Source organism: Callospermophilus lateralis, chromosome 3 (genome assembly GCF_048772815.1).
Source record: "Callospermophilus lateralis isolate mCalLat2 chromosome 3, mCalLat2.hap1, whole genome shotgun sequence".
NCBI lineage: Eukaryota > Metazoa > Chordata > Mammalia > Rodentia > Sciuridae > Callospermophilus > Callospermophilus lateralis.
The window spans coordinates 80,092,373-80,236,551 of record NC_135307.1 but is presented as its reverse complement, the minus strand read 5'-3'; the positions used below and the strand labels follow the sequence as shown (position 1 = coordinate 80,236,551).

At 35.9% G+C, this 144,179-nt stretch overlaps 8 protein-coding genes across 8 annotated transcripts; 2 read left to right on the top strand and 6 right to left on the bottom strand.

The window, feature by feature from the left end:
• Positions 1-8,346: 8,346 nt before the first annotated feature.
• Positions 8,347-9,285, top strand: LOC143393953 (olfactory receptor 4F3/4F16/4F29-like). Its single transcript, XM_076848447.1, has one exon. The coding sequence runs from the start codon at positions 8,347-8,349 to the stop codon at positions 9,283-9,285; it is 939 nt and encodes a 312-aa protein (XP_076704562.1).
• A 31,693-nt stretch (positions 9,286-40,978) lies between these two features.
• Positions 40,979-41,920, bottom strand: LOC143393952 (olfactory receptor 4F21-like). The gene has a single exon (XM_076848445.2). The coding sequence runs from the start codon at positions 41,915-41,917 to the stop codon at positions 40,979-40,981; it is 939 nt and encodes a 312-aa protein (XP_076704560.2). The 5' UTR covers positions 41,918-41,920.
• Positions 41,921-63,719: 21,799 nt separating this feature from the next.
• Positions 63,720-64,661, top strand: LOC143393951 (olfactory receptor 4F3/4F16/4F29-like). Its single transcript, XM_076848444.2, has one exon. It carries the CDS (start codon positions 63,723-63,725, stop codon positions 64,659-64,661), a length of 939 nt encoding a protein of 312 aa, XP_076704559.2. The 5' UTR covers positions 63,720-63,722.
• A 29,137-nt stretch (positions 64,662-93,798) lies between these two features.
• LOC143393950 (olfactory receptor 4F21-like) lies at positions 93,799-94,737 on the bottom strand. The gene has a single exon (XM_076848443.2). The coding sequence runs from the start codon at positions 94,735-94,737 to the stop codon at positions 93,799-93,801; it is 939 nt and encodes a 312-aa protein (XP_076704558.2).
• A 19,285-nt stretch (positions 94,738-114,022) lies between these two features.
• Positions 114,023-114,961, bottom strand: LOC143393949 (olfactory receptor 4F15-like). The gene has a single exon (XM_076848442.2). It carries the CDS (start codon positions 114,959-114,961, stop codon positions 114,023-114,025), a length of 939 nt encoding a protein of 312 aa, XP_076704557.2.
• A 10,232-nt stretch (positions 114,962-125,193) lies between these two features.
• On the bottom strand, positions 125,194-126,144 carry LOC143393948 (olfactory receptor 4F3/4F16/4F29-like). The gene has a single exon (XM_076848441.2). It carries the CDS (start codon positions 126,130-126,132, stop codon positions 125,194-125,196), a length of 939 nt encoding a protein of 312 aa, XP_076704556.1. The 5' UTR covers positions 126,133-126,144.
• Positions 126,145-126,224: 80 nt separating this feature from the next.
• On the bottom strand, positions 126,225-127,178 carry LOC143641532 (olfactory receptor 4F3/4F16/4F29-like). The gene has a single exon (XM_077109066.1). The coding sequence runs from the start codon at positions 127,164-127,166 to the stop codon at positions 126,225-126,227; it is 942 nt and encodes a 313-aa protein (XP_076965181.1). The 5' UTR covers positions 127,167-127,178.
• Positions 127,179-140,805: 13,627 nt separating this feature from the next.
• On the bottom strand, positions 140,806-141,756 carry LOC143393947 (olfactory receptor 4F3/4F16/4F29-like). The gene has a single exon (XM_076848440.2). It carries the CDS (start codon positions 141,742-141,744, stop codon positions 140,806-140,808), a length of 939 nt encoding a protein of 312 aa, XP_076704555.1. The 5' UTR covers positions 141,745-141,756.
• Positions 141,757-144,179: the final 2,423 nt, after the last annotated feature.

Here is a 144,179-nt window from a genome sequence, read left to right as displayed (position 1 = left end):
CCTTAGCTCTTTTTAAATTTATATTTGGAGACAAGGTCTCAATAAGATGCCCAGTCTGGCCTTGAACTTGGGATCTTCCTTCCTTAGTCTCCCAAACTGCTGGGATTACAAACTTGTACTGCCATGTCTGACCAATAATTCTTTATGTTACTCAGTTTCCTCTTTCCCTTCTTGTTTGTTTCCTTGATAAAAGGTGAATGGGAGTTGTGTGTGGTGGCGCATGCCTGTAATTCCAGCAAATAGGGAGGCTGAGGCAGGAGGATTGCAAGTTCAAAGTCAGCAACTAAGTGAGGCCCTAAGCAACTCAGCGAGGCCTTGTTTCTAAATAAGATATAAAAAAGGGTTGGGGATGTGGCTTAGTGGTTAAGTGCCCCTGGGTTCAATCCCTGGTACCAAAAAAAAAAAAAATGCAAATAGCCTCTAGTTTCAGTCTCAACACTTACTTCTTATGGGCTTTGGAAATCTGGCCTCACTGGGCTGCATAAACAGGTTCCATTGTCCTCTGTTTTCTTTTGGGTTTTGGCCAAAGTGTAACTGTAGTGAGAGGTTTGAGATCCAGGATCAGATCATTTCATTTATTTCTTCTCTTCAGGGACACCATGGGCTGGCTGTGTTACTCTTCAATGGCCCTCTCCTTCCACAAATGCTTTATTTCTAGACTTTTACAACTACTTTTTGTCTTTGTCCCTTTAGGCTCAGGAGAGGTAATGTTTTCTCTGCTGTCTTTAACCTAGGACCCCTAGTTTTTCCTTACAATGTTCACAGCTTTGTGAATATTCTTTTTATTGAGCTTTCTCCAGTTATTTAATTTGACTGTGCCATCTCTTATCTTGATGGGATCCTGACTGATAAAAGTGTGCAAAATTGAAAGTCAAAATCCTTGTTTGCTCCTCTAATAATCCTACTTTCCTGAATTATTTATGGAAAAATTAAAAATCTCTATTTATCCATAAAAGTAAGTATTTATTTATTAGTGGTACTGGGGATTGAGCTGAGGGCCTCATGCATGCTAAGTAAGAGCTCTACCACTGAGCCACACCCCAGACTTTTTTTTTTTTAAATATAATTTGAGGCATAATCTTGCTAAGTTTCCCATGCTGGTATTGAAGTAGTGATCCTCCTTCCTTAGCTTCCTAAGTAGCTGGGATTGCAGGCATGCACCATGGTGCCTGACTCAGAGGAGTAAATATTTATATGCACAGCAACCTATTATACATGTAAGTTTTCTCTCTACTGTTCTACTTAGTAATGTGTGTGGCTGAGTTTTATAGAGTCTGAACTTTCTTTTTAATGACTATTTTAGGAACTGCTTAGAATAAACCATTATCTATATTTGTAAAATGTTCAAGAAAATAGTACAGATGTATTAAGAAGGCAATATTCAAGTCTAATTTCCTCTTCTCTAGTGTCTCATTACAAGATGTTAGGATGTTTGTTTTTTCTGGTAAAACCGAATAGGTCTCTGGGGACAAAGTCCTTTGACCCATGAGGACTGTCTAAATCTATGCAGTATCACTTGGCTACTGTCCTTAAGCTATAATCAGCTTCATTTCCACCCATGGCAGAATGTTATGGCCCTTAGTGTTAAGAGAACACAGGAAGATCTCAGACTCCATGAAGGTGCCCTATTCTTTCTGTAGGTTAAATGGAGGATCAGAAATAAATTAATAATATGGAGAACAGGTTTAGGTTTTTGGTCTGACATGATTCTGTTATAGGAATTCCCATGGACATGCATCATTTCCTACAGTGCATGAGTATCATCATAAAACACAGAAGATAGTGTCTAGGGTGACAAATTGAACTACTGGAGAATAATTATGATAAAAGGAAATAACTGTGAAACAGAAGTGGTTAACTGACATGGACTTTCAATTAGAACCACATTGTGTTGTAATGTGAAAAGTATTAGAAAAATTCAAACAGCTTTATGTTTTGTATTCATCTTGCTATTAATTAATCACACTATTTCCAGTGATGACTGTATAAATGATGCTCATCCTCTGTAATTTGATAAACAGGTAAGAAATATTTAGTGGCACATGAAACTAAGAAAACAAGGGTTGTTATAATTTTGTTTTTATTATAACTTCAAAAGAGATGAGGTGTATATGTCGTGTCATTTGTGCATGGAATGTAGAAAAGTTGAACTGACAAAGAGCAAAACTGTGGTTTTGGAGGTTGAGGGATGGGTGCATTGGTGAGATGTTGATCAAAGGACATAAAATTTCAGTTAGTGAAGAAATAAGTTTAAGAGATGTATTGTACATCAGGATGACTGTATTTATTAATGATATGTTGTATATGAAAAGAGTAGATTTTAAGATTTCTCAATTCAGTAAATAAGTATATGTGCTAATGCATATGGTAGTTTGATTTAGCCATTCTACAGTGTATCCAAACATTATGTTGTACATTATAAATCTATAAAATTTGTGTTTGTCAGCTAATAATTAAAAAAGAGATGAGGCACAAACTGTGAAAATAGAAGCAAATTTATTAAGATATGTTTAAGTTTTCAGGATGGAAGAGATGTCCAAAGAGTAGAAGAGATATCCAAAATTCAAAGATGAATAAATTGCTGCTTAGTATAGATGTTATTTTAAAATAAAATGTGGAAAATTAAAGTAAAAAAGTTACTAGGAAATTGAGTTAGTTCTGTTTTCTTATGTGCTTTTGAATTTCAAAATGTTTTGTATCATTTTTTTGTTTTGGAAAAATTCTTTAAAAACACACTTTTTCCCATATTTTTTACTGGTACATTATAGTTGTACATGTTGGTGGGATTTGGTGTTGCATATTTGTACATGCACACATTATAACAATATAAATTGGCCAATATCAATCCACAGCACTTCCCGTTCCTCTCTGCTTCCCACCCTGTGGTCTTTTTCCTCTACTGATCTTCCTTTGCCTTTTGGAGATCTACCTCCACCTTTCTTTTCCCTTTTCCTCTCTAGTTTCTGCAAATGAGAGAAAACATGAGCCCTGACCTTCTGAGTTTTAGTCTTTTTGCTTAACATTATGATCTCTAGTTCCATCCATTTTCCTTCAATGCCATAATTTCATCTTTCTTTATGACTGAATAAAATTCCATTGTTTATATATACCACATTTTCTTTATCCATTCATCTGTTGCCAGGCATCTGGCTGATTGCATAACTTGGCTATTGTGAATTGTGCTGCTACAAACATTGACGTGACTGTATCACTATAGTATGATGATTTTAGTTGTTTTGGATAATATGAAAGAGTGGGATAGCTGGGTCATATGGTCATTCAATTCCTAGTTTTATGAGGTATCTCCATACTGCTTTGCAGAGTGGTTGTACTAATTTGCTGTCCTACCAACAATGTTTGAGTGTAACTTCCCCCTACATCCTCTTTAGCATTTATTAACCTAATTGGACAATATTGAATTTGTATTATTATTATTTGTATTTTTAAAAAATATCTTATTTATTTATTTGTTTATTTTTATGTGGTTCCAAGGAATGAACCAGTACCTCATATGTGCCAGGCAAGTGCTCTACCACTGAGCCACAACCCCAGCCCTATTATTTGTATTCTTGATGACTGCCATTATGAGAGGTAAAATCTTAATGTAGTTTTGATTTGCACTTCCATAATTGCTAATTATGTTGAGCAATTTTTTCACGTATTTGTTGGCCATTTGTGTTTCTTCTTTTGAGAAGTGTCTGCTTAATTCATTTGCCCATTTATTAATTGGCTTATTTGACTATATTGGTGTCAGGTAAAAATGTTCTCTCTTGAGAACAGTCAATCTAAGAAGTTGCTTCAGAGCATAATCAATAGGGTTGTAAGTATTTGATCACTTTTAGAAAAGTGAATGGGCATCATTCCTTGTTATTCCATTAGAAACATGCTTATGACTATTGCTTAGGACTGAGAATTGGATCCTGACTCTACCTCAGGTGGATTTAGTTTTGATGACCCAAACTGTGTGGATTTCTGTTTTCTAATGTTTGGTACTACTCTTTCTTTTAGTACATCTAGGGATAATTTCTTATTGACTTCTGCCATTTTTTTTCTTCCCCAGTACCTGTTTTAGGGCAATTAAAGACAACTTAGTATTGTCCAATTAGGTTATACTTACAATATCTTTGCTTTTATATTCATTTTTCCTTAAATTTCCCAATTTCTTATATTCCTTATTTTTATTTATGGCTTTGATTTTTATATATTTTCTTTTTCCTTAATTCTACTTCATTTTCATAATCTTCTATTTTCTGTTTTTTTGTTGCTTCAGAACTTTTATCAGTTTTAAAATTCATCTTCCCTAATTATATTACTAGGTATATTTTACATTTTAAGTAATTTCAATGTAAACTCTTTTATCCTAAACTGTGATATCATAAATACGTGATATGCTGTATCTATCAGTATTTCAGTTGTAATCTGATTGCTCTATTTTCTGATTTTCAATTGCAATGTGATTTTCCCAGGTTACCTTTATTATATCTGAGGTCTAAGTTCTCCACCACTGAAACCTTTAACTGATTTTTGATGGGGATAGTATTTTTGATGTCTTTCCTCTTGCCTCTTTTTATTCTGTGCATTGTGTCAGCAGTTGCAATTGTAAAAAGCACATAACACAATTCATGTCCTCAATTCATACAAATGTAAAACTAATATAATGTGTTCAGTGTTATTTATTGGCATGAATAAAATGTTATGAGTAGGAACATTGAGATGAGTGAAGTATGGATTCTGCTTATGATGTAATGAGATTGTTGAGAAGGGGAGTTTACTAAAGCATGTGTTTAGCTCTCCATGAGGTATAGATAGCAGTTTTCTCCCAGGTGGAGGAGAGCAATGGTTAGAGATGATGGGAGGGGAGTTGGGAAAGAAGGACTTGTATATTTAAAGGCATGATGGAATGTTTATTTTGTGGCAATGCCAACAAATAAATTGATAATGCTGGATCATGAGATGAAAAAAAAAAACTAGAAAAAATGAAGTAGAAAATGAAGTTAAAAGGTAGCAGCTCTAAAGGGGCTTTGAGTGCTTGAAGAGGTTGCAGTTCACCTGGAGGCAGAGAGGATGCTCTACACCACTAATGGGATGGTCAGCATCTGCTTTGAGTGCAGATGGAGGCTTGTTGAAGCAGCAGGATGCTGTGGAGGCTTGGTAGTGACCCTGGTGAAACCTGATGAGAGAAAGATACAGATATATGGCTGACATATGAAAGTTAAAAAGGAAATATGATACACTAACCTCTGAAAAAGTGCTCTTAACTGTATCATGGGTATTGCGTGTTTAGTTTCCAGATTTAACACATGAATATTTGCTATTTTTTCATGAGATCTGTTTTTTTTTTTTTGTAATAATTCATTACAAACACAGCCGAATTCACTTGTCCTGTCAGTTTCCTCTTTCTTCCTTCCCAGAGAAAATCACTTTTCTGGAGTTGGATATTCTTTTTGTTCAAACTTTTTTATGGTATATATGTATTTTATGGTATATATGTATATGCATTTATATTTATATTTAATAATATTTAATATGTATGGAATTAAAACTTTGGTAGATTTATATGAATATACTACTTTATAATCTGATATTTTCTATTAAATATCATACTCTTGAGACTTCTTCATGGTGAGAAGTATAAATCTGATTCATTCTTATTACTTTCCAAAATTTCCAAATAATTTATTGCAGTGAATTAATATACAATAATTTATTTATAAATTGTTTCATTATTAGATCCATTTTGGAGAAGAATAATTATATTTGGTATCATATTAGTTCACATTCTCATTTTGGTGACATTAATTTTCTCCATTTTACTTATGGGAAAAGTGCTCAGAGATGAAATGTATGTTATTCTATGTTATTCAAGATCATCAAGTTACTATGTAGAAGAATGTGAAACATAGTTTTTCATATACTGAAACCTATATTCATTTTATTATTACATGGAGATTTTTAAATTGTTATTAGATCTTATAAGAGCTAAAATAGAGATGAATTCAAAGGAAGACATAATCTTGCAACCTCTAGTAGCAATTAAAGCTTGCTGGACCCTCTCTAGAGGCTTCATTCCTCTGGAGACAGAGTTGAGTGTTAAACTGGCATTTTCTGTTATGAGTCCATATAGAAACCCATCTATTTCAAGTAAGAGTATTTTCTTGAATAATGAGAATGATAACAAATGTTTTAGGAAACTGTCATATTTTTCAAGATATTAGAAAGCTGAGAGTTGTCTGGGATGGTTAATTTTGGTGGCCAAAGCAGCACTCATCAATGTCATTAAGTGGCAGTGAGGAGCTGTAAAAGGTGCTCATCTTTCCCCAACAGTTTCTATCATCACCTTGTCACTTGGGTTCTAGTCTAAGCTCTATCACTAAGTAAATTTATTTTTTTGTTCAAGTTATTTAATATATTTGGTAATGCTTTTCCTGATCTGAAAAGATTAGAGAATTTCCTGAATTAGAGATCTTCAATTTATCTGTATGTTTTAAAGCTGAACTCATTGATTTGGGTCTCCTCGAATAGACTGGAGACTTACCTTTTAGTTCTATTCTGACTTTTGGTAGAACAAATTTTTTCATTCTACCTTTTATTCTATCCTCATCTGGTAAATTTAACTGCAAACAAATGGATTTTATTTATCTTTTCAGCAAAAATTTATGTGCCATATTTTACATCAGGAGTGATTCTAAATTTTTGTTACTTTGGGTATATGTGGAGGAATGGGATAATAACTGGGTCAGATGGTGATTCCATTTCAAGTTTTCTGAGGAACCTCCATACTGCTTTCTACAGTGGTTGCACCAATTTGCAGTCCTACCAGCAATGTATGAGTGTACCTTTTCTTCCACATCCTTGCCAAAATATATTGTGACTTGTATTGTTGATAATTGCCATTCTGACTGGAGGGAGATGAAATCTCAGTGTAGTTTTAATTTTCATTTCTCTAATGGCTAGAGATATTGAATCTTTTTTCATATATTTGTTGACAGATTGCATTTTTTCTTCTGTGAAGTGCCTTTTCAGTTCCTTTGGCCATTTATTGATTATTTGTTTTTTGGCATATTATGTTATTGAAATATATATTTTATGATATGGAATTTTCATATTTTCTGCTGGCAAGTAGCATCTTATTTTTTATTCATTCATCAGTTTTGTCTTATGAATTGAATACTATCATGGGCAAGTAAAATAAAGAGAAAAAATTTCCAAATATATACAAAAATCATATGATTAAGATATACTAATTATTGTACCAATTAGAGTTTCATAGATAAATAAGATCAAAGAGTGTAAGTAACTTGCCCCAAATCAAAACTGTCAATGGATGAATAATGGAAGAAATCTTGTTTTGTGAATTTAAACCCCGTATTCTTTCTGTAACTAAAATTAAGTAATTACAAGTTAACATGATGAATCATCACAGAGATTTGTAAAATATATTTTCCATTTCACTGTGATGATTCTGCTAACTTTAAGCTTTTCAGAACATGGATCATGTACTCTAAGGTAGCCCTTCTCAAATTACTGTACCATAAGGGACCAGTCCTTTTCCCCATTAATTTGCAGTCCTTCACAGGTGGAGATTTTTGGAAAAATACAAAATCAGAAACATTGGTATCATTGTAAAGTTAATTTCTAGAGAAGTTTCTAAACATTTGTTTTCAATTTTTGTACCTAATGTGATGTAAAATGATAACAGTTCATAGGTACTTTTCAGTAGACCATATTTTTGTTGATTTAGGAACCTAAATATGGGTAAGTCATAATGCCTGCCTTCAGGAAGTTTATGGTCTCCTTGATGAGTTAGATTTGTACCAATTTTATTTTAATATAAGGGACAGTAAAATAAATACTAGTAATAATAAAGGGAGATTTCATCGATGTGGCAAATGTAAATTAATTGTGAAGATGACCACATCTTAGAGGTAGGGTTAGAAATAAAGGAAGAAAAGGAGTGTTTTCCAGATGTTTTATCGTCTTGAAAGTTGATGCAGTAGTGCTTAGTTACATGTGACTGGAGCTGACAAAAATAGGAAGAGTTTTTTTGGTTTGAGTTCTTATTACTTATGTTGGTCATCTTCTTTCTCACAAGGAACGTCACAAAGACTAGCTGGGAGGAATCAGGGTGTTATATTAAATAAAGACAGAACATAAGTGTCGAGAGATGATTTACATAACAGTGACCAATTTTATATTTCAGGGGCTATTAGCATGTGAAGTCAGTTTTAATGCTAAAGTATAAATAAACTTTTATACTTTGACTTCTCTCCTCCTAGTTTATTAATATACTTGTCATAATTTGCATTTTCTCCTGTTGTTCTTCAGGCAGCACCTCCAACAAAGCCAATGGATGGAGCAAATCACTCTGTGGTGTCGGAGTTTGTGTTCCTGGGACTCACCAACTCCTGGAGTATCCAACTACTCCTTTTTGGGTTCTCCTTCATGTTTTATGTGGCAAGCATGATGGGAAACTCCCTCATTGTGTTCACAGTGGCTTCTGAGCCTCACTTACACTCTCCCATGTACTTTCTGTTGGCCAACCTCTCCTTCATTGACCTGGGTTTTTCTTCTGTCATCTCCCCAAAGATGATTTATGACCTTTTCAGGAAGCACAAAGTCATCTCCTTTAGAGGCTGCATCACCCAGATCTTCTTCATCCATGTCATTGGTGGTGTGGAGATGGTGCTACTCATGGCCATGGCCTTTGACAGATATGTGGCCATATGTAAGCCTTTGCACTACCTGACCATCATGAGCCCAAGGATGTGCATCTTCTTTTTAGTGGCTGCCTGGGTGGTTGGCCTTATTCACTCAGTGGTTCAATTAGTTTTTGTAGTAAAATTGCCCTTCTGTGGCCCTAATGTGTTGGATAGTTTCTATTGTGACCTTCCTTGGTTCATCAGACTTGCCTGCACAGACACCTACCGACTGGAATTCATGGTCACAGTTAATGGTGGTTTCATCTCTGTGGGCTCCTTCTTCATACTGATAATTTCCTATATTGTCATCATTCTTACTGTTCAGAAACACTCTTCTGCTGGTTCTTCCAAGGCTCTGTCTACACTTTCAGCTCACATCACTGTGGTGGTCTTGTTCTTTGTTCCTTTGATATTTGTATATGCACGGCCGTCTCCCTCCACACACTTGGACAAGTTCCTGGCCTTCTTTGATGCAGTGCTGACTCCTTTTCTGAATCCTGTCATCTACACACTAAGGAATCAAGAAATGAAGGTGGCAATGAGGAGAATATGCAGACAGTTAGTGAGTTACAGGAAGATGTCTTAAGTGATTGGTGTGTTGTAAAGAATACTCATAGACTATTGAAGATCACTGTGATGGTCAAACTCAGATAAAAGCTTCTCTTTGTCCTATCTTGATTTGATTATCCATACTGTATTAAGTCCATTTTATCTTTCACTTAAGAGGGCCATTAATTTCTGAAAGAGGAGGAATTACATGCAAAATATTTAAAAACCAAAGATTATAATGATTTTGAGCCTAATTCCAAATGGATGATATTATATGAAGTAATTATTAGAAATACATAACAGGAAACTCTACCTTAATTAAGGACTTCAGAACAGGAGGAAGTTTCTCCTTAGTCCTTTGTAATCCAGTATGGCCTCATCTTAAGTTGACTACATTTGCAAAGATCCCATTTGCAAATAATCTCACATTCACAAAACTACAAAGAATCTACTTGGTGGACACCAGTCAACCCAAAGTAGTAGTATAGGTAGTGAAGCTATCAGGGAACTAAAATGGTTGTAATATAACTACAGAGTGAAATGTATTTTTAATTAACATAGTAGAAGTAACTTAGAGAAAACTGAGCTCTAGTCTTGCTTTGATGTAACAGTTGGTAATTAAGTGTTCCTTAATGTTTTTTTTATTTTAGTAATTCATCAAAGCCACACTCTTTAAACTTTGCCCAAAACTTAACAGATGTCATCACCTCTCTTTAGTTTTGTTAACTGAAGTTATACCTATACAACAAGGGAAAATAGAATTTACTTCCTACTTTCTATATCCATTAGGTTTTGTCTTTCACTAAGACTGGGTTATGCATATCCGTCAGTGAAAGGGGCCAAGTTTAAGGCCTATATTTGGAAATAATCAGCCATTTTATCTTAGAATCTACCTTTTTTCCTCTTGAAAAAGAAAGCCATATCCTTTTACTCTTTATAGCCATTTTTATGTTGTCCTCTATTTCTTCTCATCTTAGTTACCCCTTTTAATTATGACTTTAATCAAAGTGACTTACTCTTATTTCATAGAAAATACTTTAAAAAAGTCTTGCCATCTGCCAGGTGTGATAGTGCATACCTGTAATCTCAGTCGCTTGGGAGGCTGAGGCAGGACTTCAAAGTTATCCTCAGCAACATAGTGAGGTCCTAAGCAATTTAGTGAGACACCGACTCTAAGTAAAGTATATAAAAAAAGGGTAGGGATGTGGTTTAATGGCTGAGCATCCCTAGGTTCCATCCTCAGTACCAAAACAAAACAAAACAAAGCAAAACAAAACACTACTACAACAACAAATGCCCTGCAGCCTGACTATAGTTAATATGATAAAAACATATTGTTCAGGAACTATTATAATAGGGGAATAGAGACCTTTCAGCATTGCAATGGGTTGAATGCTCCATACAGTAAGCATAAATGGAGAATTTTATAGCTAAGCAGCAGGTTGTGAGTCAGTGGAATGAAAATTATTAAGAGAAGATATCAAGGGTGCGGGTATTCTCTGTATTTCTACTTAGTATGATTTTTGCTAAAACTGGGTATACATACCCATGAGGAAAGGGGGCCAAGGTAGAAGCCTAGTTGAGAGGAGAGCTCAGAGGGGGTCTGACTAATTTTGGTCAGGAAAAGAAAAAGTCTTTTGTCTCTTAAGAAGGAAAATTGAGAATCATTGACATATAGTTATTTTAGTGGGCCAGAAAAGCTCATGAATACTCAAAATATAACTCCATATTTCTGCAAATATCCTACCCACATGTTAAAGGCAGTAAGTGCTATTTTTAGTCTGTTATTTCCCATCATCCTTCATATATGACACCTATAAAAATATCTAAGTTTTTATAAAAACTTAGGTTTTTTTATTTTATAAAAACTTAGGTATTTTTATAGATATCATAAAATTTTTTAATATTTAATTTATTTTTAAAATACATAACAGTGGAATGCATTACATTTCTTATTACACATACAGAGCACAATTTTTTATATCTCTGTTTGTATATAAAGTATGTTTACACCAATTCATAACTTGATACATATACTTTGGATAATGATGACTATCACATTCCACCATCATTGCTAACCCCTCCCCCTCCCTTCCCCTTTACAGGTGTCATAAAAATTTAAGTTTTTATAGATGTTCTATATGTAGGATGATGGGACATAATGGGTTAAAAGCAGAAAAAAATGAATATATTTTACTAATATGTTTTGAAGATACAGAGACTCTATATAAGTATAGGTAAAATCTCTTACACACATACACACACACAGACACTCACATATGCAAGTATGAAATATTTTCATATGCAATCTCATACCAGATTTGTAAGAGCTGTTCTATTTCTCATGGAATGAAGAAAAACAGACCAATAGATAATAAAATCAAACTAAACAAATTGTCTATTATCTTTCATCTGATACACACTACATCTCTACTATCCCAGTAGAGATTATTGAATGATCAGATCTTGAAATCAAATTTGTAATTCTTACTGTCATCAGTGAGGAATTAATTACTTATGAGACATGTTGAATCAGAACCAGAACCAGAACCAAAATTGCCCCAAATCCAGAAAAATAAATAAAAATCACTATATCAGAAAACAAAGCAGATGTCAAATTGCTGCTTCTTAATCTCTATAGGAATCTGGAGGAGACATGACTGGGCTTAAGCAGGAGATTCATTATTTGGGAAGTAGATTAACTGGCTCCAGAATGTGTGCTCACTTGGATATTGCACTGGAAGTTTCAAAGGGGTCAGAGGATACTTTTTAAAGAATTAAAGACACGTTTATATAAAGTGGTCATGTGTCATTTATTCATCTCACTGGTGAGGGAAGAGCAAGATTGTAAATCAGTTTTAAACACTTCCATTGTAATGGAATCTGTTTCTAAGTTTGAATGAATCCCCCTGAAAATGCAATTTAAGGGTTCTTGATTTCACCAATTTCTTGATTCTGACAGTGGCAATGTTTTATAAATGGGCTAATGAACTGTGGCCACTTCAGAGCTTTTAAGAGACAAACTCAAAGAAGAAGAAGAAGAAGAAGAAGAAAAAGAAAAAAACCAAAAAACTAGTCAGGATACCTCTTATTTAGAAAAATATTTTATATCCTTAAAATTATATTTCCTCACTTATTTCATTTTTTATGCAGTTCTTTTCCCTTGGTGGGATTCTAATTGATGTAAGTACAGTATTTGATACATGATATAGAAACAGCCTATATTTTAAGACATTTAAGAAAGATTAGAGAGGTCATCAGAATGAATAATGCTCAAATTGACTGTTAAACATGAAATCCAAATCAAATCAGTTCTCTACACTGAAAGTCATTATGTTGGGTAGAATATGGTATATTATTTATAAAAGCTGGGTTGGAAAGTTCCGCAGCTGTATGACAAAGTGAGAAATTACATTCTTGCAACCTGAAAACAAGGTCCGGTGTGGTAGTGTGTAGTTTGTTGGCTAAGGTGTTGATGAAATACTCCTGGTTTCATAAGAAATCAAGTCCCACAATGATGACACCCAGAAGCCTTGGGTCTGGTAGTTACAAACTTCAGTGGTCATGAATCTACCAACCAAGCAGAAGGGAAGGCATCGATAAGCTGTGTCCACCAGCTAATGTAGCTTGTTCTTTTTCCTAACCAATAAGTATCTCATATAGGTAAATATGTGAAGGTGTTCATTCTTTTGTCTAATTAACAACTATGGTCATGAACTTTCATATGGTACTAGTTAGCAGTATACCTTAGAAGTGTTTTCTAGAAACTCCACATATGCTTTGGAAGTACTTGCACATGTGTACAAGAAGACATAAAAATTTGCTGGTGGTTACCTTGCAAAACAAAAATTAACATAAACCTAAATGTACAGTAATTGGGGATGGTTATACAAACTCTTGTGATGGCTAGTCCCTCTTGCCCTCCCATACCTAATTTTCATCATGTTTATTCTGCTCTGCTCTGTCAAACTGAACATTGGGACTGGATCAATGGGTAGTTTTTGCCCTTGGCCTTCTGCACATGTGAAGCTAATGGACGCTATGGCAGGAATTTGGAAGACAGAAAGTGGAATCGGTGTGGATTTCTTTCTCCTTTCTGAATTCTTCCACCAAAGCCCTCAGCTATCCTTGATGGCCTTTATCTACTGGAATTGCTCTTTGTTTTCTGTTAATGCTCCCTGCGATGGGCCTTCATCCTAGGCATAGTAATCATTTCTTTTTTTATTTTTTTTTAAATTTTGGTACTGAGGATTGGGATGTTTACCTCTGAGCTACATCCTCTATAGTAATCATTTCTGATTGTATCTAGATCCTGGATACCTTATCATTCCTTTTTGATTTCCTTTAATACTATCTACATCCTTGTAAATTAGATTTAGAGAGAAGCACTGAAAGCCAGTCACACTAAAGAAATTAAAACTTGCTTAGCATTTTTGTAGTCAATACAACATAATTTACAAAAGGAAAAATGGCTGATTTAATATTTTGGTCTATTTGATTTCTAATGATAACTGATTATTTACTGTCAATTAGTTATTACACATAACTTTAAAATGAGTTATTTATAGATGCTATAGGTATAGAAATATAATGCATTGACCTCAATTTTGGAAATTTACAGTCAAATGATACTGGTTCTTTGGAGAAAGAAAGATTTTATATTTTCAGTGGAAATTCCTGGAAAGAGGAGAAAGGCTGAGATGGGAAAGGGGATTTCTGCCTTTTTCTGTCTGTTATGCTCGAATTTGGGACTCCTAAATTTGGGACCACCAGAGACCAAGATCCATGTAAGTAGCAAAGAGTCATTTATTGTGAGCTAGCTCTGTCCTCCACGCACATAGCAACTGGTGATGCTGAGAGGCCCCGAGCCCAGGGTTTGCAGCAGTTTTATACTCTCTTTGGGGAAGGCAGGGACTTTACATACATCATAGCATCTCTTAGCAAATCATCACACACTGCAGGAAAATTATAAAACAACTCTAAAACATTATTAGCACATTCACTGGTGGGAACAAGTTGGGTAGGGGTGATTGGTTAGTACAAGAGGGGGAATTCGTTTGAATTGATTGGTTTAAGCCATGAGGGGAGTACGAGCTGAACAACATGGATTCCCAGCATGTTATCAACCACCATAAACTACTGGAAGGGTCATCTGGCATCCCAGGTATTTTCCCTGTCTCATACTGATTGGTGGTTGCTAGGAGGTTGCTATGGGTCCTCACCTAGGTCCTCATCTAGCCTGACTGAGTCAGGACACCTGGTTCTGTAGGTCTCTCCTGTTATTTGTAGATAAACAACTCAGCAGGATGGGTATGTGCCTGGGAGTGCTCTGGGTTTTTCTAAGAATAAGAGTCACGCTCCCTTCCTTGGACAGGCTTTGCTCTGAGGTAGAGGCTGGTTTCTCAAAAATGGAGTCACATCAGTTTCTCATTGATCTCATGCTGTTTGGTCAACCTATGATGATTTATTAGATTAACATACTTCTAAAGTCATTGATATAGCCAAAGAAATATCTTATTAATGAGAAGAATTGACAGGATGTTACCAAAGTCCTTCAGTCTGTATTCAGCCTAGCCACCTATATTTTTATTTCCTAGTAGTCATTTAATCAAGATTATCATGTGCTACCTCAGAGGTGTAAATCTTTTGTAGGGTATATTATTACTATGCTCTGAGCTGATATGAGCTAGCATTTTTAGAGCACTTCCTCATCCATTTTGATTTGTTAACTTCCTCCTTAATTATCTGCACATCACAGAAAATTTAAAGAAGCATGTAATGCTCGATTAAGTATTTTATTTCATAAGGAGAAAGACTGATTTGACAGAGTTCAATATTTCTGAAAGTTTGACTAATTTTAATTTTAGAATTTCACTAATCTTTTTTACTAGGCTGGAAGATTGGAGATGGTGTGAAAATTGAATTTTTTGTCTAAGTGATAATTCCCCATTGCAGGAAATAATACCATAAAGCTTTTACAAGGTGTTGCTCATATAACACTCTTCTCAAATGTGTCTTGTGTGGGGGTGTGTGCGGATGTGCATGGTAAGTGCATTTAGAATCTGATCTATTATCAAATTTTAAGTGAAAAGTACAGGTTTATGAACTATTGTTATCATGTTTGATGTTAGATTCCCTAGAACCTACACATTTTAATGCTGTCAGTTTGTATCCTCTGATCAGTGTCTCTCAGTTTCTCCTTTCTCTAGCTTTTGGTAACCACAGTTCTACTCTCAGGTTCTATGAATTAGACTATTTTAGAGTTCACATGTAAGGGAGATTATGTAATAGTTATCAGCACACTTTGTTCAATTTCATTCTACAGTTCCTCTGCTCATCTCTGTTCCTTAATTCTCTGCTTATACTCTACTGAGCTGCTTTCTATTTTCATGAGGTTACCTTTTTAAAAATACTGATTTCTCTATTTCTTCTGCATATGAGAGAAAACCTTTGACCCTTGGCTTTCTGAATGGCTTATTTTGCTTAGCATGATGTTCTCCAGTTTCATCCATTTGCCATCAAATGCCATAATTTCATTCTACTTTGAGTAAAACTCATTGTGTGTATATATCACATTTTCTTTATCAGTTCATTCATTGGTTGGTGGATACCTAGACTGGTTCTATAATTTTGCTGTTGTGAATTATGCCAACATACATATTGATATGCATGTATCACTATAGTAGAAGCCAGTTATTTTTTGTGGATCAGTTTTTTTTGAGGGCTAGGATGTTTGATTAGAATATTTCAATTTTATGTTTTTTAAAATTTATTTATTTATACAAATTTTACTTTATATATATTTTCCCTAATGTGTTTCCCTCAATTCTCCTTTTTCTTGTGCTAAGAGCTATTTGCTATTGTTCTCGATTTCATTCTTCCTTTAATTTTTTACTTCTGTTTTCTCTCCTCCTCCCTCATAATCATCACATTCTATACCACTCTGTTCTCTCCTTGTTCACCATTCAAAACTGTTTTGCCAGCTTACTGTTTTTATTGTAGGCAATAACTGATTATATCATTTCTGTTTATTGTGACAATTAACATTGCAGACATCATAGCATAAAGTATTTGGTTTAATGGTGTATATAGTTTGAACTGGTTGTTGTTATTTTGTCTCTCCCTAAATGGTGAGACACTGGAAACCTTCAGGCACACTATAAATCCACAGGGTAGAAACTCTACTGCCTCAGATTTCTAATGTTAGATGGAAATACACACAACAGCATGAAAAAAAGGGAACAAATTGTCCCAAATGAACCAAGATATTCCAAAAATCAAATCCATTGACACCACATTGGAAGAAAAGTCAGAGAGGGAGCTTATAATGCACATTGTTAAATTGATCTGTGAAATAAAGAACAATATAAGGAGTTAAATCAGAAAATACAGGATGTGAGAGAGCATTTCTAAAAAGTGAGATCCTGAAAAAAAAATCAAGGGCTGGGGCTGTAGCTCAGTAGAGCACTTGCCTAGCATATGTGAGGCACTGGGTTCGATCTTCAGCACCACATAAAAATAAACAAATAAAGTAAAGACATTCTGTTCATGTGCAACTACAAAAAAATTTAAAAAATAAAGTTTTGTTCAATAGATTGATTTTAAAAAAATCATGCACAAATCCTCAAAATAAAGAAACCAATAAACCAAATTAAAAATTCAATGGAAAGCATCACCAAAAGACTGGAATACTTGGAAGACAGTTTTAGGCAATGGAGACAAAAATATATAATCTTGAAAACAATGTTGACTGTGGAGAAGATATGTTAAGAGAACATAAACAGAACTTCCATGATATAGGGGATAACCTGAAAAGACCAAATTTAAGATCTATTGGAATAGATGGAGGTTTGAAGATACAAATGAAAGGAGTGCATAATCTTTTCAATGAAATAGTATCAGAAAATTTCCGAAATCTAAAGAATGAATTGGAAAATCAAATACAGAAGGCTTACAGGACCCTGAAGTTATAAAGTTACAAAGTTACAAGAAACCCACAAGTTACAACAGACCCACACCATGGCACAGCATTATGAAAACACCTAGCATGCAGAATAAAGATAGAATTTTAAAGGCTATAATCAAAAAGTATCATATGACATATAGGGGGAAACCAATTGAATCACAGCTGATTTCTCAACCTCGGCCCTCTAATCTAGGAAGTCGTGGGATAATATACACCAAGCTTTTAAAGAAAATGGATGACAACCAAGAATTCTATATCCAGAAAAATTAAGCTTCAGATTTGAAGATGAAATAAAAACCTTCCATGAAACAAAAGTTAAAAAATTAACAGCTAGAAAGCCAGCCCTACAGTACATTTTCAGCTAAATATCGCATGATAATGAATTGAAAAATGCAAACAAGCAAGAGGAACTACACTAAAAGAAAATTCAATAAAAGGAGAAACATAACAAATTAAAAACTAGAAATGAACCAAAATTACTGGGTACACAAATCACATCTCAATAGCAACCTTGAATGTCAGTGACCTGAATTTATCAATCAAAAGATATAGACTGGGAGAGCAGGTTAAAACACAAGACCCAACAATATGCTGTCTCCGCCAGACTCTCCTCATAGGCAAAGACATACACAGACTGAGGGTGAAAGGGTGGGAAAAAACGTATCACTCATATGTATTGTGGAAGCAAGCAGGGGTTTCCATCCTTATATGTGATAAAATGGACCTCAAGCCAAAGTTAAGTTGGAAGGGACAAAAAAGGATATTTCATACTGCTTAAGGGAATTATACATCAACAGGATAATAATCTTAAATATTTATGCCCTAGGCAATAGAACATTTATGTACATCAAATCGTTTTCAATTTTAGGAATCAAATAGACCACACCACAATAACATTGGGTGACTTTAACATACTAATCTCACTACTGAATATTTCTTCCAAAGAAAATCTAAACAAAGAAACCACAGAACTCAATAACACAATCAATAATATATTTTTAATGCACGTATATAGAATATTTCATCCATTCATGAGGATATGCACATTCTTCTTAGCAGCACACAGATTCTTCTCTAAAATAGTCCATATCTTATATCACAAAGCCATCTTAACAATATAAAGAAATAGAGATTTGATGAAGAAATAAAAACCTTCCATGATAAACAAAAACTGAAGGAATTTACAGCAAGAAATCCTGTAATAGAGAACATTCTTGGCAAAATATTACATGAGGAGGAAATGAAAAACAACAATGAAAATCCGCAAAGGTAAGAACTGTTACAGTAAAGAGAAAGCTAACCCAAGGAGAAACCAAGTCAAGTTAAATACCAAAAATAAACAAAAATGAACAGAAATACATATCATGTCTCAACCTTGAATGTTAATGGCCTAAACTCACCAATCAAAAGACTGGTAGATTGGATTTAAAAAAGATCCAACAATGTGCTACCTTGAAGAGACTCATTTCATAGGAAAAAACATCTTTAGACTTAAGGTGAAAGGTTAGGATAAAATATACCATTCACATGGTCTATGTAAACAATCAGGGGTTTCTATCCTCATCAAATAAAGTAGACTTCAAGCCAAAGTTAATCAAAGGGGATAAAGATGGACATTTCATATTGCTTAAGGGAACCATATCTCCACAAGACATAACTGTTATAAATATATATGCCCCAAACAATGGAGCATCTATGTTCATCAATCAAACTCTTCTCAAGTTCAAGAGTTAAATGGACCACAACACAATAATTCTGGGTGACTTTAACAAACCTTTTTCACCACTGAATAGATCTTCCAAACAAAAGCTAAACAAATAAACTATATAACTCAATAATACAATCAATAACTTAGACTTAACTGACATATATAGAGTATATTATCCATCAATGAGAAAATACACTTTTTTTCTCAGCAGCACATGGATCCTTCTCTAAAATAGACCATATACTATGCCACAAAGCAACTCTTAGTAAATACAAAAAAGTAGAGCTACTACCCTGTATTCTATCAGATCACAATGAAATGAAATTAGAAATCAATGATAAAATAAAAAATAAAAGCTACTCTAACACCTGGAGACTAAATAATATGCTACGGAATGAACAATGGGTCACAAAAGATATCAAGGAGGAGATTAAAAAATTCTTAGAGGTAAATGAGAACACAGATACAATATATCAAAATCTCTGGGGCACTATGAAGGCAGTTCTAACAGGAAAGTTTGTTGCATAGAGTTCATTTCTTCAAAGAAGAAAAAGTCAGCAAATAAATGACCTAAAATAACATCTCAAAGCCCTAGTAAAAGAAGAACAAACCAACAACAAAAGCAGTAGAAGAGGGAAATAATTAAAATCAGAGCTGAAATCACTGAAATTGAAACAAAAGAAACAATTGAAAAAACTGACAAAACAAAAAGTTTGTTCTTTGAAACAGTAAATAAAATTGATAAACCTTAGCCATGCTAACAAAGAGAAGGAGAGAGAAAACTCAAATTACTAACATACAGGATGAAAAAGGAACTATCACAACAGACACTACAGAAGTCCGGAAGATAATTATAAATTATTTTGAAAATTTGTACTCTAATATAATAGAAAATATCAAAGGCATCAGCAAATTTCTAGAGGCATATGATATGCCCAAACTAAATCAGGATGATATACACAATTTAAATAGATCAATTTCAAGCAAGGAAATAGAAGATGCCAACAGAAGCCTACCAACCAAGAAAAGCCCAGGACCAGATGGATACACAAATGAGTTCTACAAGACCTTTAAAGAAGCACTAACAGGAATACTCCTCAAACTATTTCATGAAATAGAAAAAGAAGGAACACTTCCAATCACATTCTATGAGGCCAATGTTTCCCTGCTTCCAAAACCAGGCAAAGACACATCAAAGAAAGAAAATTTCACACCAATATCTCTAATCTATGTCTCTACCCTAGATGCAAAAATTATCAACAAAATTCTGGCAAATTGAATACAAAAACATATCAAAAAGATAATGCACCTCGATTAAGTAGGGTTCATCCTAGGGATGCAAGGTTGTTTTAACATATGGAAATCAATAAATGTAATTCATCACATCAATAAACTTAAAGATAAAAATCATATGATCATCTCAATAGAAGCAGAGAAAGCATTTGACAAAATACATCATATTCAAAACACTAGAAAAACTAGGGATATCAGGAACACATCTCAACATTGGAAAGCTATCTATGCTAAGCCCCAGGCCAACATTATTTTAAATGGAGAAAAACTGAAAGCATTCCCTCTAAAAACTGGAACAAGATAGGGATGCCCTGTTTCACTGCTTCTATTTAACATAGTTCTTGAAACTCTAGTCAGAGAAATTAGACAGATGAAAGAAATGGAAATGGATAGGAAAAGAAGAACTCAAATTATCACTATTTGCTGACCATATGATTCTATACCTAGAAGACCCAAAAAATTCCACCAGAAATCTTCTAGAACTAATAAATGAATCCAGCAAAATAGCAGGATATAAAATAAACACCCATAAATCAAAGGAATTTCTGCACATCAGTGACAAATTCTCTGAAAGAGAAACTAGGAAAACAATTCCATTTACAATAGCCTCAAAACCAACCAACCAACCGACCAACTTGAGAATCAACAAAAGAGGTGAAAGACCTCTACAATGTAAATTACAGAACCCTAAAGAGAGAAATTAAAGAAGACCTTAGAAGATGGAAAGATCTCCCTTGTTCTTGGATAGGCAGAATTATTATTGTCAAAATGACTATACTACCAAAAACACTATACAGATTCAATGCAATCCCAATTAAAATCCCAATGACATTCCTCATAGAAATAGAAAAAGCAACCATGAAATTCATCTGGAAAAATAAGAGATCCAGAATAACCAAAGCAAGCCTTAGCAAGAAGAGTAAAGTTGGTGGCATTACTATTTCATACCTTAAACTATACTACAGAGCAATAGTAACAAAAACTCTCTATAGGTTATTGATTTCCTTCCATTCTTGTTGAAATGATAAATGATGTAAAATAAATAAATCCTTTACTAAACCATCTCTTGAACTCCCAAAACGCAATGTTTATGTTAAAGATGTCACATTTGATGACCCCGGGTCTCCCTATAGTTTTATTATCACCCTTGAAAGACATGTTTTTACTACAGTGTGGAAGTCAAAGTTAGTTATTTTCCTCTTCCACAATTTGTACTCCCTAGTATGAGCTTTTCCTTCTCACCTGACTATAAACCAAAAAGATATTTGACATCTGCAAATGGAGATTCTACCACTAGACTATTTTTCTGTAACTGAATTTAATATATCAAGCCCAAATTTTTCTTGTTGTTATCTTCACTTTGCACCTATCTGTTCCCAGACCACAGTATCTTCAAGTAAGTAGGCTCCCTGAGTAGATTACTTTTCAGCTTGTGTTACTGCTATTACATGAAACAACACATTGTGTATTAGTGGAGAGTTCTGAATATTGTATTATCTAATGCATTCTAAGTCAGCAAAATGTTGTAACTTAAAAAAAATCCTCCATTCTCATAGCTTCTGTGATCAGAAATTCAGAAGTTCTGGCTTAGTCTCTAATGAAACTGCAGTCAAGTCAGCTGAGACTGTCTTGAGACTGTTATCTAGGGTTAAAGGGTCAGCTCCAGAGTGGTTTTCTCATATAACTGTTGGTAGGTGCTTCCTTTTCTTTCAGTGAGGGTTTCTTCACAGAGCTGTTTCAACAGATTCATGACATGGGGACTAGCTTTGCCCAAAATTAGTGATCCAAGAAACCAAGCAGAGACAGTAATGACGTTTTATGACCTAGCCTTGGAGGTCCTGTGCTGTCATCTCAGCTGTACTTTAATGTGTTGTAGATTTGTTGTTGGAGGGAACAAAAACAAACAAACAAACAAACAAAACCTCCTACAATAATCAAAAAGAGGTAATCACCAGCACTGGAGAATAATGACCAAGTACTTCTGTAGAAACCTGGATTTGCCAGCTTTTCTCATGTAGTCAGGGGAATTGTTCCTGGAACCCAATTGTTCTGGTAAGAATAACCAGAAGAAAAACCTTGTAATGAGTCACTAGAGAGGAAACAAAACTGAAAATGGAAATTTTTAAAATATTGCTTTGCAAGTGGTACATGCCTGTAATTCCAGCAAATCAGGAAGCTGAGGCAGAAGGATCACAAATTTGAGGCTAGGCTTCGCAACTTAGTGAGACTCTGTCTCAAAAAAGAAATGGGGATATAGCTCAGTGGTAAAGTACCACTGGGTTCAATCCCCAACACTAAAAAAAAAAAAAAAAAGTATCACATTTGGCAATTATATCTGTCAATTCTGACTTGCTTGTTTATTGCTTAAAATGAGGCAGATTGGGAAGGATGAACACATTATTCAAATTCATGTGGATTTTATCAAGAACTTCATCTTAAGTACCCATAATGTAAAACAGGATATTATACTTGAATTTCTTTGGCAGCCAAAAAAGTAGACTACAATCTGGAATCTATAAAATTAAACCAAAAGCCAGTATTTAAAAAAAACTATTATACTGCAAGCCTCTTAAAACTAGGACTAGACATGGGTTTATTCATTCAGCTCATTCTTCTACCCATATGTTAGTCTCTGCCCAAGGAGCTTGAAGCCCCCCAGGCAAAGCATCTTAATCCATTCTGGGTAATAGTTCCATTGAAGACATAATCCAAGCAGTGGGTAGACAGAAGCAAGAACCCTTAAATCTGCCTTTGAGGAAGCAGACCTCCCAGGGGAAGTAACACCTGAGTGGATACATGAGGGTTGAAGACGGGAATGAGGGTAGAAGGATGAATTCCAAGAATAGTAACAGCTTGCAGAATGAAGTATGGCAAGTTCAGCACGTCAGAGAAACTAAGTGGTTTCGAATTAACAGGACAGTAAGTGCAGGTGGAGAGTGGTAGGAGAGTTTTTACAAAATAACACACCTGATCCAGACTATTTGAATCAAACTCTCTGAAGGTGGGCTAAGCCTCTCAATATTTTTTGAAAGTTCCTGAGGTAATTCTGATGTGCAATTCTGTTTTAAACCTGCTGTTTTGCTCTTACTCCTCTTTATAGTCCCATAGTACACCCTCTGCACTATAGCAACCTGGTGACATTGAAACTGTTGTTCTCTGTGCCCTGCAGTGTGGAAGATTATCAAGGGCAGCAATATTGCCTTATTTTTTCTTTCTTTCTTTCTCTCCAATGCCTTATATATCTTCTGCCATGTGTTAGACACTCTATAAATATTTGCTTATTTGAGCAAAACTGAAATATTAAGAATAAATCAATCCAAAGCTAAAAATGTAAAAAAGTAAAAATAATTTTAAAATAAAATCATAAAAGACGATTAAAATAGAAACAAGCTATAATACAATGGTCTAAAAATTATGAATTTTAGAGAGAAGATATTAAAAACTAAGGTTGCCCCCCAAATCTTTTCTCTTTAATAAAAAGATTCAAAAAAAAGCAAATAATTGAATTCTTATCACTGCCTATGTTAAATCTGCTTCTCAAGAAAGACTTACCATGTCCACAAAGCAGGAAAATCCCCTGACCTCCTTCAGTGTTTCTCCAAAACTGCTCATGCTATGGCCCACAAACCTTTTTCTCAAGCCTAGGAAATGAAACAGAAAATGCTTTGTTTATCCAGGCCTGTGAGCTGGCAGCTCATTGTTCTTAAAGTAGTCTGAAACAGCTAATGCAAAGAGTGTAATCGAGCTTCATTTTAGCTGGAAAAAAAGAGAATATATCTAGTCTATTAGAGTTATGAAAATCATAACTTTAATATTTTTTATTGGTTGTTCAAAACCTTACAAAGCTCTTGACATATCATATTTCATTCATTAGCATACATTAGCTTCAAGTGAGTTATGAACTCCCATTTTTACCCCAAATACAGATTGCAGAATCACATGGGTTACACATCCACATTTTTACATAATGCCATACTAGTAACTGTTGTATTCTGCTACCTTTCCTATCCTCTACTATCCCCCCTCCCCTCCCCTCCCATCTTCTCTCTCTACCCCCTCTACTGTAATTCATTTCTCACCTTGTTTATTTTCCCATTCCACTCACAACCTCTTATATGTAATTTAGTATAACAATGAGGGTCTCCTTCCGTTTCCATGCAATTCCCCTTTTCTCTCCCTTTCCCTCCCACCTCATGACACTGTTTAATGTTAATCTTTTTTCCCTGCTCTATTCTTAGTTGCTCTCATTATATCAAAGAAGACATTTGGTATTTGTTTTTTAGGGATTGGCTAGCTTCACTAAGCATAATCTGCTCTAGTGCCATCCATTTCCCTGCAAATTCGATGATTTTGTCATTTTTTAGTGCTGCGTAATACTCCATGGTGTATAGATGCCACATTTTTTAATCCATTCATCCATTGAAGGGCATCTGGGTTGGATCCACAGTCTAGCTATTGTGAATTGTGCTGCTATGAACATCGATGTGGCAGTATCCCTGTAATACGCTCTTTTAAGGTCTTCAGGGAATAGTCTGAGAAGAGCAATAGCTGGATCAAATGGTGGTTCTATTCCCAGCTTTCCCAGGAATCTCCATACTGCTTTCCAAATTGGCCAAACCAATTTGCAGTCCCACCAGCAATGTGCAAGAGTACCCTTTTCCCCACATCCTCGCCAGCACTTGTTGTTGTTTGACTTCATAATGGCTGCCAATCTTACTGGAGTGAGATGGTATCTTAGGGTGGTTTTGATTTGCATTTCTCTGACTGCTAGAGATGGTGAGCATTTTTTCATGTACTTGTTGATTGATTGTATGTCCTCCTCTGAGAAGTTTTTGTTCAAGTCCTTTGCCCATTTGTTGATTGGGTTATTTGTTATCTTATTGTCTAATTTTTGAGTTCTTTGTATACTCTGGATATTAGGGCTCTATCTGAAGTGAGAGGAGTAAATATTTGTTCCCATGATGTAGGCTCCCTATTTACCTCTCTTATTGTTTCTCTTGCTGAGAAAAAACTTTTTGGTTTAAGTAAGTCCCATTTGTTTATTCTTGTTATTAACTCTTGTGCTGTGGGTGTCCTATTAAGGAATTTGGAGCCCGACCCCACTATATGTAGATCGGAGTCAACTTTTTCTTCTATCAGACGCAGAGTCTCTGATTTGATATCAAGGTCCTTGATCCATTTTGGGTTAACTTTTGTGCATGGTGAGAGGAGGGGGTTCAGTTTCATTTTGTTGCATATGGATTTCCAGTTTTCCCAGCACCATTTGTTGAAGATGCTATCCTTCCTCCATTGCATGCTTTTAGCTCCTTTATCAAATATAAGATAGTTGTAACTTTGTGGATTGGTCCCTGTGTCCACTATTCTGTACCATTGGTCCACCCGCCTGTTTTGGTACCAGTACCATGCTGTTTTTGTTACTATTGCTCTGTAATATCGTTTGAAATCTGGTATCGCTATACCGCCTGATTCACACTTCCTGTTTAGAATTGCTTTTGCTATTCTGGGTCTTTTATTTTTCCATATGAATTTTATGATTTCTTTATCTATTTCTACAAGCAATGCCTTTGGGATTTTGATTGACATTGCATTAAACCTATAGAGAATTTTTGGTAATATCGCCATTTTGATGATGTTAGTTCTGCCTATCCATGAACAGGGTATATTTTTCCATCTTCTAAGATCTTCTTCTACTTCTCTCTTTAGGGTTCTGTAGTTTTCATTGTATAAATCTTTCACCTCTTTTGTTAGGTTGATTCCCAAGTATTTTATTTTTTTTTGAGGATATTGTGAATGGGGTAGATGTCCTCATTTCCAGTTCAGAAGATTTGTGGCTGATATACAGGAATGCCTTTGATTTATGCGTGTTGATTTTATATCCTGCCACTTTGCTGAATTCATTTATTAGTTCTAGTAGTTTTTTTGTAGACCCTTTTGGGTCTGTTAAATATATTATCATGTCATCCGCAAATAGTGATAATTTGAGTTCTTCTTTTCCAATTTTTATGCCTTTAATTTCTTTCGTCTGTCTAATTGCTCTGGCCAGTGTTTCAAGAACTATATTGAATAGAAGTGGTGATAGAGGGCATCCCTGTCTTGTTCCAGATTTTAGAGGGAATGCCTTCAATTTTTCTCCATTCAGAATGATGCTAGCCTGAGGCTTAGCATAGATAGCTTTTATAATGTCAAGGTAATTTCCTGTTATCCCCAGTTTTTCTAATGTTTTGAACATAAAGGGATGCTGTACTTTGTCGAATGCTTTTTCTGCGTCTATCGAGATGATCATATGGTTCTTATCTTTAAGTCTATTGATGTGGTGAATAACATTTATTGATTTCTGTATATTGAACCATCCTTGCATCCCAGGGATGAATCCTACTTGATCATGGTGCACAATTTTTTTGATGTGCCTTTGTATCCGATTCGCCAGAATTTTATTGAGGATTTTTGCATCTAGGTTCATCAGGGATATTGGTCTGTAGTTTTCTTTCTTTGAGGTGTCTTTGTCTGGTTTCGGAATCAACGTGATGTTGGCCACATAGAATGAATTTGGAAGTTCTCCCTCTTTTTCTATTTCCTGAAATAACTTGAAAAGTATTGGTTTTAATTCTTCTTTAAAGGTTTTGTAAAACTCCGCTGTATACCCATCTGGACCTGGGCTTTTCTTGGTTGGTAGTCTTTTGATTGCTTCTTCAATTTCATCCATTGATATTTGTCTGTTCAAATTGTGTGTATCCTCCTGACTCAGTCTGGGCAAATCATATGTCTTAAGAAATTTATAGATATTTTCACTATCTTCTATTTTATTGGAATATAGGTTTTCAAAATAATTTCTAATTGTCTTCTGTATTTCTGTAGCATCTGTTGTGACATTGCCTTTTTCATCCCATATGTTAGTAATTTGAGTTCTCTTTCTTCTTCTCTTCATTAGCATGGCTAAGGGTCTGTCAATCTTATTTATTTTTTCGAAGAACCAACTTTTAGTTTTGTTAATTTTTTCAATAGTTTCTTTTGTTTCAATTTCGTTGATTTCTGTTCTGATTTTAATTATTTCTTGCCTTCTGCTGCATTTGCTGTTGTTTTGTTCTTCCTTTTCTAGGGCTTTGAGATGAAGTGTGAGCTCATTTATTTGTTGGTTTTTCTTTTTTTTTGAGGAATGACCTCCAGGCGATGAATTTCCCTCTTAAAACTGCTTTCATGAGACCGGAGCAGGAAGCCGCGACCGCCCAGCCAGACCGGAGCAGGAAGCCGCGACAGCCGCCCAGCCAGACCGGAGCAGGAAGGCGCCAGCCGCCAGCCAGACCGGAGAAGGAAGGCGCCAGCCGCTCAGCCAGACCGGAGGAGGAAGTCCGGTCCCGCCCCGAGCGCTAGTCTCCAGGAAGTCCATCAACCCTTAAAACCCATCAAAGTGGGTGTGGCTACCAGCACAGTTGCGGCTGATCCAGGTACCCGGTTTCCAACTCCCCCACCCTTAGCTGCTATAACTCAAAATATTTCCCACAAGCTTTTGGGGATTGTAGCTATCAACACAAAACAACAACTGTAGAGGCACCTGGTTTCTACCTCAGAGACTAGAGTAGGGAAGATACAGGTGGAAGCTCATTTCCCTTCACACTGGCTATACCCACCACCCTGAATACAGAGGCTCAAACTAGGAATAGACAACACCACCTACTGGAAGCAAGGAAAACAGTGTTCTGAGAGACTTTTTTTTTTTCCTCTCTTTCTCTTTTCTTCTCTCTCTTCCACAACTTCAGCATATGTGAAACCAAGAACTGAGCATGAACAACTGAATTACCAAAGTAATATAATATAGAGGAATTGCATATACCCCACCTCCCCCCCATTTTTTTCTGTATTTCTATCTTACTTCCCTTTCCCTTCTCTTATTTCTCTTTTCTTCCTTGTTATTTCTTTTCTTTTCTTTTTTTTTTAATTCATATTCTCTTATACCACTTTCAATCTCCTAACTTTTGCTATCTATACATAGGGTAACTATCTAAATAGGAGGTTGAGTCTATACATTCTTCCATAAATTACCAGTCGAGTGGTTAGAGTTCTCCAAAGGTGCTAAGTTAGTTTAACCTCATTCCCTCACTCCTTTCTCTTTAAGTATAACATCCTTCATCTGAAATTAAGTTTTCTCTATGCCACCAGATATGGTACGCCTTTTATGAAACTAAGGAATATATTCTTAAGTAATAATTAAATCCAATATCTATAGTCTTAGAATCTAACTATAAATGTATTAATAATGAAAACTTGTCCTTAGATAATGTACTGTTGATATTGGGATCTGTTAACATTGTCTTTCTCCGAAAAAGAGGGATATTGGAGCTATTCAAGAACAATACAAATATATAAGGGGAAAAACATTAGCTCAACAGTTTCACAAAGCTAGAAAGAATCATGAGCAGTATGAAAAGACAAGGAAAGAAAGGACCACAAACAATACAGGTCAATTCAACATTAGATGAGGTAATATCTGCAGCTGATGGAATATCAGACAAAGAGTTCAGGATATACATGCTTCAGATGATCTGGAGTCTCAAGGAAGACATTATTCATCAAATTCAGACAATGAAAAATCACTTTGACAATGAATTACATAAACAAATCCAAGAAGCAAAAGATCAACTCTATAGGGAGATAGAGGATATAAAAAACAAACAAACAGAAATCCTGGAAATGCAGGAAACAATAAACCAAATTAAAAACTCAAATGAGAGTATTACCAGCAGAGTAGAACACTTGGAAGATAGAACTTCAGACAACGAAGACAAAGTTTTTCAACTTGAAAAGAACATAGACAGCTCAGCGAGAATGTTAAGAAATCATGAGCAGAACATCCAAGAATTATGGGATAACATCAAGAAACCAAACCTAAGAGTTATTGGGATACAAGAGGGTACAGAGGTCCAAACCAAGGGAATGAGTAATCTATTCAATGAAATAATACTAGAAAACTTCCCAGACTTAAAGAATGAAAAAGAAATCCAAATACTAGAAGCCTACAGGACACCGAATATACAAAATCATAAGAGATCCACACCAAGACACATAATAATGAAGATGCCCAACATACAGAATAAGGAGAGAATCTTAAAAGCCACAAGAGAGAGGAAGCAGATTACATTTAAGGGTAAACCAATCAGGATAACTGCTGATCTTTCAACACAGACTCTGAAAGCTAGAAGATCCTGGAACAACATATTTCAAACGCTGAAAGAAAAAGGGTTCCAACCAAGAATCATGTATCCAGCGAAATTAAGCTTCAGGATTGAAGATGAAATAAAAATCTTCCACGATAAGCAAAAGTTAAAAGAATTTGCAGCTAGAAAACCAGCTCTTCAAAACATCCTTGGCAAAACATTACAGGAAGAGGAAATGAAAAATAACAATGAAAACCAACAACGGGAGGTAGTACAATAAAGGAAAAACTAACATAGAGGAAAAACTAATCATGTTAAGTATCATACATAACCAAATATGGCTGGAAATACAAACCATATCTCAATAGTAACCCTAAATGTTAATGGCTTAAATGCACCAATCAAAAGACATAGGCTAGTAGATTGGATTAAAAAAAAAATCCAACAATATGCTGCCTACAGGAGACTCATCTGATAGGAAAAGACATACACAGACTGAAGGTGAAAGGTTGGGAAAAATCATATCACTCATACGGACCCCGGAAGCAAGCAGGGGTGTCCATACTTGTATCAAATAAAATAGACTTCAAGCCAAAGTTAATCAAAAGGGATAAACAAGGACAATACATACTGCTCAAGGGAACCATACACCAACAAGACTTGATGATCATTAATATATATGCCCCAAACAATGGTGCAGCTACGTTCATCAAACAAACTCTTCTCAAGTTCAAGAGTCTAATAGACCACAACACAATAATCATGGGAGATTTTAATACACCTCTCTCACCAATGGACAGATCTTCCAAACAAAAATTGAATAAAGAAACCATAGAGCTCAATAATACAATAAATAACTTAGACTTAATTGATATATACAGAATATACCACCCAACATCAAGCGGATACACTTTCTTCTCAGCAGCACATGGATCCTTCTCAAAAATAGACCATATATTATGTCACAGGGCAAAGCTTAGCAATTACAAAGGAGTTGAGATACTACCATGCATTTTATCTGATCATAATGGAATGAAATTGGAAATCAATAATAAAATGAGAAAGGAAAAACCCTACATCACATGGAGATTAAACAATATGCTACTGAATGAACAAAGGGTTACAGAAGACATCAAAGAGGAAATTAAAAAATTCTTAGAGGTAAACGAAAACTCAGAAACAACATATCGAAATCTTTGGGACACTATGAAAGCAGTACTAAGAGGAAAATTCATTTCATGGAGTTCATTCCTTAAAAGAAGTAAAAGCCAACAAATAAATGACCTCATACTACACCTCAAAGCCTTAGAAAAAGAAGAACAAATCAGCAGCAAATACAGTAGAAGGCAAGAAATAATTAAAATTAGAGCAGAAATCAATGAAATTGAAACAAAAGAAACAATCGAAAAAATTGACAAAACTAAAAGTTGGTTCTTTGAAAAAATAAATAAGATTGATAGACCACTAGCCACACTAACAAAGAGAAGAAGAGAGAGAACCCAAATTACTAGCTTACGGGATGAAAAAGGCAACATCACAACAGACAATTCAGAAATACAGACGATAATTAGAAATTATTTTGAAACCCTATACTCTAATAAAATAGAAGATAGTGAAGGCATAGATAAATTCCTTGAGACATATGAACTACCCAGATTGAATCAGGAAGATATAAACAACCTAAACAGATCAATATCAAGGGAGGAAATAGAAGAAGCCATAAAACGACTACCAACCAAGAAAAGCCCAGGACCGGATGGATATACAGCAGAGTTTTACAAAACATTTAAAGAGGAACTAATACCAATACTCCATAATCTATTTCAGGAGATAGAAAAAGAGGGAGAACTCCCAAATTCATTCTATGAGGCCAATATCACCCTGATTCCCAAACCAGAGAAGGACACCTCAAAGAAAGAAAACTACAGACCAATATCCCTAATGAATTTAGATGCAAAAATCCTCAATAAAATTCTGGCAAATCGTATACAAAAACATATCAAAAAGATTGTGCACCATGATCAAGTAGGATTCATCCCTGGGATGCAAGGCTGGTTCAATATACGGAAATCAATAAACGTTATTCACCACATCAATAGACTTAAAGATAAGAACCATATGATCATCTCGGTGGACGCAGAAAAAGCATTCGACAAAGTACAGCATCCCTTTATGTTCAAAACATTAGAAAAACTAGGGATAACAGGAACTTACCTCAAAATTATAAAAGCTATATATGCTAAGCCTCAGGCTAGCATCATTCTAAATGGAAAAAAACTGAAGGCATTCCCTCTAAAATCTGGAACAAGACAGGGATGCCCTCTCTCACCACTTCTATTCAATATAGTTCTTGAAACACTGGCCAGAGCAATTAGACAGACGAAAGAAATTAAAGGCATAAAAATAGGAAAAGAAGAACTTAAATTATCACTATTTGCGGATGATATGATCCTATACCTAGAAGACACAAAAGGGTCTACAAAGAAACTACTAGAGCTAATAAATGAATTCAGCAAAGTGGCTGGATATAAAATCAACATGCATAAATCAAAGGCATTCCTGTATATCAGCGACAAATCTTCTGAACTGGAAATGAGGACATCTACCCCATTCACAATATCCTCAAAAAAAAAATAAAATACTTGGGAATCAACCTAACAAAAGAGGTGAAAGATTTATACAATGAAAACTACAGAACCCTAAAGAGAGAAATAGATGAAGATCTCAGAAGATGGAAAAATATACCCTGTTCATGGATAGGCAGAACTAACATCATCAAAATGGCAATATTACCAAAAGTTCTCTATAGGTTCAATGCAATGCCAATCAAAATCCCAACGGCATTTCTTGTAGAAATAGATAAAGCAATCATGAAATTCATATGGAAAAATAAAAGACCCAGAATAGCAAAAGCAATTCTAAGCAGGAAGTGTGAATCAGGAGGTGTAGCAATACCAGATTTCAAACTGTACTACAAAGCAATAGTAACAAAAACAGCATGGTACTGGTACCAAAACAGGCGGGTGGACCAATGGTATAGAATAGAGGACACAGAAACCAATCCACAAAATTACAACTATCTTATATTCGATAAAGGGGCTAAAAGCATGCAATGGAGGAAGGATAGCATCTTCAACAAATGGTGCTGGGAAAACTGGAAATCCATATGCAATAAAATGAAACTGAATCCCCTCCTCTCGCCATGCACAAAAGTTAACTCAAAATGGATCAAGGACCTTGATATCAAATCAGAGACTATGCATCTGATAGATGAAAAGGTTGGCTCCGATCTACATATTGTAGGGTCGGGCTCCTAATTCCTTAATAGGACACCCATAGCACAAGAGTTAAAAACAAGAATCAACAAATGGGACTTACTTAAACTAAAAAGTTTTTTCTCAGCAAGAGAAACAATAAGAGAGGTAAATAGGGAGCCTACATCATGGGAACAAATTTTTACTCCTCACACTTCAGATAGAGCCCTAATATCCAGAGTATACAAAGAACTCAAAAAATTAAACAATAAGAAAACAAATAACCCAATCAACAAATGGGCCAAAGACCTGAACAGACACTTCTCAGAGGAGGACATACAATCAATCAACAAGTACATGAAAAAATGCTCACCATCTCTAGCAGTCAGAGAAATGCAAATCAAAACCACCCTAAGATACCATCTCACTCTAGTAAGATTGGCAGCCATTATGAAGTCGAACAATAACAAGTGCTGGCGAGGATGTGGGGAAAAGGGTACTCTTATACATTGCTGGTGGGACTGCAAAATGGTGAGGCCAATATTGAAAGCAGTATGGAGATTCCTGGGAAAGGTGGGAATGGAACCACCATTTGACCCAGCTATTGCCCTTCTCGGACTATTCCCTGAAGACCTCAAAAGAGCGTACTACAGGGATACTGCCACATCGATGTTCATAGCAGCACAATTCACAATAACTAGACTGTGGAACCAACCCCGATGCCCCTCAATAGATGAATGGATTAAAAAAATGTGGCATTTATACACAATGGAGTACTACGCAGCACTAAGAAATGACAAAATCATGGAATTTGCAGGGAAATGGATGGCACTAGAGCAGATTATGCTAAGTGAAGCTAGCCAATCCCTAAAAATCAAATGCCAAATGTTTTCTTTGATATAATGAGAGCAACCAAGAACAGAGCAGGGAGGAAGAGCAGGAGGAAAAGATTAACATTAAGCAGAGTCATGAAGTGGGAGGGAAAGGGAGAGAAAAGGGAAATTGCTTGGAAATGGAAGGAGACCCTCATTGTTATACAAAATTACATATAAGAGTTTGTGAGGGGAATGGGAAAAAAATAAGGAGAGAAATGAATTACAGTAGATGGGGTAGAGAGAGAAGATGGGAGGGGAGGGGAGGGGGGATAGTAGAGGATAGGAAAGGTAGCAGAATACAACAGTTACTATTATGGTATTATGTAAAAATGTGGATGTGTAACCGATGTGATTCTGCAATCTTTGTAATGTTTTGAATAACCAATAAAAAAATAAAATTAAAAAAAAAACAAGAAAAAAAAAACTGCTTTCATTGTGTCCCATAGATTCCGATAAGTTGTGTCTGTATTTTCATTTATCTCTAAGAATTTTTTGATTTCCTCCTTTATGTCTTCTGTAACCCCTTGATCATTCAGTAACATATTGTTCATTTTCCATGTGATATAGGATTTCCCATCCTTCTTTTGTCATTGATTTCCAGTTTCATTCCATTATGATCAGATAAAATGCATGGTATTATCTCCACCCCTTTATATTTACTGAGGGTTGCCCTATGGCATAATATTATGGTCTATTTTTGAGAAGGATCCATGTGCTGCTGAGAAAAAAGTATATCAACTTGATGATGGTTGATATATTCTATATATGTCAGTTAAGTCTAGGTTATTGATTGTGATATTGAGTTCTATAGTTTCTTTATTCAACTTTTGTTTGGAGGATCTGTCCAATGATGAGAGAGGTGTGTTGAGGTCACCCATAATTATTGTGTTGTGGTCTATTTGATTCTTGAACTTGAGGAGAATTTGTTTTATGAACGTCGCAGCACCATTATTTGGTGCATAAATATTGACAATTGTTATATCTTGTTGGTGAGTGGTTCCTTTTAACAGTATATAATGTCCTTCCTTATCCCTTTGGATTAACTTAGTCTTGAAGTCGATTTTATTCGATATGAGGATGGCCACCCCTGCTTGCTTGTGAGGACCGTGTGCGTGGTATATTTTTTCCCAACCTTTCACCTTCAGCCTGTGTATGTCTTTTCCAGTCAGATGTGTCTCCTGGAGGCAGCATATTGTTGGATTTGTTTTTTTAATCCATGTTACCAGTCTATGTCGCTTTATTGGAGAATTTAAACCATTAACGTTTAGAGTTACTATTGCTATATGGTTTGTACTTCCAGCCATGTTTGATTATTTGTCTCTCTCTCTCTCTTTTTTTTTTTTTAAATTTAGTTTGTTTCTCCATGATTAGCTTTCCCCTCTCCGTCTGTCTTTACTGAGGTACTTCCCACTGTTGGCTTTGGTTATTGTTTTTCATTTCTTCCTCATGTAGTGTTTTGCTCAAGATGCTTTGCAATGCTGGTTTTCTGGCTGCAAATTCTTTTAGCTTTTGTTTATCATGAAAGATTTTTATTTCGTTGTCGTACCTGAAGCTTAATTTTGCTGGATACAGAATTCTTGGTTGGCATCCATTGTCTTTCAGTGTTTGAAATACGTTGTTCCAGGATCTTCTCGCTTTCAGCGCCTGTGATGAAAAATCCGTTGTTAACCTTATTGGTTTACCCCTGAATGTAATCTGCCTCCTTTCTCTTGTAGCTTTTAATATTTTCTCTTTGTTCTGTATATTGGATATCTTCATAACAATGTGTCTTGGCGTTGGTCTACTTTGATTTTGTATGCTCGGTGTCCTGTATGCATCTACAATTTGTATATCTGTTTCCTTTTTTATTTCTGGAACGTTTTTTGTAATTATTTCATGTAGCAAGTTACTCATTCCCTTGGTTTGAATCTCTGTACCTTCCTCTATCCCAATGACTCTTAAATTTGTTTTTTTAGTGTTATCACATATCTCTTGGATGTTTCTCTCGTGATTTTTAACCAGCCTATCAGAGTTGGCTACACTCTTTTCAAGATGATATATTTTGTCTTCATTATCTGACGTTCTGGCTTCTACTTGCGCCACTCTATTAGTGATGCTCTCGTTTGAGATTTTAATTTGGTTTTTAATTTCCTTCATTTCTAAGATTATTGTTTGATTCTTTTTTATAATCTCTATCTCCTGATAAAGATGCTTAACTTCTTCTTTTATCTGTTTTTGTAATTCATTCTCAATGTGTTCTTTCGCTGCTTGAATTTTCTGTCTCGTATCCTCTTTAAGGTTCCATTCCATCTGTCTAAGGTATTCCTTGAGTTCTTTATATGACCATTTTTCTGATGAATCTATATCCTCTCGAATATTTAGGCTTTCCTGCATTGTTTGTACTCCTTTTCTTCCTTGCTTTTTCATGTTGCTCATATTGCTTCTTGTTCTGTTTGACTGCTGAGTTATTGTTTACTCCTATAAATTTATTTGATGCTTGGGAGGAAAGGTATTATAGGGGAATGGAAGAAGTCACCAAAGAGAATGAGAGTAGGCAGGTAGAATTCAAGGAAGGGGGAATATGAGAATTGAAAAGAAATGCAAAGACAGAAGAAAAGAAGAGAGAGAGAAAAGAAACAGAAAATTAAAAAGAATTAAAAAGAAACCATAATAGCAATAATAAAAATGAAGATTAGTATTAAAAAAATAAAATAAAATAAAATGCATTTAAAAAAATTTTTTGAGAAAACCACAACAACAACAACAAAAACAAAACAAAACCCCCTCCAAAAAAAAAAAAAAACAATTAATAAATGCAGTCTTAGAGTTCGATTCACTATTCTTCCAGTAGGTGGAGCTGTGCCCACCGGGCCAAGCTTCTCCTCTCAGTAGGCGGGGGCCAGTCACTGTGCAGCAGCTCTTCCTCCTGGACTGGGAGGGTCTCCAATCCTGAGTGCCCCGGTGACGTTCACCACAATATTGGCTACACGCCAAGTCTGCTGCTCCTGTGAGTCCTGTTTTCATGAACGCCTGGGCACATTCTCCCTGTCTGCCATTCCCTTGGACCCTAAGTTTGTAGAGCTTGGGGCTGAGAACCCCCTGCAAATTTGCTTGCCCTCTGGTAGCCACACCCCTGGAAGCTGGTGCAAGAGACCTCAGTTGTCAGCACTGGTGGTAGCGGTAGCCGGGATTTTCGCGCTGCGGGTCCCGTGCCACTCCTGATTCCCCCGTGCGGGCAGGGCTGTTGGAAGAGCTGGACGGGCGGGGCCTTTCACAGTGCCAGGCAGGCGGGAGCTGTCCACACGAGTGCGGGGTAGGGGGGTGGGGTGGTCGTTTGCAGCGCCAAACCGCCAGAGGCGGTTCACAGAGCTGGGCAGGCAGGGCCTAGCCAGGCAGCGGCCTTTCGTATGCTCGCTGCAATGTGTGAGCAGCGGGAGTTGGGCGGTGGCCGGCGGGACTGGGCTCCTGCGGGAGCTGTTCACAGGAGCACGGGGGTGGGGGTCGTCGTTCACAGCGCCGAGCCGGTGAGGGGGAGGGGGCGGTCGTTTGCAGCGCCGAACTGCCTCTGCACCAGGCAGGCTGGGGTCCAAGCAGGCTGTGGCCGTTTGTAAGTTCGCTGCAATGTGTGGACAGTGGGAGTTCGGCGTTGGCCGGCTGGATCTGCGTTGCCGAGATTCACTCGCCTGGGACAAACTGACCCCTCCAATAGACTTACTAGTTCCCGGCAGGTCTCCTTTCAGAGGAATTTTGCTGGAAGTCCCTCCACAGGTCGCATTCTGGTGTATTAATGGGCCTCTCTGCTCCCATTACTGTGGAGGCATTGAAAGTGCTGCCTCCTGGCCGACCGCCATGTTGCACTTGGCTCTCCCATAACTTTAATATTAACTAATGATATTTTGAAAACTAAAAATCCAGTTTAATGAATCACAGAATGACTTGATAGCCCCAAAGATCACAACTTTAAATTTTTGAATAATTTTTAATTGCACTCAAAGTATAAGAGTCTCTTCTCATTTTAAAATTCCAATATCATAAATGAAAACAAAGACCCTTTGACAATGACCCTTAATCCAGGTCCCCTTCCTTTGTCTCTGGGATAACAACAGATTGTCACATTTTTCCAAAAAATCTATCAGTCAGTTCCTTGTAAGTGGTGGGTCATGTGGGTGGACTAATGAGTTCCATGTGGTGTAAGCTCATTATTATACTTCATTTGCTATATAATGTGTCCCTTCTTCAGATACAATGTTACATAACTATCACATGACTTGAAAAGTTTTTCTATGATGTAAGTCCACAGATGATTATGCTGAAAAGAAGTGTTGAATGTTTATCACATTTATGTGTACTTAACATTGTAGACACAGAGGACTCTAGTTTCTTTTCACTGTTTTATAGATACTGCCAGTAATTAATCAAGGCCCAGGGAAGAAGAGATGTCACAATTGCCATTCCCACAGCCAGTTGTGCCAGGGCAAGGGGGGAAGTAGAGTGCCTGGAGATTCATGTGAGACATAGGCCTTCATGAGAATACCTATAGGGGAAGATCTGTGGTGACAGGTGAACAAGTAGCACCTCCATCCACAGCGGTGCTTTGCCAAGCAGTGCCCTCTCTCCCTCATGACATTTTGTCCAGTGTTGGCTGGCTGAATGAGTGACACATAACCTTTGCACAGTACCCTCAGTTCTACTGAGGATCTGTATGTTAGGCTGCTGGAGCAGTAATATCATCAGCATTAGCTTGGTTTGCTTGTATGCCCAGCATCCCTAGGGGCCACGTTGTGAAGTACATGTGAAAAAAAAATAATAATAGGTGACTTTGTAAAGATAAAATTATTTTTCCCTAGTTCTCAGTATGCATTAGAGAAAGCCATGGTCTTTCAAAATAATATACATCTGGACATTGAAGCCCAGGCTTGTTCTCAGTGTTAACTTGGCTAGGTTTTTGAGAACAGAAAGGGGACATTCAGGGACATGGTGTTTTACTCTCAACCTTTTCTTTAAGTGTGATACAACACTCAATTGGGAAATTGAAGGTAAGTATTTGAAGGCACTATCTTCAATAGTTTGGTAGGTTTGGGAGAACCAATAAGACATGGACAAGGAACCTAGGGCTAGCAAAAGCAGTCACTGTTATCATCCTTATGGCAACAGGGCTCTGGGAAGAAAGGGAATGCTAGAATCACAAATAGGCTACTGCTGAAGAAGAGGGTGTCACCCTCTTCTCTGTAACAGAGTCTGCTTCTGTAGGTTATCACAGACTTTTCCTGCATCCCAAGAGACCATCCCATTATCCCAAGGTGCATTGCCCTAAATAGCATTGTAAGTGAACCTAGCACCCTATTCTACTAATCTATCAGTCAGTTCCTTGTAAGTGGTGGGGCATGTGGGTGGACTAACGTGTTTTATGTGGTGCAATCTCATTATTATAATTCATTTGCTATATAATATGTTCCTTGTTCAATGTTTCATAGATATCTCATGAATTGAAAAGTTTTTCTATAATGTAAATCCACAGATAATTAGGCTAAAAGAAGTGTTGAATATTTATCACTCAGTGGTTGACCAAAGAAATAGTATCACTAGAGTGTATAGAATAAAGTATTACTTATTAGAATTAGACTTGTACAATGGTGGAAACCATTAGGCAGTTCTTACCACTGAACCTCATGCCAGTCTGAGGCCAGTAAAGCCACCATTATGAAAGATGAGTCATCCTTAAAGAAAAGGAAGATATAATAGTACTAGGGTCTTGTGCCCCTCTCGGTTCCCAAGAGCCTTACAAATCCAAGTGAATAGAGTGTCTGGGCCAGAATGAGTAGATAGTTTATCTTGAAGGATATTTTCTCTCATGCACAATGGGAACTAGGGACAGGTACTGTAAAAAGTTGCTTTTGCATGTACACCAGGAGAGTTTCTTCTTGGGATGCTGGTCATAGAAGTAAACTAAGCAAACTAATGCTGGTGATGACACTGCTTCTGCAGCCTAACATATTGAACCCCTCTCTGAGTGGGGACAGGTGTAGAACTGAAGGTGCTGAGGAAAGGATACATGTCACTCATCCAGCCAGTCAATACTAAATAAAATGCCATGAGGTAGACAAAGTACCTCTTGAGAAAGCTCCATAAGGGACACAGAGGTGTTATGTGTTCAGCCTATCATCACTGAACCTTCCCTGTGAGCATTTCCTCAATAAAACTTATGACTCATATACTGTCTCTGGGTAGTTTTTTGGTCTCTCAACAACTTATCTTACTGGCCCAAATGTGCTTTGGCCTGACAGAAGGACAAATGGACATGAAACAGAGAACAAAGATAAAGCAGTATTGTGTCTCTCAAAACTTCCTTTTTTTTTTTTTTTTTTGTACTGGGGATTGAATCTAGGCACACTCAACTACTGAGGCCCATCCATAACAGTTTTTATATTTTATTTAGAGACAGGGTCTTGATAAGTTTCTTAGGGCCTTGCTAAATTGCTGAGGCTGCCTTCGAAATTTGTATCCTCTTGCCTCAGTCTCCAGAGCTGCTGAGATTATAGGCATACACCACCGCGCCTAACTCGGTACTTCCGATTTTGATAATGCAGGTAACTGTGTAACCTGGGGACATTCATCATTATCATGTCCTTGCATCTGGCTCAGGATTTGGAGGAACTGCAGGGAGAGAACCAGTAGGAGATAGGAACTACAGTCTTAGGTGCTGTTCCATTCCATAGGGTGAGCCAGCATACCAGAAGCAACATGGGGACAGTACACCCATCTTCAAACCAAAGGTGAATGTTTCATCAATTTCACATCCAAAAACCACACAAACTTTCCATGTGGTGAAATTCAGACAGAAATATACTAAGCAAAATGGGAGAAAAGGAAGTAGGATAAAAAGGGCAATGGAAATTGAATGGGTTTGGGTAGCATAATGCTAATCAAGAAAAGACATAATGCTTTCTTAGTTCCTTCTTGGCCTTCTAAAAATAGCTTTGACCTTTCTATCAAAACACCATCTATCCATTAGACTAGGGTGAGTGCTCTTGAGAGTCTAACCTCCTTGCACAGCCTTGCAGAGTACCAAGAGGGAGTGTTTGCAAGTTTCAAGAAAGCAAAAGAAGCTCGTTTCAATGTCCTCTCTTTAAATATAGCCAGAAATTCCTGTATGTGAGGCAATTGCTGTTTTTAAGAGAAAAAAGACCAAGTGAGAAAATTTTCCCTGTTCTAAAGGCTTTAAAGTAGCCTGCCCTCTTCTATACGTCTATGAATTTACTTCATTTATATATTATTCCTTAGGAATTGAGGTTGAGAATTATCATAATCTATGCTTTTCAAATAATTTTCTATATGATTTCTTCTGTTTTCAGAAGAGATTTTCCCTTCCTTCTATTTAGAAGACAAAATGGCCTCAATATCAGCATGCATAAGCAAATGAGAGTAGACAAAGAAAGGCTTATCTTTGAGTTTTATCATCAACAAGGAATGTCTGTGTTTAAAGAAGACTGTTCTAAATACAATCACTTAAGAGATCTTCGGGTAACTCACTAACTGTCGGCATATTCTCCTCATTGCCACCTTCATTTCTTGGTTCCTTAGTGTGTAGATGACAGGATTCAGAAAAGGAGTCAGAACAGCATCAAAGAAGGCCAGGAACTTATCCAGGTGTGTGGAGGGAGATGGCCATGTGTAGAAAAATATCAAAGGACCAAAGAACAAGACCACCACAGTGATGTGAGCTGACAGTGTGGACAGAGCCTTGGAGGAGCCAGCAGAAGAATGTTTCTGAATAGTGAGAATGATGACAACATAGGAAATGATCAGTATGAAGAAGGAGCCCACAGAGATGAAACCACTGTTGGCTGTGACCATGAGTTCCAGTCCATAGGTGTCTGTGCAGGCAAGTTTGATGAACCGAGGAAGGTCACAGTAAAAGCTGTCCAACACATTAGGGCCACAGAAGGGCAATTTTACTACAAAAACTAATTGAACCACTGAGTGCATAAGGCCAACCACCCAGGCAGCCACTAAAAAGAAGATGCACATCCTTGGACTCATGATGGTCAGGTAGTGCAGAGGCTTACATATGGCCACATATCTGTCAAAGGCCATGGCCATGAGCAGCACCATCTCCACACCACCAATGAGATGGATGAAGAAGATCTGGGTGATGCAGCCTCTAAAGGAGATGACTTTGCGCTTCCTGAAAAGGTCATAAATCATCTTTGGGGAACTGACAGAAGAAACACCCAGGTCAATGAAGGAGAGATTGGCCAACAGAAAGTACATGGGAGAGTGTAAGTGAGGCTCAGAAGCTACTGTGAACACAATGATGGAGTTTCCTGTCATGCTTGCCACATAAAACATGGAGGAGAAAACAAAGAGGAGTAGTTGGATACCCCAGGAGTTGTTGAGTCCCAGGAACACAAACTCCGACACCACAGAATGATTTGCTCCATCCATTGGCTTTGTTGGAGGTACTGCCTGAAGGAGAACAGGAGAAAATGCAAATTATGAGAAGTATATTAATAGACCAGGAGGAGAAAGGTCAAAGTTATAAAAACCTAGTTTTAGTTTAGCATTAAACCAACCTAAATATCAACAAGTATATGAAAAAAGGCTTAACATCACTAATGAATCAGGGAAGTATTAACTAAAATCACAGTGAAATATTAGTTGATACTTGTTAAAACAGTTATTATCACAAAGTTAAAATATAACAAGTTTGGGGTGGATATCAAGTTAGAAATTCTTTGTACACTGTTAGTTGGACTTTAAGATAGCAGCAATTCAGGAAAATAGTTTAGAGATTTGTCAAAAAAATTGAACAGAGTGGCTATTATATAACTCAGTGATAGAGCACTTGCTTAGTATGTACAGAACCCTGGATTATATCTCTAATATCAACAGAAACAAAAAAAATTATAGGAGATCTTCCATATAATTCACACTTCCACTTGTGGGCATATATATGAAGGTTAGTGACATTATTATACCCCAAAGACATTTTCCTATATTCATCACAGCCTTATTTATAATATGCTGAGAGAGTATAATATATGGAGACAACCTGACATGTTCATTGACCGTTGTATAGATCACACACACACACACACACACACACACACACAAACACACATACACACACAATTCTACACCGTATTAAAGGATATTCTGAGTTTTGTGACATCATGAATGAGAATGGAGGTTATTGTGCCAAGGAAATTAAAGAGACATGGAAAGACAATTACTGAAAGATTTCAGTTATATATATAATATATAAGAAATCACCTTCGTAGAAGCAGAGATTATTATGGTGGGCCAGAAGTGGATGGGGTGTGGTGGCGAGATGTAATGGGAAGATATTCATCAAATATTCAGTTTGGATCCTTAATTTTGTATATCTGTTATACAGTGTGGTGATTGTGGTTTATAATAAATGTGTACTGCATATTTGAAAATTCCTAAGAAGTAGATCTGGAATGTTCTTCTCATCACAAATAAGCATAGATTGAGCCAATCTTTTTACAATGTGTATATACATATCAAAATCTAACATTGTTCACCAATAATATATTTAATATGTATTTCAATTGTACCTTAATGAAACTGGAAGTGGGGGAGAAATCCACTTATTATGCCCACAGATTTTGACCTTGTGACCACACAGAGAAGTTGTTGGTTATCATACAGAGTTGTTCTGTTCCATGTAGAGTTGTCTCTGAATTTAATATGCTTTGTCCCAGAGAAGTTGCAGTGACGTTCCTCATGAGATAGGTTCGCCAACATGGGAAATTGATTCAACCCCAAGTTCTTTCAATTTTTCCTTCAGAACACATAGTTCAGTCAGAGAAAGCTATTCACCTTTTCTCAACTCATGCCTCCATCAAGACCACAAGATTATTACGAATAATAAGCCCTTCCTTCCTACTCCCCACCTCTGGAAAACATTTATCTTCAAAGTTTATTAAATGTTTACCAAACCTAGAAGCTCTTACTTTATGTTATTTGGATTCTCTGATGCAATGAAAAAGTGGTCCACAGAGAGATGCAGGTCCACGAACTGTCAATTACCAGTTTGCATCACCTTAGCTATTGAAAAGATGAGTAAGTGTTAGAAGTTTCTCTAACAATTTGATATTACAATGAAAGATAAACATCTGAATTTGCATTCTATTAAATGAAGCACTGGGGGAGAAAAATAAGATAATGTGAGAATCATTGCCTTGGAGGATCTGAAAGCTTAAACCTATAAAGGTCACTGTGGCGTAATAAACAATATTTTGTTGAAACATCTGTGAAAGGACTTAGGACATTACATTGTAATCTTGACTGTACTTAGGGAAGCAACATAACATAGTAGAATGAAAAAGGACTTTGGATTCAGAAACCCAAAATGTATACAGTTCAGCCACTGAGAAGCTATTTTGGGCAAGGTACTTAAACTTTTACTCCTCAGTTTATTTATCAGATGAACAAATTTAAATACTGACTTCTTATGGTAAGTTGTAGGGATAAAATAATTAAAGGTTGTAATCATGCATTCAGGATATTTGTATTCCATATATAGATATTCAGTAAATATTAATATTACTTTCCTTTCTTCACTTACCCATTATAGTGCTTAGTGTATGAGATAAATAAATAAAAATGAGAGATGTTATTGACAAGTAGAGAATACCTAAACACCATGTCTGAAAGATATTTCAAAATATATTGGCTCATTCTACTCAATAATAGATTATAATTTTAGTGATTAAAAGTAAATTTTAAATGTAAATTAAATGTATTTCTTTATATTACTTACTACAGACATAATTTGTTGTTTTGTTCTCCTTTATTAGACCACAATCCCCATAAAGTTACAGACTACATCTTTCTTCTCTCCAGTGTTTCCCAAAACTTAGAATCACAACAGGTACATGATGGGAACAGTAAATGTTTTCTGAAAGATAGAAAACGATGTATTTGGATAATTAAAGGCACATTAAGTTATGCCTAATTATATAATTAAAGAGGATAATCAGACCTCAGTTCTGAAGTGGCACAGAAAATAGAAAATATAGTATTATAAAATTGATCAAGAATTGCAGAATATATAAAATAAAAAAATTTAAAGGAAAATCTGAAAAGGACTCTGAAATTTGGGAAGTATGCATGTAATGAAAAGGGAAGAGAGAAAAATTTCATTTCAAAGTAATAAGACAGTCTCTAAGATGTGATCTATACTGCTCTTTTAACCTATTCTTTAGAAATAGTGTAATTATAAACAAATTATATCTCCAGGAGTGTTTTCAGCATTAAGGCTCTTAGAAGTTTTTCTCCATTAGTTTTTATGATCTATAAACGCACTTGTCTTTTTGGATCTTTGATCTTATGAAGTAGACAGGAACACAAATTTCTCTTTAAAGTGAGTTTAAAATAAAATGAGATGCAGCTATGGAATGTAGATGTGCCAAGTGGATGAGACTATATTCCTGTAAATATCAGGGGATATAAAAACTTTTCAAGTTAGAGCCATTACAGCTTTAAAGTCACTTGACATAGGGTCAGGATTCAAATCTAATTCTAGAGAAAAAGTCCTGGAAAGATTTAGAGCTGATGCTTTTTTAGCTAGAAGTCATCAATATCCTCAGGGAAACTCCTGAAGGAGCGCTTTTGAAATCACCTTCTTTAATAAATCAGCTGTCCTTGAAATAATTTTTCTTAAATGCATTAATTATGTTAATTTGAAATAATTATATATCTATGATGCAAAAGACAAGACCTCTTTACCCTGTCTTGTGATTTATCCTTTTTCTCTACTTATATAAAATTTAGAAATCCTCCAAATCAGATGCCCAGACATTTAATTTTTATGGATGAAGGAAATATTTGGTGGGGGTTCCAAATACAGAGTCATCAAGTTAAATGTGACTTATAGAAAATCTAGGTGTCATCTAAACCTTTATCTATATATGTTTCCTCTGACCTCTAAAATAATCCAAGTTGATTATTTCCCTCAGCTCAAACTTACTGTGTTTTTACTCTTTAAAGTGACACAAAACATTCTTTATATCCAAGCAAAATCTAACACCCTCTAATTTGAGAACATCTCTACTCTTATTACTCTGGGAACATATCCTTTTCAAATAAATGCCTGTTTGCTTAAATGAAACAAAGTCACCCTGTAGCTTTCGATTTGCAAGTCTCAGAAAACAACACCTTATACATTTACTCTTTGATTTCCTTTCTCAGGTACACTCAACTCCTGAAAATTTTTCCTTTGTGAATACTTTTTAAACTCTTTATCATTCTTCTTATCGTTCAGAGATTAAAATGATATAAACCCTCCGATTATAAACTATGGGGAAAACACAAATATAGTAACTCTTGGTATTTTTAAATATTATTGCACTTTGAAATTTTTGTCATCTGTAGGATTTCTCTTTATGCTATTGATTGTACATTTCAAAATGATATCACTTTAGAAATTATTCAGCTTTTGGTCATTCATTGGTCTCCATGTCAAATTTTTATTTCTATTCAGGTATCTATAAGACTTTTTTCCATCTGACAAACTTGATAAGTTCCTAGTAAATTTGCTTCTATTTTATAGACGATCAATTTATAACCATCTTTTGAAAAGCCAACGGAGAGAAAATGTAGAACTTTTTTTAGTTGTTTTTAATTTTCATGTGTCTTTTTTATTTTTTGCCTATTCACCAAGTGGCAGAAGATGAGATCATCAATGTAATTATCAATTACAACAGAATGATTTATTGCAACCTCTGCAGAATTCAAAACATTATAAAACTGTGCCTTTTTCTAATGTCATTCACATTTTCCTAGGCAAAATGTGGTTTAGTTCTAGGTTAAAGTCAGTTAGTCTTCTCTAGTATGTCTGTAGGCTTTTTCACAATGATTATCCTGTGTTATTCAATTCCTTCTCCAGGATACTTTCTATTTCACTTTAGGATACACTCATGCCCTTTAGGATCTGACTCATGTTCACAGCAATCCCAAGAACAGAATCATGTCTCAAACTAAAGCCATGTTTCCTATTATTAAATTTATTCCCATACATTCATTTTACCTGTATAAAGAGAAGAGCATCTTCTGGGACTCAGGTTTTCCTGTGCTCTCTAATGTAAAACTCCATATAATATCCTGCAATAGGAAGATATGAAGCTAATTTTATATATCACAGAAGCAGTGACCAAGTGATACTACAAAACATGATACCTCATGGTTTAGGGACTTTTTCCCTAGAGAAATTTTTTTTTTTTGTCAGTGTGACCAGAGGATCTAAAAAACTCATAATAAATGAATTCTAGATAGGGCAGAGAGGTGGGAGGAAAAAGGAGGGGGCAGGGGATTAGCAAGAATGGTAGAATGTAATAGACATCATTATCCAAAGTATATGTATGAAGACACGGATTGGTGTCTTTATATACAACCAGAGATATGAAAAATTGTGCTGTATTTGTGTAATAGGAATTATAATGCATTCCGCTGTCATTTATTTTTCAAAAAATCAATAAAAAAGAGAGGGAAACAAAGTGGACATTTTTGGCATTTTTGTGCTATTTTGTGCAAATTTGATAATTCCTATAAATAGGTAAATATTAACTTAAAAATTAATATAAACACTTAATTCTAAAAAAGACAGAATGCTACATTTTTAGAATATTATGAAAGCTTTATTTTTATACAATAATATATCACGTGATTAAGAATGTATAAATGGATTTAGCCATATAGAAATTCATTCAGTCAATAAAGCTTAAAAGTGAATAAAACAACTAAAAGTATCTATTGTTTGATTTTAAATCAATTATGTTACACCTATACATTTAAATTCTCTGCAGCCACTAAAAAGCAAGTTCAACTTTGTTGTGGTTAAACACAACTGCAACATATTGTTAACAAAGTAGATATCAAAATAACATGTAGTATGTTGGTGTACTTATATGCTTATATGAAGCTGGATAAGTGCACAATAACTCTTTCAGTAACTATATTGTTATATTGTGTGAATGTATGAATATGTAGTAAGAAATTCACCACTATGTATAAATGCAGTGTATGAATTTAAAAAAAATATGAATGAAAAAAGAGAAAATTTGCCAGAACAGAGGGCAAGTTTTCAAATAGAAAAAGTTGTTTTAAATTGACATGTAAATTATAAACATTTGTATGGTACGGTGTGATAACTCCATACATGTATACAATTTGTAATGATCAAATCAGAGTAATTATCATTTCACCTACTTAGCATCATGCCCTTCAGTCATTTGGGGCAAATGAAATTTTATTCTTATGAATGCCTGAATTACTTTTAAAATCATCAACGGATGGGCTTGGGTTGTTCTTGCTTTATATTTGCTTGAGTTGAATCACTGGGTTATTTATTTGAAAATAATTTTTTTGTGTGGGCACTTATTGTTATGAAAATCCTTTGTATTAGCACAAATTTTAGTATGATGAATTTCCAGTTTCATTTGTTTTTAGAAAATTTAAAATTTTCCTTTTTATTTCTTTGATGACCCACTGTTTGTTTAAAAGTGTGTTGTTTGCTTTGTGTGTGTTTGTAAGATTTCTGCAGTTTCTTTTTTTGGTTGATTTGTAGTTTTATTCCATTGTGGTCAGAAAAGATACACGGTCTGATTTCATTTTTTTTTGTATTTATTGATACTGTTATGCCAGACTCGTGGAACCCCAATAGACCTCCAGGAGCCGAATCTGATGCAATCACACAAGAGTCTTTACTGTAAGCTCGAGCCTGGACTCACAACCATTCCCGACACAGTGGTCCCAGGGAGTGAGTCCCGGTCCTTTGTTCAGTGAGATTTTATAGGTTTTGGGGGATATTCTATGCATCACAACATCACACAGAAAATCATTCCATACTGCAGGAAAATCAAACAACTCTTAACATTGATTAGCACATTCACTGGCGGGAACAAGTTAGGTAGGGGTGATTGGTTAGTACAATAAGGGGATTTGTTTAAACTGATTGGTTTAAGCCATGAGGGGTGTACGTGCTAAACTACATGGTTTGCCAACATGTTATCAACCACCATAAACTACTTGGGGGTCATCTGGCATTCCAGGTATTTTCCCTGTCTCATGCTGATTGGAGGTTGCTAGCGGGGTTGCTATGGGTCCTCACCTAGCCTAACAGTCAGGGACACCTGGAGCCTCAGACCTCTTTTGTTATTTATAGACAAACAACTCAGCAGAGTGGGTATGTGCTTAGGAGTGCTCTGTGGGTTTTTCCAAGGACAAGGGTCATGCCCCCTTCCTTAGGACAGGCTTTGAGGTAGAAGCTGCTGTTATTTATTTATTTTTTAAAATGGAGTCACATCACTTTCTCAATACTTGTTTTATGTTCTAATACATGGTATGATCTAGAGAATGTTTCATGCTGATGAAAAGAATGTAGACAGGGGCAGTGGCACATGGCTGTGATCCCAGCAACTCTGAAGACTGAAGCAAGAGGATCGAAAATTCAAGGCCCTCCTGGGCGATTTAGCAAGACTTTATCTCAAAAGAAAACATAAAAAGGATGGTGAGTGTAACTCAGAGAGTGCCCCTGGATTTTATCCCCAGTGCTTAAAAGAAATAATGTATATTCTTCTGCTATTGGATGAAATGTTTTGTAAATGTTGGTGAGGTCCATAAGATCTATAATATAGTGTTGAAGTCCTTTTATTATTATTGTATTGAATTTCTTTAGCTCTAATGACATTTCTTGTATAAAATTGTGTGCTCCAGCATTAATTAGGTACAAGCATATTTTTAATCATTGTCCTTTCTTGTTGAATTGATATTTTTATCAATATTTAATGACTGTCTTTGTCTCTTTTTACAGTTTTTGACTAATGTCTACTTTTTCTGATATGAACATAGCTGCTCTTGCTCACGTTTTTTTTTTTTTTTTTTGGATGTAATATTTTTTTTTTCTATCCTTTTACTCTCAGTCTGTGCATCTTTATTGGTGAAACAAGTTTACTGTAAGCAGCATAATGCTGGCTATATTACTTTTTAAAAATCCACTCAGCCGGTCTGTTTCTTTTAATTAGGAAATTTAATTCATCTACATTCAAGGTTATTACTGATGAAGAAGGACATACTCCGTCATTTTGTTCATTTTCTTTTGTTTTATTAGAATATTATTTGTTCTTTTCTTCCTCTTTTGTTCCTCTTTGTGCTTTGGTGGTTTACTGCATCGATAAAGTTCTATCCATTTCTGTTTCTCTTTTGTACATCTATTTTAGTGTACATCTATTATAATATTCTTTGTTGGCAGTTATTTTATTTCAGATTTGAAGTTTGTCATTTCATACCTTTTTGATTTATAAGGTTCCTTTTAAGAAATCTGTCATTTTAATTGGGGTTTCCTTAAATGTGATTTGCCACTTTTTTCTCTTTGTCTTACAGTTTTGACAGTTTGACTATCATGTGTAAGGGTCTTTTCTGATTCTTTTCTGTCTGTTTGGGTCCTATGGACCTCTTGTACCTGAATGTCTGTATTTTCCCCCATGATTAGGGCAGTTATCATTCTGTCATAGCATTGAGTAGCTTTGTAATGCTTTTCCCATTTTGTTCATTCAGGTGCCCTCAGTGTTCAAAGATGTGTTTGTTTAGGTTTCCCAGAGGTTGTGGGGTTGGTCTTTTTCTCTTTCTTCCTTCTTTTCTTCCTCCCCTCCCGACCGCTTTGACTAACTGAAATATTTCAAAGGCCTGACACCAATCAAATCTGTTGTTAAGATTTTAAACTATATTTTTAAATTTGATTTATTCATCTTTTCAAGATTTTTGTTTGTTTCTTTTTCAAGAACTCTCTCTTTGCTGAATTGCTCACTCATACCTTGAATAGTCTTTCTAATTCCTTTGAATTATCTGTTACTTTAATTTCATTCAGTTTCCTTATAATCATTCTTTTAAATTCTTCTTTAAATTTTTTTTTAGTTGTAGATGGACACAACCTTTATTTATTTGTTTATTTTTATGTGGCTCTGGGGATTGAAACCACAACTGTTCTACCACTGAGCCACAACCCCAGCCCCCTTTTTAAATTCTTGATCAGTATTACATCAATGATCTTTTCTTTGAGGTCTGTTGCGAGAGAGGTATTTCTTTGGAGGTATCACCTTACCTTGTTTTCTTGAGAATCTAAATTGAGATTTGTGCACTTGATGGATCAATTGTTTGTAGCACTTTTATAAGGTTTTTGTAGTAAGTGATTTTCCACTGAAGATGTGTCTTTTGGTGTTAGTTTGGTGTACTACAAAGGCTTTGATTCCAGTTCATCACCTTAGTGTTGTTGCCCTATAACTTTTTTAGCTTTAATCAATGTTACATGATATCAGTGAGTTTGGACTTTAAGGATTATTCTGGAAGAGGGGGGAATCACATTTAATCAATGCTATAACATTACAGAATAAGACCTTTGTACTTAGGAGTGGTTTGGGTGTCTTAGAACTGTGGTGGGGGATATGAACCGTGGAGTGCATTCATAGGTTCACTGGTGGCCCAGCCAACTACATGGTGCAGGCCAACTAGAGAAGCATGTTGGACTGATTAGGGCAGCAGTTTGGATCAACTATGTGGCTTGACTGGAATATAGCAGCAGCTCTGGCCCAGCTGTGGCATGGGGTCAGTTGTAGTCATCAGTGTGGCTCCATTCCACTTTGTCTCCTGCACTGCTACAGCCTGGGCATTATGGGTTGCAGAAGAGATAATACAAGTTCCTTTTCTGGAACAGAGCTATGGTGCAGACTTTAGGGTACTCCTCTAACTTGGCTATAGTCCTAGAGTTGCCAGCATCTGCAGTGAGGTTGTGAGTGTCCACAAATATGAGGCCTAATGGGACTCTCCCATTCATCCTTGCCCCTGCATCCTTGCCCCTCTTTGCCTTGGGGAATCCTTCTGGCCATGGATTCATGTGTGTTCATGGTGTGTTCATGGTTGCTGGTGTACTTTATTCCACTCTCTCTTCATGAATTGCAAAATAACAAAAATATAGCATATATACACAATGGAATTTTACTCAGCAATAAAAGAGAATAAAATCATGGCATTTTCAGGTAAATGGATGGTGTTGGAGAAGATAATGTTAAGTGAAGTTAACCAATCCCCAAAAAATCAAATGCTGAATGCTTTTTCTGATATAAGGAGGCTGACTCATAGTGGGGTAGGGAGGGGGAGTGTGGGCGGAATAGATGAATTCTACTTAGGGCAGAGGAGTGGGAGGGAAAGGGAGAGGGCAGGGGATTAGCAAGGATGGTGGAATGTGATAGACATCATTATTCAAAGTACTTGTATGAAGACATGAATTGAGTGTCAAAATACTTTATATACAGAGATATGAAAAAGTGTGATATATATATGTGTATTAAGAATTGTAATGCATTGCACTGTCATTTATTTATTTATTTTAAAAAATCAATAAAAAAATCACCAAGGTGTCTGAATAGAGGCACAGAGCACTTCATTTGCTTCTCTGCAAAGATCAAAGCAGTAGGTGTATAGCTGCGATTGAGGCAGTGCACATAAAAGCAGAACTAAACTCAACAGTTGATAAATAGAAAAATCACCAACTTACCCCCCCACAAAAAAATAAAAGGAAAAGAAAAATGGAACCCATATAATATTTAGACCTGGGACAGCAGCATAGCAAGAGAAACAAAATATCACAAGTTAGCACCAGCTGCCTTAGCTTCACAGCTGGGGGAGGAGGATTTTACCCTTTGTAGGAGTAAAGGAAGATAGAGTGCCTAAAAATCCATCACAGTAGATAATGGCAATCCCATCTATTGGAGAGTTTTACAGCCTAAGTAGATAAGAAATTTGAAATACAGTATCTTCTCTTTGGAAAAGGAATTCACTTCATCTCCGAGCAAACCCCCATGGTGTTATAACTAGGAGCCACCTTGAGAAGAGAACTATTGTCTGAGTTTGGACCCCTCTTGGGGATCAGATGCCCTATATGTTCTCATCTCTGAGACCCCACAGATGATCCACTGCAATGGCTCAGTGGGTAGTTGCTTCATGAACCAAACATTGCTTAGTAGAGTGACTGATGCAAACCCACTGAGAATGCTGTATTATGGAAAAATGGTGTTCTTACGTGGAGGGGAGCAGAGGTCACCAACCTTAAGAACCAAGGGACCAGGGGCCTCTTCTCCAGGTTTTGGGAGCATGGTCAACGGCGTGTAGTTTTTCACAGGTGTCAGGCCTGAAGAAAGTTGTCCATGTTGTCCCCTTCACTAGTCTTCCAGCACCAAGCATGGCCTGTCATGCAGAGAAACAAGGCAGAGAAAGAACTCTCTGGTTCCACTGTTGCCTGCCCACAGAGGCATACTGGGGCAGTCCCTAGCCATAGCTCTAGCTCTCATCTGCTCCCAGGGTGAACAGCCTAAGAAGGTCCAGGGAAACTGTGTTTGGTGCCAGCTACATTCCTCTCTCAGTTGCACCTGTGAATACCTCAGTGGAGAGGAATTTTGCCTGGTTCTAACAAGGACCCACTATTGCTAGATCTCTGGTGGGTACTATAGCTGAGAAAATTGGGGTAAGAAAAGTCCCTGGTCATGACCCCATCCCCAGGCTTGCAAAGCTGGGGAAGAGTCTGAGGTCTGTGTACTGGGTAGGCACAACCACAGCAACAGAGAGGAAAACACAACTTTTTCTGCCATCACATCTGTGCAGTTTTTCCTGCATCCTGTGCCCCATACCTTCTGTGAACAAGAACTGCTGACAGGATTGTGTATTATAATTCTTGCCCCTGCCTTTCTACAAGAAACATCTGGACCCACAAAGTGTCTAATCAAAGGACAAGTGCCTCAAGATCCCCATTTCTTCTCGAGCCACCAATACTAGAGAACTTTCATGTTACAGAGACATGTTGGTATTAACAATGCTTGAGAAAATTCTCCATCACCGAATAGAGGCCACCATTTCCATTGTAGGAGTAACCCCGCACACTCTCTGCCTATACCATACCTACCTAAAGTGCTAGAGTCCCCACTCTTGTGCAATCCACAAAGTCAGTGGGCCTCTCCATCTCCAATGTGATACACATTGTGTTCCAAATCATTAATGATCACCAAGGAAGCTACAGGGAATATACCTTGTGGTGCTTAACTGGCAATAAACTCAACAAGGCATGACAAACTGACACTCCAGGACACATTCTCAGGAGAAAGCTGTATATGAAGACTATCCCATAAACGTGGTAGAGATGTTTAGTAGATGTGCAAATTAAAACATAAGAAAAAAACAAGGTAATGTGGCATGTCCTAGAGATCATAACTCTCTAGTAACAGATTCCAAAGATACTGAAGTAGGTGAAGTGCCTGATAACAAATTCAAAATATTATTTTTAAAAAAGCTCATTTGAGATCTAAGAAATTATAAATAGTTAAATGCAATTAGGAAGAAAATGCTAGATATGAATGAACAATTCAACAGAGATAGAGATTGTGAAAAAGAACAAATAAGAGATATTAGAAACAAGGAGCTCAATATCAGATAAAAATTCAATTGTAGGCCTCAACAACAGACTAGGAAAGAATATGACAATATTGGTCAGAGCTTGAAGACAGGTCCCTTGAATTGTAAGATTCAGACAGAAATGAAGAAAAATTAAGAAAGAATGAAGAGAGCATTCATGATCTTTGAGACACCATTAAGAGATCCAATGCTCATCATTATATCCAAAGGGGAAGAAATAATGGTTAAAGATATAGAAAACCCATTCAATGAAATACTTGTAGAAAACTTCCCTGATTTTGGGAAAGATATGGACATCCAGATACAGGACATTTACCAGAACTCTAAATAGACATGACCAGAAAAGATCCTCACCATAAAATATTGTAATGAAACCTTTAAAAGTATAGTAAAAAGAAAGAGTTTTAAATGTGAAAGAAAAAAGTGTCAAGTCACATTTAAGGGCAATTCCATCTGACTGAGAGATTTGTCAGTAGAAACTATTGGCCAGTAGGGCATGGCATGAGGTATTTCAAGTTTTGAGTGAAAGTAACTATCAACCAAGATTATTATATTCCAGCAAGGTTATCCTTCAGAATTGAAGAAGATATAAAGACTAATAGAAGACAAAGTGAATTGTCAAAATAGGCCTTATAAGCAGATACACAAAATGGGGTTTATGACAGTTATGTGTAATTTTAATTATATTTTTCTTCTAGGTAATTCATAAGAAATATACTTATGGTGGTTTACTTTTTGAAATTTGATCACTTTGCAATGACACAATAACTAATAAATAATAATTCTTTTTTCTTGTGGTACTGGGGCTTAACCAAGAGTGCTCTACCACTGAGATATACCCTTAGCCCTTTTTAAAATTTTATTTTGAGACAGGATCATATTAAATTGCCCAGGCTGATCTTGAACTTTGATCTTCCTGCCTCATTCTCCTGAGTTAATGGGATAATAGGTATGTTCTACCACATCCAGCTAATAATTCTTTATGCTGCTTACTTTCCTCTTTTTCCTTCCTGTTTTGCCGCAGCCCGGCTGGCTGGGCAAAATAACCGGGGGGGTGACGAACAACTTGTGTAGATTGATACAGCAGGAGTGGAAGCCCTTTATTGTAGGACAGGAGGGGTATTTATACATTCCACACAGCTTATCTTAATTAACATAAACTAGATACAGCAGTCAACCAATAAGGAATCTCCACACTTACTGGCTGGCTGGAGTTACTTCACAAACCACTCCCTCTGGCTAAATGCCAGGCGCCATCCAGACTTGTTTACAGACTCCAACATTTGCCAGGCACCATCCTGACTTGTTTACAGACTCTAACACTGTTTGTTTCCTTCATAGAAGAAGAAAGGGTGCAAATATTACAGATAGCCTCCCTTGTTCCTCAGTCCTTCTGTGTTATGTGTTGTGGGAATCTGACCTCACTGGGCTTCATAAACAGGTTGCATTGTCCTATATTGTCTGTTGGGTTTGGCCAACAGATGAGATTTGAGATCCTATATCAGATCATTTTATTCATTTCTTCTCTTCAGAGACACAGTGGGCTGGCTGTGTTACTCTTCAATGGCCCTCTCCATCCAAAAATGCTTTATTTCTAGATTTTTACAACTACTCTTTTTGCCTTTGTCCCTTGAGGCACAGGAGAGGTAATGCTTCCCCTGCTGTCTTTAGCCTAGGACGCTTGTTTTTCCTTACACAGTTCACAGCTTTGTGGATATTCTCTTTATTAAGCTCTCTCAAGTTATTTAATTTGTGCCATCTCTTGTCTTGGTGGGATCCTGACTCATCTGAGTGTACAAAATTAAAAGTCAAAATCCTTGTTTGTTTTCCTCTAATAATCCTACTTTCTTGAATTATTTATGAAAAAATTAAAATCTCTATTTGTCTATAAACTATTTGTCTATAAAATGAATAACTAAATATTTATTATTTAGCAGTACTTGGGATTGAGCCCAGGGCTTCATTCATGCTACAGAAAACTCTACCACTGAGCCACACCCCAGTGTTTTAATTTTTTTTAATATCTAAATTGAGTCAGAGTCTTGTTAAGTTGCCCAAACTAGCCTTGAACAAGTGATTCTCTTTCCTTAGCTTCCCGAGTAACTGGGATTGTAAGTAGCTGGAATTGTAGGCATGCACCACAGTGCCTGACTCAGAGGAGTAAATATTTATATGCATAGCAACTTAGTATCCATGCTGGTTGCTCTCCACTGTTCTACTCAATAGTGTGTGGTTGAGTTTTATTGAGTCTGAACTTTGTTTTCAATAGCTATTTTAGGAATTACTTCTAATAAGCCATTATCTATATTTGTAAAATATTCAACAAAATAGTACAGGTATATTTAGAAGGCAATATTCTACTCTCATTTCCTCTTCTCTAGTGTCTCATTATGAATTGTTAGGACCTTTGTTTTTTTTTCCTGGTAGAACCAAATAGGTCTCTGGGGACAAAGTCCTTTGACTCGTGAGGATGTTCTAAACTCATGTCTATGTAGCCATTGTCCTCGACCTTCATTTCTACCTATGGCAGAATGTTATAGTCCTTAGTGTTAGAGAACACAGGAAAATCTCAGATTCCAGGAAGACACCCATGAATATTTCTTTCTGTAGGTTAACTGGAAGATTGAAAATCAATTTAATAATAGGGAGTACAGCTTAGCTTTTTGATCAGATATGATTCTATTACTAGGATTCCTATGAACATGCATCATCTCCTACAGTGCACAACTGTCATCTTAAAGCAGAGAGATCATGTCTAGCATGACATATTGAACTACTGGAGAATCATTGTGAAAAAATGAATTAATTGTGAAAATAGAAATGATTAACTGAGTTGAACTTACAACTAAGTTCAGTATTATAATGTGTTTGGGTAATGTAAACAATGTTAAAAACTCAAGAATTTTTATGATGCTTTGGATTCATCTTGCTGTTAATCACTTCTTCTAGTGATAACTATATTAACAGTACTTATCCTCTATAATTTTATGATTAGGTAAGAAAAATTTGTGGCTTATGAAACTAAGAACAAGGGTTGCTATAACTTTGTCTTTATTGCAGCTTTATAGATGAGATGTGTATCATGCAACTTGCATGTGGAATATAGAAAAGTTGAACTGACAGGCACAGAAAGTAAAATGGTGGTTCTGGAAGTTGAAGGGTTGGTGAAATATTGGTCAAAGAACATAAAATTTGACCAAAGAAATAAGTTTAAGAGATGTATTGCACATCAGGATGACTGTAGTTAACAATGATATGTTGTATGTTGGAAAACTGTCATGAGAGCTGGGCACTATGGTGCATGCCTGCCATCCTATCAACTCCAGAGGCTGAGGTAGGAGGATCACACGTTCAAGGCCAGTCTGGTCAACTTAGCAAGTTTCTGGCTAGTAATAAAAGTAAAAAGGACTGTTGTAATTGCTTGTGTAATATCCCTGGGTTCAGTCCCCAGTAACAAAACAAACAATACAAAATGAAAATTGCTATGAGAATAGATTTTAAAACAGTTATAACATATGCATATTTTAAATATTTTGAGTTAGCTATTTCATAGTATTTATATGGGTCAAAACATTGTTTTGTACATTGTAAGTATATAAAACTTGTAGTTGTAAACTAATACTTAAAAAAAGAGATGGGATATAAACTGATTTCCTTCTGTGAAAGAAGTAAACTTTTTAGGAACTTGTTAAGTTTTCAGGATGGAAGAAATATCCGAAGAACAGAAGAGCCTGCAAAAGACCTAAAGGTGAATATGCTGCTTGCAGTATCAATTCTGTTTTAAGTTATGATGTGGATAATTTAAAATATTACAAAACAAGAAGTATAGGAGATTAAATTAGTTTTTCTGTTATGTGCTTATGCCTCTCAGTGTTTTGTATTAATTTTGTTTCTAAACAGTAAGTAAAATGAAGGACTTGTATATTTAAAGAAGAAGCCTTTGGAGAATGTTGAAAAGTTCTGGGGTGGAGGGGAAGTGGAAAGGAGATGTGGGTTAGAAAGAGATCTTGATGAAATATAAAAGAAATTGAGTTTTGGAGTCTTGGAACCAGAATGTAGGAGGTTGATTTTTGTGGAGTCTATGTGCATAAATGGTAATTTGAGAGAAACACTGAAAAATATTTATATTGCACATAGTTATAAAACATAAAAGCAGAAATAGTCTTAAATTAGGGAAAACAGGCCTTTACATGGGTACAAAGAAGGAGTTTGTGACAATTTGATTTTTTTATTTGTGTGTGTGTGTGTGTGTGTGTGTGTACACTGAGGCTTGAACTCAGAGGGTAGTTTCCCACTGAGCTACATCCCCAGCCATTTTTTTGTTTTGTTTTGGGTCAGGTTTTCACTAAGTTGGTTTGGGTCTTATTAAATTGCTGAGGCTGGCCTCAAACTTGTGATCCTCCTGCCTCAGCCTTCCTGGTCACTGGGATCAATGAACAATGGTTTAGATTTCCAAAGTTAAGAGTTGTTTGTAAGTCTGTCTCATTGAATAAGTGATTCTTTTATTTGGCACCCTAGTTACCACTAAGTCCTCTACCTATACAGGGGGAAATATTTGGGAACTCTGGAGAATTGGTCAATTCTATGTAGATGAAGTATTTGGATTAATCACAATAAAAATGATAAAAGTACTAGGCCTTTTTACATGTACATATAATAGCTAAAAAGCATAAATAATGTATTCAAGGAAAACTCTTCAAAACCTTTCTTGAGAACAACCAGTCTCTAAAAAGTGGTTTTAGAGCATAATCAAAAGGACTGTGGAGGCAGCTCAGTGGTGGTTAAGACCCCTGGGTTTAATCCCCTTGTTTCCCTCTGGGGGAGAGAGAGAGAGAGAGAGAGAGAGAGAGAGAGAGAGAGAGAGAGAGAGAGATTTTATTTGGAATGGGAGTCTACTAAAGCATTTGTTTAGCTGTCCCAGTATGGATAGTATTTTTTTCCCAGATAGAGGAGAGCAATGGTTGGAGATGATGGAAGGGTTTTGGGATGAAGGACTTGTATATTTAAAGGCATGAAAGAATGTGTAATTTGTGGTATTGCCAGACAAAGTATTGATAGTGCTAGATCATAAGTTGGAAAAAAAGTCAGAAAAATGAGGTTGAAAATGAATTTAGAAGGTAGTAGCTGTAAAGGGGTTGAATGCTTGGAGAGGCTGCAGTTCACCTGGAGGCAGACAGGATGCTCTAAGCCACTAATGGGATGGTCAGCATCTGCTTTGAGTGTGGATAGAGGCTTGTAGAAGCAGCAGGATGCTGTGGAGGCTTTGTGGTGACCTTGATGAGACCTGATGAGAACAGGGGAGAAGAGAAAGGAACAGATATATGGTTGATATATGAAATTTAAAAAGGAAATATGATACACTAACCTTTCAAAAAGTGCTCTTCACTGTATCATGGATACTGCGTGTTTAGCTTCCAGATTTGTCACATGAATATTTGCTATTTTTCATCATATCTATTTTTTGGTAGTAAATCATTACAAACACAGCTGAATTCACTTGTGCTGTAAGTTTCCTCTTTCTACCTTCCCAGAGCAAGTCATTTTTTCAACGTTGTTGGATATTCTTTTGTTCAAACTTTTGTATTTTTACTGTGTATTTATACATTATACTTAACATATACTCACAATAACACAAACTTTTCAAGTTTTCCCCATGGTAACTATTATAAATCTGGCCCATTCAGATTACTTTCCAAATAATTCATTCCACTGCATTAATACGAAAACATTTATTTATATATTATTTTCCTGTGGACATATATATTATTTTTAATAGTAGACATTTTTCAGAGGAAGAAATGACTATATGTAGGGTCATATATAACTTTATTTACACGTGGGAAAAGGGCTCATAAAATGTGTTATTCATGGTCATATATTGAGTGGCAGATTGTGAAACATTATTTTTCAGATAATGAAACCTATAATTAATTATCATGTACAGCTTCTTTAGAAAAATAAAGTCAGGTGTGGTGGTGTACACCTGTAGTCCTGGTGGCTTGGGAGACTGAGGCAGAAGGATCATGAGTTCAAAGCCAGCCTCAGCAACTTAATGAGGCCCTAAGTAACCAGCAATTCCCTGTCTGAAGTTAAAAAAGGGCTGGGGATGTGGGTCAATGGCTAAGTGGTTCTGGGTTCAATCCCTAGAACCAAAAAAAAAAAATGCTATTTATTTTAAGAGCTAAAATAGAGATTAATTCAAAGGAAGATACAATCACACAGAGTCCATCTTTAACATGAAAACTGAGAAGGAATCTAGACTGTTTGTACCCACATTGAGATTGATGATCAATCTTAATATACTTTGACTCAGGGCACTTAAGCTGTTTACTAGGAAACTTCATATGTCTAGTACTCTTTAAAAATTTTAATTTCTTACATATGACAGCAGAATACATTACAATTCATATTACACATATAGAGCACAAGTTTTCACCTCTCTGGTTGTACACTGTCTAGTACTTTTCTAAGCACAGTGGAGATCAGAAAGAAAGACATTTATTTGATGGAATAGTCCTGTAATTCACTTGTGGAGTTAAGATGAAACTTTAGACACAGAAAACCTCAAACTCAGGTTGAAGTAGCCAAGAATGATTACTTGAAGAAGGATGAATTTGAACGCAGTCAACATTATGGAGGCTTCTACAGCATGCTGAAACTTTTTCATGGGATCAGTAGAAGGTTGAGTATTAAACCACAATTTTTTGTTATGAGTCCATCCAGAAACCTATCTATTTCAAATAACAGTATTTGCATGAATAATTATAATAATAATAATTGCTAATTATTAGAATAATAATAATTGCTTTGGTGAACTGTCAATTTTCTGAAGACACTGTGGTACATTAAAAAGCTGATAGTTGGGTGGGATGGTCAATTGTGGTGGCTAAGGGAGTACTCATAAGTCAATAAGTAGCAATGAGGAGCTTTTTTTAGAGCTATTTATTGACTTATTTTTAAAAAAGCCTTCCCCAACAGTTTCTGTCATCACCTTGCCACATGCTTTTGTTCAGGTTATCTCTACATGAAGTCACAGATAAATAAGAGGGCAGGGAATTAGAGAGAGCACTGGTCTTGAAGTCAATAGACTTTGGTTGTAGTCTAAGCTCTGTCACTAAGTAAAGTTCTGATTTTGGTCAAGTTATTTAACACATTTGGGAATGAATTTCCTGATCTGTGATGATTAGAAAATTTCCTAAATTATTTATCTTCAATTTATCAGTATATCCTGAAGCTGACCTTATTATTCAAGTCTCCTCAAGTCTAGGTTGAAGATTTCTTTTTAGTTCTATTCTATCTTTTGATAGGACAGTTTTAAAATTTTTAATTCCACCTTTCCTTCTTTCCTCATCTGATCCATCTATAATCCCAAACAAGTAGATTTTATTCAGCATATATTCATTTATCCCTATTATATATCTGGAATGATTCTAAATTTTTGATACATTGGATTGAATAATATAGATGTGATCTCTAATGTCATGTCTGTAATCTAGTTGGGGATGAGGAATTATACAAATAATGAATTACATTTATGCAATGCATTACTAAGAATTACAGTGTATTTTGAAAGCAAATTTAATTTATATAATAATTTTTCAACAAAACAAGGTGAATTTTATATGAACCACAGTTCTTTTTTGAAATATCTTTTATGATATGGAATTTTGATGTTTCCTGCTAGCCAACAGCACATTATTTTCATATTCATTCATTTTCTCTTAAACTACATGCTGTTTTGGACAAGTAAAATAAAGAGAAATAAATATTTACTAAATGTTTACTCTAGTCATATGATTAAGATATTCTAATTACAATTACAGTTTCACAAATAAGCTTAAGTTTAAAGAATTTATGTAACTTGCCCAAGATCAACATGTCAGTGGATGAAATAATGGAGTAAATCTTGTTTTTGTGTATCTAAAACCCATATTATGCTGCTTCTCTAAGTGAAATTAAATAATTCCAAGATAATGTGACAAATCATTAGATAGAAGTTTGCAGGAATGTTTTTTTATTACATTATGATGATTTTTCATAGCTTAAAAGTCTTTAGAATATGAATTAAGTACTCTCAGGCAGCATTTATCAAATTACCTATATTGAGGGGCCAGTTGTTTTTCACTTTTAATTCTAGTCCTTTATGGATGGATTCTTTTTGGAACACAAAATCAGAAACAGGGTATTACTATAATGCTAGTTTCTAGAAAAGTGTATACACATATTCTCAATTTTTGTACCTAACATGGTGCAAAATGGCAACAGTTCATAGATCTGTACATTTCATTGGACCACTTTTTTATTGATTTGGAGAGTCCAAATATGAATAAGTCATAATGCCTGCCTTCAGTTAGATTTGTAACCCGTTCACTATAATATGAGGGAGAGTAAACTATAGCTAGTAATAATAAATCAAGATTCCACAGATAGGGTAAACTTAAATTAACATTGAAGATTAACATAGGTAAAACTCCCATAGGTAAGGAGTGGGAAGGATGAAATAAAAAAATATGTTTTCCTGTCGGAGACCAGCTCCAACAGGGGGTCTCAGGAGATGAACGGATGGTGAGGAGTCGGCGAAAGAGGGGTGGAGAAACAACACAGACACCAAAGTGCAGGTGTTGATCCCAATCTTTACTTGTGAAGTTGATCATATATACTTTTCATTTTGGCAGGCTCACAGTACTTTGTGGTTACAAAACAGGAATCATTATTCAAAGAAACAAAATATTACCTAGCTACAATCAGAATAGAAGAATGTATCTTGGCTTATGCATAAGCAAACATTTGTACTTTCAGTTCGAGTTTTGCTTTGAGCTGTTTCTGCTTAGTTAACTTTTAATAATAGTTACAAATGTCCCAAACTATTGACCTATACCTTGACTATTCTTTCTTGACTTACTGACTGGAACCGGTGCCATGGTTATGGCAAGTGGTTGTTTTGTTATTAATTTTAATCAAACAAGAGTAAGAACACAAACCATTGTGCACAGGAACAAGAACAAGTTGCCCAGTACTAAGCACTAATCTGTCTTCTTAACATTAATTTTTCTTCTCTAGATTTTAATTTCTCAAAAACTTTCTTGACAGGAATACAGGGAGTTTTTCATTAGACATTAACAATTTATACTCCACAGCTGAATCATTGCATTTAGAGCAAACAGATCTATTTTTTAGAAGTAGTTGCATTAATTGGGAAAGTCATGTTTTTTCCTTCATACTTAATGGTCATATGAGAAATCGCAACTATACTTATTAAAGGAATACAAAAACAAATCAGCCCATTCCCAGAAACATACTGCGCTCCTCCAGAGGATGGACGTCTTGCGCCATCCACCTAAGTAGGGCCTTGCCATTGCCTGAGTCAGGGGAGGGGCGCAGCATTTTCCAAGTGAAGCTTTATTGGTTTTAAAAGGGGATCAACTAGTTTCATGTGACTGAAGCTTCTCATATTAGTTTTCAACCCAAATCAGAAGGGTTTTGGTTTGAGTTCTGTTATTTATGTTGATCATCTTGTATCTCATGAGGACTATCACATCATCTAGATGGGAGGAAGTAGAGAGTTATATTACATACAGACAGAACGTAAGTGGTAGAGAGGAGATTCATATAACAGTGACCAAATTTGAATGTGAAGTCAGTTTGAATGCTAACGTGTAAGTAAACTTTCATAAATTTAACTTATCCCCTTCTATACTATTAAATATAACTAACATAGTTTACATTTTCTCATACTATCCTCCTTCAGGTATCATTTCCAACAAAGCCAATGGATGGAGCAAATCATTCTGTGGTGTTGGAGTTTGTGTTCCTGGGACTCACCAACTCCTGGGGTATCCAATTACTCCTCTTTGTGTTCTCTTCCATGCTTTATGCAGCAAGCATGATGGGAAACTCCCTCATTGTGTTCACAGTGGCTTCTGAGCCACATTTACACTCTCCCATGTACTTTCTGTTGGCTAACCTGTCCTTCATTGACCTAGGTCTGTCTTCTGTCATTTCCCCCAAGATGATTTATGACCTTTTCAGGAAGCACAAAGCCATCTCCTTTAGAGGCTGCATCACCCAGATCTTCTTTATCCATCTCATTGGTGGTGTGGAGATGGTGCTCCTCATAGCCATGGCCTTTGACAGATATGTGGCCATATGTAAGCCTCTGCACTACCTGACCATTATGAGCCCACAGATGTGCATCTTCTTTTTAGTGGCTGCCTGGGTGGTTGGCCTTATTCATTCAGTAGTTCAATTGGCTTTTGTAGTAAATTTGCCCTTCTGTGGCCCTAACATGTTGAACAGCTTTTACTGTGACCTACCTTGGTTCATCAGACTTGCCTGTGCAGACACCTATCGACTGGAACTCATGGTCACAGCCAACAGTGGTTTCTTCTCTGTGGGCTCCTTCTTCATACTGATCATTTCCTATGTTGTAATCATTCTCACTGTTCAGAAGCACTCTTCTGCTGGCTCCTCCAAGGCTCTGTCCACACTGTCAGCTCACATCACTGTGGTGGTCTTGTTCTTTGGTCCTTTGATATTCTTCTACACATGGCCATCTCCCTCCACACACCTGGATAAGTTCCTGGCCTTCTTTGATTCAGTTCTGACTCCTTTTCTGAATCCTGTCATCTACACACTAAGGAATCAAGAAATGAAGGTGGCAATGAGGAAAGTATGCAGACAGCTAGTGAGTTACAGGAAGATTTCTTAAGTGATTGGTGGTGTAAAAGTACTCATAGACTATTGAAGTTCACTGTGATGATGAAACTCAGATGAACACTTCTCTTTGTCCTACCATGATTTGATAATCCATATTGCATTAGGTCCATTTTTTCTTTCACTAAAGAAGGTGGATCATTCACTTCTGAAAGAAGAGAAGGAATTAAAGTATGTAGAAACCAAAGATTATAATGATTTTGAATTTCAATTCCAAAGGGATGGTATTATATGAAAAAAATATTATAAACAGGCCACTCTGCTTCAAGGCCTTCAGATGAGGGAGAAATTTCTTCTTATTCCTTTATAATCCAATACAGCCTCATCTTAAGTTGATTACATTTGCAAAGATCACATTTGCAAATAATCTAACTTTTCACACACACAAAAAAATCTCACTTTAATAAAACTGTGAAGTATCTATTTAGTGGACACAGTCAACCCAAAGTAGTAGTATAAGTAGTGAAGCTATCAGGGAACTAAAATGGTTGTAGTATAACTACAGAGTGAAAATGTATTTAATTAATACAGTAAAAGTAACTTAGAGAAAACTGAACTCTAATCTTGCTTTGATATATCAGTTGGTGATTCAGCATTTCTAAGTGTTTTTTTGCTTTGTATTTTAGTAAATTCACAAAATGACACTCTGCAAACTTTGCCCAAAATTTAACATTTATCACTGCCTCTCTTTAGTTTCATTATTTGAAGTTATACCTATACAACAAAGGATAATAGAATTTACTTCCTACTGTCTATATCCATTAGGTTTTGTGTTTCACTAAAACTGGGCTATGCATATCCGTCAGTGAAGTGGGCCAGGTTTGAGGCCTGTATTTGGAAAAATAAACAGTCATTTTATCTTAGAGTCTAACTTTTTTTTTTTCCTGTTGAACAACAAAGCCATATTCTTTTACCTTTCATAGCCATTTGTATGTTGTCCACTATTTCTTCTCATCTCAGTTACCTTACCCCTTTTAATGACTTTAACTGAAGTGACTTACTCTTTCATAGAGAATACTTAAAAAAAAATATCCTACAGTCTGCTAGGCACGATGGTGCAGACCTGTAATCCCAGCAGCTTGGGAGGCTGAGGCAGGAGGTCCGTGAGTTCAAAGTCATCCTTGGCAACATAGTGAGTCCCTAAGCAATTTAGTGAGACACTGACTCTAAATAAAGTATCTAAAAAAGGCTAGGGATATGGTTTAGTGGCAGAGCATCCCTGGGTTCCATCCCCAGTAACAAAACAAATCAAAGCAACAACTACAACAACAACAACAAATGCCCTGCAGCTTGACCGCAGTTAATATGGTAAAAATATATTTTTTCAGGAACTATTGCAATAGGAGAATAGAGACCTCTCAGCATTGCACTGTGTTGAATTCTCCATACAGTAAGAATAAGTGGAGAATTTTATAGCTAAGAAGCAGATTATGGGTCAGTGGATATTATTAAGAGAAGATATCAAGGGTGTGGTATTCTCTGTATTTCTACTTAGCATGATTTTTGCTAAAACTGGGTATACATATGCGTCAGGAAAGGGGCCAAGGTAGAGGCCTAATTGAGAAGAGAGCTCAGGAGAGTCTGACTAATTCTGGTCAGGGAAAAAGTCTTTTGTCCCTCAAAGGAGGAAAATTAAGAATCATTGACATACAATTATTTTAGTGGGCCAGCAAAGCTCATGTACACTCAAAATATAACCCCCTATTTCTGCAAATATCCTACCCAATGTTAAAGGTAGTAAGTGCTATTTTTAATCTATTATGTCCCATCATCCCTCATATAGAATACCTATAAAAACTTAAGTATTTTTAAAGGTGTCATAAAAATTTAAGTTTTTATAGGTGTCCTATATGTAGGATTGTCGGGGTTTTTAGCACCCCCCAACCCCCATTCCCTCCTGGCCTGTGGGAGAGATAGGGAGAGCACGCCCCAACCAGGATGAACCAAGAAAGGAAAGGGTTGACTGACTGCCCGCAACCAGCCCTCCCTCACTGGAGGACAATTACACGTGTCAGGGAGACCAATCAAAGCAGGATCTCAGTTTATTGAGAAAACACACACAGCTAATAAAATGTAGAGGAGCCAATCAGGATAAAGGTCAGCAGGGTGGGGAGAGTTCACGTGTACACCCATCCTACAGGCAGTAATAGGACACACGAGCTGTCCATGAGGGCAGAAGAGCCCTGAACCTATCCTAAAGGTGGTCTGATTTTTTGTCACAACCCACAGCACCGCCTCCTGGCTGGTTGCCAGGCGCTATCTTAGCCACATGTGGCCCCAGGACCCGGAAGCGGGTAGCAAGTTAGGTTTCCTCCTTTCTGATGCAACATGCCCCACATGTTACATCATGCCCTACATAGGATGATGGACATAATGGTTAAAAGCAGAAAAAATGAATATATTTTACTAATATGATCTGAAGATACAGAGACTCTATACAAGTATAGGTAAAATCTCTCTCTCTCTCTCATATAAAAGTGTGTAATATTTTCATATGCAATCTCATACCAGATCTGTAAGATGTGTTCTATTTCCCATGGAATGAAGAAAAATTTTTGCACAAACAGACTAATAGATAAAAAAAGCAAACTAAACAAATTGTCCATTATCTTTCGTCTGATGCACACTACGTCCCCCCTATCCCAATAGAGATTATCAAATGATCAGATCTTGAAATAAAATTTGTAATTCTTAGTATCACCAGTGAGGAATTCATTACTTATGAGACATGTTGAATCAGAACCAGAACCAAATTCGCCCCAAATCCAGAAAAATAAATAAAAATCACCACATCAGAAAACAAAGCAGATGTTGTCAGATTGCTGCTTGATAATATCTATAGGAATCTGGAGGAGACATGACTGGGCTTACCCAAGAGATTCATTATTTGGGAAGTAGATTAACTGGTTCCAGAATGTGTGCTCACTTGGATATTGCAACGGAAGTTTCAAAGGGGTCAGAGGATACTTTTTAAAGAATTAAAGACACGTTTATATAAAGTGGTCATGTGTCATTTATTCGTCTCACTGGTGAGGGAAGAGCAAGATTGTAAATCAGTTTTAAACACTTCCATTGTAATGGAATCTGTTTTTAAGTTTGAATGAATCCCCCTGAAAGTGCAATTTAAGGGCTCTTGATTTCACCAAATTCTTGATTCTGACAGTGGCAATGTTTTATAAATGGGCTAATGAACTGTGACGACTTCAGAGCTTTTAAGAGACAAACCCAAAGAAGAAACAAACAAACAAACAAACAAACAAACAAAAACCAAAAAAACTAGTCAGAGATACCTCTTATTTAGAAAAATATTTTATATCCTTAAAATTATATTTCCTCACATTTCATTTTCATATGCAGTTCTTTTCCCTTGGTGGGATCCTAGTTGATGTAAGGACAGTATTTTATACATGATCTAGAAACAACATATATTTTAAGACATTTAAGAAAGATTACAGAGGCAGTCAGAATGAATAATGCTCAAATTTACTATTAACCAGGGAAATTCAAATCAAATCAGTTCTCTAGACTGAAAGTCACTATGTTGGGTAATATACTATATTATTTATAAAAGCTGGGTTGGAAAGTTACCCAGCTATATGACGAAGTGAGAAATTGCATTCTTGCAACCCTAACACTAGGTACAGTGTGGTAGTGTGTAGTTTGTTGGCTAAGGTGTTGATGAAATATTCCTGGTTTCAGAAGGAATCAGTTCCACAATGATGATACCCAGAGCCTTGGATCTGATAGTTACAAACTTCAGTGGTCATGAATCTACCAACCAAGAAGAAAGGAAGGCATCAATAAGCTGTGTCCACTAGGTAACATAGCTTATTCTTTTCCCTAATCAACAAGTATCTCATATAGGTAAATATGTGAAGGTGTTCATCTTGTTGCCTAACTAACAACTATGGTCATAAACTTTCATATGGGACTTCTTAGCAGTATACCTTAGAAGTGTTTTCTGGAAACTCCACTTGAGATATATGTTTTGGAAGTATTTGCACATGTGGAGAAAAAAACATCTAAAAATATTTGCTGGTAAATAAAAATATTTACAAAGCAAAAAGTGACAGAAAGCTAAATGTTCAGTAATGGGGGATGGTTATAAAAACTTGTGAGGGCCAGTCCTTACTTGTCCTCTTATACTTAATTTTCATCATGTTCACTCTGCTCTGTAAAAATGAACATTTGGGGCTGGATCAATGGGTGGTTTTTACCCTCGGATTCTGCTTGGGTGAAGCTAATAGAGGCTATGGCAGGAATTTGGATGACAGAAAACAAGTGGACTCAGGGTATGAATTTCCTCATCTTCCTGTTTTCTGAATTTCTCCACCAAAGCCCTCAGCTCTCCTTGGTGGCCTTTATCTACTGGCAGAGTTCTTTTGTTTCTGTTAAAGCTCCCTGCCATGGGCCCTCAGCCTGGGCATAGTAATCATTTCTGCTTGTATCTAGATCCTGGATACCTTATCATTCCTTTTTTGTTTCCTTTAATACTGTCTACATCCTTGTCAATTAGACTTAGAGAAAGCTTTGAAAGCCAGTCACACTAAAGAAATTAAAAATTGCTTAGCATTTTTTTTAAAAGTAGTCAATATGCATATTTTACAGAGAGACAAATGGCTGATTTAGTATTTTGGTTTGTCTACTTTCTAATGACAACTGGCTGTTTACTCTCAATTAGTTACTCCACATAATTTTTAAATAAATTATGCACAGATGCCATAGGTATAGAAATATAATGCACTGCTCTCAAATTTGGAAATTTGCAGTCAAAAGGTACTTATTTGGGGAAAGAAAGATTTTATATTTTCAGTAGAAATTCATGGAAGAGGGAGAAAGACTGAAATGGGAATGGGGCTTCCTGCCTTTTTTTCTGGAATAAAGGCAAGTTGACCATATGCTGTTTGGTCAACCTATAACTCTATGTTGATTTATTAGATCAGCATAATTCTAAAATCATTGATATAGCCAAGGGAATATCTCATTAAGAGAAGAATTTACAGGATGTTCCAAAAGTCCTTAGGTCTGTATTCAGCCTGGCCACTTATATTTTCATATCCTAGTAGTCATTTAATTAAGATTTTCATGTGCCACCTCAGAGGTGTAAATTTATTGTAGGGTATTTATTATTACTGTGCTCTGAGGTGATATGAGCTAGCATTTTTAGAGCACTTCATCATCCATTGATCAAGGATTTATAAATTTCCTCCTGAATTATTTGCCTACCACAAAAAATTCAAAGGAGCATCTAATATTGTGATTAAGTATTTTATTTCATAAGGGGAAAGACTGAGTAGGAAAAGTTCCATGTATCTGAAAGTTTGACTAATTTTAATTTTTTGAGTTTCATTAATTTTTTCTACTAGGTGGAAGATTTGAGATGGTGTCAATAGAGGATGTGTTGCTTACATGAAATTTGTCCATTGCAGGAAATAATGGCATAAAGATCTTACAAAGTGTTTGCTTCTATGACACTCTTTCCAAATATTTCGTGTGTGCATGTGTGTGTGTGTGTGTGTGTGTGTATGGTAAGTGCCCTTAGATTCTGATCTCTTATCAGATTTTAAGTGAAAGGTACAGGTTTATAAACTATTGTTACCATGTTGGATGTTAGATCCCCAGAACCTGTGGATCTTACTGCTGTCAGTTTGTATCCTTTGATCAATCTCTCAGTTTCTCCTTTCCCCAGCTTCTGGTAACCACAGTTCTACTCTCAGGTTCTATGAGTTAGACTAAAATATATATTTTAGAGTCCACATTTAAGGGACATTATGTAATAGTTATCAGCGTACTTTGATCAGTTTATTCCAGTTTCTCTGGTTATCTCTGCACCTTAGTCCCCTGTTTATATTCTACTGAGATGACTTCTATTTTCATGAGATTTCCTCTTTAAAAAGTCCTTATTTCTGTCTTACTTCTGCATATGAGAGAAAACATTTGACCCTTGGCCTTCTTATTTCACTTAGTCTGATTTTCTCCAGTTCCATCCATTTGCTATCAAATGCCATAATTTCATTCCACTTTGAGTAAAACCACATTGTGTATATATATCCCATTTTCTTTGTCAATTAACTCATTGATAATCTAGACTAGTTCTGTAACTTTGCTATTGTGAATTATGATGACGTACATATTGGTACACATGTATCACTATAGTAGAAACCAGTTATTTTCATGGATCAGTTTTTTGAGGACTAGGATATTTGATTAGTATATTTTCATGTTATTCTGTATACTTTCATTTTTTTAAAATTTTACTTTATATATATTTTTTCTCTAACCTGTTTCCATCAGTTCTCTCTGTTTCCTTCTGCTAAGAGATAATCTCTATTATTCTTTCATTCTTCCTTTAATTTTTTGTTCTATCTTCTTTCCTCTTTCCTCATAATCATCACATCCTATATAACTTCTGCCCTCTCCTTGTTCACTATTCAAAATTGTAAACCCTTTTGCCAACTTACTGTTTTTATTGTAGGCACTAATGATCATATCATTTTTGTTTATTGTGACAATTCTCATTGTAGACATCATAGCAGAAACTGGTTTAATTTCTTCCACAGTGGAAGAAATGTAACAGAAGGAGTTTAGAATGTACAGTGTTAAACTGATCTGTGAAATAAAGAATGATATAAGGAGTAAAAAAATAGAAAATACAGGAAGTGAAAGATCACTTCAAAAAAGCAATAGATATTCTAAAAAAAAATCAAGCAGATATCCTCTAAATGAAGAAATCAACCAAATTAAAAATTCAATTGAAAGCATCACTAACTGACTGGAATACTTTTAAGACAGAGTTTCAGGTAATGAAGAGAAAATATATAATATTTAAAATATTCTTTGATATAAGGAGAGCAACTAAGAACAGAATAGAGAGGAAGAGCATGAGATGAAGATCACCACTAAACAGGGATGAGAGGGGGGAGGGAAAGAGAGAGAGAAGGGAAATTGCATGGTAAAGGAAGGAGACCCTCATTGTTATACAAAATTACATATAAGAGGAAGTGAGGGGAAAGGGGAAAAAAAACAAGAGAGAGAAATGAATTACAGTAGATGGGATAGGGAGAGAAGATGGGAAGGGAGGGGAGTGGGGGTAGTAGAGGATAGGAAAGGCAGCAGAATACACCATACTAGTGTATGTTGTTGAAATGGAAAAAAAAGTGATAACCAGCAAAGATAGGAATTGCACTAAAGGAAAAGTCAATCAAAGGAGAAACTGTCAAATTAAAAATCAGAAATAAATCAAAATGTCTAGGAATACAAATAATATCTCAATATACTGAGTTTTAATAGCCTAAATTCATTAATCAAAAGACATAGACTAGCAGATTGGATTAAAAAACAAGACTCAACAATATGCCATCTCCAAGAGACTCACCTCATGGGCAAAGACATTCACAGACTGAAGGTGAAAGGATAGGAAAAAACGTATCACTCACATAGATGATGTAAGCAAGTAGGGTCCATCCTCATATAAGGTAAAGTGGACTTCAAGCCAAAGTTAGTCAGAAGAGACAAAGAACAACATTTCATGCTGCTTAAGGGTTTGATACATCAGTAAGACATAACAATTATAAATATTTATGCCCCAAACAATGGAGCATCTATGTACATTAAAAAAACCCTTCTCAATTTCAGGAATCAAATAGATCATAGCACAATAATACTGGGTGTCTTTTACACATCTCTCTCACTACTGGATAGATGTTCTAAAAAAACAACCACAAAAACCAAAGCAAAACAAAACAAGAATCCTGAACAAGGAAACTATAGAACTAAATGATACAACCAATGATTTAGACTTAATGAACATATATAGAACATTTTATCCATTCATGAGTGGACACATATTTTTCTCTCAGCAGCACATGGATCCTTCTCTAAACTAGTCCATATCTTACATCAAAAAGCAACTCTTAGCAAATAAAAAAAATAGAACACTATCCTGCATTCCAATAGATCACAATGGAATGAAATTAGAAATCAATGAAAAATTCCAAAACCTGGAGACTAAGTAGTACACTATTAATGACAAATGGATAGCAAAAGAAATCAAGGGTGAAATTTAAAAAAAATACTTAGAGATAAATGAGAACATATTTCTGGGACAGTAGGAAGGCAGTGGTAAGAGCAAAATTCATTACATTGAGCTTATTCATTAAAAGAATAGAAAGCCAACAACAACAACAAAATGATCTGAAATTGCATCTCAAAAGCCCTAGAGAAATAAGAACAAATCAACACCAAAAGCAGTAGAAGACAGGCGATAATTAAAATCAGAATGGAAATCAATGAAATTGAAACAAAAGAAACAATTTAAAACTGACAAAACAAAAAGTTGGTTTTTTGAAAAAATAAATATAATTGATAAACCCATAGCCACCCAAATGAAAAGAGAGAGAAAACTCAAATTACTAAAATTTGTGGAGAAAAAGGAAATGTCATGACAATACTACTGAAATACAGACAATGATTAGAAACTATTTTGAAAATTTATACTCCAATAAATAGAAAAATTATTGCCAACAATTTTTGTAACACAAATTATTGTGCATGACCAACTACTGTGTATGACTACTAATACAGAAGTGGTTGGAATCAGTTAACTATAATAAAATATGTTTTAAATGATAGAAATGTAGGCTCTTTGCTGTTTAAAAACAAAAACCCATTTTATTGAAATTAATTAAGAAATTTCAATTATTCTCATTTTTTTTCTATAAACCAGCCCATTTTTATTAGTTGTGATCAGTTATACATGACCATAGGAAGCTCTTCCATTCGTTGTACACAAATGGAGCAGATTTTTTCGCTTCTCTGGTTGTACATGAAGTAGAATCACACCATTTGTGCAATCGTACATATGCCTAGGGTAATGATGTCTTTCTCATTCCACCATCTTTCCTACCTTTCCCCCCACATTCTCACCAACACTTATTGTTGCTTGTATTTTTGATAACTGTCATTCTGAATGGAGTGAGATGAAATCTTAGAATAGTTTTGATTTGCATTTCTCTAATTACTAGAGATGTTGAACATTTTTTCATATATTTGTTGATCGATTATATATCTTCTTCTGAGAAGTGTCTGTTCAGCTCCGTGGCCAACTTATTGATTGGGTTTTTTGTTTTTTTGTGTTAAGTTTTTTGTGTTCTTTATATATCCTAGAGATTAGTGCTGTATTTGATGTGTGTGGCAAAAATTGGCTCCCAAAATGTAGGCTCTCTTTTCACCTCACTGATTATTTCTTTTGCTGAGAAGAAGCTTTTTAATTTGAATCCATTCTGTTTATTGATTATTGATTTTATTTATTGTGCTTTAGGAGTCTTGTTGAGGAAATCAGAGCCTAATCTGACATAATGAAGATTTGGGCCTGCTTTTTCTTCTATTAGATGTAGGGTATGTAATTCCCTTGTCTAATTCTTAGGTCTTTGATCTACTTTGAGTTGAGTTTTGTGCAAGGTGATAGATAGGGGTTTAGTTTCATTTAGCTGCATTTGGATTTCCAGTTTTCCCAACACCATTTGTTGAGGAGGGTATCTTTCCTCCAATGTATGTTTTTGGAGCCTTTGTCTAGTATGAGATAACTGCATTTATGTGGGTTTGTTCTGTGTCTTCTATTCTGTACCATTGGTCTATGTGTTTATTTTGGTGCCAATACCATGCAGTTTTTGTTACTATGGGTTTGTAGTATATTTTAAGGTCTGGTATTGAGATGCCTCCAGCTTCACTCTTCTTGTTAAGGTTTGCTTTGGATATTCTTGGTCTCTTATTTTTCCAAGTGAATTTCATAATTGCCTTTTCTATTTCTATAAGGAATGATGTAGGGATTTTAATTGGAATAGTAATGAATCTGTATTGCACTTTGGGTAGTATGGCCATTTTGACAATGTTAATCTGCCTATCCATGTACATGGGAGATGTTTTAATCTTCTAAAGTCTTCTTAATTTTCTTTTTTTAGTGTTCTGTAGTTATCATTGTAGAGGTCTTTTATTTCTTTTGTTAGCTTGATTCCCAAGTATTTTTTTTTTGAGGTTATTGTGAATAGGATAGCTTTCCTAATTTCTCTTACAGTGGATTCATCACTGATGTATTGAAATGCATTTTATTTATGGGTATTGATTTTGTATCCTGCTACTTTGCTGAATTCATTTATTAATTCTAGAAGTTTTCTGGTGGAAATTTTTTGGATCTTCTAAGTAGAGAATCATGTCATCAGCAAATAGTGATAGTTTGAGTTTTTCTTTTCCTTTTCAGGTATCCCTTTAATTTCCTTTGTCTGTCTAATTGCTCTGGCAAGGGTTTCCAGACCTAAGTTGAATAGAATTGGTGAGAGAGGGTATCCCTGACTTGTTCCAGTTTTTAGAAGGAATGCTTTCAAGTTTTCTGCATTAGAATGATGTTGGCCTTGGGCTTAGCATAGATACCTTTTACAATGCTGAGATATGTTCACACTATCCCTAGTTTTTTGAGTGTTTTGAACATGAAAGCATGCTGTATTTTGTCAAATGTTTTCTCTGCATCAATTGATATAATCATAAGATTATTGTCTTTAAGTCTATTGATGTGAGGCATTACATTTATTGATTTCCACATGTTGAACCAACCTTGCATCCCAGGAATGAACCCCACTTAATCAAAAATAGTGCACTATTTTTTAAAATTTGTTTTTGTATGCAATTTGCCAATTTTTTGAGAATTTTTGCATCTATGTTCATCAGGGCTATTGCTCTGAATATTTTTTCTTTGATGTGTCTTGTCTGGTTTTGGTATCAGAGTGATACTAACCTCATAGAATGAGTTTGGAAGGGTTTCCTCCTTTGTATTTCATGGAATAATTTGGGGAGTATTGGTATTAAGTCTTTTTATAGGTCTTGTAGAACTTGGCTGAGAATCTGTCTTGTCATGGGCTTTTCTTCACTTGTAGGCTTTTGATAGGTCTTCTATTTCCTTGTTTGAAATTGATCTGTTTAAATTGTGTATGTCCTCCTGGTTCAGTTTGTGTAGATCATATGCCTCTAGAAATCTGTTGGTATCTTCAAGGTTTTCTATTTACTGGAGTTTAAATTTTCAAAATAGTTTCTAATTATCTTCTGTATTTCAATAGTGTCTGTCGTGAGAGTTCCTTTTCATCACAAATTTTAGTAATTTGAATTTTCTCCTTCTTTTCATTAGGATGGCTAAGGGTTTGTCAATTATATTTATTTTTTCAAAGAACAAACTTATTGTTTTTCAAGTTTTTGAATTGTTTCTTTTGTTTCAATTTTGTTGATTTCTGCCCTGATTTTAATTATTTCCTGTCTTCTATTACTTTTGGTGTTTGTCTGTTCTTCTTTCTCTAGGGCTTTGACATGTAATTTCAAGTCTTTTATTTGTTGACTTTTTCTTCTTTTAGTGAATGAACTTAATGCAATGAACTTTCCTCTTAGTATTGCCTTTATAGTGTCCCAGAGATTTTAATATGTTGTATCAGATTTCTCATTTACTTCTAAGAATTTTTTAAATTTTCTCCCTGGTGCCTTTTGTTACCCATGTGTCATTCAATAGTGTATTATTTAGTCTCCAAGTGTTAGAGTAACTTTTATTTTTCATTTTATCATTGATTTCTAATCTCACTTCATTATGGTTAGAAAGAATGCAGGATAGTATCTCTATTTTTTTGTGTTTGCTAAGACTTGGTGTGTGGTATAACATATGGTGTAGGGGAGGAACCATGTGGGGATGATCCATATGGGGAGTATCCATGTGCTGCTAAGAAAAAAGTGTATTTGCTCATTGATGGATGGAATTTTCTAATATTTCTGTTAAGTCTAAATCATCAATTGTTTTATTGAGTTCTAAAGTTTTCTTTTTTTAGTTTTTGTTTGGAAGATCTGTCCAATGGTGAGAGAGGTGTGTTAAAGTCACCAGGATTATTGTGTTGTGTTCTATTCGATTCTTGAAGTTGAGAAGGGTTTATTTGATATACATGAGTGCCCCAGTTTTTGGGGCATATATATTTATGACTGTTATGTCTTCCTGATGTATGAAATGTTCTTCTTTATCCCTGTTCACTAACTTTTGTTTGAAGTCCACTTTATCTGATCTGAGGCTGGAAACCTTGCTTGTTTATGTGGTCCATGTGAGTGGTGCATTTCCCCCTAACCTTTCACCTTCAGTTTTGTATGTCTTTTCCTGTGAGATGAGTCTCTTGAAGGCAGCATATTGTTGGGTCCAATCTGCCAGTCTCTGTATTAATTGATGAGTTTAGGCCATTCACATTCAGGGTTATTATTGAGATATATTTAGTGTTCCTGGGCATTTTGGTATTTTGTTTTTAACTTGACTTGGTTTCTCCTTTGGCTGTTCCTTTAGTGTAGTTCCTCCCTTTACATAGTTTTATTTATTTATTTATTTTCATTTCCTACTCATGGAATCTTTTGCCAAGAATACTCTGTAGTGCAGATTCTATCACTAGACTATTTTCTATAACTGAATTTAATATATCAAGTCCAATTTTTTTCAGTAGTTATCTTTACTTTCTGTCTTTGCACCTACCAGTTCCCAGACCACAGCATCCTCAAGTAATTAGGTTTCCTGAATAGCTGAGTTTTTGGCTTGTATGACTGCTATTATATAAAAACTATAATAATCAAAAAAGTGCTTAATTATCAGCATTGGGGAATAATGACCAAGTACTTCTGCAGAAACCTGGATTTTCCAGTTTTTCTCATATGGTCAGGGGAATTGTCCCTGAAACCCAATTGTTCTGGTCAGAATAACTAGAAGAAAAACCTTGTAATGAGTCACTGGAGAGGAAACAAAACTGAAACTGGATATTTTTAAAGTATTGCCTTGTGAGTGGTATATGTCTGTAATCTCAGCAAATCAGGAGGCTGAGGCAGGGGGATCACAAACTTGAGGCTAGCCTTAGCAACTTAGTGAGACTCTGTCTCAAAATAAAAAAGAAATGGAGATATAGCTCAGTGGTAAAGTGTCGCTAGGCTCTTAAAAAAGAAAAAAAGAAAAAAATCACTTTTGGCAATTATATCTGTCAATTCTGACTTGTGCAATTGTTGCTTAAAATGAGTCCTATTGGGACGGATGAACACATTTGTCAAATTCATGTGGATTTCACTATGAACTTCATCTTATGTACCCATAATGCAAAAGAGGATATTTTACTTGAATTTATTTGGCATCAAAAAAAGTAGCCTACAATGTGGAATCTATAAAGTGACACCAAAAGCCTTTTTTAAAAAGACCACTATATTGCAAGTCTCTTAATAGCTAGGACTAGACATGGAGTTTATTTATTCATCCGATTCTTCTATGCATGTGGTAGTCCCTTCCCAAGGAGCTTGAAGCCCCACAGGCAAAGTGTCTTAATCCATTTCTGGGTAATAGTTCCACTGAAGAAATCATCCATGCAGTGGGTAGACAGAAGCAAGAACCCTTAAATATTCCTGTGAGGAAGTGGGCAGACCTCCAAGGGGAAGTAACACCTGAATGCAGACTTGAGTGTTAGAGACAGAAATGAGGGCTAAGACTCCCAATATTTTTTGAAAGTGCCTGAGATAATTCTGTTGGGCAACTCTGCTTTAAACCTGCTGCTCTGCTCTTGCTCCTTTTTATAGGCCCATAGTACACCCTCTGCACTACAGCAACCTGGTGACATTGAAACTCTGTTATTCTCTGTGCCCTGCAGTATGGAAGACTCTTAAAGGCAGGAATGTTGCCTTATTTTTTTTCTCTCTTTCTAATTCCTTGTGTATTTTTTGTCGTATATTAGGCACTCTATAAATAATTGTTTAGGCATTCCAAGATGGTGGATTAGAGGAGAACTTGTTACGTGACCCCGAGTTGGTGGACAGACGCTCCCACTCATAGGAGCCCTAATCCACGACTTTAAACTTCATGGAGCCTTGTCGGGGTCCAGCCCCAGTAGGGTCCAGGGAGTCCTGAAGGAGGAGTGGCATCGGCGAAATGATGAGACAGGAGTCGTTCCATTTGAGCAATCTTCAGAGAGAGGGCTAAAGCTGCTTTCTCTGGGTCCCCTTTTTATTACAATTTTTCTTATCATTATAGATTCACAATACGTCATTGATTATATAATTTAAAACTTTGCCAGGGCATGACATTTCCTTAACCATGATTGAGAGCACACCGATCTACATTCTTCCAGGATATGACCCCCAGCCATACAATCATCAAAGTACAGAATCATCAATAAAACATGTCACCAATTTACATCCTTCAGATTTTCCCAAGATTTACTATTTTTCCCAAGATATGTTATTTCCTTATTAACTAATGCCAAACTACGTAACCAGACTCTAAGTCTCCTAATCAATCATTAACCTAAAGTACACTTGTACTTTATTTTTAATCTAAAATTCCTATCTAAAAAAGTCCCTTTAAATCTTATATTTAAAATATCCTAAAGTTTATGAATCATTCTTAAAACATATCAGAAACCTATACAACTAAAGACTTAAGAATTTCTAAACTTAAGAATCTAAATAAAATAATATTTTTAACATTATTCTAAAACTGTGTCTTATAAAGCTATTTTAATTAATTTCTAAATTTATTCTCATAAAACTGGTTGAGTTGCTTTCTCAAAGAGTTTCTTTGTTTCTCAGTCAAGGTACACTAGTTCTCAAAGAGTTTGCTTTTCAGAGGATGATTGTTGTCCGTTATTAGGTTTGTCCACAATGTACTAAGATAGAAGAATAGCCTTTTACTTTGTCCTAGATATGCTGAGGGGTGGGTAGAACGGCCTCCAAGGCATGAACTACCTGTTCTGTTCTAGGCATCTAAAATTTAATTTGTTTGGCATTTAACATACTCATGCCTCCTGTGAGAAACATAAGCATGAAAATGCAAAGTCCCAATTACATAAAAAAGGGTCTCATGGTTTCGGTTACCCACCAACCAGCGTGGCTTTGCCAGCATTCATCCTCACTGTGACCCTGTCAAGACAGTGGGAGAGCGGCTTTGCCAACACTTTTTCTCACTGTGACCCTGTCAAGACAGTGAGTGGGGGATTGCCTCCACCAGAGCCTGTGACAGGATTATTAACAGGGGCTGGTCTTAAAAATAGTCCAGAACGGAAGAAACCCGGAATTGTTCCATGCGTGGAAACTGGCCAGCAGAATTGAATGCTGCCAGTGGAAGGGAAAGCTTTGGAGTGCTGGCAGCTTAGAGACACAGAGTTTCGGATTCTTTGGAGATAGAACGCACCAGATTGCATGGGGCATTGGACCAAGGACTGAAGTTTGGACTTAGTGGAGAAACAACCCAGCTCCCTCCCCCTCAGCAGACACCCCGGAGTGGAAAGGGCTGCCGCCATCTTGGAAAATCTACCTCTTCACCTGGGGGAGGATTTCATGGAGAGGACAGCAAGATTGGTGACAGATCAACTGTGATGACTTGGTGAGTGCCCAACAAAGAGCACTCAGCTGATGGCGAGCTCACAGTTACCAGGGCGCCACACGCCCAGAGTGAACCCAGGGCTGTGGAGAGGAGCCCCAGTGACTGGGGCCTGGTGAGCAGGAGAAGTGAGGGGGGTAGAGACCAGGAGCAACCCAAAGAGACTGGGATTGGAGAGGCGCCTGGCAGGGGAGGGAGAGCTGCCCCACACGGATTGCTTCCTACATCCTGAGGGCAGAGACTCAACCTGGAATGCACAATGCCACCTACTGTTAAAGAAGAAAACAGAACTCTAAGAGAGTATTTTTTCTTTCTTTCTTTCACTTCTTCTTCTTTTCTTTTTACTTCACTTCCCCCTTCTCTTCGCTTCTCAACCTCCCCAGCGTTACTATTTCAACTACGTGTAATTTACTAAATGCAAATAGGTGAATGTTTATATGCTTCTTATAGTACTCCCAAGTACTTAGCTACCCCAAAGTACTCCTGTCTATTCTCCTGTTGATAACCCCCTTCATTAGAGCTCTCCTCCAAAGTAGCTAAGATATATTAACCCCCATATCCTCACATCTTTCCTCCTAAACATAAAGTCCTTTGTCCAACCCTCAGATCTCTATATACCACCAGAACCTGTATGACTTTTATGAAGCTAATGAATTTACTTTAAATTGTAATTGAATCCAACATCTCTAGACATTATCTCCCATCACAAAGGAGAGACCTCAGAGCTATACAAAAACAACACAAATTTATAGGAGTCATTAATAGCACATCAGTCACACAGAGCTGGAAAGAAATGTGAGCATCATGGAAAAACAAGGAAAAAAAAGGACACAAATAATGCAGGAAAACTCAACAATTGAGGAGTTGTTAGCTGCAGCAGAAAAAACGTCAGATAAAGATTTCAAGATATACATGCTTCAGTTGATCTGGAGTCTCAAGGAAGAACTTAGACAGCAAATGCAGACAATAAAAGGTCACTTTAACAATGAATTACATAAACAATTCCAAGAAGCAAAAGATGAACTCTACAGGGAGATAGAGGTTATACAAAAAAAAAAAATAAATAAAAATAAAACAGAAATACTGGAAATAAAGGAAATTATAAACCAAATTAAAGACTCAAATGAGAGTATCACCAGTAGAGTAGACCAATTAGAAGTCAGAACATCAGACAATGAAGACAAAAATATATATCTGGAAAAGAGCCTAAACAACACAGAAAAACTGATAAGAAACCATGAGCAGAACATCCAAGAAATCTGGGATACCATAAAAAGACCAAATTTAAGAGTTATTTAGGGCCAGCGTGGTAGACATGTCACCCCAATTGGAGGAGGGGCAGAGGAGAACCGCTGCCCGCGCCTGAAACCGACCTGCGACCGATGGGCAGAACAGGCCCAGCGGCCCGCCGACATGGTAGACACATCACCCCAATTGGAGGAAGGGCCCAGCTGCCGCCCACAAGGTAGGCAGACCGTGCGTCCCAGAGAAGGGGCCAGCGGCCAGCCAGCCTAGTTGAAAGATCACCCCAATTGGAGGAGGGGCACAGCTGCCGCCCGCGCCTGCAAGGTAGGCAGACCTGCAACCTGGAGAACAGGCCCAGCGGCCCACCAGCATGGTAGGCAGATCACCCCTATTTGAGGAGGGGCCCAGCCGTTGCCTGCAAGGTGGGCAGACCACGCGACCTGGAGAAGGGGCCCAGCGGCCCGCTGGTGTGATAGAGAGATCACCCCAATTGGAGGAGGAGCACAGCTGCTGCCCACCCCTGCAAGGGAGACTTTGCAACTATACAAGAGCAATATAAATATATAGGGGGAAAATTCAATAACACAACAGTTTCACCAAGCAGAAAGAAATGCGAGCAGTATGAAAAGACAAGGAAAGAAAGGACCACAAGCAATGCAGGTCAACTCAACTTTAGAAGAAGTAATAGCTGCAGCAGATGGAATGTCAGATAAAGTTAATTCAGGATTTACATGCTTCAGATGATCTGGAGTCTCAAGGAAGACATTAGACAGCAAAATCAGACAATGAAAGATCACTTCAACAATGAATTACATTAACAAATCCAAGAAGCAAAAGATCAACTATACAGGGAGATAGAGGTTATAAAAAACAAACAAACAGAAATCCTAGAAATGCAGGAAGCAATAAACCAACTTAAAAACTCAAATGAGAATACTACCAGCAGAGTATAACACTTAGAAGATAGAACAACAGACAATAAAGACAAAGTATTTCAACTTGAAATGAACATAGACAGCTCAGGGAGACTCTTAAGAAACCATGAGCAGAACATCCAAGAAATATGGGATAACATAAAGAGATCAAACTAAAGAGGCATTGGGATACAGGAAGGTATAGAGGTCCAAACCAAAGGAATGAGCAATCTCTTCAATGAAAAAATACGAGAAAACTTCCCAGACTTGAAGAATGAGACAAAATCCCAAATCCTAGAAGCCTAAAGGATGGTGAATGTGCAAAATCATAAGAGATCCACACCTAGACACATTATAATGAAGATGCCCAACATACAGAATAAGGAGAGAATTTTAAAAGCTTCAAGAGAAAGGAAGCAGATTACATTTAGGGGTAAACTAATCAGGATAACAGCTGATCTTTCAACACAGACTCTGAAAGCTAGAAGATCCTGGAACAACATATTTCAAATGCTGAAACAAAATGGGTTCCAACCAAGAATTGTGTATCCAGCGAAATTAAGCTTCAGGATGGAAGATGAAATTAAAACCTTCCACGATAAACAAAAGTTAAAAAAATTTGCAGCAAGAAAACAATCTCCTCAAAACATCCTCGGCGAAACACTACAGGAAGAGGAAATGGAAAATAACAATGAAAACCAACAGTGGGAGGTAGTACAGTAAAGGGGAAAAATAATCAAAGAGGAAAAACAAACCATGTTAAGTAACATAAATAAACAAATATAGCTGGAAGAACAATCCATATCTCAATAATAACCCTAAATGTTAATTGCTTAAACTCACCAATTAAGAGACACAGGCTAGTAGAATGGATCAAAAAAAAAAAAAGATCCAACAATATGCTGCCTACAGGATATGCATTTGATAGGAAAAGACATACATAGACCGAAGGTGAAAGGTTGGGAAAAATCATATCACTCATATGGACTTTGGAAACAAGCAGGAGTGTCCATACTCATATCAGATAAAATAGATTTCAAGCCAAAGTTAATCAAAAGGGATAAAGAGGGACACTACATACTGCTCAAGGGAACCATACACCAACAAGACATAACAATCATAAATATATATGCTCCAAACAATGGTGCAGCTATGTTCATTAAACAAACTCTTCTCAAGTTCAAGAATCTAATAGACCACCATACAATAATTATGGGAGACTTCAACACACCTCTCTCACCACTGGACAGATCTTCCAAACAAAAGTTGAATAAAGAAACTATAGAACTCAATAATACAATTAACAACCTAGACTTAATTGACATATATAGAATATACCACCCATCATCAAGCAGTTACACTTTTTTCTCAGCAGCACATGGATTCTTCTCAAAAATAGATCATATATTATGTCACAGGGCAACTCTTAGACATTATAAAGGAGTAGAGATAATACCATGCATCTTATCTGATCATAATGGAATGAAACTGGAAATCAATGATAAAAGAAGGAAGGAAAAATCATGCATCACTTGGAGAATGAACAATAGGTTACTGAATGATCAATGGGTTATAGAAGACACCAAGGAGAAAATTAAAAAATTCTTAGAGATAAATGAAAACACAGACACAACATATTGGAATCTATGGGACACAATGAAAGCAGTTCTAAGAGGAAAATTCATTGCCTGGAGTTCATTCCTTAAAAAAAAGAAAAACCAACAAATAAATGATCTCACACTTCATCTCAAAATCCTAGAAAAAGAAGAGCAAAGCAACAGCAAAAGAAGTAGAAGGCAAGAAATAATTATAATCAGAGCTGAAATTAATGAAATCGAAACAAAAGAAACAATTGAAAAAATGGACAAAACTAAAAGTTGGTTCTTTGAAAAAATAAATAAGATTGACAGACCCTTAGCCATGCTAATGAAGAGAAGAAGAGAGAGAACTCAAATTACTAGCATACGGGATGAAAAAGGCAATATCACAACAGACACTTCAGAAATACAGAAGATAATTAGAAATTATTTTGAATCCTTATACGCCAATAAAATAGAAGATAGTGAAGGCATCAATAAATTTCTTAAGTCATATGATCTACCCAGATTGAGTCAGGAGGATATTGACAACCTAAACAGACCAATATCAATTGAGGTAATAGAAGAAGCCATCAAAAGACTACCAATTAAAAGAGCCCAGGACCGGATAGGTATACAGCAGAGTTTTATAAAACCTTTAAAGAAGAACTAATACCAATACTTTTCAAGCTATTCCAGGAAATAGAAAAAGAGGGAGAACTTCCAAATTCATTCTATGAGGCCAACATCACCCTGATTCCTAAACCAAACAAAGACACTTCAAAGAAAGAAAACGACAGACCAATATCTCTAATGAATCTAGATGCAAAAGTCCTCAATAAAATTCTGGTGAACTGGATACAAAAACATATCAAAAAAATTGTGCACCATGATCAAGTAGGATTCATCCCTGGGATGCAAGGCTGGTTCAATATACGGAAATCAATAAATGTTATTCACTACATCAATAGACTTAAAGATAAGAACCATATGATCATCTCGATAGATGCAGAGAAAGCATGCAACAAAGTACAGCATCCCTTTATGTTCAAAACTCTAGAAAAACTAGAGATAACAGGAACATACCTCAATATTGTAAAAGCTATCTATGCTAAACCTCAGGCTAGCATCATTTAGAATGGAGAAAAATTGAAGGCATTCCCTCTAAAATCTGGAACAAGACAGGGATGCCCTCTCTCACCACTTCTGTTCAACATAGTTCTTGAAACACTGGCCAGAGCAATTAGACAGATGAAAGAAATTAAAGGCATAAAAATAGGAAAAGAAGAACTCAAATTATCACTATTTGCAGATGATATGATTCTATACCTAGAAGACCCAAAAGGATCTACAAAGAAACTACTAGAGCTAATAAATGAATTCAGCAATGTGGCAGGATATAAAATCAACACGCATAAATAAAAGGCATTCCTGTATATCAGCAATAAATCCTCTGAAATGGAAATGAGGAAAACCACTCCATTCACAATATCCTCAAAAAAAATAAAATACTTGGGAATCAATCTAACAAAAGAGGTGAAAAATTAAACAATGAAAACTATAGAACCCTAAAGAGAGAAATAGAAGAAGATCTTAGAAGATGGAAAAATATACCCTGTTCATGGATAGGCAGAACTAACATCAAAATGGCGATATTACCAAAAGTTCTCTATAGGTTTAATGCAATGCCAATCAAAATCCCAATGGCATTTCTTGTAGAAATAGATAAAGCAATCATGAAATTCATATGGAAAAATAAAAGACCCAGAATAGCAAAAACAACTCTAAGCAGGAAGTGTGAATCAGGCGGTATAGCGTACCAGACTTCAAACTATAATACAGAGCAATAGTAACAAAAACAGCATGGTACTGGTACCAAAACAGGTGGGTGGACCACTGGTACAGAATAGAGGACACAGAAACCAATCCACAAAATTAAAACTATCTTATATTTGATAAAGGGGCTAAAAGCATGCAATGGAGGAAGGATAGCATCTTCAACAAATGGCGCTGGGAAAACTGGAAATCCATATGCAACAAAATGAAACAATCCCTTTCTTTCGCCATGCACAAAAGTTAACTCAAAATGGATCAAGGAGCTTGATATCAAATCAGAGACTCTGCGTCTGATAGAAGAAAAAGTAGGCTACGATCTACATACTGTGGGGTCGGACTCCAAATTCCTCAATAGGACACCCATAGCACAAGAGTTAATAACTAGAATAAACAAATGGGACTTACTTAAACTAAAAAGTTTTTTCTCAGCAAAAGAAACAATAAGAGAGGTAAATAGGGAGCCTACATCCTGGGAACAAATCTTTACTCCTCACACTTCAGATAGAGCCCTAATATCCAGAGTATACACAGAACTCAAAAAATTAAACAATAAGATAACAAATAACCCAATCAACAAATGGGCCAAGGACCTGAACAGACACTTCTCAGAGGAGGACATACAATCAATCAACCAGTACATGAAAAAATGCTCACCATCTCTAGCAGTCAGTGAAATGCAAATCAAAACCACCCTAAGATACCATCTCACTCCAGTAAGATTGGCAGCCATTATGAAGTCAAATAACAATAAGTGCTGGCGAGGATGTGGGGGAAAGAGTACACTTGTACATTGCTGGTGGGACTGCAAATTGGTGCGGCCAATTTGGAAAGCAGTATGGAGATTCCTGGGAAAGCTGGGAATGGAACCACCATTTGACCTAGCTATCACCCTTCTCGGACTATTCCCTGAGGATCTTAAAAGAGCGTACTATAGGGATACTGCCACATCAATGATCATAGCAGCACAATTCACAATAGCTAGACTGTGGAACCAACCTAGATGCCCTTCAATAGATGATTGGATAAAAAAATGTGGCATTTATACACAATGGAGTATTACTCTGCATTAAAAAATCACAAAATCATAGAATTTGCAGGGAAATTGATGGCATTAGAGCAGATTTTGCTAAGTGAAGCTAGTCAATCCCTAAAAAAACAAATGCCAAATGTCTTCTTTGATATAAGGAGAGTAACTAAGAACAGAGTAGGGTGGAAGAGCAAGAGAAGAAGATTAACATTAAACAGGGATGAGAGGTGGGAGGAAAAGGGAGACAGATGGGAAATTGCAAGGAAATGGAAGGAGACCCTCAGGGGTATACAAAATTACATACAAGAAGAAGTGAGGGGTAAGGGAAAAAACAACAAGGGGGGGAAATGAATTACAGTAGATGGGGTAGAGAGAGAAGAGGGGAGAGGAGGGGAGGGGAGGGGGGATAGCAGAGGATAGGAAAGGCAGCAGAATACAACAGACACTAGTATGGCAATATGTAAATGGAGGGAGACCCTCATTGTTATACAAAATTACATATAAGAAGTTGTGAGGGGAATGGGAAAATAAACAAGGAGAGAAATGAATTACAGTAGATGGGGTAGAGAGAGAAGATGGGAGGGGTGGGGAGGGGGGATAGTAGAGGATAGGAAAGGTAGCAGAATACAACAGTCACTAATATGCCATTATGTAAAAATGTGAGTGTGTAACCGATGTGATTCTGCAATTTGTATTTGGGGTAAAAATGGGAGTTCATAACTCACTTGAGTCAAATGTATGAAAGATGATATATTATGAGCTTTTTAATGTTTTGAACAACCAATAAAAAAAAGAGATAAATGAAAACACAGACACAACATATTGAAATCTATGGGACACTATGAAAGCAGTTCTAAGAGGAAAATTCATTGCATGGAGGTCATTCCTCAAAAAAAGAAAGAGCCAACAAATAAATGACCTCATGCTACATCTCAAAGCCCTAGAAAAAGAAGAGAAAATCAATAGCAAATTTAGTAGAAGGCAAGAAATAACTAAAATCAGAGCTGAAATAAATGAAATTGAAATAAAAGAAGCAATTGAAAAATCTGACAAAACTAAAAGTTGGTTCTTAGAAAAAATAAATAAGATTGACAGACCCTTAGCCAAGCTAACGAGAAGAAGAGAGAGAGAACCCAAATTACTAGCTTATGGGATGAAAAAGGCAATATTACAACAGACACTACAGAAATACAGAAGATAATTAGAAATTATTTTGAAAACTTATACTCCAATAAAATAGAAGATAGTGAAGTCATCGATAAATTCTTTAAGTCATATGATCTGCCCAGATTGAGTCAGGAAGATATACACAACTTAAACAGACCAATATCATGTGAGGAAATAGAAGAAGCAATCAAAAGATTACCAACCAAGAAAAGCCCAGGACCGGACAGATATACAACAAAGTTTTACAAGATCTTTAAAGAAGAACTAATACCAATACTCTTCAATATATTTTAGGAAATAGAAAAAGAGGGAGTACTTCCAAATTCATTCTACGAGACCAACATCACCCTGATTCCTAAACCAGATAAAGACACTTCAAAGAAAGAAAATTTCAGACCAATATCTCTGATGAATATAGATGCAAAATCCTCAATAAAATTCTGGCAAATTGGATACAAAAACATATCAAAAAGAATCATGCACCATAATCAAGTGGATTTCATCCCTGGGATGCAAGGATGGTTCAACATATGGAAATCAATAAATGTAATTCACCACATCAATAGACTTAAAGATAAGAACCATATGATCATTTCGATAGATGAAGAAAAAGCATTCAACAAAATACAGATTCCCTTTATGTTTAAAACACTAGTAAAACTAGGGATAACAGGAACTTACCTCAACATTGTAAAAGCTATCTATGCTAAGCCTCAGGCCAACATCATTCTAAACGGAGAAAAATTGAAGGCATTCCCTCTAAAATCTGGAACAAGACAGGGATGCCCTCTCTCACCACTTCTACTCAACATAGTTCTTGAAACACTGGCCAGAGCAATTAGACAGACAAAAGAAATTTAAGGCATAAATATAGGAAAAGAAGAACTTAAACTAGCACTATTTGCTGATGACATGATCCTATACCTAGCAGAAAGCCCAAAAGTTCTACCAAGAAACTCCTAGGACTAGTATACGAATTCAGAAAAGTGGCAGAATATAAAATCAACACCCATAAATGAAAGGCATTCTTGTATATCAGTGACAAATCCTCTGAAATGGCAATGACGAAAACTACCCCATTCACAATATCCTCAAAAAAAAAAAAAAATAAAATAAAATAGTTGGGAATCAACTTAGCAAAAGAGGTGAAAGATCTACACAATGAAAACTATAGAACCCTAAAGAGAGAAATAGAAGGAGACCTTAGATGATGGAAAGATATACCTTGCTCATGGATAGGTAGAATTAATATTATTAAAATGGCCATATTACCAAAAACACTTTATAGATTCAATGCGATTCCAATCAAAATCCCAATGGCATTCCTCACAGAAATAGAAAAAGCAATTATGAAATTCATCTGGAAAAATAAGAGACACAGAATAGCTAAAGCATTTCTAAGCAGGAAGAGTAAAACAGGTGGTATCGCTATACCAGATCTTAAACTATACTACAGAGCAATAGTAACAAAAACAGCATGGTACTGGCACCAAAACAGGTGGGTAGACCAAAGGTACAGAATAGAGGACACAGAGACCAATCCACAAAATTACAACTACATTATATTAGACAAAGGTGCTAAAAGCATGCAATAGAGAAAGGATAGCATCTTTAACAAATGGTACTGGGAGAACTGGAAATACATATACAACAAAATGAAATTGAATCCCTATCTCTCACCATGCACAAATGTTAACTCAAAATGGATCAAGGATCTAGGAATCAAACCAGAGACTCTCTGTCTAATAGAAGAAATAGTAGTCCCTAATCTCCATCATGTGGGGTTAGGCCCAAAGTTCTTTAATAAGATGCCTATAGCACAAGAATTAAAACCAAGAATCAACAAATGGGATGAAATCAAACTAAAAAGTTTTTTCTCAGCAAGAGAAATAATATGTGAAGTGAATAGGGAGCCTACATCCTGGGAACAAATTTTTACCCCTCACACATAAGACAGAGCTCTAATCTCTAGGATATACAAAGAACTAAAAAAGTTAAACAACAAAAAACAAATAACCCAAACATCAAATGGGCCAAGGACCTGAACAGACACTTCTCAGAAGAGGATATACAATCAATCAACAAATACATAAAAAAATGCTCACCATCTCTAGCAATCAGAGAAATGCAAATTAAAACTACTCTAAGATACCATCTCACTCCAGTAAAAATGGCAGCCATTATGAAGTCAAACAACAACAAGTGCTGGCGAGGATGTGGGAAAAAAGGTACACTCATACTTTGATGGTGGGACTGCAAATTAGTGCAGACAATTTGGAAAGCAGTATGATGATTCCTTGGAAAACTGGGAATGGAACCACCATTTGACCCAGCTATTCCTCTTCTCAGACTATACTCAAAAGACCTGAAATGGCATATTACAGGGACACAGCCACAACAATGTTTATAGCAGCACAATTCACAATAGCTAAACTGTGGAGCCAACCTAGATGCCCTTCAATGGATGAATGGATAAAAAAATGTGGCATTTATACACAATGGAATATTTCTCAGCACTAAACAATAATAAGATCATGGCATTTGCAGGGAAATGGATGGCATTAGAACAGATTATGCTAAGTCATCAGCTGGCAGTTAGCCAATCCCCCCAAAACAAATGCTGAATGTCTTCTCTGATATAAGGGAGGTGACTCAAAATGGGGTAGGGAAGAAGATCATGAGAAGAAAATTACCTCTAGATTGGGAGGGAAAGGGTGGGAGAATGGGAATTGCATGGAAGGGGGAAGGAGACCTCCTTCGTTATACAGAATTCAGGTATGATGATGTGAGGGGAAAAAAAAAGAAGAAGTGGGTCACATTAGATTGGGTAGAGAAGATTAATGGGAGGGGAGGGGAGGGGAGTGGGGAATGGAAGGACAGCAGAATAAAATAGACATTATTATTGCTGTGGGTATATACGTGACTGCATGACCAATGTGATTCTGCAACATGTACACTCAGAAAAATGAGAAATTATATCCCATCTGATTCAAATATATGATATGTCAAGATCATTGTACTGTCATGTGTAACTAATTAAAACAAAAAAAATTGTTTAGTTGAGCAAAACTGAAATATGATGAATAAATTAATCCAAAGCAAAAATGTAAAAAAGAATAAAAATAATTTTAAAATAAAATCATAAAAGATGATTAAAATAGAAGAAGTCATGATATAATGGTCTAAGAAACTATCAATTTTTTAGAAAAGAAATTAAAAAATAATGTTGAACAATAAGCAAATAACTGAATTCTTATCACTGCCTGTATTAAACTGCTTCCCAAGAAAAACTTCCCATGTCAACAAAGTAGGAGAAAACACTGATCTCCTTTAGTGTTTATCCAAAGCTGCTCATATTATGGCCCACAAACCCCTTTTTAAAAGCCTAGGAAACCAAAGAGAAAATGCTTTGTGATGCAGGCATGGGATCTGGCAGCTCAGAGGTACTTTGCTCTTAAAGTAGTCTAAAATACAGCTAATTCAAACAGTGTAATCAAGCTTCATTTTAGCTGGAAAAAAAGAGAGCATATATGGTACATTAGAATTAAGAAAATCCCAACTTTAATATTAACTAATGATAACTTTAAAAACTCAAAATCCAGTTTAATGAATCACAGAAAGATTTGATAGCAACAAAGATCACTACTTTAAAATTTTAAATATTTTTTAATTGCACACAGAATATGAGTCTCTTCTTATTTCAAAATTCCAATATCATAAATAAAACCAAAGGCCCTCTTCCTTCATCTCTGGAATAACAACAGATTGTCACATTTTTCCAAAAAATCTATCAGTCAGTTCCTTGTAAGTGGTGGGGCATGTGGGTGGACTAATGAGATCCATGTGGTATAACCTCATTATTATAACTCATTTACTATAATATGAGTCCCTTGTTCAGACACAATGTTGCATACATATCAGATGAATTGAATAGTTTTTCTATAATGTAAATCCACAGATGATTAGACTGAAGGAAGTGCTGAGTATTTATCACTCAGGGTTTAACCAAAGAAATAGTATCACTAAAGTGTAATAGAATCAGGTATTACTTATTGGAATTAGACTTTGTGCAATGGTGGAAACCATTAAGCAGTCCATATAGGTCTGGTACCACCGAACCCCATGCCAGCCTGAGGCCAGTGAAGCCAACATTGTGGAAGATGTGCCATCCTTAAAGAAAAGGAAAACAGTAAAACACCAGGATGTTGAGATGTCCGTCTCAGTTCCCAAGAACATAACAAAGCCAAGTGAATAGAGTGTCTGGGCCAGAATGAGTAGATAAATATTATCTTGAAGGATACTTTCTCTTATGCACAATGGGAACTAGGGACGCTACTTTAAAAAGTTGTTTTTGTATGTACACCAGGAGAGTTGCTTCTTGGGATGCTGGTCATAGAAGTAATCTAAGCAAACTAATGCTGGTGATGTCACTGCTTCTGCAGCCTAACATATAGAACCCCTCTGAGTGGAGACAGGTGCGGAACTGAAGGTGCTGAGGAAAGGATACGTGTCACTCATCCATTCAGTCAATACTGAATAAAATCCTGTGAGGCAGACAAGATACCTCTTGAGAAAGCTCCATAAGGGACAGAGGTGCTATGTGTTCAGCCTATCACCACTGAACCTTCCCTGTGAGCATTTCCTCAATAAAACTATGACTCATATACTGTCTAAGGGTAGTTTTTTGGTCTCTCAACAACTTATCTCACTGGCCTGACAGAGGACAAATGGACATGAAGCAGAGACTAAAGGTAAACCAGTATTGTGTCTGTCTCTCAATACTTTCTTTCTTTTTTTTTTTGGACTGGGGATTGAACCCAGGCACACTCAACTATTGAGTCCCATCCATTGAACTTTTTATATTTTATTTAGAGACTTGGTCTCGGTAAGTTTCTTAGGGACTTTCTAAGTTACAGAGGCTGGCTTTGCACCCTATATAGTCTTTCCTCAGCCTCCGGAGCTGCTGAGATTATAGGTATGCACCACCACGCCCAACTCGGTACTTCCAATTTTGATAATGCAGGTAACTGTGTAACCTGGGGACATTCATCATTATCATGTCCTTGCATCTGGCTCAGGATTTGGAGGAACTGCAGGAAGAGAACCAGTAGGAAGTAGGAACTGCACTCCTAGGTGCTATCCCACACCACAGGGTGAGCCACCATGCCAGAAGCAACATGGGGACAGTACACCCATCTTCAAACCAAAGGTGAATGTTTCATCAATTCCACATCCAAAAACCATGCAAACTTTCCATGTGGTGAAATTCAGACAGAAATATACTAAGAAAAATTGGAGATAAGGAAGTAGGATAAAAAGGGCAATGGAAATTGGGTTTGGGTAGCATAATGCTTTTCATGAAAAGTCATGATGCTTTCTTAGTTCCTTCTTGGTCTTCTAAAGATAGCTCACACAGCTTTGACCTTTCTGTCAAAGCACTGTGCATCCAATAGACTCCGGTTAGTACTCTCAAGAGTCTAACCTCCTTGCACAGCCTTGCAGAGTACCAAGAGGGAGTAGAGTGTTTGCAAGTTGCAAGAAAGCAAAAGAAACCCATTTTAATGTCCTCTCTTTGAATACAGCCAGAAATTCCTTTATGTGAGGCATATTGCAGTTTTTAAAAGAAAAAAAGACCAATTGAGAAACTTTTCCCTGTTCTAAAGGCTTTAAAGTAGCCTGCCCTCTTCCATATGTCTACAAATTTACTTCATTTAAATATTATTCCTTAGGAATTGAGGTTCAGGATTATTATAATCTATGCTTTTCAAATAATTTTCTATTTGATTTCTTCTGTTTTCAGAAGAGATTTTCCCTTCCTTCTAATTAGAAGACAAAATGGCCTCAATATCAGCATGCATAAGCAAATGAGATTAGGCAAAGAAAGGCTTTTCTCTGAGTTTTATCATCAACAAGGAATGTCTGTGTTTAAAGAAGACTGTTCTAAATACAATCATTTAAGAGATCTTCGGGTAACTCACTAACTGTCGGCATATTCTCCTCATTGCCACCTTCATTTCTTGGTTCCTTAGTGTGTAGATGACAGGATTCAGAAAAGGAGTCAGAACAGCATCAAAGAAAGCCAGGAACTTATCCAGGTGTGTGGAGGGAGATGGCCATGTGTAGAAGAATATCAAAGGACCAAAGAACAAGACCACCACAGTGATGTGAGCTGACAGAGTGGACAGAGCCTTGGAGGAACCAGCAGAAGAGTGCTTCTGAACAGTGAGAATGATGACAACATAGGAAATGATCAGTATGAAGAAGGAGCCCACAGAGATGAAACCACTGTTGGCTGTGACCATGAGTTCCAGTCGATAGGTGTCTGTGCAGGCAAGTTTGATGAACCGAGGAAGGTCACAGTAAAAACTGTCCAACTCATTAGGGCCACAGAAGGGCAACTTTACTACAAAAAGCAATTGAACCACTGAGTGCATAAGGCCAACCACCCAGGCAGCCACTAAAAAGAAGATGCACATCCATGGGCTCATGATGGTCAGGTAGTGCAGAGGCTTACATATGGCCACATATCTGTCAAAGGCCATGGCTATGAGCAGCACCATCTCCACACCACCAATGAGATGGATGAAGAAGATCTGGGTGATGCAGCCTCTAAAGGAGATGACTTTGTGCTTCCTGAAAAGGTCATAAATCATCTTTGGGGAAATGACAGAAGAAAATCCCAAGTCAATGAAGGAGAGGTTGGCCAACAGAAAGTACATGGGAGAGTGTAAGTGAGGTTCAGAAGCTACTGTGAACACAATGATGGAGTTTCCCATCATGCTTGCCACATAAAACATGGAGGAGAAAACAAAGAGGAGTAGTTGGATACCCCAGGAGTTGGTGACTCCCAGGAACACAAACTCTGACACCACAGAGTGATTTGCTCCATCCATTGGCTTTGTTGGAGGTGCTGCCTGAAGGAGAACAGGAGAAAATGCAAATTATGACAAGTATATTAATAGATCAGGAGGAGAAAGGGCAAAGTTATAAAAATATAGTTTAGCATTAAAATCAACCTAAATGTCAACAAAGGCTTGTATATGAACAAAGTATATGAACAAAGGCTTGACATCACTAATAATCAGCAAAGTATTAGCTAAAATCACAGTGAAATATCTATTTACACTTGTTAAAAGAGTTACTATCACAAAGTCAAAATATAATGTTGGGGTGGATGTCATGTAAGAAATTCTTTATACACTGTTAGTTGAACTATAAGGTATCACACAATTCAGGAAAATAGTACATAGATTTGTCAAAAATTTAAACATAGTAGCTGGGTATGTAACTCAGTGGTAGAACACTTGTATGTACAGTACCCTGGATTATATCTCTAGCATCACCAGAAAGAAAAAATTACAGTAGAACTTCCATATAATCCACAATTTCACTTGTGGTTAAATATCTGAAGATTACTGACATTATTATATCCAATTTCCTATATTCATCACAATCTTAATTACAATATACTGGGAGAGTGTTATATATAGAAACAAGCTAATGACACACACATTCTTCATCTTATAAAAGAATATTCTGTGTTTTGTGGCATTATGAATGAGAATGGAAGTTTTTGTGCCAAGAAAACTAAGGAGACATGAGAAGACAATTTCTGAAAGATTTCACTTATATGTATAATATAAAACACCTTCATAGAAGCAGAGATTATTATGGTGGGCCAGGGATGGATGGGGTGTGGTGGGGAGATGTAATGGGAAGATATTCATCAAATATTCGGTTTGGATTCTTAATTTTGTATATCTGTTATACAATGTGGTGTTTGTTGTTTATAATAAATGTGTACTGCTTACTTGAATATTCCTAAGAAGTAGATCTGGAATGTTCTCATCACAAATAAGCATAGACTGATCCAATCTTTTTACAATGTGTATACACATATCCAAATCTAACATTGCTCACCATAAATATATTTAATATGTATTTTCAATTATACCTTAATGAAACTGGAAGCGAGGGGAATCCACTTATTATGCCCACAGATTTTGAACTTGTGACCACACAGAGAAGTTGGTGGCTGTCATACAGAGTTGTTCTGTTCCATGTAGTGTTGTCTCTGAATTTAATATCCTTCTGCTTTATCCAAGAGAAGTTGCAGTGATGTTCCACGTGAGATAGAAGGTTGGCCAACACAGGAAATTGATTCAACCCCAAGTTCTTTCGATTTTTGCTTCAAAACACATAGCCTGGTTCAGTCAGATAAAACTATTTAACTTTTCTCAACTCATGTCTCCACCAAGACGATAAGATTATTCTGATAAGAGAGAAGATGGGAGGAGAGGGGAGAGGGGATAGTAGAGGATAGGAAAGGTAGCAGAATACAACAGTTACTAATAGGGCATTATGTAAAATTGTGGATGTGTAACCGATGTGATTCTGCAATCTGTATTTGGGGTAAAAATGGGAGTTCATAACCCACTTGAATCTAATGTATGAAATATGATATGTCAAGAGCTTTTTAATGTTGGTATTTTTAAATATTATTTCACTTTGAAACAACCAATAAAAAAAGATTATTCTGATAAATAAGCCCTTCCTTCCTATTCCTCACCTCTGGGAAACATTATTTTCAAAGTTTATTAAATGTTTACCTTAGCTAGAAGGTCTTATTTTATGTTATTTGGAATCTCTGATGCAATGAAAAAGTGGTCGACCGAGAGATGCAGGTCCATGAACTGTCAAGTCAATTACCAGTTTGCATCACCTTAACTACTGGAATGGCAAGTAAGTGTTAGAAGTTTCTCCAACAACTTGACATTACAATGAAAGATAAATGTCTGAATTTGCATTCTACTAAAGTTTCAGTCCATGAAGCACTGGGGGAGAAAAATAGGAAAATGTGAGAATCATTGCCCTGGAGTAGAACAGGATCTGAAAGCTTAAACCTATGAAGGTCACTGTGGTGTAGTAGACAACACTTTGTTCAAACATTTGTGAAAGGAATTATGACATTGCATTGTAATTTTGATTGTTTTTAGGGAAGCAATATAATATAGTAGAAGAAAAAAGGACTTTGGATTCAAAACACCCAATTGTTTATATATCATAGTTCAGCCACTGACAAGCTAATATTGGGCAAGGTACTTAAACTTTTACTCATCAGTTTATTTATCAGACTAACAAATTTAAATACTGATTTCTTATGGTTGTAGGGATAAAATAAGATTGTAATCACGCATTCAATATGTTTGTATTCCATATATAGGTATTCAGTAAATATTAATATTACTTTCCTTTCATCATTTACCTATTATATGCTTAGTGCATGAGATAATAAGTAAATAAAACAGAAGATGGTATTGACAAGTAGAGAACATCTAAAAACCATGTCTGAAAGATATTTCAAAATATAGTGCCTTGTTCTGCTCAATAAAAGATTATAATATTCATTCTTTCAGTGATCAAAAGTAAATTTTAAGTATAAATTAAATGCATTTCTTTATAGTACTTACTACAAACATAATTTGTTGTTATGTTCTCCTTAATTAGACCACAATCCCCATAAAGTTACGGACTACATCTGTCTTTTCTCCAATGCTTCCCAAAACTTAGAATCACTACAGGTACATGATGGGAACAAGTAAGCATTTTCTGAAAGATATAAAAGGATGTATTTGGATGATTTAAAGGCATATTAAGTTATGCCTAATTATATAATTAAAGATGATAAGCAGACTGCAGTTCTGATGTGGCAGAGAAAATAGAAAATGAAGTATTATAAAAGTGATCAAGAATTGCAGAAATATGAAATAAAAAGATTTAAAGGAAAACCCAAAAAGGACTATGAAATTTGGGAAGTATGCATGTAATGAAAAGGGAAGAGAGAAAAATTTCATTTCAAATTATATCTTAGACAGTCTCTAAGATATGATCTACACTGTTCTTTTAACCTATTCTTTAGAAATAGTATAATTATAAACAAATTACAATATATCTCCAGGAATCTTTTCAGCACTAAGGCTCTTAGAAGATTTTCTCCATTAGTTTTCATGATCTATAAATTCGTTGTCTTTTTGGATCTCTGATCTCATGAAGTAGATAGGAACCCAAATTTCTCTTTAAAGTGAGTTTATAACAAAATGAGATGGAGCTATGGAATGTAGATGTGCCAAATGGATGAGACTATATTCCTGTAAATATCAGGGAATATAAAAGCTCATAAAGTTAGAGCCATTACAGCTTTAAAGTCACTTGACATAGGGTCAGGATTCAAATCTCATTCTAGAGAAAAAGTCCTGGAAAGGTTTTGAGATGAAGAGTTAAGGACATGATGCTTGGTATTTTTAAATATTATTTCACTTTGAAATTTTTGTCATCTGTAGTCTTTCTCTTCATGTATTGATTGTACATTACAAAATGACATTACCTTGGAAATTATTTGTCTTTGGGTCATCAATACCCTCAGGGAAACTCCTGAAGGAGCACTTTTGAAATCATCTTCTCTTATAAATCAGCTGTCCTTGAAATAATTTTTCTTACATGCTTTAATTATGTTCATTTGAACTAATTATATATCCATGATGCAAAAGACAAGACCTCTTTACCCTGTGTTGCAATCGATTCCTTTTTCTCTACTTATATAACATTTATAAATCCTCCAATTCAGATTCCCAGACATTCAATTTTTATAAATGAATATAAATATTTGGTAATGGGGCTCCAAATACAGAGTCATCAAGTTAAATGGGACCTATAGCAAATCTAGGTGTCATCTAAACCTTTATCCATGTATGTTTCCTCTGTCCTCTAGAAATATTCCAAGTTGATTATTTCCCTCAGCTCAAACTTACCGTGTTTTTACTCTTCAAAGTGTCACAAAACATTCTTTACACCCAAGTAAAATCTAACCCCCTCTAATTTGAGAACTTCTATACTCAGTACTCTGGGAGCATATCCTTTTCAAATAAATGCCTGTCTCCTTAAATGAAACAAAGTCACCCTGTAGCTTTCATTTGCAAAACTCAAAGAGTGACAACTTTTACAATTTTCCCTTTATGAACACTTTTTAAACTCTTCTCCATTCTTTTTACAGTTCAGAGATTAAACGTATATAAACACTCTAATTATAAACTATGGGGAAAACACAAACATAGTAACTCTTGGTATTTTAAAATATTATTTCACTTTGAAATTTTTGTCACTTTTAGTCTTTCTCTTCATGTATTGATTGTACAGTACAAAATGACATTACCTTGGAAATTATGTGGCTTTGGGTCATTGGTCACTATGTCAAATTTTTGTTTCTGTTCAAGTGTCTACAAGAGTCTTTTCCATCTGGTGAACTCGATAAGTTCCTAGTAAATTTTCTTCTATTTTATAGATTTTCAGTTTATACCCATCTTTTGAAAAGCCAATGGAGAGAAAATATACAACTTTAAAAAAATTTTTCATATGTATTTTTGTTTGCCTATTCACCAAGTGGCAGAAGATGAGATCATCAATGTAAACATCAGTTACGACAGAATGACTAATTGCAACCTATGCAGAATACAAAATATTACAAAACTGTGCCTTTTTCTAAAGTCTTTCATATTTTCCTAGGGAAAATGTGGTTCAATTCTAGGTTGAAATCAGTTAGCCTTTTCCAGTATGTCTGTAGGCTTTTTCACAATGATTCTCCTGTGTTATTCAATTCCTTCTCCAGAATATTTTCTATTTCAGTTTTGGACACACTCATGCCCTTTGGATCTGACTCATGGTCCTAGCAATTCCACGAACAGAATCATGTATCAAACTAAAGCCATGCTTCCTATTATTAAATTTATTCCCATACATCTATTTTACCTGTAAAGAGAAGAGCATCTTCTAGGACTCAGGTTTTCCTGTGCTCTCTAATGTAAAGGTCCATATAATATCCTGCAATAGGAAGATATGAAGCTAATTTTATATACCACAGAAGCAGTGACCAAGTGATACTACAAAAACATGATACCTCATGGTTTAGGGACTTTTTCCCTAGAGAATTTTTTTCTTTCTTTTTTTTGTCACTGTGACCAAAAGATCTAAAAAACTCATAATAAATGAATTCTAGATATGGCATAGGGGTGGGAAGGAAAGGGAGGGGGCAAGGGATTAGCAAGGATCGTGGAATGTAATAGACATCATTATCCAAAGCACATGTATGAAGATACAAATTGGTGTCAACATACTTTATATACAACCAGAGGTATGTGTAATAAGAATTGTATTGCATTCTGCTGTCATTTATTTTTAAAAAAATCAATAAAAAGAGAGGGAAACAAAGTGGAATTTTTTGGCATTTTTGTGCTATTTTGTTGCAAATTTGATAATTATATATCACAATTCCTACAACTAGGTAAATATTAACTTAAAAATTAATATAATCACTTAATTTAAAAAAAAACAGAATGCTACATTTTTAGAATATTATGAAGGCTTTATTTTTATACAATAATATATCATGTAATTAAGAATGTGTAAATGGATTTAGCCATACGGAAGTTCACTCAGTCAATAAAGCTTAAAAGTGAATAAAACAACTAAAAATATCTATCAATTGATTTTAAATGAATTATGTTACACCTATACAGTCAAATTCTCTGCAGCCACTAAAAAGCAAGTTAAATTTTATCGTGGTTAAATACAACCGCAACATACTGTTAACAAAGTGGATAGCAAAATAGCATGTAGTATGTTGTTGTACTTATATGCTTATATGATGCTGGACAAGAGCACAAAAATTCTTTCAGTAATTATATTGTCATATTGTGTGCATGTAAGAATATGTAGTAAGAAATACACCACTATGTACAACTGAAATGCATAAATTTAAAAAAATGTGAAGGAAAAAAGAAGAGAAAATTGGCCAGAACAGAGGGCAAGTTTTCAAATAGAAAAAGTTGACTGAGTACCTGTGGTAAATGTGGTTTATATACACAATGGAGATTACTCAGCCATAAACAAGAATGAGATTATGTTCCATGATTTTTGTTCTTTTGGATAAATACCAATCAAATTTCTTAATAAAACAGATCTCCGTGCACCTGTTTGAAATTCAGGTCTAGTTTGTTTATTTTGTTCGGCGTTCATATTAGCTATATATAACATTAGGACTCATTTTTATAATTATAAATCCATGGAACATAATTTGCTCCAATTCATTCTTCAGTACTTGTCGTTACCCTTCCTTCCTCCCTCCTCCATTTCTTATTTTTTACTCTACAGTTCTTTCTGCAATTTACTTACATTTAAAAAAAATTAGTTTCTTAGGGATATATAAATATACATAATGGTGAGATTCACTGTGGTATATTCATGTAGGTACATAGGAAAGTTAGGTCAGATTCATTTCACTGTTTTTCCCTTATCTTGTCCCTCCTCCCTCAATCCCCTTCTACTTCTCTGATATTTCTTTTATTTTGAGAAAACATTTGACCTTTGACTTTCTGGGTGTGGCATATTTCACTTAGCATAATAGTCTCCAGTTCCATCTATATACCAGCAAATGACATAATCTCATTCTTTTTTATGGCTGAGTAATCATCTGTTGTGTATATAAGCCACATTTTCTTTTCCATTCATCTATTGATGGGCACCCAGGTTGATTCCATAGTTTGGCTATCGTGAACTGTACTGGCATAAACATTGATGTGGCTGCTTCACCTTAATGTACTGATTTTAAGTCCTTTGGGTATATGCAGAGGAATGGGATAACTGGGTCAAATGGTGATTTCATTCCAAGTTTAATAAAGAATCTTCATACTGCTTTTCACAATGGTTGCACCAATTTGCAGTCTCACCAACAATGTATGAGTGTACTTTCCCCCCACATTCTTGCCAACACTTATTGTTACTTATATTCTCGATAATCGCCATTCTCACTCGAGTGAGATGGAATTTCAGTATAGTTTTTATTTGCATTTCTTTAATTGCTAGATATGTTGAACATTTTTCATATATTTTTTAACCAGGATTTTTGTTCTTTTGGATAAATACCAACCAAATTCCTTAATAAGATTCCTAAAACTCAAGAAATAAATTAAAATTCTGAAGACAAAGGAGCATGAAAAGAGCTCCTATAGAATGGGAGAAAATCTTTGCCAGCTACTCTTCTGACAGGAGTTTAATATTCAGAATATGTAAAGAAGTAAAAGAAAAAAATACCACCCAAATTAACCCAGTCCATAAAGGGGCAAATGAACTAAGCAGATATTTCTTAAAAGAAAAAACACAAATGACCAACAAATACATGAAAAAATGTTCAGCATCCTTAGCAATCAGGGAAATCCAAATATAAACTGTACTGAATTCTTCTCACTCTAGTTAGAATGGGGATCATTAAGAATGCAATAATAAGTGCTGGCAAAGATATGGGGAAGAGGCAAAGTAATTTGCATTGTTAGTGGGATTGCAAATCAGTACAACTACTCTGGAAAGCAGTATGGAGGTTTCTCAAGAGATTAGGAATGGAATCACCCTATGACCCAGCTATCCCATTCCTTATATGTTCATTCCTGATTCTGTTCTCTATTTTGCAAGTATAAGACTATTCCAGCAGCAGTTAAGACAAGAGTGAGGAAAAGATGAAATATGAATTACCAAACAAAGGATTCAATTTTCTGAATGGGAGAAGAATAGGGACTATAAACATTTATTTTTCTTAAAAACTTCATCAAAATAGGTACCAGTAAAATACCAACCTTAGAGCTTTTTTCTTTTTCTTTCTTTCTTTTTTTTTTTTTTTTTTTGTTTTAAACCAGGAATTGAACCTAGGGGTAATTAACCACTGAGCCACATTCTCAGCCTTTTTATTTTTTATTTTGAGACAGGTTCTCTCTAAGTTGCTTAGGGCTTCACTAAACTACTGAGACTGGCTTTGAACTCACTATCTTCCTGTCTCAGTCTCCAGAGTTACAGGGATTACAGACATTTGCCACCATGCCTGGCTCCACCTGAGAATTTTGATAATAATCATTCTAACCATTGTGGTTTTAATTTGCATTTAAATGATTAGTTGGTTAGTTGATGTTGTGTTGAGCATTTTTCATGTGTCTGTCTTCTATTTTATGTCTTTTATGAAAAATATCTATTTAAATTTATTGTCCATTTAAAAATTGTTTTTATTATTTTATTTGGTTTCAAAATTTTTGGCTAATCACAGTGAAGTAAACTAGAACAAAAATAAGAAACACCAATGTCCAAAATTAAAGAATCTTGCAAAGTTCTAATATTCTAAGTATTATTCTAGATTTCCTCTAGTGAAGATTAATGAAAACTTCTTTGCACTTTTCTCTGGTTAAAAAAATACCTTAAAATGTTTTAAATTGACAAATAAATTACAAACCTTTGTGTGGTATGGTGTGATAATTCCATACATGTATACAATTTGAAACGATCAAATCAGAGTAATTAGCACTTCATCTACTTAGCAACATGTCCTGCAGTCATTTGGGGCAAATGAAATTTTATTCTTATGCATGCCTGTATTGCATATTATATATTCATCAACTGATAGGCTTAGTTTTTTTTTGCTTTCTGGTTGCTTGAGTTGCATCATTGAGTTGCTTATTTGAAAATATTTTTTTGTGTGGGCATTTATTGCTATGAAAATCCTTGATCAGTATTACATCAATGATCTTTTCTTTGAGGTCTGTTGCGAGAGGTGTTTCTTTGGAGGTATCACCTTACCTTGTTTTGTCATATTTCTTGAGAACCTAAATTGAGATTTGTGCATTTATTAAATGTATGTTACATGATATCAGTGAGTTTAGACTTTAAAGATTATTCTGGAAGAGGGTGGAATCACATTTAATCAATGCTATAACATTATAGAATAAGACCTTTGTACTTAGGAGTGGTTTGGGTGTCTTAGAACTGTGGTGGGGGGTATGAACCATGGAGTGCATTCATAGGTTCACTGGTGGCCCAGCCAACTACATGGTGCAGGCCAACTAGAGAAGCATGTTGGACTGATTAGGGCAGCAGTTTGGATCAACTATGTGGCTTGACTGGAATATAGCAGCAGCTCTGGCCCAGCTGTGGCATGGGGTCAGTTGTAGTCATCAGTGTGACTCCATTCCACTTTGTCTCCTGCACTGCTACAGCCTGGGCTCTATGGGTTGCAGAAGAGATAATACAAGTTCCTTTTCTGGAACAGAGCTATGGTACAGACTTTAGGGTACTCCTCTAACTTGGCTATAGTCCTAGAGTTGCCAGCATCTGCAGTGAGGTTGTGAGTGTCCACAAATATAAGGCCCAATGGGACTCTTCCATTCATCCTTGCCCCTGCATCCTTGCCCCTCTTTGCCTTGGGGAATCCTTCTGGCCAGTGAAGTGTGTTCATGGTTGCTGGTGTACTTTATTCCACTCTCTCTTCATGAATTGCAAGATTATTATGTTGCCCTTGTTGGCCTCCATAGAATCTCTCAATTTCATACTTCTTGAATTTGTTCCTTCATTCATTCCTTTTCTGTTGCTTATTGCTCACTTTGCTTTTCTCTTCACTCTTTCTCATTTTAAACTCATTTTAAAAAAGCTCTGTGTCTTGGTCTTATTCTATGTTTTTTTACATTTTTAAAAATATTTATTTTTTTAGTATTGGACACAACACCTTTATTTTATTTATATATTTTTATGTGGTGCTGAAGTGTGAACCCAGGGCCTCACACAAGCACTCCACTGCTGAGCCACAACCCAGTCCTGTACATTATTTTTAATAGATGGTATGGGGAGATCTGAGAGGTAACAAATAATTTCAAGTTACATTCATCTTAGCATTGCCAACCTCAGAGAAAAGAGGTCAGTTTCCTGGGTCAGATTTGGATCACATTTTCACCTTTGTTGGGAGGGGCCAAGTTCTTGTGGTTGACAGCCTATAAAGAACTACATGGATTTGAGGAGGGTAATTTCCCAAATGAAGGAAATGGGGTATAGCCATTGTGAAAGGCTATATGATTCAGGACAGGCAAAAAAATAGTCACATATTTTTATTTGAAATACAAATTAATATTCTTGGATGAATTTTAACCTTTTACAGGTGAAATATTAGTGTTTGTCATGTAGAATTCAATACCCATTTATTAATTAAAGACATTCACTCTTTGTTCTTAGCATTTTCCAAAGTGTTTCTCCAAATGTGTTGTTCTCTTCTTGATTTTACCTATGACATTTTGATACATTAACATTAAAATTTTTGAGTCTAATTCTATGGAGATTTTTAATCATGGCTTCTCCATTTGTATTCTTAGGAAATTTATTTTCATGTCAATACCTAATGAATATTAATAAACATGTATTTATCAAATAATTGATGTACATAAAATTATGTTTAGTTAAAATATAAGCAAGTCATTATTAAATGACTTTATTAAACTTTATTAAATTCTGTACTTGACAGTGCCATCTCTTGTCCTGTTGGGATCTTGACTGATACAAATATACCAAGTTGAAAGTCAAAATCCATTTTTGCCCCCCTAATAATGACTCTGTCCTGAAATTATCAAAAAATTTATGAAAATATTTATTCTCTATTTGTCCAAAAAAGTAAATATTTATTAATTATTCAGCAGAGCTGGGGATTGAGCCCAGGGCCTAATGCATGCTAGAGAGCCAATAAGCCACACACCAGCCTTTTTAAAAATATCTAATTTGTGTCAAGGTCTTGTTAAATTACTCAAGCTGGCCTTAAATTATTGATCCTCCTTCCTTAGCTTCCTGAGTATCTTGGATTATAGGCTTGCACTACGGTACCTGACTCAGAGGAGTAAATATTTATATGCTTAGTAACCCTTTCCCCTACTTGCTGGTTTTCTTTCTATTTATTTATATTTTTTAAAATTAGTGCTGTATAGATAACACAAAAGTGAAATTCACTGTGCTATATTTATATAAGTATGTAGGAAAGTTTGGTCAATTTCATTTCACCATTCTTTTTTCCTGCCCTTCTTCCTTCCCCCTCCATCCCATGATCTCTCTCTTTTATTTTCAAGGCATTCCTCGCCCCCACTCTACCCATCTTCTTATTTTGGTCTAGTTGTTTCATATGAAAGAAAACATTTGACCCTTGGCTTTCTGAGTTTGACATATTTCACTTAGTATGATGTTCCCCAGTTCCATCCATTTACCATCAAAGGTTATGATTTCATTCTACTTTGAGTAAAACTCCATTGTGTATAGATCCACATTTAAAAAAATGTATTCATGTATTGCCAGGCATCTGGGCTGATTCCATAGTGTGGCTATTGTGAATTGTGCTGCTACAAACATTGATATGGCTATATTATTGTAGTGTGCTGATTTTTGTTCTTTTGGATAAAAACGAAGGAGAGGGATAGCTGGGTCATTTGGTGGTTCCATTCTCATTTTTTTGAGGAAACTCCATACTGCTTTGAAGAGTGGTTATACTAATTTGCAGTCACACCAACAATGTATGAGTGTACTTCCCTCTGTCTTTGCCAGCATTTATAATTATTTTTATTCTTAAAAACTGCCATTCTGATTGGAGGGAGATGAAAAATCAATGCAGTTTTTTTCAATGTTGTTTGATTTGCATTTTCTGGATTGCTAGAGATGTTCAACAGTTTTCAATATGGTTGTTAGCTATTTATATTTCTTTTGAGATGTGTTTGTTTTTCTCATTTATTGATTGGGTTATTATTTTCTTTTTGGTGTTAAGTTTTTTTGAGTTCTGTATATATTCTGGAGATTAATCCCTTATGTGAGGAGCTGTTGGCAAAGATCTTCTTCCATTTTGTAGGCTTTTAATTACAAAATTTCACTAAAGTAGTAACTAGCTCTTATTTCAGAGAGTGTACCCAGGAACTGTTGTAACTGGAGAAAAGAGAGTTCAGCACAGCATTGGGAGAAATTCCCAAAACCATAAAAACAAGTGGGGATTTGTATGGCTAAGGAGAAGGTTGTGGTGTCAGTGGACTGAAAATCATTATAATTAGATATCAAGTTTTTGGGGATTCTCTAACTTAGCAGTATCCTTGCTAAAACTGGTCTATGCACACCTAATAGGGAAGGGGACCAAAGTGAAGTCCTAGTCGAGAAGAATTCTAAGAGGGACCAGATTGACTGACTGAATTTTGGTCAAGGAGAGTCTTTGTTCCCTTGAGGTTGGAAAATTGAGAATTATCTGCCATATACGATTATAGTAGTAGTCCAGTGAAGCTCCTGACCACTAAAAATATAATCCCTTACTGCCACAATTGTCCTATCCACATATTAAGAAAAGTAATGATATTTGTAAAGTAGAAAAGTGAATAAGTTTTATGAAAAGAATCTGAAGGCATAAAGACTCCATATAAGTAACGAAAGTGATGAAACACTCTCTCTCTCTCTCTCTCTCTCTCTCTCTCTCTCTCTCACACACACACACACACACACACACAGTGTGACTTACCCATTACTTTTAATATTCTCTATGCAACCTAATTTATAAGTTACTCAAGGAATGTTCACTGAGTGCTGAATATAACACAAAACCAAAGTCTTAAGACAACTAAGGATCTTAAAATTATGTTTCAAAATACACTATAAAACTGTCAGAATTTTAGTTCCAATTGACTGAAAAAATAACTGTACAATTTTTATAATTTTAAAAACTTTCTTTAAACTCCACTCCAATAATACCAAGAAGAAGACAATATGAAAATTATTATGAAACCACTCTCTTTCCCAGGAGTTTAGTTTGATTATTTGAATTTGAATACTATAGGGATAAATCCACATCAAAATTTACAGCAGCACAACTCACAATAACCAAGCTACGGAACCAACCTAGGTGCCCTTAAATAGATGAATGGATACAGAAAACGTGGTATATATTCACAATGGAATATTAGCCGTAAAGAAGAATGGATTTATGACATTTTCCAGCAAATGGATGGATTTGGAGACTATCTTGCTAAGTAAAGTCAGTCAGTCCCAAAACACCAATGGTCAAATATTTTCTCTGATAGGTGGAAGCTACCACCATAAGAAGTGCAGTAGATTAGACAATGGGGTATGGAAGGAAAGGATAAGGTGATAAGCAAAGGAAAGACAGTGGAATGAATCTGGCATAATTTTCCTGTGTGTGTGTGTGTGTGTGTGTGTGTGTGTGTGTGTGAGAAACACAGTGGATCCTACCACCATATATATGCATAAGAATGGAACTCTAACTAGAATAAGATATACTTAAACTTGTATAATTATATCACCATTTAGTTATATAATGTCATGTATAACTAAAAAGAGCAAATAAAAAAGAGTCAAAAGATTTTTAAAAAAGAAGTTCACAGCTAAGAGCAAAAAGTTTCCCATCCAGAGGCAAAACATTAATGACTTGCACACATAGCTCATGAGTAGCCAGCTTTGCCTTGTTAAGTTCTGGTGTGCTGTTGTATAGTACGGGGCTGTAGATCACAGTTATGTATCGTATATTTCAAAAAGCTAGAAGAAAGAATTTTGAACATTTTTAACCATAAATAATGATAAGTGAAGAGATAGATATATTAAAACTAATTTAAACATTAAATGATGTATTTGCATCAAAACACTACATGATATCTCATTATCATGCTTTTATGTATCAGTTATACTACGTCCAAGTATTAAAAAAACAAAACAAAACAAAACAAACAGTCTTTGATTCCAGGCAGGTGACATCATCTCAGATCCATGGGTTACTGCTTCCCTGGGTGAGCTCCCATGCTCTATCAGGATGCACAGGCTGGCTGAGCACAAGGATGGTTGTGACTCATATCTTGCTCTTCACAGCACCTAAAAGGATGCAATTCCTATAACCGGGAAGCTGTTAAAATGATAAAGTCATTTTCCTCTCCAAGTTTTCCCTTTTTAAAATTTTAATTATTTATATATTTTTTACTTCTAAAGTGGATGTGGTGACACATGCTAGTAATCCCAGCTACATGGGAGGCTGAGGCTGGGGGTATCAAGTATAAGCCCAGGCTGGGCAACATAGAAGGACCCTGTCTCAAAAATGAAATAAACTAAGCTAGGCATGGTGGTTCATACCTGTAATCCCAGTAACTGGGGAGGTTGAGGCAGGAGGATTGCAAATTCCCATCTGAGCAACTTAGTGAGGCCCTAAACAATTTAGCAAGACCTGTTTCAAATAAAAAAGGAGGCTGGGTATGTGGCTTAGTGGTTAAGCACCCTTGGGTTCAATTCCTAGTAACTTCTCTCCCCTACTCCCCGTCCCCTCACCCCTATACCCTACCCCCGACCACCCACAGCTCCCCCACACCCCCTCAAAAAAGAAAGAAAATGATAATGCTTGATCCATAGAATTGTTATAAGGAATAAATAAGGCTGTATATAGAAAACATTCGTTAAGTGTACCACCAATGGTAATGAAGATGAGAGGGAGCATTCCATAAATCACTCGGCCTTCATTCCTAAGAATTCTCATCAAAAGAACTCTGACAATGTGACATGTTGATTTTATTGGGGAGTTCTAAGAGATATTTTTAATTATCCTGGTCATTCCAAAATATCTCCAAATGGTTTTAGAATAAATTCAAAGCTTGCTTGCCAACATAAAGTCTCCGAAACTATGAATTTCAAGACACAAGTTGCCAGAGTTGCCATAATTTATAAGAGTATATTCATATATATCTAATTTTACATCAATTAACAGGTGGACAGAAATTCAGTTTGATGATTTATCTAATATAAGCTTAAGTTATGCAACTTATCGATCTTGAACTTATCTTCACCACCATTCTTTTACTATTGATGGAAATAATAATGAGTCAAAAAAATTATCTTCAATTCATCCTCACTTTAAACTTCCACTTCTACAGTAGTTTTACTTGTGCTTCAGAAGTCATTCTACCTTTGGACCCCTCAAATTCACCCCCTACACTGTTACAAAAGTGATGTTAGAAAAAAATCTTTTCATGTTACCCTCATGTTCATGTATCTCTTATTACCTATTACTACTCTTAGTCCTAGGTACCAAATACATTATGCCTCTTAATACGCATCCAACCTATCTCTATTGCTGTGATGCATCAAAAGAACACCTTCAGAGCTCATTGATTAGGCTTGCCCTTGTACAGTATTCCACACCTTTGAATTGTGTTCACATGGCATGAAATGCCTTCTCACACTTAGATGGCAACCTCCTATGCAAATTTCCTACTTTCACCAGCTTTACTAAAGTATAATGGAGAAAGAAATATTGTATGTATTCAAGGTGTACAATGGGATGTTTTGATAAAAGAATTTATATAATGAAATTTTTACCATAGTCAAGCTAGTTGCCATATCAATCACCTCACCTTATTGTTGGTTGGAATAAATGAGATCTACCCTCTTAAAAATTTTTCAAGGATACAATACATCACTATTAACCATAGTCATCATTCTGAATGTTTGGGAGCCTGGACATATTCATCTTTCTCCTCAATTTTCAATACCAAGCTCAGCTTTCTCCTCTGAGACTTCTAAGCAGAATTCTTCATCTGCTCCTTTATGCCTACACCTCATTATAGATTTACACATTTATGGATGCATAGATAGATACAGAGATACAGGGATATGCATTGCATATGACACTTATATGTTGTATTGTAGCAATTTGTTTCCTACCCTTCTCCTTCACTAGGCAGTGATATCCCTGGAATCTGTAATTGTGTATTTTTCATCTTCTTATTTCCATCCCCAACTGGCACACAACACATTATTCTGAATCCTACTTAATTCCTGTAGACATTGATTATTGGACTAATCCTCGCATTTTGATTATAATTCAACCTTCTGCATCCACTGTCCCTTGAGAGAGAGAATGGGCTAACCAGAGGCTCCATCTAGGCTACCCTCTGGCAGTCAATTCCAGTTATGAATCAAACACTCGTGAAAACTGGCTCATTCTCTGCCACTGATGAGTGGACTAATATAAATTCTGATTCTATCAGAATGAAGGAACCCCATGAAGTGTTCACTTAGGCTTCAACCTTTTTTTCAAATGGTATGACTCTATCATGGACTAAGGGTCTCCAAGGAGTAGAGAGTGCACTACCTCCATAATGATGCATAATGATGTCTGGATAGGAGAAACCTATAAAGTTATTTTATTATATGAATCACTTCTAAACCTTACCCCTTTTGAATAATAAATTCATGGATATTTTAATGATATATTAAAATAACAGAACCTAAATTTCAAATAGCATATTTTGGAGCCCAGCACAGTGACACATGCCTGGAATCCCAGTAACTTGAGAGGCTGAGGCAAGGGTATCACAAGTTTAAAGCCAGCTTTACCGATTTAGTGGGTCCTTAAGCAACTTAGTGAGACCCTGTCTCAAAATAAATAAAATAAGATAAAAAGGTTTGGGAATGTGGCTCAGTGATTAAGTGCCCCTGGGTTCAATCCTTGGTACTTTCTCAACCCCCAAATCAAATAGCATATTGTATTGAGTTGATGTATATTTTATCTTTACCATTATAGGCTGTTAAGTAAAGGGGAAAATATTTAGATTTTAAAACTACAGGTGAAGGGATCCACCATCCTGTGAGATAGTATAATACAGTGATTTGGAAGCAGGATGCTAAAGCAGAAGCCACCTAGATTTGTATCTTTGTTCTATTGTTTAGTAGCTGCATGTCCCTAAACTACTCTCTGAATATTTCTGTTTCTACTAGTTACCTAATCTGTGGAATAATAATGAAAATATTATCTAGCTGAATTCTGTTGGAATTAAATTAGTTAATGTGTGTAAGCAACCTAGGCTATTTCCCGTCACATTGTAAGTGTTCAATAAATGTTGTTGGTGGTTGTGTTGATGGTGGTGGTGGTGGTGGTGGTAATGCGAACATTGGCAATGGTGGTGGAGGTGGTATTTATGAGAACAATGAATGCACTTTAAATATCTTGTGAGAATATCAATAGATAAGAAAAAGTTATGACTGTTTTAATTAGGTTTGTAAATGAAACAGCTAAAGGCAAGCAGAATGATGATAAAACTGATCTGAATTTTATTTACAATGATTCCACATCTAAGTTCCCATTTTCCAAATTAAAAAATCAGAGAATCACATAACTTTTATTAGAATAATATCCAAAGAAGTCTATCAGGAGTTCATCAAGAGAAACAGAAGTATAAAAAGTTTACCAAAAGGGAAGAAAAACAATTTCATATATAGACAACCATCACCCAGCAGCTATTTTACCAAAAAGAAATATTTCTCACCTGGTTAAGTTAAAATCTAAGCCTGTATTTGTCCTAATACAAATATAATTTACAAGTGAATCAATAATTTTTTAAAAGTCAAAAATAAGATAAGAAAAAAGTACATATAGAAGAATAAATTAAATTTCCAAAAGAAGTCTGAGACTGGCCAATACTTTAACAGATGGATTCATTACAAGAACCTATGAAAAATCACAAACCTTGCTGGTGGTGGTGAGATATACCTGTAATTTCAAGGGCCTGGGAGGCTGAGGCAGGAGGATTATAAGTTCAAGGCCCTTACTAAGCAACTTAGGGAGACCCTGTCTCAAAATAAAAAATAAAAAGGGTTGGGGATATAGCTCAGTGGTAAAGCATTGCTGGGTTCAATCCCCAGCACCAAAAAAGAAAGAAAAGAAAAAAAAATCACAAGCCTTCAGAGAAATGGACGCAAATGTAACATTTTTCTAGATTCCTTAAAATAGTATAATAGTATAGTATTTTAGTATAATATCATAAATATTAGTTTATAAAACAATAAATTAGTTTGTTAACAAATCAAAAAGATTTTCTCCTTGCCGTATATTATCTTTAGGCCCCCAAATTTCTAAAGTGCCCTGGCTGTACAGTCATGGAAACCATGATCCACTAACAGAAGCATACGAAGGCATGCAGTAACATACATACCCCAAATTCTTGAACCTCATATCAGAAAACAGACAGATCTTTGTAGCAATGAGAAGTGATGGTGAATGCCCTTTAGAGGATTCATTCAGTAGAAAAGCATATGGACAGAGGAATACTGTTCAATTGTGGAGGTTTTTTGTAAGGGACATTAAAAAGCCATTGATAAAGTATAATCATGTGGTTATGAAATAACCAGAACTTAGTCTCAAATATTTATTGTTGCACTTCAAATAAAGAAGAAACTGGAAATGACATATGATCACATGAAACCAATGACAATGAAAAGAGCAATGTCCTCATTTGTGTAACTTCTCGTTGGGGTGAGAAACAGAAAGTCAATGGAAGCCAGAGGAGCAGTCTGTTAGCAGAAAGCTCAGAAATTCAAATCAACAAGTGGGCTTAGATATATTTTTAATTTTTTAAATCTAAAAGTAAGGAAACCTGATTTTCATCTTAAATTTATTATGTAACACCTCTCTTTCTGACTATGATCATCTATAAAATGAATAGGTTGAAAAAAATGATCGCTCAAATTACAGTTCTAAAATTCCAAACTCTATTTTATTTTATTTTTATTTTTTTTTTTAATTTTATTTTTTTTTAAATTTTTTTTTTTAGTACTTGGCGGACACAACATCTTTGTACATGGTGCTGAGGATCGAACCCTGGCCGCACGTATGCCAGGCAAGCACGCTACCACTTGAGCCACATCCCCAGCCCCCCAAACTCTATTTTATAACAAAGAGTTTTCTTCTAAGTGCCCAAAGGATGGGGTAGGAAGGCAGATACTAGAGAAGGGAGGGAAGAAAAAAAGAAAACCAAGTACTTAGTTATTATGGCAATTTGCTAGGTAGTTTGAATAAAGAACATAAACAAATTCAAAATGGGAAAAGGAGTAATACACTAATTTCCAACTCTAAATAACTTAATGAACTGCTTGGCATCTTTTGAGGTTTAAGAATATTGGAGGCAGTGGATTAAAGGTGAAAATTGGCTTTGGTTTGAAACATTTTACATTGTAGTTACAAAGAGAATGAAGCTGAAAGCATCTCTTAGTTGTGTTTAAAATTATCAAAGTAAAAATACTCACTGTGTTGTTATCATGAATATTAAATGATTTATATTAATTATCCAATGCAGGGTCTGAAGCATAGGAAGCTCCACTGCTAGATCCCTGTCTCCTACTTGGTGAGGGTACTGGAGATATAAAAGAGCATGGTAACATACCTAAATGTAACGTAGTGCACTAGATCAAAAATTTCAATAACTTCATTTTTTCCAATCATCATTGAGTATAGAGTTGCATTTTGGTTTATCTTTAGAGTATTTATGACATCTTCCTGTAACCCACAAGCTGATAGAAAAGTTTCCTCATTGCTGCCTTCATCTCCTTGTTCCTAAATGTATAGATCAATGGATTCAGAAAAGGAGTGATAACTGCATCAAAGATAGCCAAAAATTTGTCCACGTGTGATGAAGGGAAAGGCCAGGTGTAGAAGAAGATCAATGGCCCAAAGAATAAAATTACCACAGTGACATGAGCTGATAAAGTGGAGAGGGCCTTGGATAAACCACCTGAGGAGTGTTTTTGAACAGTAACCAGAATGAAGATGTAAGAAATGATCAGTATGAAGAAGGACCCCACAGAGATGAGCCCGCTGTTGGCCGTGACCAAGAACTCCAGTCTGTCAGTCTTTGTGCAAGCAAGTTTAATGAGCTGAGGGAGATCACAGTAGAAGCTGTCCAGTACATTTGGGCCACAGAAGGGCAGGTCTACAATAAAAGCCAACTGGGCCACTGAGTGGATGAGGCCAAGGATCCAGGCAACAACCAAAATGAAAATGCACATCCTTGGGCTCATGATGGTCAGGTAGTGCAGGGGCTTACATATGGCCACATATCTATCAAAGGCCATGACTATTAGCAGAACCATTTCTGTGCCCCCAATAGCATGTATAAAGAAGATCTGAGCTATGCAACCCCCAAAAGAGATTGCTTTGTGTTTTCTAAAAAGGTCATAAATCATTTTGGGGGCTGCAATGGAACAAACTCCCAGGTCAAGAAATGAGAGATTGGCCAGAAGGAAGTACATGGGGGAGTGTAAGTTCGAGTCAAAAGTCACAGAGAACACAATGAGGAGGTTTCCTGTAAGACTTGCCAAGTAGAACACAGAAGAAAAGAGGAAAAGTAGAAGCTGGATCACCCCCGAGTTGGAAAGTCCCAGGAACACAAACTCAGACACTACAGAGTGGTTGGCTCCATCCATTGTCTCAAAAAGCAGACCTGCCTCAAGAATTACCTGATAAAGGAAAATAACAACAACAACAACAACAAAATCAAGCTTTTTAGGGACTCATGGACTACATGAGATTCAATTTGTAAGGAAAAAATACTGCCTGAGCAATGCCAAAACCCTTCCGCCATTCAACTATAGCTGCAAAAACAAGCCACTGCTTCAAACTCCCAGACTCCCTAAAATTTTCCAGATTAAAAAAGAGATTAGGCAAAAAAAAATTAGGAATTAGAAGATCACTGGAGAACTAGGAATTCTCTGGATAATATGATGATGGAGGGGAAAGGGCATGGAAATGAACTCTGATTTCTCCCTCACAGTTTATTGCTCCTGCTCATGGAATTCCCCAAACTTCAAGCAATTTCTCATGACCTTTGTTTTCCTCATGTCTTTACTCCTGTATACAATACTATCACTCTCATTAATACTCCCTCATGTTTAGCTTCATGCTATTCCTGTTTTATCACATCATATTCACGTTTTCCTCATGAAGAGAGGAGATAATGTAGAAACCCTAAAATTCCCACTTTGATAGCTCAGTCCAGGGTGCAGAGGGATTACAAAGCTTGGGCTGTGACAGCATTTTGGAAATCTACAAGGTCAGAAAAGAGATTCATGATGCAGAATCTAAAGATGGATGGTGTAAAAACAGGGTAGTAAACAAAATTACACAAGAATGATACTTGCAGATTACCATCTATGCCTTATTAACTTTCCCTGCTTCCTGGAATGGAAAGAACATCATGCTTCAAATCAGGAGGATGTAAACAAGTCTTAGCCCTTCTCTGAGGGAACTTGAGTACTCAGACCTTTCTACCATCCCTCCAATCTCAGCTTACTTCCTGAACCCAGTTTCATCATCTGTAAAATAAAGGGGCTGAGGCAGGTGACATTAAGGAATCCTTTCAAGTGAAATGTTTCTATTATTGTATCATTCAGTGCTGGTCTGCTCTATAATGAAGCTCACCACAATGTTGATATTCTCTTCATTGAATTGCTAGTATATTTGTATCTTTTTCCTTCTTTGCAGTCAGGTGTATCTCATATTCCATAGAAAGCCCTCTCTTCAAACTAATCTCCCTCTTTTCTAATTCATTCTGTGACTTGATTAACAATATTGCAAATCTGCTGTATCATTTATTTTGTTACTTATCACAATCATCAACAAATAATCAGTAAACATCTATTAGATGTCCATCATTCCCAATGGACACTCTGAACTTCCTGAAGTATATTTAAGGCTTTTGCACTTTAGCACACACATATGAAATATAAAAATCAGTAAAAAGTAAACTATTTTAAAATGTCAAATAAGGCCAGGCTTGGTGGCACACACCTATAATCCCAGCAATTTGGGAGGTTGAAGCAGGAGGATCACAAGTTCAGAGTTCAGCAATTTAACAAGGTCCTGAGCAACTATAGAGACCCTGTGTCAAAATAAAAAATAAAAAGTAGCTCAGTGGTTGAGCACTGCTGGGTTAAATCCTCAGTACAAAGAAAATGTCAAATATGTAATATGATCACATGATTTTTGAAACAGAAAAGACATCCATGAATCAGGGTGATTAGGGCTGTCTTCAGAACAAAATCATAATCCGTGCTGCAGATTAAGTGAGGGATCTAATCTAGTTCCATATACAGCATCATAACAAAGCTAAAAGCATTACTGAATGATTTCCCCAGTCTGGAGAGGTATGATTACTTAAAGAACTGCTTAATCATCCCCCAGTCTGCAGCAGTGGTTGGTGAGCTCTCTATGGAAATAATGATAACTCACAAAAACAAAAACAGTGACCACCATGTGCAAAACACCATAATTACTCCTTTACAGACATGATCCTGTTTGATATCTATGAAAACCATGAAAATTTGTATTATTGGCTCCTTTTTACAGGTAGAGAAATGAAGACCAAGGAGGAGAAGTAAGGTGCCAGGCCAGGAGTGGTAGAACTGATACTGATGCTCTCTCTGCTGTCATCCTACATGTAGAGCAGACAGCTTTTTCTCTTGACTTCACAGTTGTATCACATGCCTAGACCCTTTCTGGGAGCCGTGTTCTACTCCAGCACACTGGACAAATCTAAGGTGAAAAAAAGACAGATTTGACCTCAAGTGTTCACAGCATGTGGGTTTCTTAAGCCACTTCAATTGCATCCATAATATATTCTGGCTTTTTAAATAAACATGGTAGGAGAATGCAAAGCCATATAAAACCTGCTGTGCTTTCAGACCCCCAATGTCTTGGTCTCCACAGAATTCCTTAATTTTTGCAGAAGAGACTTAGTTCTTACCTTCTCTAGTGAATGGACAAAGAAGGAAAGGCACTCTGTCTCCATATCCCAGAGAATGCCCTCTCCTCACATTGATCATGCCTTCTTCCTCTTCTGTAATTCATTTTATGACTCGATTAACATATCATTGCAAATTTGCTGGATCCTGTATTTTGTATTTATCATAATAATTTGTACTCAACCAACAAACATGTAATAGATGCTCATCATGCCCAGTGGACAGTTTGAACTTATTGAAGTATTAAAATATTCACTTCCCTTAAGGCTTTCACATTTTTAGCACATCAACAACATGTCTCTGTGTCAAAAATAAACTCCAGAACTAATACAAGTAGATTCTGTTCAAACTTCCAAGACTTTCTCCTTAATGTTCTTGTTCCCTTTCTCTGACTTCAACCTTTAATTGATGTGGATTTTTAAAAGTCAAGAAAGAAATTTCACTTTCTGTGTCCTTTTCAATCTCATTTTATTGATGCTTACTCATTAAGCTCTGCTAAAGCTGCTTCCCTTGTGCAGGTAATATTTAATTCATTTCTTTACAAAATAATACCATCACTAGAAACATCTATTTAATAATACTTGCCCGTGGGGGCTTCAGCACTGTACTCCAATATCCCTAAGCTATTTCTGTATTTGCCACCAATCTACTCATTTAAAGACCAATGTGTAACTCTTTCCAAAACATAACCCCACATTCCCCTGGTCAGATCTAGCATAACTTTATGCACAAACATCTTTAAAAATGCTATTATTGTGGGAGATAGAACTAATTGGAACACAGGGGAATACTGACCAAATGATTTAGCAGAGACGGGATCACCAACATGAGACTTGGGATCACCAATGTCTATCTAAGGGAATTGTCATCCAGAACCTGACAAGCCAATGGATAAGCTGTAAGTGAGTCACAAAAGAGGGAGTGGAGGTAGAGATAAAAATATTAGAATATAAAAGAAAAAAAAACTATATAAATGATAAGGTGAACCTAAGTGGCATCATCCTCTGAAACCTAAAGCAGAGGTTTATGTTTGCATCTCTAGAGGAACTTGTTTTCAAGTACTCATAAAGAATACACAAAAGAACATATATTAAGTCTCAGTAAATCTTCAAAATGGAAATGGTACATTCTTTTACATGTTCCAATCACAATCTAAGAAAACTGAATTGATAATAATTTAAAAAAAATAAGTTTAAATTTTAAAATTTAAATTCCTCCTAATAATAACAAACAAGTAGGAGGAAAAATTACAAAGATATTCTTGTGAAAACTGAGAAAACTAGAAGATGGATTGTATGTGAGATGACATTAGTTATTAATATGTGTTTTGTTAGACAAAAGAGTTATTGTTGAGGGTCACAGCTGAGTCGGGATGATGCATGGCATTTTGCCAGAAGTAGTGGTTGAGAGGTGACGCCAGTGAGCCATTAAGATGATGACTTTTGAGTTCTCATGGAGTTCTCATTGAGTTCCGGTTGAGCTCTCGTGGGGATTCCTGAAGAGTTCGCGTTGGTTGGTGAAGTTCTGGCAGTGGGAGTTCCAGTTGGTGTGTGGTGTGATACTGGAGGAGCCACGTGGGTGGCGTTCGGGAGAGTTCCTGGGGAGTGTGCTGGTGGAGTTTGGAAATAAAGTTTGTTCCTGCTTGAGTGGTTCGTGATTTGTGCCCAGCCAGACTGTGGCAAGTTATGATTCAAAAATATTTACCACTTGATTCTCAGGGCATTAGTTATCTGAAATATACAAAGAACTCAGAAACTTGACACCAGAAAACAAATAATCCAATTAATAAATGAGCCAAAGAACTAAACAGACACCCCTCAAAAGAAAAATACAATTGACCAACAAATATGTGAAAAACGTACATCTCTAACAATCAGGGAAATTCACACCAAAACTACACTGATTTTGCCTCATTCCAATCAGAATGGCAATTGTCAAAAATACAAATAATAGTAAACTTTGGTGAGGATGTGAGGGAAAATATACACTCATACATTGTTGGTGGAACCATAGATGAGTGTAACTACTCTGGAAAGCAGTAGGAAATTTTCTCAAAATCTAGGAATAGAGCCACCATATGACCCAGCTAACCCACTACTAAATAATATATACACAAAATCCAAAATCAGCATACTATGGTGACACAGTCATGTCAATGTTTAAAACAGCACAATTCCCAATAGCCAAGCTATGGAACCAACCAAGGTGCCCTTCAACAGATGAATGGAAGGTGCATAAAATGTGGTGTGTCTGTGTGTATGTATGTATGTGTGCCAGGAAAAAAGAATGGAAAGTTTGGTGTTTGCTGGTGAATTGATGGAATATGGAAACTATCATGCTAAGTGAAATAAAGTAGACACAGAAAGTCAAAGGTATAATATTTTCTCTGACTTGTGGAAGCTAGTCCAAAATAAGGATGAAAAAGGAAATAGAGAAAGGATAAAGGTGGGGTGGGATTCCATTAAAGTAGAAGAAAGCCAAGTGGAATAGATGAAGGAGACTGAAGGGAAGGGAGGAAGGGAAGGAGGAAGGAAAGGAGAAAGGACAGGATACAAAAGAACCGTGGAATAATCTGACCTAATTTCCTATGCACATATCCCACAGTGAATCTCACCATCATGTATATCCACAAGACACTATCCAAAAAAGAAAAAAGTAGATAGCAGAAAAATCTGTAGAGTAGAGGGATGGGAACAAGGAGAAGGAAGAGGGGAGGCAAAGGAGAAATACTGGGGACAAAATTTGAGAAAATTATATTGAATGTATTTTTAATTATGTCAAAATGAATCCTAATATTCTGTATAACTAAGAATTAATAAAAATGAAAAAAAACTGAGAGAAAAAAGTATTTGTAATTCCAAGAGTTTTGAAGGAAACGTTCACAATAAATTAGTAGCCAAATAATTACATGATATAACAAAATAGTTTGAACCCCAAAGAAAAGATTGGGAAGCTCTATTTGCATTTACATGAAATGCCCCAGAATGACCCTAGTATAAACTAGGGACTTTGGGAGATAATGGAGTGTCAATATAGATCCACTCTGGTGGGGCATATTGGTAATGGGGGAGGTCATGCATCCAGGCCTGGGTATTTGGGAAATCTCTGCCTTCTGTTCCATTGTTTGTAAATCTAAAATTGCTCTTTAACATAGTCTTCTATCTGGGCACAGTGCACACCTGTAATCTATCTGGTGCACACCTGTAATCCCAGGAACTTGGGAAGCTGAGGCAAGAGGATGCCAAGTTCAAAGCCAGCCTCAGCAATTTAATGAGACCCTATTTCAAAATAAAAAATAAAAAAAGGAGGGATGTGGCTTAGTGGTTAAACGTCCCTGGAAACTTGAAGCTTAGAAATGAGGCAAGATTTTCACCCCTTACTACGTCTTTTTCTAGAGTGTCCTCAAAGTCCTGGCAAATACAATTAGATAAGGAAATAAAACATATAGGAATTGAGAAATAAAATGATCTCTGTTCATAGAAATGAAAGAAAAACTTGATCCTCTCTGCAGAACATCTGAAAATTTATGATAACAGAGAAACTCTCAGTTTAAAAAATCTATAAACAAAAACCCCTGGAATTAATATATGGCTACAAAAAGGCTAATATTAAAAAGTCAGTCAATTACTTTTCTATATACAAGTAATGAACAAGTAGAATTTGGAATTAAAAACACAATACAATTTTCATTCCAAAAACTGAACTACTGGGTTGGCGATGTAGCTCAGTGACCAAGCACTTGCAGGGCATGTGAAAGGTCATGGGTTTGATCTTTAGCACTACACCTAAAAAAACCCCCCAAAACCAACAAAACAAAACAAAACAAAAACCAAGCTACTTAGTTATAGATCTAATAAAATATATGCAAGATCTGAATAAGGAAAAGAAAAAACTCTGATGAAAGAAATCAAAGAATAGCTAAATAAATGGAGAGATATTCCATGGTCATGGATAAGAAAATTTCATATTGTCAAGATGTCAGTTCTTCCCAACTTCATCTATAGATTCAAGGTAAACTGACTCAAAATCCAAGTCAGTTATTTTGTGGATATCAATAAACTGACTCTAAAGTATACATGGAGTGTCAAATGACCCAGAGTAGCCAATTACCAATGAATATTGTTTACAATATCAGAAGAAACAAAGTTGAAAGACTGACATTACCTGATTTCAGAATTTATTATAAAGCCACAGTAATCAAGATAATGCGATATTGCAAAAGAATACAAAAATAGACCAAAGGAACACAGTATGCCTATTTCCAAAAAAATAGATCCATGTAAATATAATCAACTTATAATCTAAAGAAGAACAAAGACAATACAAGAAGATAATCTTTTCAGTAAGTGGCAATAGAACAATTCAGCATACACATTCAAAAAATGAATTTAGACACAGACCTTACATTCACAAAAGATAATTCAAAATGGATCACAGACCTAAGTTCTAAACATGAAACTACGAATTAAACTTTCAAAAGGTAAAATAAAAGAAAACCTAGATGTCTTTAGGTGTGTAATGACTTTTAAAATGCAATACCAAAGGCATAATTAATGATAGAAATTATTAAAAACCTAAAATAATAAAAATTTCTGCCAGGTGAAGTGTTGCATGCCTATGATTCTGAGATTTGGGAGGCTGAGGCAGGAGGCTCAGCCTTAGCAAGTTATCAAGATCCTAAGCAACTTTATAGAGACTTTGTCTCAGAAAAGAAAAAGGGCTGGTGATATTGCTCAGTGGTTAAGCACTCCTTTGTTCAATCCTAAGTACTACTACTACTACTACTACTACTGAATTGGCTGCAAATTGATGGAGCCAATATGGAAAGCAGTATGGGAATTTCTTGGAAAATTGGGAATGGAACCACCATTTGACAAAGCCATCCTTCTCCTCAGTCTATACCCAAAGGACTTAAAAACAGCATATTATAGGGACATAGCCACATCAATGTTTATAGCAGCACAATTATTAACAGCTAAACTGTGGAACCAAGCTAGATGTCCTTCAGTAGATGAATGGATTAAAAAATGTGACATATATACACATTGAATTATTATTCAGCAATAAAAGAGAATATAATCATGGCATTTGCAGGTAAATGGATGACATTGGAGAAGATAATGCTAAGTCAAGTTAGCCAAACCCGAAAACAAAAAATGCAAAATGTTTTCTCTGATATAAGGAGGTTGATTCATAGTAGGATAGGGAGAAGGAGCATGGGAGGATTAGATGAACTCTAGATAGGGCAGTGGGGTTGGAGGAAAAGGGAATGGGCATGGGGTTATAAATGATAGTGGAATGTGATGATCATTAATATCCAAAGTATAGATATGAAGACACAAATTTGTGTAAATATACTTTGTGTACATTCAAGATATGAAAAAATTGTGCTCTATATGTAATAAGAATTGTAATGCATTCCACCGTCACATATAAATTATATATATATTTGCTTTCCAAAATACACTATGAAGGGAATGAAAAGCCATAGACCCAAAGAAAATGTTTGCAAAAGAATCATGTGGTAATGGTCTGTCATCCAAAATGTACAAATAACCCTTAACGCTCAACAGTATAAAAATAACCAGATTTTGATAATGAGCCAAGACCTTAACTGACATCCTACCAAAGATGGCAAAAAAAAAAACATAAGAGAAAATGCTACATAGCATATGTCATCAGGGAAATGTAAATTTCAAAATGTGATACCACACGGCTATTAGAATGGCCAAAATAAAAGCACTAACATCACCAAATGCTGGAGGGGATGTGGAGCACAGGAACTCTCATTCATTAATGGTGAGAACACAAATGATACAAACTCTTTGAAAAGAGTTTGGCAGTTTTTTGAAAAAACTAAATATATACTTACCATACAACTGAGCAATCACATTCCATGTATTTACCAAAGGAGTTGAAATGGGTCTATAGAAAAATCTGCATATACATGTTTATAGCAGGTTTATTCATGATTTCCAAAACTTAGATGTAACCAAGATGTCCTTCAGTAGGTGAATGACTAAATAAACTGTGGTACATTAAGACAATGGGAAACTATGCAGCACAAAAATAAATGAACTATCAAGATATTAAAAGGTATGGAGGCCCCCAGCACTGGCGGGGAGTGGGGGCATGTGAAGGAAGCTTAAATGCATATATCAAATCAGAGAAATCAACCAGAAAATGGAGACAGTAAAGGAATCAGAGGTTGCCAAGGTTTGAGGGGAGGGGAATAAATACACATAGAATTTTAGAGTGGTTAAATACCGTATAGTAATGTAATAAATCATGTTTTATTTTTATGTTATTGGCATTTGTCCAACTCCATAGAATATATTTAATTGCCTTTACAATGGGATTATGTGGGACCTCGAAGAATAATTAGGTCTTTGGGCATCACCCTCATGAATGGATTAAAGCCAACATTATGGGAGTGGGTTAGTTATTGTAGGAATGAGTGAGTTATTAAAGGGGGGAGTTTGACCCATTTTTCTCTCATATGTGCATGCTTTCTTGACATGTGATACTGCCTACCATGTGGGTTGGCAAGAAGGCCCACATCAGATGCAATCCCTCAATCTTGACCTTCCTAGCCTCCAGAACCATGAGCCCAATAGACATCTTGTGTTGGGAATCTTCCAACTTCTTTCTTCTAGTTATTTATAAAATATATATCACATTTTTCTAAGTTATAGTTTCTCTACTGTACCATAAAACATTCAAAATTATACTTCCCAATTAACTATATTTTGGAATCTGTTATCCAACTTTCTTCTATCCCTTTCCCTTTTCTAGTTCCTTGGATTGTATCACTATGTTGCTTATTTAAAATCCTTTTTTAATATGGGAACTTATTTCTATAAAGTTCTCTCTTATTAATACTACTTTTGTTGTATCTTATACATTTTAGAATGTTTTTGTTTCCATTTTCATTTGTTTTGAGAGGTTTTTAGATTTCCCTTTTGATCTCTTTGATAACACAATGTACCTTCACAATATGTTGCTTAGTCTCTCCTTATTTGGACCATTTATGAAGTTTATTTTTTTTTGTTTGATTTGTATGTTTAGTCCACTGTAGTTGGAAATGATAAATGCTATGATTTTTTAAATTTGTTGATGATCTTTTGTGGTCTAATATGTGATCTGTTCTAGAGAATGTTCCATGTGTTGATGAAAAGAATGTGTACTCTCCAACTGTTATGAAATGTTCTGTAAATGTTGGTTAGGTCCATTAGATCTACAGTATAGTTTAATGTTTATTTGTTAATTTTTTAAATATGGATGAACTTTCCATTCATGATCTCTCAATTTACATTTATAAAATTCCACAATTCTTTTATATAACAAAGAGTTTTCTAAGTGTCCAAAGGATGAGGTAGGAAGGTAGATACTAAAGAAGGGAGGGAAAAAAGAAAGGAAAACCAAGTACTTAGTTAATATGGCAATTTGCTAGGTAGTTTGAATAAAGAACATAAACAAATTCAAAATGGAAAAAGGAGTAATACACTAATTTCCAACTCTAAATAATTAAATGCACTGCTTGGCATCTTTTCAGGTTTAAGACTATTGGAAGTAGTGGATTAAAGGTGAAAATTGGCTTTGGTTTGAAACATTTTACATTATAATTACAAAGAGAATGAGAAGAAAGCATCTCTTAGTTATGTTTAAAAATCATCAAAGTAAAAATACTGTTATTATCATGAATATTAAATGATTTATGTTATTAACCAGTGCAGGGTCGGTAGCATGGGAAGTCCACTACTAGATCCCTGTCTCCTTACTTGGTGAGAATACTAGAGATACACAAGAGCATGTTGACATACCTAAATGTAATGTAGTGCACTCGATCAAAAATTTCAATGACTTTATTTTTCCCAACGTCGTTGAGTGTAGAGTTGCATTTTGGTTTAGAGTGTTTAGGACATCTTCCTGTAACCCACAAGCTGATAGAAAAGTTTCCTCATTGCTGCCTTCATCTCCTTGTTCCTAAATGTATAGATCACTGGATTTAGAAAAGGAGTGATAACTGCATCTAGGATAGCCAGAAATTTGTCCACGTGTGATGAAGGGAAAGGCCAGGTGTAGAAGAAGATCAATGGCCCAAAGAATAAAACTACCACAGTGACATGAGCTGATAAAGTGGAGAGGGCCTTGGATAAACCACCTGAGGAGTGTTTTTGAACAGTAACCAGAATGAAGATGTAAGAAATGATCAGTATGAAGAAGGACCCCACAGAGATGAGCCCGCTGTTGGCCGTGACCAAGAACTCCAGTCTATCAGTCTTTGTGCAAGCAAGTCGAATGAGCTGAGGGAGATCACAGTAGAAGCTGTCCAGTACATTTGGGCCACAGAAAGGCAGGTCTACAACAAAAGCCAACTGGGCCACTGAGTGGATGAGGCCAAGGATCCAGGCAACAACCAAAATGAAAATGCACATCCGTGGGCTCATGATGGTCAGGTAGTGCAGAGGCTTACATATGGCCACATATCTGTCAAAGGCCATGGCTATGAGCAGCATCATTTCTGTGCCCCCAATGACATGAATAAAGAAGATCTGAGCTATGCATCCTCCAAAAGAGATTGCTTTATGTTTTCTAAAAAGGTCATAAATCATTTTGGGGGTCACAATGGAGCAACCTCCCAGGTCAAGAAACGAGAGCTTGGCCAGCAGAATGTACATGGGGGAGTGTAGGTGAGGGTCAGAAGTCACAGAGAACAAAATGAGGAGGTTTCCCATTAGACTTGCCAAGTAGAACACAGAAGAAAAGAGGAAAAGTAGAAGCTGGATCTCCCACGAGTTGGAAAGTCCCAGGAACACAAACTCAGATACCACAGAGTGGTTGGCTCCATCCATTGTCTCAGAGAGCAGGACTGTCTCAAGCATTACCTGATAAAGGAGAGTAACAAAAAATCAAGCTTTGTAGGGAATCACTGGCTACATGAGTTTCAACTTGTGAGGAAAAAATACTGCCTGAGCAATGCCAAAACCCTTTTGCCATTCAACCATAGCTGCAAATACAAGCCACTGCTTTGAACTCCCAGACTCCCTAAAAGTTTCCAGGTTTCTAGGATAGCCAGAAATTTGTCCACGTGTGATGAAGGGAAAGGCCAGGTGTAGAAGAAGATCAATGGCCCAAAGAATAAAACTACCACAGTGACATGAGCTGATAAAGTGGAGAGGGCCTTGGATAAACCACCTGAGGAGTGTTTTTGAACAGTAACCAGAATGAAGATGTAAGAAATGATCAGTATGAAGAAGGACCCCACAGAGATGAGCCCGCTGTTGGCCGTGACCAAGAACTCCAGTCTATCAGTCTTTGTGCAAGCAAGTCGAATGAGCTGAGGGAGATCACAGTAGAAGCTGTCCAGTACATTTGGGCCACAGAAAGGCAGGTCTACAACAAAAGCCAACTGGGCCACTGAGTGGATGAGGCCAAGGATCCAGGCAACAACCAAAATGAAAATGCACATCCGTGGGCTCATGATGGTCAGGTAGTGCAGAGGCTTACATATGGCCACATATCTGTCAAAGGCCATGGCTATGAGCAGCATCATTTCTGTGCCCCCAATGACATGAATAAAGAAGATCTGAGCTATGCATCCTCCAAAAGAGATTGCTTTATGTTTTCTAAAAAGGTCATAAATCATTTTGGGGGTCACAATGGAGCAACCTCCCAGGTCAAGAAACGAGAGCTTGGCCAGCAGAATGTACATGGGGGAGTGTAGGTGAGGGTCAGAAGTCACAGAGAACAAAATGAGGAGGTTTCCCATTAGACTTGCCAAGTAGAACACAGAAGAAAAGAGGAAAAGTAGAAGCTGGATCTCCCACGAGTTGGAAAGTCCCAGGAACACAAACTCAGATACCACAGAGTGGTTGGCTCCATCCATTGTCTCAGAGAGCAGGACTGTCTCAAGCATTACCTGATAAAGGAGAGTAACAAAAAATCAAGCTTTGTAGGGAATCACTGGCTACATGAGTTTCAACTTGTGAGGAAAAAATACTGCCTGAGCAATGCCAAAACCCTTTTGCCATTCAACCATAGCTGCAAATACAAGCCACTGCTTTGAACTCCCAGACTCCCTAAAAGTTTCCAGGTTTGAAAAAGAGATTAGGGAAAAGAATGAGAAATAAAAATAAATGAATGAATGAATGAATGAATGAATGAATAAATAAATAAATAAAATTAGTAATCAGAAGATCATTGGAGGACTAGGGATTCTCTGGAACATTATGATGATGGAGTGGAAGGGGCATGGAAATGAGCTCTGACTTCTCCCTCACAGTTTATTACTCTTTCTCATGGAGTTCCTAAACTTCAAGCAATTTCTCATTACCTTTTCTTTCCTTATGTCTTTACTCCTGTTTGCAATACTATCACTCTCATTAATACTCCCTCGTGTTTAACTTCATGCTATTCCTGTTTTATCACATCATATTCACTTTTTCCTCATGAGGAGAGGAGATAATATAGAAACCCTAAAATTCCTGCTTTGGTAGCTCAGTCCAGGGTGTAGAGGGATTACACAGCCTGGGCTATGATGGCATTCAGGTATATTACGCGGTCAGAAAAGAGATTCATGATGCAGAATCTAAAGATGGATGAAATAAAAACAGGATAGTAAACAAAATTACACAAGAATGATACTTGTAGATCACCATCCATGCCATATTAACTTTCCCTGGTTCCTGAAATGGTAGAAAGAAAGAACATCCTACTTCAAATCAGAACGTGATCCTATCTCTGCCCTAAGGGAATTTGACTACTCAGTTCTTTCTACCATCCCTGCAAACTCAACTCACTTCCTGAACCCAATTTCATCATCTGCAAAATAAAGGGGCTGAGGCAGGTGACATTAAGGAATCTTTATTATTTTATCAATCAGTGCTAGTCTTCTCTGTAATAAAGCTCACCACAATATTGATATGCTCTTCACTGAACTGCTAATATATTTGCATCTTTTCCTTTGTTTGCAGTTGGGTGTATCTCATATTCCATAGAAGGCCCTCTCTTCAAATCAATCTCCCTCTTTTCTAATTCACTCTGTGACTTGATTAACAATATTGCAAATCTGCTGTATCATTTATTTTGTCATTTACCACAATCATCAACAAATAATCAGCAAACATCTATTAGATGCCCATCATCCCCAGTGGACACTCTGAACTTCCTGAAGTATATTTAAGGCTTTTGCACTTTAGCACACACATACAAAATGTAAAAATCAGTAAAAAGTAAACTATCTTAAAATGTTAAGTAAGGCCAGGCTTGGTGGAGAACACCTATAATCCCAGCAATTTGGGAGGTTGAAGCAGGGGGATCAAAAGTTGAAAGAGTTCAGTAATTCAGCAAGGTTCTGAGCAACTATAGAGACCCTGTCTCAAAATAAAAAAATAAAAAGTTGTGGGGATGTACCTCAGTTTGGCTGAGCACTGCTGGGTTCAATCTTCAGTACCAAAAAAAGTCAAATAAATAATATGATCATATGATTTTTGAAACAGAACAGACACCCATGAATCAGGGTGATTATGAGTGTCTTCAGTACAAAATCATAATCTGTGCTGCAGATTAAGTGATGAATCTAATCTAGTTCAATATACAGCATCATAACTAAGCTTAAACAATTACTGAATGATTCCCCCAGTCTGGCGGGCGGGGGGTGGGGTGGGTGTGATTACTTAAAGAGCTGCTGAATCATACTCTAGTCTGCAACAGTGGTTGGTGAGCTCTCTATGAAAATAATGATAACTCACAAAAACAAAAACAGTGATCACCATGTGTAAAGCACCATAATTACTTCTTTACAGACACAATCCTGTTTGATATCTATGAAAATTGGTATTATTGGCTCCTTTTTACAGGTAGAGAAATGAAGACCAAGGAGGAGAAGTAAGGTGCCAGGCCAGGAGTGAGTGGTAGAACTGATACTGATGCTCTTGCTGCTCTCATCCAATATGTACAGCAGACAGCTTTTTCTCTTGACTTCACAGTCGTATTGTATACTATGACTCTTTCTGAGTGCCCTGTGTTCTACTGTCAGAACACTGGGCAAATATAAGTCAAAAAAGGCAGATCTGTCCTCAAGGGTTCACACCATGTGGGTTTCTTAAGCCACTTCAAATATATAATATAAAATATATTCTGGCTTTTTAAATAAACATGGCAGGAGAATGAAAATCCATAGAAAACCTGCTGTGATTTTAGATGCTAATGTCTTGATCCCCACAGAATCCTTTAGCTTTTCACAGAAGAGACTTAGTTCTTACCTTCTCTAGTGAATGGACAAAGAAGCAAAGGCACTCTGTCTCCATATCCTGTAGAATGCCTTCTCCCTCTTCTGTAATTCATTTTGTGACTCAATTAACATACGATTGCAAATTTGCTGGATCATTTATTTTGAATTTATCATGAGTATTTGTACTTGATCAACAAACATTTATTAGATGCCCATCATGCCCAGTGGACAGTTTGAACTTACTGAAATATAAAATATTCCTTCCTTTAGGCTTTCACATTTTTAGCACACCTCTAACATGTCTCTGTGTCAAAAATGAATTCCAGAACTAGTTCAAGTAGATTCTGTTCAAACTTCCAAGTCTTTCTCCTTAATGTTTTTGTTCCCTTTCTCTGACTTCAACCTTTAATTGATATGGATTTTTAAAAGACAAGAAAGAAATGTCAGTTTCTGTGTCCTTTTTCTTCTCATTTTATTGATGTTTGCTCATTAAGCTCTGCTAAAGCTGCTTCCCTTGTGCAGGTAATATTTAATTCATTTCTTTACAAAATAATACTGTCACTGGAAACCTCTATTTAATAATACTTGCCCTTGGGGACTTCAACACTGTACTCCAATATCCCTAAGCTATTTCTGTGTTTGCCATCAAATTACTCATTTAAAAACCAATTGTGTAACTCTTTCCAAAACAACCACACATTCCCCTGGTCAGATCTAGCATTACTTTATACACAAACATCTTTAAAAATGCTATTATTGTGGGAGATAGAACTAATTGGAACACAGGGGAATACTGACCAAATGATTTAGCAGAGACGGGATCACCAACATGAGACTTGGGATCACCAATGTCTATCTAAGGGAATTGTCATCCAGAACCTGACAAGCCAATGTATAAGCTGTAAGTGAGTCACAAAAGAGGGAGTGGAGGCAGAGATAAAAAAATGTTAGGATATAAAAGACAAAAACTATATAAATGATAAGGTAAACCTAAGTGGTATCATACTCTGAAACCTAAAGGAGAGTTTTATGTTATCATCTCTTGGGGTACTTGTTTTCAAGTACTCATAAAGAATACACAAAGGAACATATATTAAGTCACAATAAATTTTCAAAAATGGAAATGGTGCATTCCTTAGCACGTTCTAGTCACAATCTAAGAAAACTTGAATTTGATAATAATGTCAAAAAATAAGTTTAAATTTTAAAAATTTAAATTCCTCCAAATAATAACAAACAACTAGGGGGAAATACTACAAAGATATTCTTGTAAAAATTGAGACAACTTGAAAATGGACTGTATGTGAGATGACATTAGTTATTTGATATGTGTTTTGTTAGACAAAAGAGTTATGATTCAAAAATATTTACCACTTGCTTCTCACGGCATTTTTATCCAAGATATACAAAGAACTCAGAAACTTGACACCAAAAACCAAATAATCCAATTAATAAAAGAACAAAAGAACTAAACAGACACCCCTCAAAAGAAAAAATACAATTGACCAACAAATATGTGAAAAAGTACATCTCTAGCAATCAGGGAAATTCAAACAAAAACTACACTGATTTAATCTCACTCCAAATCAGAATGGCAATTATCAAGAATACAAATAATAGTTAAGTGTCAGTGATGATGTGGGGAAAAACATACACTGATACATTGTTGGTGGAACTACAGGTGAGTGTAACCACTCTGGAAAGCAGTAGGGAATTTTCTCAAAAACTAGAAATAGAGCCACCGTATGACCCAGCTAACCCACTACTCAATAATATATGTACAAGATCCAAAATCAGCATACTATGGTGACACAGTCATGTCAATGTTTATAACAGCACAATTCCCAATAGGCAAGCTATGGAACCAACCAAGGTGCCCTTCAACAGATGAATGGAAGGTGCATAAAATGTGGTGTGTGTGTGTGTATGTATGTTTTTGTGCCAGAAAAAAAGAATGGAAAGTTTGGTGTTTGCTGGTGAATTGATGGAATGAGAAACTATCATTCTAAGTGAAATAAACTAGACACAGAAAGTCAAAGGTGTAGTATTTTCTCTGACTTGTGGAAGCTAGTCCAAAATAAGGATGAAAAAGAAAAGAGATAAATGGAAAAGGTGGGGAGGGATTTCATCAAAATAGGAGACATAAGAGTGGACTAGATGAAGAAGGTTGAAGGGAAGGGAGAAAAGGGAAGGAGGAAGGAAAGGAGAAAGGACAGGATACAAAAGAATCATGGAATTAATCTGACCTAATTTCCTATGCACATATCCCACAGTGAATCTCACCATCGTGTATATCCACAAGACACTAACCAAAAAAGAAAAAATGTAAATAGCGGAAGAATCTGTAGAGTAGAGGGAAGGGAACAAGGAGAAGGAAGAGGGGAGGCAAAGGAGAAATACTGGGGGCAAAATTTGAGCAAATTATATTGAATGTATTTTTAATTATGTCAAAATGAATCCTAATGTTCTGTGTAACTAAAAAGAATTAATAAAAATGATAAACAGACTGAGAGAAAAAAGTATTTGTAATTCCAACAGTATTGAATGAAACATTCACAATAAATTAGTAGCCAAGTAATTACATGACATAACAAAATAGTTTGAAGCCCAAAGAAAAGATTGGAAAGCTCTATCTGCATGTACATGAAATGCCCCAGAATGACCCTAGCATAAAATAGGAACTTTGGGAGATAATGGAGTGTCAATATAGATCCGCTCTGGTGGGGAATATTGGTAATGGGGGAGGTCAAGCATACAGGCCTGGGTATGTGAGAAATCTCTGCCTTCTGTTCCATTGTTTGTAAATCAAAAATTGCTCTTTAACTTAGTCTTCTATCTGGGCCCGGTGGTGCACACCTGTAATCCCAGCAACTTGGGAAGCTGAGGCAAGAGGATGCCAAGTTCAAAGCCAGCCTCAGCAATTTAGTGAGACCCTATCTCAAAATAAAAAATAAAAAAGGAGTGATGTGGCTTAGTGGTTAAATGTCCCTGGAAACTTGAAGCTCAGAAATGAGGCAAGAATTCCACCTCTTACTGTTTCTTTTTCTACCATGTCCTCAAAGTCCTGGCAAATACCATTAGATAAGAAAATAAAACATATAGAAATTGAGAAATAAAATGGTCTCTGTTCATAGAAATGAAAAAAAACATGATCCTCTTTGCAGAACATCTGAAAATTTATGATAAGAAAGAAACTCAGTTTAAAAAATCTATAAACAAAAACCCCTGGAATTAATAACTGGTTACAAAAAGGCTAATATTAAAAAGTCAATCAATTACTTTTCTATACACAAGTTATGAACAAGTAGAATTTGGAATTAAAAACACAATACCCTTTTCATTCCAAAAATTGAACTACTGATGTAGTTCAATGACAAAGCACTGATGTAGTTCAGTGACAAAGCACTTGCAGGGCATGTGAAAGGTCATGGGTTTGATCTTTAGCACTACACCTAAAAAATAACAACAACAACAACAACAACAAAACTTAGTTATAGATCTAATAAAATATATGCAAGATCTGTATAAGGAAAAAACAAAACTCTGATGATAGAAATCAAAGAATAGCTAAATAAATGGAGAGATATTCCGTGGTCATGGATAAGAAAACTTCATATTGTCAAGATGTCAGTTCTTCCCAACTTCATCTATAGATTTAAGATAAACTGACTTGAAATCCAAGTCAGTTATTTTGTGGATATCAAGTGTAAATAGAGAGTCAAATGACCCAAAATTGCCAAGAACCAATGAATATTGATTAATCAGAAGAAACAAAGTTGAAAGGCTGACATTACCTGATTTCAGAATTTACTATAAAGCCATAGTAATCAAGACAATGTGGTCTTTGAAAAAGAATACAAAAATAGACCAAAGGAACACAATATACCTATTTCCCCCAAAATAGATCCATGTAAATATAATCCACTGATATTCTAAAGAAGAACAAAGACAATACAAAAAGATAATCTTTTCAGTAAATTGCATTAGATCAATTCAACATACACATGAGAAAATAAATCTAGACACAGACCTTACATTCACAAAAGGTAATTCAAAATGGATAACAGACATAAGTTATAAACATGAAATTATAAATTAAACTTTCAGAAGGTAAAATAAAAGAAAACCTAGATGTCTTTAGGTGTGGAATGACTTTTAAAATGCAACACCAAAGACATAATTAATGAAAGAAATTATTAAAATCCTAAAAAATTAAAAATTTCTGCCAGGTGTAATGGTGCATGCCTATAATTCTGCGATTTTGGAGGCTGAGGCAGGAGGATCAGCCTTAGTAGCTTATCAAGACACTAAGCAACTTTACAGAGACTTTGTCTCAGAAAAGAAAAAGGGAAGGTGATATTGCTCAGTGGTTAAGCACTCCTTTGTTCAATCCTCAGTACTACTACTACTACTACTACTAAATAGGCTGCAAATTGGTACAGCCATTATGGAAAGCAGTATGGGGATTTCTTGGAAAATTGGGAATGGAAACACCATTTGACTCAGCTATTCTTCTCCTTGGTCTAGGCCCAAAGGTCTTAAAAACAGCATACTACAGGGACATAGCCACATCAATGTTTATAGCAGCACAATTATTAACATGGAACCAAGCTATATGTCCTTCAGTATATGAATGCATTAAAAAATGTGGCATACATACACAATGAAATATTACTCAGCAATAAAAGAGAATAAAATCATGACATTTTCTGGTAAATGGATGGCATTGGAGAAGATAATGCTAAGTCAAGTTAGCCAATCCCCAAAACAACAAATGCCAAATGTTTTCTATGATATAAGGAGGCTGATTCATAGTAGGATAGGGAGAGGGAGCATGGGAGGATTAGAGGAACTCTAGATAGGGCAGAGGGGTTGGAGGGGAAGGGAGTGGGCATGGCGTTATCAATGATGGTGGAATGTGATGATCATTAGTATCCAAAGAACAGGTATGAAGACACAAATTGGTGTGAATATACTTTGTATACAACCAGAGATATGAAAAATTGTGCTCTATATGTGCAATAAGAATTGTAATGCATTTTGCTGTCATACATAAATAAAATAAATAAATGAAAAAATAATAATAAATGTAAAAATAAATAAATAAACTTTGCTCTGCAAAAGACACTGTGAAGAGAATGAAAAGCCATAGATTCAAAGAAACTGTTTGTAAAAGAATCATGTGGTAATGGGCTCTCATCCAAAATGTACAAATAACTCTTAATGCTCAACAGTACAAAAATAACCAGATTTTTAAAATGAGCTGAAGACCTTAACTAACATCCCACCAAATATGGCAAAAAAGAGAAAATGCTCCATAGCATATGTCATCAGGGAAATGAAAATTATAAAATGTGATACCACACAGCTATTATAATGGCCAAAATAAAAACACTAACATCACCAAATACTGGAGAGGATGTGGAACCACAGGAACTCTCATTCATTACTGGTGAGAACTCAAATGATACAAACTCATTGCAGAGAGTTTGGCAGTTTTTTGCAAAACTAAACACATTCTTACCATGCAATTGAGCAATTACACTCCACATGTTTACCAAAGGAGTTGAAATGGATCTATAGAAAAATCTGCATATAGATGTTTATACCAGGATTATTCATGATTTCCAAAACTTGGATGTAGCCAAGATGTCCTTCAGTAGGTGAAGGAATAAATAAACTGTGGTATATTAAGACAATGGGACACGATGCAGCACAAAAATAAATGAACTATCAAGACATTAGAAGGTATGGAGGCCCCCAGCACTGGCGGCGTGTGTGGCTTGTGGAGGAAGCTTAAATGCATATATCAAATCAGAGAATCCAACCAGAAAATGGAGACAGTAAAAGGATCAGAGGTTGCCAAGGGTTGAGGAGAGGGGGAATAAATACACAATATAGAATTTTAGAGTGGCCAAACTACCTCACAGTAATGTAATAAATCATGTTATTTTTTTATGTTATTGGACATTTGTCCAACTCCATAGAATATATTTAATTGCCTTTACAATGGGATTATGTGGGACCTCGAAGAGATAGTTAGGTCTTTGGGCATCACCCTCATGAATGGATTAAAGTCAGCATTATGGGAGTGGGTTAGTTATTGTAGGAATGAGTGAGTCATTAAAGGGGGGAGTTTGACCCATTTTTCTCTTATGTGCATGCTTTCTTGACATGTGATACTGCCTACCATGTGGGTTGGCAAGAAGGCCCACATCAGATGCAATCCCTCAATCTTGACCTTCCTAGCCTCCAGAACCATGAGCCCAATAGACATCTTGTGTTGGGAGTCTTGTAACTTCTTTCTTCTAGTTAGTTATAAAATATATATCACATTTTTCTAAGTTATAGTTTCTCTACTGTGCCATAGAACATTCAAAATTATACTTCCCAATTAACTGTATTTTGGAATCTGTTATCCAGCTTTCTTCTATCCCTTTCCCTTTTATAGTTCCTTGGGTTGCATCACTATGTTGCTTATTGAAATCCTTTTTTAATATGGGAACTTATTTCTATAAAGTTCTCTCTTATTAATACTACTTTTGTTGTATCTTACACATTTTAGAATGTTTTGTTTCCATTTTCATTTGTTTTGAGAGGTTTTTAGATTTCCCTTTTGCTCTCTTTGATAACACAATGTACCTTCACAATATGTTGTTGAATCTCTCCTAATTTGGACAATTTATGAATCTTATTTTGTTTGGTTGATTTGTATGTTTATCCTCTGTGATTGGAAATGATACATGCTATGATTTTTTTAAATTTGTTGATGATCATTTGTGGTCTAATATGTGATCTGTTCTAGAGAATGTTCCATGTGTTGATGAAAAGAATGTGTACTCTCCAACTGTTATGAAATGTTCTGTAAATGTTGATTAGGTCCATTAGATCTACAGTATAGTTTAATGTTTATTTGTTATTTTTTTTAATATGGATGAACTTTCCATTCATGATCTCTCCAATTACATTTATAAAATTCCACAATTCTTTTATATAACAAAGAGTTTTCTAAGTGTCCAAAGGATGAGATAGGAAGGCAGATACTAAAGAAAGGAAAGCCAAGTACTTAGTTATTATGGCATATTGCTAGGTAGTTTGAATAAAGAACATAAACAAATTCAAAATGGGAAAAGGAGTAATACACTAATTTCCAACTCTAAATAATTAAATGTACTGCTTTGCATCTTTTCAGGTTTAAGACTATTGGAAATAGTGGATTTAAGGTGAAAATTGGCTTTGGTTTGAAACATTTTATATTGTAATTACTTGTTCACATGGCATGAAATGCCTTCTCACACTTAAATGGCAACCTCCTATGCAAATTTCCTACTTTCACCAGCTTTACTAAAGTATAATGGAGAAAGAAATATTTTTTATTTTTTTAAATCTAAAAGTAAGGAAACCTGATTTTCATCTTAAATTTATTATGCAACACCTCTATTCCTGACTATGATCATCTATAAAATGAATAGTTTGAAAAAATGATATGTATTCAAGGTGTGCCATGGGATGTTTTGATAAAAGTATTTATATAATGAGATTATTACCATAGTCAAGCTAGTTACCATATCCATCACCTCACATAGTTACCTTTATTTTTGGTTGAAATAAATGAGATCTACCCTCTTAAAAAGTTTTCAAGGATACAATACATCACTATTAACCATAGTCACCATTCTGAATGTTTGGGAGCCCAGACATATTTATTTTCCTCCTCACTTTTCAATACCAAGCTCAGCTTTCTCCTCTGAGACTTCTAAGCAGAATTGTTCATCTGCTTCTTTATGCTTACACCTCATTATAGATTTACACATTTATGGATGCATAGATAGATACAGAGATACAGGGATATGCATTGCATATGGCACTTATATGTTGTATTGTAGCAATTTGTTTCCTACCCTTCTCCTTCACTAGGCGGTGATATCCCTGGAATAATTGTGTATTTTTCATCTTCTTATTTCCATCCCCAGCTGGCACACAACACATTATTCTGAATCCTATTTAATTCCTATAGACATTGATTATTGGACTAATCCTCATGTTTTGATTACAATCCAACCTTCTAAATCCACTGTCCCTTGAGAGAGAAAATGGGCTAACCAGAGGCTCCATCTAGTCTATCCTCTGGCAGTCAATTCCAGCTGTGAACCAGAAACTCATGAAAATTGGCTCATTCTCTGCCACTGATGAGTGGACTAATATAAATTCTGATTCTGTGAGAATGAAGGAACCCCATGAAGTGTCCACTTAGGCTTCAACCTTTTCTTCAAATGGTATGACTCTATCATGGACTAAGTGTCTCCAAGGAGTAGAGAGTGCACTACCTCCATAATGATGCATAATGATGTCTGGATAGGAGAAACCTATAAAGTTATTTTATTATATGAATTACTTCTAAACCTTACCCCTTTTGAATAATAAATTCATGGATATTTTAATGATATATTAAAATGACAGAACCTAAATTTCAAATAGCATATTTTGGTGCCTAGCACAGTGGCACATGCCTGTAATCCCAGCAATTTGAGAGGCTGAGGCAAGGGAATCACAAGTTTAAAGCCTGCTTTACAGAATTAGTGGGTCCCTAAGCAACTTAGTGAGACTCTGTCTGAAGACAAATAAAGTAAAATAAGATAAAAATTTTGGAAATGTGGCTCAGTGATTAAGTGCCCCTAGGTTCAATCCTTGGTACATTTCCAACCCCAAAATCAAATAACATATTGTATTGAGTTGATGTATATTTTATTTTTACCATTACAGGCTGTTAAGTAAAGAGAAAAATGTTTAGATTTTAAAACCACAGGTGAAGGGACCCATCATCCTGTGGGGTTGTATAATATGGTGATTTGGAAGTGGGATGCTGAAGCAGAGGCCGCCTAGATTTGCATCTTTGCTCTATCGCTTAGCAGCTGCATGTCCCTAAACTACTCTCTAAATATTTCTGTTTCTACTAGTTACCTAATCTGTGAAATAAAAATGAAAATATTATCTAGCTGACTGCTGTTGGAATTAAATTAGTTAATGTATGTAAGCAACCTGGGATATTTCCCGCCACATTGTAAGTGTTCAACACATGTTGGTGGTGGTTGTGTTGATGGTGGTGGTGGTAGTTGTGGTGTGAACATTGGCAGTGGTGGTGGTGGTGGTATTTATGAGAACAATGAATGCACTTTAAATATCTTCTGAAAATATCAATAGATGAGAAAAAGTTATGACTGTTTCAATTAGGTTTGTAAAGGAAACAGCTAAAGGCAAGCAGAATGATGATAAAACTGATCTGAATTGCAATGATTCCATATCTAAGTTCCCATTTCCATACAGAAAAATCAGAGGATCACATAACTTTTATTAGACTGATATCCAAAGAGATCTATCAGGAGATTATAGGAGAAACAGAAATATAAAAGTTTACCAAAAGGGAAGGGAAACAATTGCATATATATACAACCATCACAGAGCAGCCATTTTACCAAAAAAGAAATATTTCTCACCCAGTTAAGTTAAAATCTAAGTGTGTATTTGTCCTCATACTAATATAATTTACAAGTGAATTAACAATTTTTTAAAAGACAAAAAAAGATAAGAAAAAAGAATATATAGAAGAATAAATTAAATTCCCAAAATAAGTCTGAGACCTGATAATACTTTAACAGATGGATTCATTAAAAGGACCTATGAAAAATCACAAACCATGCTGGTTGTGGTGAGATCTACCTGTAATTTCAAGGGCGCAGGAGACTGAAGCAGGAGGATTATAAGTTCAAGGCTCTCATTAAGCAACTTAGGGAGACCCTGTCTCAAAATAAAAAATGAAAAGGGTTGGGGATATATCTCAGTGGTAAAGCATTGCTGGGTTCAAGCCCCAGCACCAAAAAAGAAAGAAAAGAAAAAAAATCACAAGCCTTAAGAGAAATGGATACAAATGTAACATTTTTCTAGATTCCTTATAATGTTGATGTTAGTATAATGTCACAGATATTAGGTTATAAAACAACAAATTAGTCTGTTAATAAATCAAAAATATTTTCTCTTTGCTTTATATTATCTTTAGGTCCCAAAATTTCTAAAGTGCCCTGGCTGTTCAGTCATGGAAACCATGATCCACTAACAGAAGCATACGAAGGCATGCAGTAGGATACATACCCCAAATTCTTGAACCTTATATCAGAAAACAGACAGATCTTCGTAGCAATGAGAAGTGATGGTGAATGCCCTTTAGAGGATTCATTCAGTAGAAAAGCATATGGACAGAGAAATACTGTTCAATTGTGGAGGTTTTTTGTAAGGGACATTAAAAAGTTATCAATAATGTATAATCATGTGGTTATGAAATAACCAGAACTAAGTCTCAGATATTTATTGTTGCACTGCAAATAAATAAGAAACTGGAAATGACATATGATCACAAGAAACCGATGACAATGAAAAGAGCAATATCCCCATTTGTGTAACTTCTCATTGGGGTGAGAAACAGAAAGTCAATGGAAGCCAGAGGAACAGTCTGTTAGCAGAAAGCTCAGGAATTCAAATCAACAAGTGGGCTTAGATATATTTTTAATTTTTTAAATCTAAGTGTAAAGAAACCTGATTTTCATCTTAAATTTATTATGTAAGACCTCTATTCCTGACTATGATCATCTATAAAATGAATAGGTTGAAAAAAAAATGATCTCTCCAATTGTAGTTCTAAAATTCCAAAATCCTTTTATATAACAAAGAGTTTTCTAAGTGTCCAAAGGATGAGGTAGGAAGGCAGATACTAAAAAAGGGAGGGGAAAGAAAGGGAAAACCAAGTACTTAGTTATTATGGCAATTTGCTAGGTAGTTTGAATAAAGAACATAAACAAATTCAAAATGGGAAAAGGAGTAATACACTAATTTCCAACTCTAAATAACTTAATGCACTGCTTGGCATCTTTTGAGGTTTAAGAATATTGGAGGCACTGGATTAAAGGTGAAAATTGGCTTTGGTTTGAAATATTTTACATTATAATTACAAAGAGAATGAGCAGAAAGCATCTCTTAGTTATGTTTAAAAATTATCAAAGTAAAAATACTCACTGTGTTATTATCATGAATATTAAATGATTTATGTTATTAACCAGTGCAGGGTCTGTAGCATGGGAAGTCCACTACTAGATCCCTGTCTCCTTACTTGGTGAGAATACTAGAGATACACAAGAGCATGTTGACATACCTAAATGTAATGTAGTGCACTCGATCAAAAATTTCAATGACTTTATTTTTCCCATCGTCGTTGAGTGTAGAGTTGCATTTTGGTTTAGAGTGTTTAGGACATCTTCCTGTAACCCACAAGCTGATAGAAAAGTTTCCTCATTGCTGCCTTCATCTCCTTGTTCCTAAATGTATAGATCACTGGATTCAGAAAAGGAGTGAGAACTCCATCAAAGATAGCCAGAAATTTGTCCACGTGTGATGAAGGGAAAGGCCAGGTGTAGAAGAAGATCAATGGCCCAAAGAATAAAACTACCACAGTGACATGAGCTGATAAAGTGGAGAGGGCCTTGGATAAACCACCTGAGGAGTGTTTTCGAACAGTAACCAGAATGAAGATGTAAGAAATGATCAGTATGAAGAAGGACCCCACAGAGATGAGCCCGCTATTGGCTGTGACCATGAACTCCAGTCTATCAGTCTTTGTGCAAGCAAGTTTAATGAGCTGAGGGAGGTCACAGTAGAAGCTGTCCAGTACATTTGGGCCACAGAAGGGCAGGTCTACAACAAAAGCCAACTGGGCCACTGAGTGGATGAGGCCAAGGATCCAGGCAACCACCAAAATGATAATGCACATCCGTGGGCTCATGATAGTCAGGTAGTGCAGGGGCTTACATATGGCCACATATCTATCAAAGGCCATGGCTATGAGCAGCACCATTTCTGTGCCCCCAATAGCATGTATAAAGAAGATCTGAGCTATGCAACCCCCAAAAGAGATTGCTTTGTGTTTTCTAAAAAGGTCATAAATCATTTTGGGGGTCGCAATGGAGCAACCTCCCAGGTCAAGAAACGAGAGTGTGGCCAGCAGAAAGTACATGGGGGAGTGTAGGTTAGGGTCAGAAGTCACAGAGAACAAAATGAGGAGGTTTCCTGTAAGACTTGACAAGTATAACCCAGAAGAAAAGAGGAAAAGTAGAAGCTGGATCTCCCACGAGTTGGAAAGTCCCAGGAACACAAACTCAGACACTACAGAGTGGTTGGTTCCATCCATTGTTTCAGAGAGCAGAACTGTCTCAAGCATTACCTGATAAAGGAAAGTAACAAAAAAAAATCAAGCTTTGTAGGGAATCACTGACAACATGAGTTTCAACTTGTGAGGAAAAAATACTACCTGAGCAATGCCAAACCCTTTTGCCATTTAACTATAGCTGCAAATACAAGCCACTGCTTTGAACTCCCAGACTCCCTAAAATTTTCCAGGTTGTAAAAGAGATTAGGCCAAAGAAAAATAAATAAAAAATAAAATTAGGAATCAGAAGATCATTGAAGGACTAGGGAAAAGGGCATGGAAATGAACTCTGATTTCTCCCTCACAGTTTATTACTCCTATTCATGGATTTCCCCAAACTTTAAGCAATTTTTCATGACCTTTGTTTTTCTTATGTCTTTACTCCTGTATGCAATACTAGCACTCTCATTAATACTCCCTCATGTTTAACTTCATACTATTCCTGTTTTATCATATCATATTCACTTTTTCCTCATGAGGAGAGGAGATATTAGAGAAACCCTAAAATTCCCCTTTGGTAGGTCATTCCAGGGTGTAGAGGGATTACACAGCCTGGGCTTTGACAGCATTCTGGTACAGTACAAGGTCAGAAAAGTGATTCATGATGCAGAATCTAAAGATGGATGGAGTGAAAACAGGATAGTAAACAAAATTACATACAAGAATGATACTTGCAGATCAACATCCATGCCATATTAACTTTTGCTGGTTCCTGGAATTATAGAAAGAAAGAACTTCAAATCAGAAGAAAGTGAACATGTCCTGTCCCTGCCCTGAAGGAATTTGAGTTTTAGGTTCTTTCTACCATCCCTCTAAACTCAACTTACTTACTGAGCCTAGTTTTATCATCTGTAAAATAAAGGGTTTGAGGCAGATGACATTAAGGAATCTTTTCAAGTCTAATGTTTTTATTATTTTACCATTCAGAGCTAGTCTGCTCTGTAATAAAGCTTAACACAATGTTGATATTCTCTTCACTGAACTGCTAATATATTTGCATATTTTCCATCGTTTGCAGTTGGGTGTATCTCATATTCCATAGAAGGCCCTCTCTTCAAATTAATCTCCCTCTTTTATAATTCACTCTGTGACTTGATTAACCACATTGCAAATATGCTGTATCATTTATTTTGTCATTTATCACAATCATCAACAAATAATCAGCAAACATCTATTAGATGCCCATCATTCCCAATGGATACTCTGAACTTCCTGAAATATATTTAAGGCTTTTTTTAAAAAATATTTTTTAGAATCTTTTTAATTAATTTTTTATTTTATGTATGACAGCAGGATGCATTACAATTCATATTACACATAAAGAGCACAATTTTTCATGTCTCTGGTTGTATACAAAGTATATTCACACCAATTTGTGTCTTTGTAGATGTACTTTGGATAATAATGTCCGTGACATTCCACCATCATTTCTAACCCCATGCCTCCTCCTTTCCCCTCCCACCCCTCTGCCCTATCTAGAATATCTGTTTCTCCCATATTTACCCTCCCTACCCCACTATGAATCAGCCTCCTTATATCAGATAAAACATTTGGCATTTGTTTTTTTGGGATTGGCTAATTTCACTTAGAATTACCTTCTCAAGGCCATTTGGTAATATTAATTTTGCCAATCCATGAGTTTGTGAGGTGTTTCCTCTCATAGTGTCTTCTACAATTTCTCTCTTCAGCATTTTATAATTTTACTTTTAGAGATTTTTCACCTCCTTGAATAGATTTATGCCTGTGTAGTTAATTTTTAAACCTATTATGATTGGATTTATTTTGCTGATTTCTTTCTCAGTGGATTAATTGTTGGTGTTTTTATAAAGTAATTGATTTTTGTGTGTGGAATTCTCATCCTGCCATTTTGCTGAATTTATTTATCCTTAGATCTAGAAGTTTTCTAGTGGAATATTTATGGTCCATCAATATAGGATCATATCATCTATGTATATTTTATTTCTTATTTTCTTATTGTAAATCTCTTAAGGCTTTTGTACTTTAGCACACATATACAAAATGTAAAAAATAAGTAAAAAGTAAACTATTTTAAAAAGTCAAATAAGGCCAGGCTTGGTGGTGCACACCTATAATCCCAGCAATTTGGGAGGTTGAAGCAGGAGAATCAAAAGTTCAGAGTTCAGTAATTCAGCAAGGTCCTGAGCAACTAGACCCTGTATCAAAATAAAATTAAAAAGTTAAGGGGATGTAGCTCAGTGGCTGAGCACTGCTGGGTTAAACCTTCTGTACAAAAAAATAATATGATCATATGATTTTTGAAACAGAAAAGACACCCATGAATCAGGGTGATTAGGGGTGTCTTCAGAACAAAATCATAATCTCTGCTGCAGATTAAGTGAGGGATCTAATCTAGTTTAATATACCACATCATAACTAAGCTTAAAGAATTACTGAAT

Bases quoted from the DNA above. Each gene is read 5' to 3' on its own strand.
- LOC143393950 (XM_076848443.2), bottom strand. From the start codon at position 94,737: ATGGATGGAGCAAATCACTCTGTGGTGTCAGAGTTTGTGTTCCTGGGA.
- LOC143393952 (XM_076848445.2), bottom strand. From the start codon at position 41,917: ATGGATGGAGCAAATCATTCTGTGGTGTCGGAGTTTGTGTTCCTGGGA.
- LOC143393947 (XM_076848440.2), bottom strand. From the start codon at position 141,744: ATGGATGGAACCAACCACTCTGTAGTGTCTGAGTTTGTGTTCCTGGGA.
- LOC143641532 (XM_077109066.1), bottom strand. From the start codon at position 127,166: ATGGATGGAGCCAACCACTCTGTGGTATCTGAGTTTGTGTTCCTGGGA.
- LOC143393953 (XM_076848447.1), top strand. From the start codon at position 8,347: ATGGATGGAGCAAATCACTCTGTGGTGTCGGAGTTTGTGTTCCTGGGA.
- LOC143393949 (XM_076848442.2), bottom strand. From the start codon at position 114,961: ATGGATGGAGCCAACCACTCTGTAGTGTCTGAGTTTGTGTTCCTGGGA.
- LOC143393951 (XM_076848444.2), top strand. From the start codon at position 63,723: ATGGATGGAGCAAATCATTCTGTGGTGTTGGAGTTTGTGTTCCTGGGA.
- LOC143393948 (XM_076848441.2), bottom strand. From the start codon at position 126,132: ATGGATGGAGCCAACCACTCTGTGGTATCTGAGTTTGTGTTCCTGGGA.